General features: G+C 36.8%; 10 protein-coding genes and 1 long non-coding RNA gene across 17 annotated transcripts; 7 read left to right on the top strand and 4 right to left on the bottom strand.

Annotated features, from left to right (window-relative positions):
- The first annotated feature begins 16995 nt into the window (after nucleotides 1–16995).
- LOC143537533 (uncharacterized) lies at nucleotides 16996–23408 on the top strand. Its single transcript, XM_077031278.1, has 10 exons — nucleotides 16996–17131; nucleotides 17224–17252; nucleotides 17334–17383; nucleotides 17619–17684; nucleotides 17768–17808; nucleotides 17934–18070; nucleotides 21270–21360; nucleotides 22459–22530; nucleotides 22873–22985; nucleotides 23131–23408. The coding sequence occupies exons 1-10, from the start codon at nucleotides 17049–17051 to the stop codon at nucleotides 23256–23258; spliced, it is 810 nt and encodes a 269-aa protein (XP_076887393.1). The 5' UTR covers nucleotides 16996–17048; the 3' UTR covers nucleotides 23259–23408.
- Nucleotides 23409–28960: 5552 nt separating this feature from the next.
- On the top strand, nucleotides 28961–31226 carry LOC143537552 (uncharacterized). The gene is made up of 4 exons (XM_077031302.1): nucleotides 28961–29820; nucleotides 29897–30094; nucleotides 30178–30329; nucleotides 30425–31226. The coding sequence occupies exons 1-4, from the start codon at nucleotides 29010–29012 to the stop codon at nucleotides 30878–30880; spliced, it is 1617 nt and encodes a 538-aa protein (XP_076887417.1). The 5' UTR covers nucleotides 28961–29009; the 3' UTR covers nucleotides 30881–31226.
- A 173-nt stretch (nucleotides 31227–31399) lies between these two features.
- Nucleotides 31400–33028, bottom strand: LOC143537531 (short-chain dehydrogenase RED1-like). Its single transcript, XM_077031277.1, has 3 exons — nucleotides 32505–33028; nucleotides 31811–31970; nucleotides 31400–31739 (listed from the first exon to the last, which is right to left on the bottom strand). The coding sequence occupies exons 1-3, from the start codon at nucleotides 32842–32844 to the stop codon at nucleotides 31400–31402; spliced, it is 840 nt and encodes a 279-aa protein (XP_076887392.1). The 5' UTR covers nucleotides 32845–33028.
- Nucleotides 33029–33645: 617 nt separating this feature from the next.
- On the bottom strand, nucleotides 33646–37668 carry LOC143537530 (uncharacterized). The gene is made up of 7 exons (XM_077031276.1): nucleotides 37388–37668; nucleotides 36576–36661; nucleotides 36333–36479; nucleotides 36138–36246; nucleotides 35204–35327; nucleotides 34672–34942; nucleotides 33646–33909 (listed from the first exon to the last, which is right to left on the bottom strand). Exons 1-7 carry the CDS (start codon nucleotides 37515–37517, stop codon nucleotides 33802–33804), a joined length of 975 nt encoding a protein of 324 aa, XP_076887391.1. The 5' UTR covers nucleotides 37518–37668; the 3' UTR covers nucleotides 33646–33801.
- Nucleotides 37669–41341: 3673 nt separating this feature from the next.
- On the top strand, nucleotides 41342–42730 carry LOC143537529 (uncharacterized). Its single transcript, XR_013136071.1, has 3 exons — nucleotides 41342–41419; nucleotides 41542–41611; nucleotides 42598–42730. It is a non-coding gene; the product is annotated as an uncharacterized LOC143537529 (long non-coding RNA).
- Nucleotides 42731–43691: 961 nt separating this feature from the next.
- On the top strand, nucleotides 43692–46477 carry LOC143537528 (uncharacterized). The gene is made up of 6 exons (XM_077031275.1): nucleotides 43692–43784; nucleotides 43998–44082; nucleotides 45226–45282; nucleotides 45472–45588; nucleotides 45824–45894; nucleotides 46069–46477. The coding sequence occupies exons 1-6, from the start codon at nucleotides 43765–43767 to the stop codon at nucleotides 46451–46453; spliced, it is 735 nt and encodes a 244-aa protein (XP_076887390.1). The 5' UTR covers nucleotides 43692–43764; the 3' UTR covers nucleotides 46454–46477.
- A 2021-nt stretch (nucleotides 46478–48498) lies between these two features.
- Nucleotides 48499–50018, top strand: LOC143537551 (putative transcription factor At5g28040). Its single transcript, XM_077031301.1, has one exon. The coding sequence runs from the start codon at nucleotides 48658–48660 to the stop codon at nucleotides 49822–49824; it is 1167 nt and encodes a 388-aa protein (XP_076887416.1). The 5' UTR covers nucleotides 48499–48657; the 3' UTR covers nucleotides 49825–50018.
- Nucleotides 50019–77207: 27189 nt separating this feature from the next.
- Nucleotides 77208–83979, top strand: LOC143537550 (uncharacterized). Of its 7 annotated transcripts, none has more exons than XM_077031299.1 (14): nucleotides 77208–77714; nucleotides 78353–78388; nucleotides 79501–79579; nucleotides 79658–79714; nucleotides 80189–80244; nucleotides 81196–81427; nucleotides 81533–81619; nucleotides 81714–81788; nucleotides 81896–81979; nucleotides 82067–82131; nucleotides 82233–82431; nucleotides 82855–82943; nucleotides 83244–83358; nucleotides 83797–83979. In XM_077031299.1, exons 1-14 carry the CDS (start codon nucleotides 77269–77271, stop codon nucleotides 83836–83838), a joined length of 1662 nt encoding a protein of 553 aa, XP_076887414.1. In that variant the 5' UTR covers nucleotides 77208–77268; the 3' UTR covers nucleotides 83839–83979. The 7 variants fall into 7 exon arrangements, with proteins under 7 accessions (XP_076887414.1, XP_076887415.1, XP_076887412.1 ...); XM_077031300.1 differs by having other exon boundaries at nucleotides 77208–77780; nucleotides 78320–78388; XM_077031297.1 differs by lacking the exon at nucleotides 78353–78388 and having other exon boundaries at nucleotides 77208–77780; nucleotides 79504–79579.
- Nucleotides 83980–90413: 6434 nt separating this feature from the next.
- On the top strand, nucleotides 90414–93122 carry LOC143537549 (autophagy-related protein 13b-like). Its single transcript, XM_077031292.1, has 3 exons — nucleotides 90414–91959; nucleotides 92286–92470; nucleotides 92591–93122. The coding sequence occupies exons 1-3, from the start codon at nucleotides 91000–91002 to the stop codon at nucleotides 92922–92924; spliced, it is 1479 nt and encodes a 492-aa protein (XP_076887407.1). The 5' UTR covers nucleotides 90414–90999; the 3' UTR covers nucleotides 92925–93122.
- Nucleotides 93123–94765: 1643 nt separating this feature from the next.
- Nucleotides 94766–102528, bottom strand: LOC143537548 (serine/threonine-protein kinase Nek2-like). The gene is made up of 15 exons (XM_077031291.1): nucleotides 102044–102528; nucleotides 100347–100478; nucleotides 100104–100170; nucleotides 99714–99779; nucleotides 99056–99102; nucleotides 98911–98956; nucleotides 98604–98684; nucleotides 98467–98509; nucleotides 98344–98393; nucleotides 98161–98242; nucleotides 97986–98035; nucleotides 97217–97290; nucleotides 97064–97115; nucleotides 96406–96837; nucleotides 94766–95625 (listed from the first exon to the last, which is right to left on the bottom strand). The coding sequence occupies exons 2-15, from the start codon at nucleotides 100430–100432 to the stop codon at nucleotides 94996–94998; spliced, it is 1806 nt and encodes a 601-aa protein (XP_076887406.1). The 5' UTR covers nucleotides 100433–100478; nucleotides 102044–102528; the 3' UTR covers nucleotides 94766–94995.
- Nucleotides 102529–108599: 6071 nt separating this feature from the next.
- On the bottom strand, nucleotides 108600–111434 carry LOC143537527 (peroxisomal adenine nucleotide carrier 1-like). Its single transcript, XM_077031274.1, has 5 exons — nucleotides 111123–111434; nucleotides 110109–110340; nucleotides 109836–109982; nucleotides 109142–109299; nucleotides 108600–109062 (listed from the first exon to the last, which is right to left on the bottom strand). Exons 1-5 carry the CDS (start codon nucleotides 111278–111280, stop codon nucleotides 108768–108770), a joined length of 990 nt encoding a protein of 329 aa, XP_076887389.1. The 5' UTR covers nucleotides 111281–111434; the 3' UTR covers nucleotides 108600–108767.
- Nucleotides 111435–144179: the final 32745 nt, after the last annotated feature.

The raw sequence follows: 144179 nt of genomic DNA, 5'->3' as shown, positions 1-144179 counted from the left end.
CTACTGACGATCCTACTGAATTTTCGGCCACTTTCCATAATGGTGCGTTTGTTCGTATGGGGTATTCAGGACCTTTGGCGGATTCTCAGAGAAGAAAGGGATTTTTGTTAGACCAGTGGAGGTTTCTAATGCACGTAATGATAGTGTGCATGTCTGGTCGCAAGGCTGGTACAGATGGTATAGGTTCAACAATGCAATCGGCAATAACTGCTTTGACTTACAACAAGCCTTACAGCTTTAGTCAGATGATTTTTTATGAGATCGATCGTCAGAGACGCGCGGTGTCTAGGGAAAGATTTTTGATGTACCCTAGATTTTTACAGATGATTCTAAACCATGTAGCTCCCAATCTACCACAACGACGTCCCATTTCATTTGTGGAGAGTGTTTCTAAAAGGATCTTTGCGCAGTGTAAGTCATCGAGTGCTCGCAGCAAGCCTGACCTCCTTCCGAGGCACACTGCATTGTTTGGTTACTTAGTGAATCCTGCGTATGTTGCTCCTCCGGAAGATGGGTTTCTTGATCCAGCACCGCAACAGGCCAATATTCCTTTACCACCTCCTGTGGTTCAACCACCACACGTGGTACAGCAACCACCACCCGTGGTACAGCAAGCACCGCCTGATGACCCTGTTACAGCTCCAGAAGCACAAATTGATCTTGAGGTTGCCTTTGGAGGGAAAGGGTTCTTTGACATGGAACGGGTTAATCCAGCTGCTGAAGTTCAACTCTCCGTAGCTGAGGAGTCTGGTGCAAATGTTTCCATGGTCGCTACATCTGTGGCGGATTCAGAGAGAACTGACTCTGATTTCTCTATTGATGATATCGTTGAAGCCCAACAAATTCTTGCCAGACAAGAAAGAATACATGGCAAGCGAAAGAAAGATTCAGATGATAGCAAATCTGATTATGAGGAGGATTTATATCGGATGGTACGAAGTTCAAAGAAGGCAAGGGCTGGTGAAAGTTCAAGAGTTGGCGAAAGTTCGAGAGTGTTCGTTTTTCTCCACCATCCTTGTCTGGTATGACTATGTTACCTGTTACTTCAACTGTCACACTGCCGATGTCCTCAAGTGTTTCTTTGGTGACCACGTCGTCATCGTTTGGTACTCCTCCAACCACGTTTCAGTTTACTGCTCCTGAGATAGTTTCCTTGCCACCTCCCACTCTTACTCCATCGGAGGTTGTTGCTAGATTTGTTGACTCAATGTTGGTTGCTACTGCGGGGTTACCTGTCTCAATACGACCCGCGGTTACTATTCAGCATACCTCAGATATACCAGCTAGTTTGGGAATTCCTCCACCGTATGCTCAAGATATTTCTCACATGCGGTTTGATTTTGATTCTACTTTGTCTGACTCTGAAAGGATAGCGGCTCTTGAACGGGTAGTTGCTGAACGGTCAAGAATCAATCTCATCCAGACTCAAGCTATCCAGAGGCTTGTGGCAGAGAATCAAATACAATCGTCCCTCCTCGTTGAACACGGTAAACTCTTTGATGCTCTTAAACAGTTCTTAGAATCTCAGGGGGAGACGAGCTGCAAGGGTGATGAATTGAGAACCAAGAAGAGGCAAGACAGAGAAGATGATCCCAATGCATCGAAAGATGCAGGTGGGGAGTTGCCAAGAACTGAACAAACTCTTGGGACTTCCACATCTAAAGGGGAGTTTGCTGGTCCGTCAGGTAGTACAGGAGGTGAGAATGTGGTGGTCGTAGATGAGGAGGAAGTGTTGGGAAATGATGATGAGATAGTCGATGATGTGTTAACGATTGATGAGATTGAAAAGATTGGGGAACAGATAGAGATTGATAGTGAGGTAGAAGAAGGGGAGATTGTTGATGATGGTGTAGAGCATGATATTCCGAATGTTGATAAGGTGAACTTGAGTCAAGATGCAAATGTGTTAGATGAGTCTGAGTGGGAAGAACAGCCGAGATGGAAAGAAGGCTGTGCTCAGTGGTTTTTCAAGACAAAGAAGCCCGCGGTGCCAACAATGTTTAAGAAGAGTTACAATATCAAGGGCTACGTTGAGTCAAAGAAAGGTATCATTTGCTGGTTGTATGATGAATAGTTAAAGTTGTTTGTGATTAAGCGTTATGATGGGATTCAGTATTTTAAGAAGGCCTTGAGATCGCTTAACACTTTGCCTGAGTGTGAGGTGAAAGACTTGGCTCAGTTGAGATTGATTAATAGGAGTGATGATGACTTCGCGAGATGGGTTGAAAAGATTGTGTGAAAAGAGAGTGTTAAGGAGAAAAAGTTTGAGTTATTGAAGCCTCAAAAAGGGAAACTGATAGAAGATAAGGAACGGGGAATGCGGGCTGATGGCAAGCCCTGGATGGTGATGAAGTATAAGCCGATTCGTTGTTTGAAAGAGGTGCCGATGAAGATGATGCCCAAGGATGTGTTAAAGGATCTCAAGTGGTGGTACGTTGATTTCCAGACAGCTGAAGCTGTTATGGAAGATGAGGACGAACAGGAGATCCTGAGAGTGTATGATCCCATGCACTTGGTTAATTTGTCTCAAGCTGATTTGCAGGTACTAAATGATAAGAAGATATTTTACATTCCTGCGTGGAAGGATGAAGCCAAGAAGTACCAGAGGGTGGTCTCTGTCTGTGTAAGGCAGGGCGTCCATGCTTGAAGACGAGTGGTATGAGATTTTTGGGATTACAAGACACGAGAAAGAAGATAGAGATATGAAGCTACTGCCAAGGGGGAGTCTGTTGGTGCATGATGTCAGTAGTTCAGTATCTTGTGTTTATCTGTGTATGTAATCATTTAGTTTGTTTGTTTCGTGTTGAATACTGTTGATTTTGTATGTTCGCTAGTATGTTTAAGCGAACTTGATAGGCTAGCGAAGTTAAGACAACTTCGCCTAGGGTGTTAGGCGAAGTTGTCGAGGTTTATAAAACCCCTAATTTGTTTATGTTTAGGGAACGACGTGGTTTGGTGATCTTTAGAATCATGTGTTGGCTATTGCAATAAATCAAGTTTTACAGTATAACCTCGTGTGTTTACATACATATTCAACGTATCAATCGTCTCGACACTCGTATCGTATACGTGGGGATTCCGCACCCTCGTACTACGAGATACTCTTGTGAAGATCCGGCTAGGAACCTACAAAAGTCAACAAGCATCATTGCGGTATCTAGAAACTCAGATCGAACAGATTGCCCGACAATTGTCAGAAAGATCACCCGACGCTCTTCCAGGCAACACTATAACAAACCCAAATGCAGCAGCCAACGCTGTTACATTAAGAAGTGGCACAACCACTGTTGCCTCACCAACTTCAGAACCAGTTATGGAAAAGGAATCCCCTGAGAAAATGCAGGAAAGACTAATCCCGACAGGCACCGTACAACCTAAGGAACCAGTCCGAACTTGTGTTCCACCTATTCCATACCCTGGACGGTTGAAACAGGAGAGATTGGAAGCTCAGTACGGGAAGTTTTTAGAACTCTTCAAACAACTCCACATCAACATTCCTTTCGTCGAAGCCATTGCTCAATGCCGAACTATGCAAAGTTTCTCAAAGAAGTGCTGACCAACAAAAGGAAGCTGGAGGAGCTCTCGCATGTCACCCTAAATGAAGAATGTTCAGCAGTCCTCCAAAGCAAGCTACCGACAAAGATGACCGATCCAGGGAGCTTTACTATCCCTTGTCTCATAGGAAATTTATCTGTTAGCAATGCCCTGGCTGACCTAGGAGCTAGTACTAATTTAATGCCTTATGCGGTTTTTGCAAAACTAGGGATAGGAGAACCAAAGCCCACCCGCATGAGCATTCAGTTAGCTGACCGATCTGTTAAATATCCTCGGGGCATTGTTGAAAAACATGCTTGTCAAAATAGACAAGTTTGTTTTCCCAGTTGATTTTGTGATTCTAGACATGGAGGAAGACAAAAGTGTACCTCTGATTTTAGGAAGACCCTTTTTAGCCACCCAAAGGCTATATTGATGTTTACACCGGCAAACTCACTATCAGGGCCAATGACGAGGCAATCACTTTTGACATAGGAAAATCTATGCAATATCCGCAACATCACGATGACACATTATACTGTGTCGACATCATCGATTCTATCGTGAGTTGCTATGTGCGGAAATCTTCCATTAATACCTCATTAGAAACTCAAATCTTAACTGACACTATTACCAAACCCAATTTAGAAAACAAAAATCTCAATGATGACTATCAGGAAGCATCAAAAGTAGTATATGAAATCACCAAATGTAATGAAAAATCAAAACCATCAATTGAAGAACCACCAGCCCTAGAATTAAAAGAACTACCAAAACATTTCGAATACGCCTTTCTAGAAAAAGATTCTCAACTTCCAGTAATTATTTCATCTCACCTTTCTCAAAAAGAGAAAGACGAACTTTTTAAGGTTCTCAAAAACCATAAGAAGGCTATCGCATGGAAGATCATAGATATCAAGGGCATCAGTCCCTCCTTTTGTACTCACAAAATTCTCATGGAAGAAGAATACAAACCCGTGGTCCAACATCAAAGACGTCTCAATCCAAACATGCAAGATGTGGTGAAGAAGGAAGTAATCAAACTACTTGATGCCGGATTAATCTACCCGATCTTGGATTCACCTTGGGTTAGTCCTGTTCAGGTAGTACCCAAGAAGGGAGGAATGACGGTCGTAATGAACGAGAAGGATGAACTAATACCAATGAGAACCATTACAGGCTAGCGAGTTTGCATTGATTACCGGAAGCTTAATGATGCCACAAGAAAAGATCATTTTCCACTTCCTTTCATAGATCAAATGCTCGAACGATTATCTGGAAAAATGTTCTACTGTTTTCTTGATGGATTTTCCGGATACTTTCAGATTCCCATTGCTCCTGAGATCAGGAGAAAACTACTTTTACATGTCCATACGGAACCTTCGCCTACCGAAGAATGCCATTTGGACTATGTAATGCTCCAGCCACCTTCCAACGTTGCATGGTGGCCATCTTTCATGAAATGATCAAAAACTCTATGGAGGTTTTCATGGACGACTTCTCAGTCTTTGGAGACTCCTTCGATCATTGTCTAAAAAACCTAGACAAAATGTTAGCTAGGTGTGAAGAAGTAAACCTAGTGCTCAACAGGGAAAAATGCCACTTTATGGTAAAGGAAGGCATTGTTCTAGGACACAAGATTTCTTAAAACGGACTAGAGGTTGATAGGGCCAAAATAGAAACCATATCCAAACTTCCGCCACCAACTTCAGTCAAAGCCATTAGAAGTTTTCTAGGTCACGCAGGTTTCTACCGCCGCTTCATAAAAGACTTCTCAAAAATCTCAAGACCTATGACCAAACTTCTGGAGAAAGACACACCATTTGTCTTCTCCGAGGAATGTGTTGAGTCATTCAATACACTAAAAGACAAACTTGTCAACGCACCAATCATGACCACACCCGATTGGACCATTCCATTCGAAATCATGTGCGATGCAAGTGACTTTGCAGTTGGAGCCGTACTCGAACAACGCAAAGAAAAACACTTTCACCCAATTTACTATGCCAGTAAAACTCTTAACGATGCACAAGAGAATTACACCACAACGGAAAAAGAGTTACTAGCAGTAGTCTTTGCTTTTGAAAAATTTAGATCCTACCTAGTTCTTTCCAAAACCATAGTATACACCAACCATGCCGCCATAAGATACCTCTTCAACAAGCAGGATGCCAAACCCAGACTTATCAGATGGATTCTACTACTCCAAAAATTCGACATAGAAGTCAAAGACAAAAAGGTAGTAGAGAATGTAGCCGCAGACCATCTTTCACGCTTAGAATGCCCAGCTTCAGAAGAACTTCACAAAGAAATTAACAATGATAATTTTCCGCACGAAATTCTCATGCAAATCTAAGCAGTCATGCAGGGAAAGGATGAAAGTCCTTGGTTTGCCGACTTCGCAAACTATCTGGCTTGTAGAATCCTAAGAAAAGGACTAACTCATCAAAAACGGAAGAAATTCTTCTCCGACCTTAAGTTCTACTTCTGGGAAGATCCATACTTGTTTAGGATAGGGGCCGATCAGGTTGTTCGTAGGTGTGTAACGGGAAATGAGGCCTTAGATATTCTCAAACACTGTCATGAAGGACCTACTGGTGGACACCACGGTACCGCCACTACGGTCAGAAAAGTGTTTGATGTAGGATTTTTCTGGCCCACCATATATAAAGACACACATGCTTTGATCCAAGCATGCGATGCTTGTCAAAGAGCCGGAAACATCTCAACCAAAAATGAGATGGCTCAAAAAGGCATTCAATTTTGTGAGGTCTTTGATGTATGGGGAATATATTTCATGGGCCCATTTCCTAACTCGTTCGGAAATAAGTACATCCTTGTAGCAGTCGACTACGTTTCTAAATGGGTAGAAACACAAGCTCTTCCAACTAACGATGCTCGAGTAGTTGTACGATTTCTGAAAAAGTTATTTTCACGATTCGGTACTCCGAAAGCCCTAATCAGCGACAGATGTACCCACTTCTGTAACGCTCTGATGGACAAAGTCTTAGCACGATATGGGGTTCACCACCGACTGGCAACACCATATCACCCTCAGACTAGTGGGCAGGTGGAGGTCTCAAATCGAGGAATTAAAAGGATTTTAGAAAGAACTATAGGAATGAATCGCAAAAATTGGGCAGAAAAGTTAGATGACGCTTTGTGGGCCCTCAGGACGGCTTACAAAACCCCCATAGGAACAACACCATTCAAACTTGTTTATGGGAAGGCATGTCATCTACCCGTAGAACTAAAACACAAAGCGTACTGGGCTCTAAGAGCAGTAAATTTTGATCTAATGTCCGCCGGTAAAAACCGGGAAGATCAAATTCACGAGCTAGAAGAACTAAGAGCACTGGCATATGAAAATTCTTGGTCTTCCCAGGAAAGTTGAAATCTCGTTGGACGGGTCCACACATAGTTGAATCAGTTTTTGACTATGGGACAGTTGAGATTTCAAATTCTGACGGCCAGAAGTTCAAAGTTAATGGACATCGATTAAAACCATACATCGATGGACCATTTGAGACCGTATCGGAGGTACTAGTCCTCCACCAAAACCGATGAACATATTAGAAGTAGGGTCTGGCCAAGACCCTGATTAAACTAGGCATTGTAAATAAATAATAATAATAATAATAATAAATATATAATAATTGTGATTTGGATGTTTGTTAGTTGTTTGCAGTTTTATATTATACAGGTACAAAAACAGGAAAACGGACGAAAAACAGAGGACGCTCTGTCGAAATTTCGTTAGCCCGTAGGGAAGTTCCTTTCCATTTTACCCTCCATACTTCATATGAATCTTATTATTAATCTTTTTATGAATTTTTTCACATTGAGGACAATGTGAGATTCAAGTGTGGGGAGGGGAATTACTTGACCAATTGCTTACTCAACTAATTATAAAGATTCTATAATAAACTAAATTTTTATAGCAAACAAAAACTATATTTATAACAAAACCAAAAGCATATCAAAGAAATTTTTTTGCAAATAACCAACTGCAAATCTATTATAACCAAAAAAGTGAAAAGGTAAAAAGAAGTTTTGTAATATTGAGAAGAAATTTATGCAAAATATGGCGTTTATACCCAGTTCCTCCGTTACTGTGAGATAAACCTCATGCCATATAAATATTTTTTCGGAAGCTTTGAGTGAGTCACATGTTTCGTGTGATTTAGAACTTGTCGCAATTATTCATTTCAAGACCGCAAGAAGCGTTGTATAAGGAAGAAGGTAATATTGTCACAATCCCATCAAACCATTCTTCAAATCACAAAACCATAAACCTTACAAAACCTTACCATACCATTTATCACTCTCACCGGTAAAATACAACACTGGTCTTTTACCGGCAGACCCTAAAGAACTGGAAATGCATTATTTTGATTTCAAATTCCTTTGCTGCATACATTTCGCAAAAACCTAAGTTGCCTCCAGAACATAGGGAGAGAATCTTTCTCTTTGGCAATGAGGTGAAGAAAAAGTGGCGCCAAGACGAACAAAGGCAACCATTTTGTGGAGTTTCCAAAAGCACAATGAAAAGAAGAACGAAAATATATGAACGATGCTTAGGATACGGAAACTGATCCCACGAAGGGAGATGTAGAAAAAGTCAAACTCAGTCTCACATGAATATACCGAACTAATGAGGGTGGGGGTTATTAGGCTCAAAGCCAAACGATCCATTAAAGTTAGGAGTTATATTCAGAGCAGGATCGAGGAAGAAATGATCCATATCCTCGACAAAACTGGTCTTGATGATCTGACCTTAAAAGAGTCACTAGTTAAAAAAAACAATCGGGAGAAATGAGCTAACCGTTGAAGACATCTTAAGACTCCCGACATGCAGCAGAATTTGTATTTACCATCCTCATTAACCTAAACCCTTGAACCACCACAAAATACCAAATCCCTACTCACACAAAACCAACCCATATTACCTTCTAATCTATGCAACCCTTCACAAAGGTGGAGATTTGAAATTGCTACAAGCTTATTTTACACAGGTTGCATTTTGACTAAGAGTGTTCACATACATAAATCACAGGTATGATCAGATATAAAACCAAGTGTGAGTGAACATTGTGAGAACGTGATGTTTTGCATAAACAGAAACTCATAAAAACAAAATCACCTTTTTATATATCACTACATATATTCCTATGACTTAAGGTTGGTTATTTTGTTCCCATTTTCTTGGAACTCTTTTGGGGATGTTTAAGCTATGGTCCTAACTTGCTATTTTTAGAGAATGTTTATAAGTAGCTTGCTTGAGGACAAGCAAGGTTCAAGTGTGGGGATGTTTGATGTACATATACATATACATCTTTTTGGCATCAAATAATCTCTAAAAACTGCAATTTCTATCTAATAACATAGCATAAAAGACTACTTATCATAATAAAACATAATTTCAGGTGAAACCAAGCCCCAAACAAAGAAACAAACGAAAAGACGAAGAAAAACACAAGAAAACACAAGAAAACGAAGAAACACGCCCTCATGCCTCAAGAAACACGCCCCCATGCTTCTAACATAAGAAAGGACAAAATCTGGAAGCAAAAGCACGGGGCCGTGCTTATCACGCACTGGCCGTGGACGAGGATACAGAAAAGACAAAAAGAATTGAGCACATGTCACTAAAAAAGCACGGGGTCGTGCTTATCACGCACGGGGCCGTGGACGAGAATACAGAAAAGACAAAAAGAATTGAGCACATGTCACTAAAAAACACGGGGCCGTGCCTACCAACCACGGGGCCGTTGCCACCTCACACAAAAGATAAAACAAATCTGGCACATGTCATAAAGATACACGGGGCCGTGCTCATCATGCACGGGGCCATGCCTCACCATCCAGATTGCCTATAAATAGTGGCTCATGTTGCATTCATTAAGTGTGCCTTGAAAAGATTTCTATCTGATTCTCTCTTATAAAAATACACACTAACACTCACATAGAAGGTTTAGTGAAGAGTTTGAAGGCTTGGAGGTCATCACCATCAACCATCATCAACATCATTAAGAAGGAAGATTCATCTACATTTGGTTAGATCATTCCAAGTTTAATCATGTATTTGTTATCATCATTCTTCTTAATGTTTATCATCATGCTCATTATGAGCTAAACTCCTTTTACCATCTAAAATCTATGAAGAAGCTTTGTTTTACTTGATAATTACATAAAACATGTGGTGTAGTCTAGTAAAGTACATGGTTATGTTACAATTATCTTTTGATGAGAAATGTTTCACCATCTTAAATCACTAATTCAAAGTTGGTGGTTGCCAATTCTATTGGCAATCGTTCATGATCGATTCATGTTCTTGAAAGATAGAAATACTTTGATACATTATCGAAACACGGATCCTTATATTGTACTTAGAAATGATGAGATATAAGTTATGATGTATTTCTCTAAGTCTTGGTAATCCGAAAATGGCATTGCCTAGGATATCATGCTAGTTAAAGAAATCATATGTTAATGGAATGTGTAATTATAACCTACATAAATCAACCAAGGGGAGGTTGTGTGAGTTAACTACAACCACCCGAAGTTGTTAGAATTGGTATTTGAGAAATCGAAGTCAATCCTAATCTTTCTACTTTACGAAACTACTTGCCAACTTAAATTGACATCATTGAGATGGCATGACATTAGGAAAGGATGGACTTTAAAATGCGCATGTTATCTCCTTAGTGCCAAAGATGCTCACTTAAGGTTTAAGGAGCTATATATCATATATTGCTACGGCAAGTTTATCACATGTTTAAATATTAATTATCAATGCTAAAATGGAGTGGATTCTTGATCTTAGATGGTAACCTTCGCATAATTGAACAACTCGTTTAGAATTTCTTGTCTTGGTCACCTATATATTATATATAAGTATTTACATTTTATAAAAAGTCAAAAAAATTAACCTCAAAATGATTAAAACCTCCGATTAAAGTAAAACAACGATTTATTATTAGAAACCTTTGTGTCCACGGATCAATACTTGGTTCTTACCAATACTATTCTACATATACGATAGGTAAACTTGCCTATTTTGTGTGTGTTTAGTCTTTGTAGAAATCACTTTTATAAATTTAAAACACGATCTTGTGCAAAAGCAAATCATCCCATCCTTTTATATTTTACCACGCGCACGCACGCATCAGAGGTGCATAACACTACCCCACCATGTTAGCGCGGTTTCTCTAAACATGCTTGACGCGAAATTTTCTTTTTCGCGTCGGGGCATTCGCTGTGTCGGAACACACTCTCGGTCGATTCGAACCATTGTAACAAGGTAGTCGCACAATTGGTTCCACGGAACTCGGACGGTTTAGCACTAGTAAATTGCTTAAGCAGGGAGGATGCGGGTTTGGGTTCAACAGGTGCAACAACGGGTGCCGGTAGGGTAGCTTGGATTTGGGTTATAAGTTTGGGAATCACAGCGGCCATTTTTTTAGCGACGAGAGCGGCCATGCATCGGGTGGAGTTCTTGCGCGGTTGGCATTTTAGCGGAGGCATGCTAAAATTTATAAAGAAAATGGGATAAGTTTTGGGTAAAAAGAAATTAATATAAGCGTGTGTAAAATAAAATAAGATTTCAAATTTGTGATTGATTGTGAATCCTAGAGTTAGTAAGGAGAAGATGTTAGTGTTAGATAAAATATAAAACTTTGTTTATAAATAACAAAACCGTAAACAAAACGTAAAAGATTTTTGAGATGGTTAAAGCTTGAAAATTTGAGATTTTGAGATTTATAGAGTCGGAAAATCGTGCATGAACCACCATGACTTGATATTCCAACACTAAAAAGTTTATAAAACACCACGTTGGAGTCTAAACATGTGCACGAACCACCGCGACTTTTTCATGTTTTAGACTCAAATAACAATAATAACAAAATAAACCAAGATACAACGTCATGTCAAAACACTAGTCCATGAACCACCGTAGTTCTATTGTTTTAACACCGAAAATTTGGATGGCGACCGGAACGCTCGCATTCGACTACTTAAAGAATTGACATATATAACATGATTTGTGGCCTAGAAAACGAGCACTATAACTTAACCATCCAAGGTAAGTAAATCACCTTCGATCCTTGGAATCTTTTTGTCAAATGGTCATTTTATAATATCTCGTTTTCTATGATGGCTACAAACCCGATATAAACGCAACCTTTAAGGGATTTGAAACAACGGGATCCAAGTTAATCTTGTAATCCATAAAACACAATAAAAATCTACTTTTTGCGTTTTAAGGTAAGGATACCTTGGAAATACTATGAAAGTATGTGTATGTGAACATTTAGGATATTGGTGAATTTTAAACAAGTTTATAAATAAATAACATGCGATATGAACAATCATTTATAGAGTAAACACGCATAAGCACACGTATAGGACCCTAAGCATAACAATACTAGGTCGTTACGTCTAACCACATATCCTATTGTCAAGGCTCTGATACCAATCTGTCACACCCCGACCAAAGGCGGCGGAACATGCCGAGGTGTAACGATTGCCCATAAGCGCATGACACTATTTTAAGCGACAATATTTAACAACTCATTTCATTTCACAACATCGAAAATGTCACATAACGATAATCATAAGTCAAATACAACAAAATATAACAAATATAGCAAATCAAATATTGTTCATTTTTTGCTAATATTATAACGGTATTTGTGACGTTTTCTTCCCCGAACTCCAAAATCAACCTAGATGCAAACCTGTAATATTTCATAAAATAAAGTTTGTCAACACAAAAGTTGGTGAGCAATTCATAGTTTTTTTGAGCATATAAGTATATAATAGAAAAGCCACAATCTTGTATACGAAACAACAAATAAATAGCAATAATTTGGATAATATGAGGTCGTTAATAAAAATACATCAGCGGCAACGTCTATAAGAGAATACCAAAAAGATTCGGATTTCATGGGGTCGTTAATAAGAATACATTAACGACACCGTGCTATAAGAGAATACCAGATAGTTCACGGATTTATGAATCAACCTTCCAAAAGCGGTAAACACATAAGCATATAATCATGTAAGCATAGAACACCAAATCGAGCATTTATTTAAGTAAAGTATACAATAACGTTTGTGGTTTAAGACTCAAGTATAAAGCATTTGATTTGAATAAGTATGAAATGTCACCCCAAAACAAAAGATAGTAAACGGGGTATGAAGTTACTCACGTTCAAGTAATAAACTTGAAAAGTTGGTAATTTGAAGATTTTCCGGAACTGCGGGTTTAATGTATGAAGCCTAAACAAAAGAAAGTCTTGGATTTAGAAAGGTTGTCTTGAAGATCTTTAAATAAAATAATTGTTGCAAAAAGTAAACAATTAAAGTTCAAGGTTTAAAATGTAACTATTTAAGAATTTATAATAATAACCCTTTAAAAATGTAAGTTTGCTCGAAACCGGGTTAAAGTATCTAACCTTAATATTTACTTAACCAATGGTAAGTAATAAGGTGAGAAAAATGCTAAAATGCAAGTTCCATTGGGATAAAGATACTAAAACGGGTTTTTAACGAGTGTTCGGGTTGTTGGTTCGGGTCTTGATAATTGGTCAAACCCAAGGCCAACATTCCAAAATAATGAATGTTATGAGATAACTCAATAAAACTTATTAAGACTTAACCAATTATGTAGTTCTATTATTTTAGAACTAACAACGCACGTTAAGCGAGTGTTCGGTTTTGTCGGTCCAAACTATGTTATGAGATCAAGTTGGATCCAACAATTCCAAGTACTTAAAAAAATAATTAAAATCAGTTTATAACTATTTTTAAAGAAATATACAAGTCTTGATAGCTAAAAACACACTTTTGTGTCTTAAGCGAGTAAAAATCGGATTGGTTCGGTTTCCATCTCACAATATGTTCCTTGATAGTTTCCATATGCCCAAATATCATAGATCTTGTATAATAATTTATAAATGAAAAATATTTAAGTTTTACAACTAAAAGTTAACAAGTATTTTAAGCAAAAGTTTCGGTTTGGTTCGGTTTCCATCTCCCAACGAGTTCATAGATGGATTCCACATGCTTAATATCAAAGAACTTGTAAAAATGATTTTTGAAACTCAAATCTAACATTAAACATATTTAAATAACTATTTTAACAAAACTAGTAAGCAAAAGTTCGGTTCACGGTTTGGACAATTTACGGTTAAACCGAGGTTAGTCTCTACAAACCCACACCATGGAACTTCATAAATAAACTAAAAGAGCATAAGTTAGCCATGGTTAGTATGTATTAACAAGTTATATAAGTATATGTATATCAAGAACACGAAGTCCTCCTTGAAGCCTTGCCTTACGAGGTCGAAACTTAACCGATCGGAACCGGAGAAGCAACTACCAAAGGAAACAAGGGGTATGTATTATATATATGTTGTACCACCATAAATAAGTATTAATAAGACTACATAAGCTAAATAGAATGAAAGATTAAACTTGGTTTGACTCTTGGAAGTCAAACCTTCAAGAACTCATATATAAAACAACCTTGAATCTATGGAGTTTTGAGAGAGAATTTGGAGATGTAGCAAGAGTAAAATGAAGATGGGTGTGTATATATAGGGAAAGAGTGAAGTGTTGGGTATAAAGATTCTTTTATGGTTTGCATAAAAATGTGTATGTTTAAATGGATAAACAATGCATAATATAAAAATCCAATATTTTATATATTTTAAATGACAAGATCCAATATTTTATATATTTGAAATGTTCGGGTTACAAACGGGTCGTGTTTACATAACAAAAGTGACCCGAAATTTACGAATGTCACATTTTGAATGGTCGTTAATTTAATGTTCATGAGTGCTTCGTGTGTTGAGAAGGTCCAAAGGAGGACCCGCCGCGTGTCGCGACACACCCGGTTTTTTCAGTAACTTTAGTTTTGACAAATTTAGCCTCCGGACTTTGATTAACAACATTTAAAGCATAAAATGACCAAAATAAAAATTGTAATTTATATTGTAACTTGCATATAATCATGAAATAACATAAACTATAGATAATAACATAGAGATACAGAACTTTATAGATTGGATAATACTTGAATTACAAAACAAGTCGGGTTACGTTTATGGATAATGGCGGATGACACACGTACTAGCTGTGTGATGGTGATGAGAGGCGATTTGAGACAATCCCACAAGCAACCAACCACTTAGACGGAGAACTAGGGCTCCGATAGCGGGGATGAACGACTGTTTGTTTCTCTGACCGATTGAGAATCAGGCAAATCCTGTTGCGCAGAAGGTTTCTGGCGACGATGGTGGATGTTAGTGGTTGTGATGTTCAAGTGGTGGTGATGGTGGTCAACGATGATGTTCAGGTTGAGTTTTTTGGTTAAAATGGTTTAGTATTCATGCACAAACTTTTTTCAAGCGATCGGAGACTAACGAAGTTAAGCTTTCGTTAGTCGCGGCTCATTGGGAACAAATATGTTAAAAGATGAGACCGTTAGCAGCCAACTCATTAAAACTGATAATATTATTTGTCAGTAGTATATAATTGGGATTATTGAAATCTAATTTTCCAAACAAAAAAAACTTTGAGCACTTTATACACCACTTAAGAAACTTGTTGGTATTTTATAAAGTTTTCATCAAAGAAAGGTCATACTTCAAAGTAGGCAAAGCAAAATTCAAGTTGAACCGAGTACTTTTGTATTTGACACACAACTAACCGAAGATCTCTGACTAAAAGCTTATTTGGTTTGGTTTTCAGTCTTAAAACTCAGGTGTGAATCGGATGCAGGTTGGATATTATACGAATAAAAATGTAAAAATGAAACACCTTAACTCATCCTAAAAAGACCGAGACCGATTCATATATATTGATCTATACTACTGTTTTAATTTTATTAAATTTTGGAACCGAGTTCAGTCACGTTCAATCGACTCACACCCCCTACTTAGAACTTAATGGTTGTGTTCGCGGGTTGTCGGGTGTATCCGAATATGAACCCGAAAATTTGACACGAAGCTAACGTGACTCGTAGAAAATCGTGTAAGAAACATGAACCTGAACACAACTCGTTTGACTCAAAAATTTTATACCTTTTTTTGTTGATTTCACATATTAATACATTAAATTTACATTTTTGTAACAAAAAAATACAATTCTTTATAAAGCAATTACGTTTTTAACTATAAAGTTTTATGTCAGTCTCATTGTTAGTTTTAAAGCTTAAACTATTGCATTATATACTCAACCAAAACACATTTTATAAACAAAAAATAATTAAAAGAAAGAATAGAAAGAAAGAAAATTGGATTTAAATAATTCATACTATGGACAATTGGCCGATATTAATTCCAAATAACAATGTGACGATGGTAATTCTAACTTTGAATTTTGTTACTTATAATAATCCTAGTCTAACAAGTTTTTAACATTTAACTCCAATATTATATTCTTTTAAGTTAGTATGAAATGACCAATATGCCCTCACAAAATAATAAAAAAAAGAAAAGAAAGAACCCACCGCCCCAAACTTCATCTCTTTAGATAACAACCTAAATCCATCAAAAAACCAAAAATTCCGGTAACAGATGTCGAAACCTACAACTCGATTAAATCAACACATAATCACAAACTAAACTCACTGAGAATAATCTGTTAAACCAAGTATGAACAACCCCCAAAATTGAAAAAAAAACAACTAATTGAATCATAAACACAACCTTTTCAATGTAAATAAATAATATTTCAGAGGAATGGAATGACCAACGAGAATTATCGTTCGCATTACACCAGCGAATCGTGGATTCACAAAGTTCAATCTGAAGCCCTAGCCCCAAATTAGCTCACTTGAGACGATGTTGGAGATTGCCATATCCTAAATAACCATTGTGCACGACAAATAGAGAGAGCAAGATATCTAACTCTCATGTAATAAGCCTAACACCTCCTCGTCAAAAAAACACAAGACACACTAGGGGCAGTGGTTTAACTACCACCAAGATGGTGGTTATTTAGAAATGGGTGAAAAAAGTTGATGTGACCAAAAAATGCGGAAATGATCGCTGAAGTGGGTTTGACAGTTGAAGATATCGGTTTTCATTATTTCCATTTTTAATTAGAGGGCGTTTTTGCGTATTCCTAATTTCACACTAACTTGAAAAATATATAACCAACGAAGTTAATGATCTGTTAGACTGAGATTGTTACTGGTAACACAATTGAAACCTGATATTGCAAACGGTTACATTGTTAGTTGAGATTAGTATTGTCCAACGTTTAATAATTAATAATTATTTAAATCCAATTTTCGTATTAAAAAAATAAAGTAATTGGTCAACCAATGAACCCACCGAGTTAACCCGATCCGTTTATTTAAATGAGTTCGCGGGTTCAACCAGAACTTGACCCGAAACCCAAACCCATTGTCTGCTTCCGACCTGTTGAACATAATAATAATAATAATAATATTCCGTCCAAAACCAGCAGCGGCAGTTTACGTAATCAAGATCCAAATGGGTTACAACAAGTCCAGGAAGTCCAAGAATCACCATCATCACTCACACGCTCAATCTAGCCGAACCCATCAACCAAATCGGTTATAATTTAATCTTTATTCACAAACCCATGTTCACAAATTCATCATCTTTTTGCAAATTGATTTTATTTTTATTTTTACTTTTTGTTCAGTGAAGATGAATCTCTCCCTGCTGAACCTGGTATTCTTCATAAGCTAATATCTGTTTGCATATTACTATTTTTGTGTTCATAGTGTTTAATATGTTTTATTAATGTTGTAGAATCTGAAGAAGAAACAATAGCTGTATCAAAAATCCAGCTAGCCATGTGGGTAGGTTCATATTTTTGTACTTGAGAATTAGTATGATCCGTTTTGCCATTCAAAAGGGGTTGTCGCACTGGTTGTTGCCTGTTTACCTACCTCCTTGTTGTAATTGGGTCCTTTTATCGGGAAAAAAGGATAAAGTTAATATCATATAAAACTCTAAGCAATTTCTTATTTCTTTTTTTATAAGGAAAGTATTTGTCAATTTTGTGCTTCTAAAACCCTAGTTTTTTACTATCAGGATTTTGGTCAATGTGATGTGAAAAGGTGTACCGGACGCAAGCTATCTAAATTTGGATTATTGAAAGTAAGTATATTGCAGTAAGATACTTTGATCTCTTCATCACATATAGTTTTCATTTAGTTTGATTGTTGCTTAATTTGATGCAGGAGTTGCGAGTCGGAAATGGCTTTGGAGGCATTGCTTTAAGGTATATCTATCTGGTGTTTTTATTTTTCTAAGAAAGGTTATTAGTTGTATATAGTTTATCAAGATGTTTTGTTTCTGGGTGAGTGGGTGATTTGTTTTAATTTTGATGATTTTTCATTGTAACAGTCCTGTTGGGCAGCAGTGCATTTCGAAGGAAGATTCGGAGCTGATTAACAGGAAAGGTTTGGCGGTGGTAGATTGCTCTTGGGCACGACTAGATGATGTACCTTTTACAAAGCTAAGATGTCCTTCTCCTCGTCTATGTAAGAGTTTCAAAAAATCATCTCACATGACTTCATTTACGTACAGTTAACAACATAAATTAAATGTGTGCTGTGAGTATATCCATAACAGTTGAAAAACTTATAGTGTTGGCGCATATATAGTTAAATTCAGCCTTGTTGCTATTTTGCTTGTAAATTGATTGATTTGTTGCAATGCAGTTGTTGGGTTCGTAGGCCTTGTTGGCCCGGTTTATTATATGAAGTCAAAAGAGGAGACGGGTGTGGGCGGTCGGGCCCAAGCCCGGCCCGGTTTAGATTTCTTGCATAATAATTTACTAACCCTAGTTCAGTCTCTATATAAACAACATTATGTACTTGTAATATTTGTCACTCAATAAAGATATACCTAGTTGCCACCCGTGGACGTAGGTCAGTTTAGACCGAACCACGTTAAATCCTCGTGTTCGTTTATTGCTTTCGTGTCGTGTTCGGTTTCGTGTGTGCGTTTAATCCTAACAAGTGGTATCAGAGCCAGGTTCAGATCACGCGAAGAACACGTTGAACCAGCCGAGTCGCCGCCAAACCATCCAGCCGCCGCCACCCTACTGCGCTAGGGTTCCGCCGCCGCCTACGGTTTTCCGATCGCGGTTAGGGTTTCCGCCGTCGTTTCGCCGCTACTAAACCCAGCCCGCGCGATCTGCTTTTTTTTGTTGGTTCCGTTTGAAAGCTGTAAGCATCGTATTGTTCGATTCCAGGTTGTCTCTTTTGTTTCCGCTAGTGGCGTTTGAACAGAGAAGAAAAGAAGGGTTTGTATTATTATTTTTCTCTTGAGATTCATGCCAGACTAGGAAAAGACAAGGAAAAACAATATTATTTTGTTGACAAGGGAGTTCAATGGCCACCAACTTTATCCAGATTGTTTAATTTTTTGAGAGGGTCTAGCTTGTTTATTTTGTTGGGCCCGAGATCCATTTAAGCAAGGGTCGAGATTCTATTTTGCAAAGTACGAGTCAAGAATAGTTGAATCAAGATCCTATTTTTCGTTGAAGAACAGTTTTAAGTCAGAAGAAGCGTTAAAGAAACGGAGAACCAGTGCCAACCGCGTTTGTCAGGTTTTATCGTTTCAGTTTAAAGTTTCAGTTTTTGATTTTCAGTTCGATATTCCGCTGCGTATAAATAGGTTGATTTTTTAACAGAGTTCAGTAGAACAATCGTTAAGTTCAGGCTCGTGTTGCTGTGTCTGTCTCTGTTTTATCCAGTTTTTCGTTTTAGTCATTGCCATGGCAGAAGACGGAAAGGTTTCGATACAGAAGTTTGACGGACAGAAGTTCGGTTGGTGGAAGATGCAGATTGAGGCACTACTTTGTCAGAAAGACTTGGATGTAGTGTTTGAGGATGAAAAACCAGAAAAGTTGTCAGAAGCAGATTGGAAGAAGTTAGACAAGAAAGCTAGGGCTTGTATTACATTGTCGTTGTCGGAAGATGTGGCGTTTAACGTCATGAAAGAAACCACAGCCCGTGGTATGATGGACGCACTATCCAACATGTATGAGAAGCCTTCGACAGCGAATAAAGTCTATCTTATCCGAGAGCTAGTGACAACAAGAATGAAAGAGGGTGGGTCAGTTACAACTCATATCAATAATCTTAATTCGATCTTGTCCCGCTTAGTGTCAGTTGACATTAAGTTTGATGATGAAGTTCAAGGCCTCTTGTTATTATCCTCTTTGCCCGACAGTTGGTCGCAAACAGTGACTGCAGTTTGTAGTTCGTCTACAAATATTACTTTCGATGGGATTCGAGATCTGATTCTGGGAGAAGATTCAAGACGCAGAAGTTCAGGTGAATCATCAGGCAATATGCTAGTCACAGAAGGTAGAGGTAGGGGAAAACAGCGAGGCAGTGGGAGCAGGAAGAGGAGTCAGTCTAAGACTCGTAAGGATATTGAATGTTGGGGTTGTAAAGAGAAAGGACACTTCAGGAATCAGTGTCCGAATGGTAAGAAAGAGGTGAACGTTACAGAAAACGACACAGATGACGGGGTCAGTAGTGATGAGGCTTTGGTTTGTAGTGTTGAGAGTAGCGTTGATGCTTGGGTGATGGATTCTGGTGCATCGTTTCATGCCACTCACTGTAGTGAAACGATGAAGAATCTTAAATTTGGGGATTTTGGAAAGGTTCGACTAGCGAATGATGATATTTTAGAGGTTACGGGTATGGGAGACGTTGATCTGATAACTTCAGCCGGTACTTCTTGGACTTTGAAAGACGTGAGGGTTATTCCAAGTTTGAAGAAACGTTTGATTTCAGTTGGGCAGTTGGATGACCAGGGGCACGATGTTAAGTTCGGGAATGGGCAGTGGAAAGTAGTCAAAGGGAATCTCGTTGTTGCTCGTGGCAAGAAAATGGGTTCGTTGTATATGGTCGATATGTCATCGAAAGGAGTGGATCCAGTTTTGGTGAAAGACAAAATCCGGTTCACAGAATCTCGTGGGCAGAAGAAGGTTCGTTTTGCAAGTAACAAACCCAGAGCCAAAGTGAAGATTCAGGATGAACGAGCTAGGAAGGTTAAATCAGTTGAGGGACATCGTGACAGTGGGAGCACAGGTCGTGTTTCAGTTACAGTTCCAGGTCGACAGTGGATTAAGAAAACCAGTATTCCAGCTGTAAAAGTCTCTCCAATGAATTACTTGCTGAATATGGAGAGTGTTTGTTCTCAGGTTATCTCAGGATCCGGTAATTCGTTACAGTGGGAGCCGGTAGGGACAGAGAATGGGTCAGGGGCAGTTTCAGCCGTGACTGACGTGTTGGAGCTCCGGGGAGCTTCAACGGGCCTTCAGGTTAATTGATGAGAAGGCGGTGGCAACTAGAAGAAGTTTAATGTTCAGATTACAGAAGTACAATCAGGAGTGCAGACGAGAGTACTCAAGGCCTCCGAGTGGGAGATTGTTGGGTTCGTAGGCCTTGTTGGCCCGGTTTATTATATGAAGTCAAAAGAGGAGACGGGTGTGGGCGGCCGGGCCCGGTTTAGATTTCTTGCATAATAATTTACTAACCCTAGTTCAGTCTCTATATAAACAACATTATGTACTTGTAATATTTGTCACTCAATAAAGATATACCTAGTTGCCACCCGTGGACGTAGGTCAGTTTAGACCGAACCACGTTAAATCCTCGTGTTCGTTTATTGCTTTCGTGTCGTGTTCGGTTTCGTGTGTGCGTTTAATCCTAACAGCAGTACCGTGGTTGGTGGCTGCAAATCCAGTAAATTATGGTCGACCCTGTGAGCTATCTTGTGTTGAGGCTTTAGCTGCAGGTTTAATTATATGGTAAGTACCTCTTAACCTTTGGTGAATCTGTATGATATTCATTGCCATGATTAACATTAGCTCAGTTTATATTATAAAAATCGTAGAGAAGTAGGGGTAAATGTGGAAATTGAACAAAAATACATAGGATATTAGGAGTTGAAATTGATATGATCTTTATGATATGTTCCCAACACGTGTTACCATGTATTTTTATGTCATCTGAGGTCATTGATCATTTTAGTTCAAAAGTAAAAAATCTGTATTTGCCCAATATAAAGCAAATTTTACACATAATAGGAATACCATGTGAAAAGACACGTGGTTAACAGCATGTTCATCTGTATTATGTAGTAATATATTATTTTAATATTTTTATCTGAATTATATTAAATTATACGGTTGAAAACATACTTCAAAAGGCCCGTTCTTTCTTTTTTGACAGAAATACAAATTTTGTCCTTTAAACATACATGATTTACGAATCAGGTCCTTTAAAATGTTTACTTTCAGACGGTGTGTCCTTTACATGCTATGTTTATTTGATATTCGTCCTTTAAGCTAACTGTCATCCAATTCATCTGTTAAGTTGATGCATGTGAGTAGCATGCAGACATGTTAAAGATATTTGGGTGTGATTGATTTGGTGTTTTATCGTGGTTTAAGAGATAGAGGAGGGATAATTGACATGTTAAAAGACCAAAAAGCCCTCACATGTTACTCACGTGCATCAACTTAACGGAGGAATTGGATGATAGTTAGCTTAAAGGACGAAAATCAAATAAAACATAGCATGTAAAGGACACCGCCTGAAAGTAAACATTTTAAAGGGCCTGATTCGTAAATCATGTATGTTTAAAGGACAAAATTTGTATTTGTCTTCTTTTTTTTAGCATAGAGCCATAGAGGAATATGTAGTTTGAAATCAAATTATGAGGCCCAACATATTGTATGATAGTCTTATAACGTGTATCTATATTATAAGCCACTTCTTTGTTATTTATGATATTTTTTAATTACCTAATGTCATGTAGCCCATGCTATGTAATAATGTAAGTGCATGTAAACTAATTTGTAGATATATAATTTTTTTTCTTTTTCAACACATGTTCCAAACAGTGGCGAGGCAGAAAATGGTGAATTGTTGCTAAGCAAGTTCAAGTGGGGCCATGCTTTCTTGTCCCTCAACAGGTATTTTGAATATGTATATTGTGTACGCATATGTATATTTATGTTAGTCCTCTTTTTTATAATATAAATTGTGTGACTGGAAATTTGAAATCGTTAAAACCGTGCTTGCGCTTGCTTCACAAACGACCATTATACTTGAAAAGGTAAGTAAAATGATAGGTGCATTCAGTTTGAAAAAAGTAATGGCATAAAAACATGTTATACATATGTGATCATTTTAAGGTCTTATGTACAACAAAACATGAACTTCTCAAATAAGAACAATGTTGGTACCGCGTGAATGCATCTATTTGATAATAGTGCGTGTCACTACTTGATTGCTGATAAGGTTTTGCAACTCAGGGAACTTTTGAAGGCATATGCAAAATGTGAGAACAGTGCTGAGATTATTGCAGTCCAAAATTCATGGTTATCGGAACAAAGTTCCAAAATCCCCAAGGTTTTGGAAAAAGAAGGTGTTTTTCATATCATGAACACACACACACACATATGGATGGATGTATGTATGTATGTAGAGAGAGAGGCATGACACTTTTTTTGTCGCCAAATATGTTGTTATTTCCCTGCAGATACTGATTTTTTGGTATATTGGTTTTACAGAAGCAAAGGAAGCTTGCGATAGTGAAGATGAAGGATCAGATGATGACTCTGACGATGATGGACTTCCACCTCTTGAAAGGAATTTAAACCACATTACTTTGGAAGAAAGTGACACCGAAAGTGAGTAGTAGCATTACTTGTAGTTTTATATCAACACATAGTTTTTATTTATGTCTTTAGTATTTTCACATATGAATCAATCATAATGTTATTATTAGGTATTTATGTTGTCTTCATGTTCAAGTTTTGATTCACCCTATCTTCTTTTGAAAGTTCAATTCGGTTTTTCTTTAACTGTGTTATATTTTATGGTTTTATTGGTTCTGCAACCTTGTTTTAAAAAGCGCAAATGAGGCGTAAGCATTAGAGACAGTGATATAAAATTAAAGCACTTCAGATGATAGTCATTTGACATCAAAATTCAAAACAAACATTCACTGACTTTATATTAGTGTTTTAACTTAACTGAAAATATGTTAAAAGAATACATTAGGTCATAAGAATGGTTCTTATGATATTGTATGTTATATGGTTATTGGCTTGTGGCCCAAGTACTTATAAAGGTGCAACCAGCTAATATACATAGTGACAAACTGACAAATGATCTCTTCATTTATCCTCCTTATGTAATGATTAATAACCAGTCTCACGCAATTTTTTGTCATTGTGGTGATAGAAACGCGTCATAATAGACTCTAATAATAGACTATTGATTGCAACGAGTCTGGGGGTTGGGCGGTCTAACCAGGTTTGGGCAAATTTGTGTAGAGCTTACACAAGATTTTGAACTGAGGTCTCTCAATATACATGTAAAAAACTTTACCAACTCTTTTTTTAACAGCCTTTACCAACTCTTATAGAACAATACTAGATCATTGGTGTTTCATTTCTACCTATATCAAGTTAATACCCTTTCTATTACTTAAAATGGAGTTTTCATGTTCTTTTTTAAAGAAGTATAAAAGTTCTTTTATTTTATTTTATTTGAAATACAAGTCACATAACAGCATAGCAATGGTAAACTTCTTAATTAGATATAGTATTTAAAATGTATAGAATTTGTGGGAATGTTTGAACATTTATTAGATTAACTATGATGTTGTTGGGTTTTTTATCCCAGTTCGATCGAATCGTCCACCACTGAACCAGTAAGACGTCCAGTCTGGGCATGAAAACATTGATAAACATAAGTATACATTTGTGGGTACATCGTACTTAACTGTTAGCCCACAGTACCTATACGTTCTCCTCAGTCCTCACTTGCCACTAGCAATTGAATAAGTTAAAAGAGTGGCTCTATGTATTTTTTTTCGAACGGCACAAGAATTGTTTGTGATTATTAGAGGAAATGATTTGTAAATATTTGTATTAATTGTGATTATCTTATTTCCTTGTATTCAATTATTGACTCTCCATAATTATACTAGAGATCTTTGTAATTCATCTATTATAAATAATAATCCTTAATACCTCAAACATCATTAAGGTTGATTTACTACAGTGATATACTTCGATTGGAGCTTTGCTTTTTTACAAATCATATATCGGGCTTTTACTATCTGCCAAAATGATATCTAATCCAATGGTTACTTGGTGTGTGTTATAAGTTATATTTATTTGACCCTTTCTATTTACTCATTTATAATACGTTTGATCTTTTCTACCGGATGAAATCAAATAAGATTATTAAATCCACGTGAATGATTATCATCCCCTTTGTATGTAAAAGAAACTATTAATGTCAAGAAGTATTAGCTTAAAGCTCCACTTTACTACAACGAACACTTTTAATTGAAAACCTTGAAAATATACACATCAAAATGTATACTAACAAACAAGAGATAAATGTAAAAAAAATACTTGACATTCTTAAATTTTTACCGACATTTGACTGACTAGCGTCTCATTGTTTCAATACAAAGAGACACAAAACTTAGTTGAAACAATTGGAATGGGTATGCAAATTCGGGGTCGTCTCTGAGATTCTCTAAAAATTTGAGGACCCGGAGCTAATAGAAAATGGGCATCCAATATAAATACTCATTAACTCCTATATAATAAGTAAATAATACGACGATAATTATGATAACAATAAACAAAACAAAAGTATAGTGTCAAAATAGTTTAATTTAAACAATTAAACGAATGTTGAAATTATCCTACCTTTTTCTTTATTTTAAATCAAAAAGTCTTGTTCTTTTAATATATAAAAGAAGATAATATAACTATTAACACGAGTTCTAATAAGAATTAAACTCATGTCATATACCCTATTAATGAGAATGAAGAAAGCAATAGCTCTTTATCATTTTTAGTTTATATTGAACAATGGACCTAAAACCTAATGAGATCTAGAGTTACTTTAAACAAATAAAAACAAAAAATAAATAAAGAAAATAAAAGGTAGATGCAAGATTTGAACCTCTGTATGACATTTAGATGAAGAGGGTTGGTTTTACAGTTGAGCTAGGTCAATATATTGAAACATAATATGAATGTCGGAAATTTTTGTGGACCTTAGAAACTATTGGGCCTAAGGTTGTAGCCCTCTCTATCCTACGTACGGGCCGGGCCTGTGCAAATCCATTAAGTTTCTCATAGTGAGAAAGAATATCTATGTGCGGTTGAATTTCAACATGAATACATGATAGATGAGATTTCTGAGAGATATAGCACAACCTTTTGTTTTGGGAAGAAGAGTATTTATGCTTGTTCCTAGTTTGAATCGTTGTGTCATGTGTAATTTTGATCAGTTTATCTGTCATAGTATCATAATATATTATTGGTGTTAAGTATTGATCATGGTACCTAGCTCCAATCATACACTTGGGTATGTTTGGTTGAAAGAAATGAAATGAAGGGGGAACAGAATGGGAGAAGGAATAGACTAGACAAATGAATGAAATGGATCATTACCATTCCTTTGTCTTGTTTGGTTAACATATGGGAATGGAATGGAATGAATAATTACTTTATGTTGTTTGGTATCCGAAAAAATTTTTAGGAATGAAATAGAAATAACAAAAATATTCCTATCCCAAAATACATATTTTTTTACCAAAAAAAAAACTGAAATGGTGACGGTGGTGGTAGCTCTAGAGATGAAAATGGTGGTGGCGGTGACGACGGTGGTTGTGGTGGCGGTCAGGCAGCAGGGGTGGTGGTTGTGGTGGTCAAGCGATGGTAGCATTAGTAGTGATGGCGGTGGTAGGGTGGTGGTGGCGGTTATGGTCGGGTGGCGACGGTGACAGTGGTTTCCGTGGTTATGGAGAAGATGGTGGCGGTGGTAGCTTTGGTGGTAAGGTGGTGGAGGAGGTGGTGATGGCGGTGGTGGCGGCGACGGTGGTGGTGGTCAGATGATGGTGGTGGCTATGGTAGAGGTGGTGGTTGTTGTTAGATGATAGTGTTGTTGAGAAAGTAGGTTGAAGGTGGAATTGAATGAAAAAAAAGAAGTGGGGTGGGAATGAATGGTTTTGATGGAATAGGATTCCATGTGTAATGGATGATTTTATTCCATTATGCAACCAAACACCTATTATTTCATTCCCATGTAATGATCATTCCATTCCGCCTGTCATTACTGCATAACAAACGCTACCTTATTGTTTTGCTGATGTAATACATTACAACGCTTGTGCTTCGGAGTGGAGTTTGGTTCTGGATATATGGGTCTTGATTTGCGTAGGTCCTCATCAGCTAGACCTCTAATATATGAAATTCATGGAGTATGAGCTTCGAAGACGTGTATGAGTCTATTGTGAGATTTGAAAGAGGTGTAAATAATCTCATGTTTTGTGTATTGCCCGATAATATTCTCACTTTTAAAAATATCCACCAATGGTCCAACATTTTTTCTCTCAATGAACCTCTGTTAAAAAACATTTAATGTCGTTAAGGTTTTTTCGGAATTCAAATTGATGTTTTAGGGCTTTTTATCAGAAGAAAGATACGAGTCGACTGATGTAAAACTTATCTCGAAACGGTGATTCCAATGGCTTGACTTTGTTAATTGGAAACTCAAACACCTTAATCGAAGCACTGTTCCGTCATTTGGATCATCGTTTCGATATCAGTTTTACATTAACCGCTTGTATCCTTCTTCCGATCAAAAGTCCTAAAACATCGGTTTGAAATTCAGAAAAAAAAAAACTAAACGACGTTAAGTGTTTTTTAACGAATGTCATTAAAAGAAAAATAGTCGAAATATTGAACCTGTGATAAAGATTTTTAAAAGTAAGATTATTATTCAGAAATACACAAATATGAGATTATTTATTTTTTATTTACTTTAAACTAAAATAAAATAAAATCATTTTTTTGTTACACCTCTTCCGTCTATCACGTTTTCCATTTAAAAAAGGGGGAAAAGAAAGAAAGAAACAAACAAACAAACCCTAATTTTAATTTACCCTATTACTCACCGTTCTTTATCTATCGGCAGAACGACGAGCACATCATTACAGTTCTTATTATGCTCAAAACATTTTATTTTTATTTTTTACATTCCAAATCATAAATCCTTTTTACCTTTCATATAATTTTCAACCTTTTTTTTTCAAAACAATTTTTCTTTCTGTTAATCGCGATTCGTGCCCTAATCTATAATAATAATAATTTGTTGATGGTTGTTTTTGTGTGTTAGGGTTTCAATTTCAAGCTTACTAAATTATATAATTTCATTTCTATTCTTCCAAGGATTCGTCTTATCAACCGACCAATCAACATTGTCAGTGAGTACTCTACTTTACATGTAGTTTAGGTTAGTTTAGTTTAATTGTTAGTTAATCAGCAAGCTTTGATTTTTAAATGTTTTTGCTGTTTTAATTAGCATGGAGGATGGAATTTAATCATATTTATTCACTTAGCTCTTCATTAATTGGGGGTTATATGTAAAAGATTAGGTCTTTTAACCTCATTGTTGTCTTGGGTCTGTATAGCAGTTAGAAGATGTGCTCAAAGTATCTGTATGATGATAATACAGAGTTTTATTAAATTGAAATAGGCACTTGTTAATACATTTTTGTATTAGGAATGTACTGATGCAGTTAGAGCAGGCATAAACTGAAAGAGAGACAATTAAATTAGGGATTTAGTTTCTTTTTCGCTGTTGTCATGTTGAAGATTTGTGTTAAAGTCGATGTTTTTTTTTAAACTGGTGTTTTTTTATAGGGTGCTTTTAATCTTGTTTAGTATACCTACGTAAATGGTTTTGTAATGTGGTTTAATTGTGAGGTTATAGCAAGACGACACGTTTTTTCTGTTTCTGAATTGGGTGAATTACATATACCCTTTTATAAACTTGCAAAATTACATATTTCCCTAAAGCACAACTTTATAATGCATAATGTGCAATGCTTTTTAAGCATGATTTGGGGAAATATCTAACTTTGCTAGTTTACCAGTGCCGGGGGATATATGAAGTTGCATCTTCTGAATATGGTTTCTTTTGCTTTACATATCTTGGATATATGATTAAGTTTTGCAATATGGTTAATGTTTGTGTTTGGTCTTTCACCATGATCCAGGTTTGAAAAATGGGAGAAAAATCAGATAGCAAAAAAGCATCTTCACCATATGTTGTCCTTGAAAACCGACCCCTTGATCAATGGAAAGTTACCGAGCTGAAAGAGGAACTTAAGAAACGGAAATTAATGACAAAGGGGTTAAAAGAAGAACTTGTTAAACGATTGGATGAAGCTGTACGGGCTGAAATGGATGAAGTTAATAAAAATCTTGAAAATGACTTGAACGAGGCCCAACCTGAGGTTCAATCTGATGACGCAGAGAAGACTACGAATGCCACTGATCACACACAGGGCAAAAATGAAATATTGGAGAAAAATGATACTGTAGAGGATACAGTTCATACAGATGATGGTATGCAGTCATTAACTGAAAAAACGGTTACAGAAGGTGAAAGTGGTATTGGTTCTACTCAAGTGGAAGCTATTCAGGTGGTTAAAGAGGTTACAGTTGAAACCACTGTTATGGTAACTGAAGTATCTACTGGTGATCTGAACCAGCTGCCAAGGTCTTCTGAACAAGAAAGTGCCAAACCTGATTCATCAGATCTCATCAGTGGCAAACAGGTAGATGAGGTCAGCAAAACACAATCTGATTCTATTTCTATTGATACTGTCTCAATTACTGAAAAGAACGAACTAAAGGATAACGTAATTGCTGATAATGTTAAATTAGAAATAGATGATAAGCCTACCAACATGATCCTAGATGATAGCAAATCCGAATCAGTTGAAGCTGCTGAAGAGAAAGATGTCAACAAAGTTGAAAGTAAAGACCTTTTTAATGAAAAAGATAATGTAATCGCTACTGATATCAATTTAGGGTTAGATGCTAAGTTTGAGAATGATCCACTCAAAGAAAAGGTTAACGATGCTGAAAATGTTGACATTATTAAGAAAAACGATAGTGGGGATGTGGGTTCTTCTGAAAAGTTAAATTTGGATAGAAGTTCTGGTGATGATTCAATGGAAGATGATGCTTTAGAAAGCAAGCAAATTGATTCAAAGTTTAGTTCTGAAGAAGTGGGAAATAAAAGTGAGAAAATTGAAGTGAAGGAAGATATTTCTGTTGATGTTATGGTTGAAGATGCCCCTGCTGACAAGGATTTTGTCGCGGTTGATGATAAAACTCGTCTTAATGTGACATCCACTAAAAGAATGCCTCTTGGTAAGTTTGATATCATCTGTTTTAACTTGATTGTGAACCTTATTTATAGTTTAACTTTATAATGTTGCAATAACAGACCAGGAAAAAACAGTTGAGAACAATGACACAATAAAAAGGCAGCGCAGGTGGAACTCTGAAAACCTTACATCTCCCAAACAAACCACTAATCACTCTGCTTCTACTACACCAAAAGATGCATTTCAGAACCCAGCCAAGCACGCCATTTCGAGATCCGAGTCTACAAAAAGTCTAGATTCACCCAAGGAACGAGTCGGTAAGTTATCACCTGTCATTATTTTTTTTGCAATTTGGTAATATTTTTCTAATTATAAACTTTGATCTCTTTTGTATCTTCAGTCCCGCCTTCTTCAAAGACTCCAACTACTTCTCTTAGAATTGATAATTTTCTGCGCCCATTCACTTTAAAGGCTGTGCAAGAGTTTCTTGGTAAAACGGGTACAGTTGTTAGCTTCTGGATGGATCAGATCAAAACTCACTGTTATATTACAGTAAGTGAAAGAACCATTTAAAAATGAAATGACAGCACTAATATGTTTACAATTTTGAAAATGGAAAACTGTAATTTGGCTGTTTTTAACTGCAGTATGCATCAGTGGAAGAAGCTGTAGAGACCCGAAACGCTGTATGCAACCTACAATGGCCGGTGAACGGTGGGCGTCTTCTGATGGCTGATTTTGTGGACCCGCAAGAAGTTAAGAATCGGGTTGACCCGCCTCCACCATCTCCAGCCAACACCTTACCGTCACCTGCCACCACTATACCGACACCTACAGCCACCATCCAACCTCCGCAGCCCTCTCCCAGACTGAAGCAACAGCTTCCTCCTCCACCTACCCTCCCACCTCCACCACCACTGTCTAACCCACCAGCAGCAAGAAACCGTGCAGCACCACCACCGGAGAAGATCGATCCACCAGTTGTTACATTGGATGATCTTTTTAAGAAAACAAGGGCCACTCCTCGTATCTACTACCTACCGCTTTCTGATGAACAAGTGGCGGCAAAACTGAAGGCTCAAGGGAAACCCAGGAATCATTAGGGCTTGCTTAGGTGAATGTAAGATAATGGTAGTGGTATGATATAATCACTTGTTTGCGTGTCTGCAGGTGATGATGCATTTAGGAACGGTTTGAGCAAAGGCGGGCCCGGAAGAGCTTGATCGTTTGTTGACGAACATAAGTTTTTCTTTTTTAATCCAAAACTGAGTTTGGACCTGGATCCATTTCCTATATTGGGATTTTTCTTTTGAGCGGATTAAGTTCACATTATCGTTTATGTTTTTGTATGTGCACATTTTGATTGTGGTAGATTGTTTCTTTTAATATGGATCTTAATCGATAAGACCTTAGACCGGTTTATGCTGTTTCAGGATCTGCTTGTGTAGTAATCTTTTCTGTGATTGTATGTCTTTTACCTGTTTCTTTTTAGTTAAACCTTTCAACTCAATTCGATTACCCGTTAAACACAAACATAACCCGAATCAACCATATATGTCTAAATGGGTTGAAATTGTGATAATTATTATTTCCAACAGTTGAACAAGTTACAGATACAGAAGCTAACATTTCATCAAGGCCTTTCTGTTAATGAAATCCTTAACAAATAGAGGCATATGGTACATAATAGCCATTATCGTGGAGTACTGCCCCAAAGAGAACCAAGCTGGGGGGTCTTCTTTCATGACCGCAGCCACAACCTTGTTTGCAAACTCTTCCGATGGAATTGCCTTCGGACCTTGTGAATAATAGGCTCGTTCTTTGATCGTGTTTTCGTATTTCTTGTATATTTTCCATTCTGGCATCTTGTTGTAGCTTGCTACAGCTGCATTTCCAATGTTCGATTTCACAGATCCGGGCACAATGTTAATCACATCGATACCAAATGGCTCCAGTTCCAACCTGTGCATTTCAGAAGTTGATTATATCGCCAAAGGTTAACCGGGTCTATCAAAACAGTTCGGGTAACAAACCTTAATGAGTCCGTTAGCGCGTGTAAAGCAGTTTTAGATGCAGTGTAGACACCTGACCATGGTCCAGGTGCCATAGCAGTCACACTTCCAATGTTCACAATCTTTCCCTTATTTCTTGATACCATGTGAGGAACAACTGCTTGAATTAACCTCATGGAACCTAAGTGCAGCCCATAAAAAAGAGAGAATGTAATCTAGTTAGTGCTCAACAAGTAACACCTATCAAATAAATTCACGAAAATATTCATTTTGTCCGAGAAAATTAAACAATAATCTTGACTTTTTAAAACTATCAATCAATCAATCATGGCGCGGAATTGTCTTTTGGCACAACGAATTTCAATCCGTCACAACATATTCAATCACGTTGAAGCACCATATTGGACCTGGCGCAACAGATCAGCGTAGGGCGCAACATAAGATTTTAATCGAGGGTCTAATCTGCCAATGATTGGTGACATGTGTTTCATGTGACTAGCGGAAATTATTATAAAGTAGAACTTGAAAACTAAGTTTATTTTGTTAATAACCTCAACTCAAAGTGTGATTTTCCCTAAATAACATAATTATTATCTCAAGATCATAACTATAATCATCAAATTCAAAATTCATTTCTTTTATGTTATCAATAATTCAATACCAACAAAATCATACAAACCAAATCAACCTCATTAACTTTAACAAGAAACAATACCGTAAACATTCGTGTTAAACGTATGCTCAATTGACGAAAGAGGGATTTCAGCAAGAGGACCGATACACTGAACTCCAGCATTATTAACAACAACATCAATGCGCCCGAACTTATCCATCACATTCAAGACAACCTCTCGAACGCTCTGATCCGATAACACATCAAGCTCTTGAAGAAAGTACACATCAGGATTATTGTTTAAATCAGCCATAGACGAAACTGAGCGTGCCGTTGCGACAACCAAACAGTTTCTGGCGGCAAAAGTGCGGGCGAGGGCGTTTCCGATACCGCCAGAGGAGCAGCCGGTAACAAGCACTACCTGTTTGTGAAAAGGCTCCATTGAAAATGGTGGTGTACAAATGTAAAGGACATTGGTAGATATGTTTCTGATGTGTGAGTTAGGAAGTTTTGCCGTATAGGGGACCACAGTTAGTTAAAGACAAGAGTGTCGTGTGGTCCAGTTGATATGTACTAGGATTATGTTTATTAATATAGGATTGTGTACGAGGATTCCTAAGAGCATCGGTAACGGTGGCCCGACCCAGTAATACGTCCGTATGACCATTTCTTCATATCCACGTGGCCGTATGACCGTCATCAGTGTCTAGGTAGTGTCATACTTTCACCATGTCATATTATCAACCCAACTCTACTACTTTCGGTAAACGTGAAAATAAGACAAGTATTATTAATTTTAGTTTATGTCAGACTGTAATATTTTGTTTCATACTCAGACTCGGTCGTTTACCTGTTTGGTACCCAATTACCCGTTATCCCACATATATCAAGTAATACTCGTTAATTTATTAAAAATATACCTTTTAAGATTCCAAAATCTCATATCCGTCTCAAATGTTTCAGGTTTCTGATTATTTCGATCAGATTCAAGCTTGTTTGCTGTCCCTACTACCCAACCCAAAGAAGAATTGTTTGTGTTCATACTATACGACACAAGAAACTAAAATATCCTCGTCATATATGCTTCACTTAAGGGTAAAAATGTTAAGAACATTTAAGAAATAAAGAGTACAATTTTGAAAATCTGAATATTTTATTTCAAAACATATTAATATACATTCACTTTCTATAACAGCTAAAGTCCTGTACGATTCATGAAATAATTGTACTCTTAACACCTCATGTATTAAAAGTTGTAAGTCGCACTACATTTGACCATTTTAGTAAGAAAGTGACAATTAAATAATGAAAATATTACATTCATTTAATCAACTAAAATCCATTTTATCAATAAAAGGTATTGATGCCAGTGGCACGTCAATTACACCCTGTTGGGTTATTATAGGAGGCCAAGCGTCTTAAGCTGCTGGATGTGTTCTGGTGGGAGAGGTGGTGGGGCCCAATCAAATCCGGTTGTCTCACCGTCAACATCCTCCACCACGTATTCCTGTGTTTTATATACAAATTCACAATTTATACGTCAACAGACTCAAATTCACAGGTTATGTTTTCTCTCCAAGCTTCAAATTTTTTATATTTATTAATTATCTTTGTATTTGAAAAAGATAATAATAATAATAATAATAATTAAAAAAGGAAAAGTGGAAAAAAAGGTATAACTGTACATGTGAGATGTGACCGTTGCATAGAGTATTAGAGTGAAAGATGCTGATGTCGCACTAAGTTGGCAAAAGATGCTACAAAATGAAGGGTACCGTTGCGCATAGTCAAAAGGATAATTTCTAATAGTAAGACTATTCACAACGGCCGTCTTTCGCATTGGAGCATAATTTTTCAACTCAAAGCTATTTCTACATCTTCACTCCATCTCATTACGCAATTGTCACTATTCACTTTCACTCTGTCTTTCACTTTCTTCTCTACATATTTTTCTTTTTCTTAACACTAATTACATATTTATACAAAAAGTAAATACAATGATAGTAAATATATTTATTATAATAAATAAAAATAATTAAATATATAGGCTCGCGAGCCAACTCGGGCTCAATTGGACTTGTTTATTAAACAAGCTTGTTTTTAAGTTCGAGTTTGAACTCGAGCTCATTTCAGCTTAACCCAACTCAAGCTTTTAGCGAGCCAATCTCATGTGCTTGGCTCGTTAACACCCCCCAGTATTGGACCCATTACCAAACCCACCCATTTCTACGCCAAGAATAAATGCAACAGAAAGATTGATATGACTTACTTTGGTTAGCATTCTTTTAGCTAATATGTGATAATGGCGCTGCCAAATCCTTTGGCCAACCATAGTAGCCACGAGCACGCTGTAGAATATGCCTATGACAGTAAACAGTCCAAGCACCACTAAGGCCATTATAAATATTAATGGTAAGCCAGCTTCACCTGCACCACCTAAGCAACCACACTCACCAGTTGCACTCGCGCAGCTTTCAAAACAAGTTGTGCAGTCGGTCCACACACAAAGAGTACCAGGCAAATGACAGTCTGCACAAACACTGCAACAAACATATGTTCAAAACTTATCCCCAAAACAACAGACTTAACATTTTGATCCGTTATACGGTTTAAGTTGACCCAAATGAACCTTTTTTTTACCCAAATCAACTTATTTTTGACGAATAGGTCATGAATCATGATTACAATGCTTATTCAAAACAATTAGAAGGTGAAGGATTAAAGAAGAAGTGGTACAAAAAGGAAAAAATATTGATAATGATATTTTATATAGTCAATAATATGTAATGATGAAATTTTACCCGGGTTGACAGCAACAAAGACACAATTCTCGACAAGGCTGAGCAAGATCGTTACGGACTCGTTGATCATAACAAGTTATAAAGCATCCCGATAGACCGAGTAGTGCAAAAAACAATAGTGCACCTGCAGACAAATGGTAATAATATGCGATAGTTATAGAGTTATACCATGCAGGATAAAGGGACTAGCAAGAGGTAGTTACATCAAATTGAGGATTAACTATCAATCTTAAATCTAGCACAACCACATAACTTGCCATCAAAAAGCATGTGATGTGTGGATTCTAGTCATTCTACATCTCTCGGAAATAAACATCAGTTATATCTTACAAAAAACAAACAGCTATAGAAGAAACACACACACACACACACATATTCACTTATTTTGTGTATTTATCTAAGACTTTAACATGACCATTACAATTCATGGTCAGTAATTGAATTTATAAACATACGTGCAGATAAATTTATGTGTATTATTATAAACATCTACACACATGTAGATTGACTATACTTCCCTGATCTCACGGGCTTCCTTGTAAACCTACTCGGTTGTTGTCATAATGTCTTCCTATATGATATGCTATTTGACATCATGAAAATAATCAATGACTGAAGCTTGTTAGCATGATAATCATGGAACCAAAAGACTCATGAAACTTCCCATTTAGTCTTTTCTAAGGATCCCAATCAAACTGCATAGATATCAACGCATTCTATACTTGATTGCAGGCTTAGACAAATTTAGAGTTATAATTATCCTCTTATACATTTTTAACTCACACGAATTCTTCCTTAAAACAAACCTCAAGTTCTAAATATAACTTTTGGAAAAACACAAAAAATAAAGAAATAAACTAAAGAAGAAAACACCAACATAATGGACCTAAGACTTCCTACTATTTGGAGTCCATATTAGTATCTGAAAGCTTACCACATAAGTAGTAGAAACTGGCTTCACTATCAAAACCCCAAGCAAGACGAAGCCAAAACTTCTGATATCCATCAATTAGATACACCAAATATGCCAATGAAGAAATCACCTGTAGAAAAAAACAATATGGTTATTATTTGCTAACATAATCTTCATGTGAGAAAACAGTATCAAAATATAGACCACGTGACGTACAAGCTGTACAGATAGAAAGATAAACAATATATCTCGGGTCACAAAGAAACGAAACTTCATGGTTCTCCACTTCCTATCAGCAAGAACATGAACCCTCAAATGATACGGAGCCTTGCATGTTGTGCAATGAGCAAATGCAAACCCTTCCTGCAAAAAACTCATAAAATAAAATCATAATTTCTTACTTGAACAACACAGTCGTAAATTTACATAACAAGACATCAACAAAGAAGCAAAATTTACCTTCACGGACCGCCAGTGATCAAGGCACTCCCGGTGAACATACTTAGATGTCCCTCTGCACTTGCAGGGTGCAATAAAATCTCTACCTGTCGCAAATAAACAAAAGATATATTTACTGAAAGCATATGTCTATTTCCAATGTATCATTGAGCAGCACAAATATGATTTAACTGAATGTGCTATAACAATTACTGTTTACATAAAGTTCAGGCACCTTAACCAAACTGCTTATATTCACTGCAAACTTGCTAATCTAAATCTTAATCTTTTTATCTGGTCATTGTTCCATAAACACTAGACAATGGCAGTTTGCTTCTTTCTAATTATTTACAATACTAAGTTGATAAAATGTTGCATAATTTAAATAACCTTACAAATACCATAATCCCAATTTTTATGCAAACCCTAGCATCGTAACATTGTAACGGAAAACAGGAATCGCCTTAATAAACTGAAAAGATATGATAATTACCTATGTATCATTAAGCAGCACAAAAGTGATCAAAATGAATGTGGTATAACAGTTACTATTTGCATAAACCTAAATCAAATTGCTAACATTTACCGCAAGCTTGCAAAACTTAAACTTGTTAAAATGTTGCACTATTTAATTAACCTTACAAATACCATAACCCTAAATATTTTAGGCAAACCCTAGCATCATAACATTTAAAAGAAAATCAGTAAATCACGTTACTAATCCAGTATAATATCAGCATAAACAACAAACTAAACCTAAAAAACATCACAAATTGAAATTTAACCTAAACCTAGAAGTGAATTAGTACGAGTAAGAAATAGAGTAGTAGTACCATCGGTTTCGAGACAAATTCGACACTGAATCTCTTCTCCAGGACCGGCTTCTAAGTCGATGATGTTGCTGCTTGGTTCAATGTTGAGTGATGGTGCAACCAGAGGCGATGGATCAGCGTGATCAGCCATGGATGATTAATATCAATTTGTACAATTGAAGGATTAATAATAATATTTTTATTGTGATTGGATTTGGTTACAGAGTGGTTGTGTGCATCGGTTTCAACATTGCATTCAATTCAATTGGGATTTTGGGAATTATGAATTAGAATTACGAATTGATCGTACAACAAGCAAGCAAAGCAAGCACTCTTGTTGATTCACGCCAAAAGCTATACCAATAATATTATTATTATTATTATGTTTGGTTTGGTCAACTGGTGCACGGACAGGAGTTTGGCATTTCGTCAATGGTGCCTGGATTAGACCAAGATTAGTGGTAACTAAGTTCAATGGGACGTTTTTCAAAATATGATATCAAAGTCAATAATTGCAAGTTTTGTAAAAAGCAGGTAGTGATAAAATGTCTCATAACTGTCTTTCAATCATTACAAAATTATTATCTTTTGTAACTTCTTAATATAAATATAAATTAAAAATAAAAAATAATTGATTGGAAAACTACCCCTACGTTGTGTTACTTGTGTAAACCCATCCAAAACTAACCTCAAAACTAAAAGGTGTAACGGTGTTTACCAAGTTTTGGAGCTAGTTTTCCTCCCAAAACATGACCACTACACTACGTGTGCTCTTAGTGATCGGAGTGAGCTTTTTGAAGGTTGAATGAACATTTGTAAATCTTTATAAGTTTGTTGATATTGATATGGATGATTTTTTTTGGTGTATAAATATTTGTTTTTGAAACCACACTGGTAAATGAGTTATTTTGTCGATTCATTACTTGAATAGGCTTTTAAAATTGAATGCATGCATAGTAACCATTACTGACTTGATGTCGTTTAATGCTTACTTGAATGAAAGAGAAGATCTAACACAAAAATTCAAGTTAAATTTAAGCCAAGATTAAATTTAACATAGTTAAGATTTGAGAAATGTAACATTCCCAAAAATTTCAATCAAAAAATGACATGTTAGTAAAACTAAAGGGATTTAAAAATAAAAATCTTGATTTATTGACCCATCGCGATACGCGATGGGCATAGCCAAAAAGGCCATCGCGATAAGCGATGGTCCTTGATGACACATCAACACGTGTCACCCGGAGGCGACACGTGGCAGGCCACGTGGCAACACGTGGCAGAGGGTGTTTAAGAAAGTGACACGTGTCCGCCACGTGGCGACACGTGGCACTCTCTGAGTAAAACATGTCATCGCGATACGCGATGACCAAAAAGAAAGGTTCCATCGCGTATCGCGATGGGACCACTTTTCAGCTATAAATATGAGGTCTTGGCACATTCATTTTCACACCAAAATTCCACTCTCTAGAAACTTTCTCTCTCTACCTCGGTTTCCGTGGCACCGACCCGACTATCATCATCTCGTAACCCGTACCATATACCAACGACACCTCGAAGTTCGTACCGACAATCCCGGCGACCGGCTTACCTCGTTTTGCGTGCCGACCTCGTAACGCGTGACGACCCCGTAAACCGTGCTGACCCAAGACGACCCGACGTCTCGCCTCGAAGTACGTGCACGATCCGGCGTCGAAGTGCTGCCCGATCTGCGTGCCGAGGAGTTGTTGATCAAGATTCTCAATATACGTGCAAGCGTCGAAGTGCTGCCCGAGAATCTAGAAAATAATAAGCTAAGCAGTGTAGGGGTTCTGTCCAAATAAAATATTAATAAAATAATAAATGCTTAGACCCTAGTCAGGGGTATAGCCTAGACCAAGTTAAATTAAAAGATAATAATAAAATAATATTTCTTTATAATTAAAGAAATACAAAATTTTATATAAACAAATGTTATAACTAAAAACTTAACTTCTTTATGGTTAAGAAATATAAGTATTCATATACATGGGGATATAGTTAAAATAATATTTCTTCAAGAGTAATAAAGATAAGTTTTACCTACAAGAGGTATTGTTAAAAAAAATAGTGTTTCTTTATGATTAAGAAACATGAGATTTTATATATACAAAGGTTATAGACATATGACGTTTCTTCTTGAAAAAGAAACATATCATAGACATTTCTTCTTGAAGAAGAAACATATCACATGATTAGCCAATAAAGAGAAAGGATTCATGTCCAAATATTTTATACAAACAAATGATTAATCAAGGTTTAAGCTATCAAAACCAGACTAAAGGTCTGTAGCCGAATAAAGAGACGATCCGGGTATTTATATAAACCTATTTTATTATAGGTCAATCATTCAATCAATCATTCATTCACAAAGGTTTTCAAACGAGATCACCACCTCATTCAGAACAGACAGTCACAGGTGAATACGTTAAACCTTTTTCAGTCAAGATAAACGGGTTGTTTATCTTAAACAAAGAAAGTCAAATAAAGATTTATGGGATTACGTGATCCCTATTAAAATACAAGATATAAAATAAAAGCAACTCAGACCGAGTACACATGTGTCTTGATCCAAACATAATCAATCTAGTCTATCAGTCAAGGCTACGTGACCGCAGACTAGAGATCATAATAAAAGTTCTCCAATGGGCATTAGTTCCCAATGGGCGTCAGTTCCCGTAGAACCGTAATTGTGTGTGTACGGCAAGTGGTACAAATCCCATAAGAGACGTTTCTGCTGAGGGTGTTTCATGAAAACTATATTGTCAGTCAAAGAAATATTTATAAAATGTTTTTAGAGTCAACGATTCACCGGCATATCGCTGACGTATTTCCCCCCCCCCCCCCCCCAAATATTACAGGGAATAAAGTTAGTAGAGGTAGCATGGAATTATAGCCAACTCATGGAGATAGATGCTCGCAAGGTAGAGATGGCTCAATATTTTTATTAAAATATTGCAAACAATATTTAAACAAAGTTTTATAAATAAAACAAAGGTTTGAAAATCAAACCCTCGAATATCTGTTATTCGAGAAGCTTTCTATTAAATCAAATATATTATTAGATTTTACAAATAAACTAATGTTTCAAAATATAAACTAATATTTTATTATAAACTAAAGACTTCCGCTAAAACTCTGATATATTTTCAAAACAGGTACCAACTACTGGTCACACGCCTAAGCTTTAAGTGAGGATGTGACAAGAAAATAGTGCCCTTGCCCTTGTTTATAGCTTTACACTCATAAGTCATTATGCCAAGAGACTAGTTTTTATAAAAATCATTTAACAATTTAATTTTTATACATAAGAGATGGTTGAGGTAAAATTCCCTGCAAATTACCTTTCATTCTGACTCTCGCTGATACTTCATAAACTTCTCTAACAACATTTCGCGTGTACCCCCCTTTCAAGCATTGTTGTTGCATTTGAGATTCGAGTCTACGTCCAACAGTTATATTCCAGATATATCGTTGTTACTTCATTCATTTATGTCTTAACTTATAATGCATATATACTATATAATTTTTTTTGTTGTTATCAATCCTGACCTGCCCCTATGCAAACCATGTCATGTTTACCAAAACCGACTCGACCGTGGTTATTATGTTGATAAACTCATAAATTATTAATTTAAAGAGCATGGATGGTTGAGTTGCTTTTCGAAGAATATGTTCGCGAACTAGATGATCAAATAAACGGTTGAAAAATTCTCTTGGTGGTGGATAATTATTCAGCCCACTCAAAAAATATTAAAGGGTCCAAAAAAAATCAAGCTGTTTTTTCTACCATCAAGCATTTCTTTCTTAAAAAAATTAATGTTCAATTTGACCTACTCTAACTTGTTACAATACGAGAACACAGTGAGAAGATTTAAAGAAGTCGTCTGTATTATATAAACCATAAACCCTAGGAGCAAATAAAATAGTGAGCAACGAGTCTGGGTTTTGAATCAGCAGCCGTCCACCATGGATTCACCTGGTTTCTGCATTTATCGCCATGGAACCAACTGATTCCTTAATCTTCATTTCCAGGTCAGCCGTTTAATTAACACTATTGAATAATAATCACCTTCCTCCATTTCACTATGCCAACATATCTTTTTTTTTTTTAATAAATGCTGTTTTATATTTAAAAATGATTTGAATCGATATAGGGAGTGCGGTGGAGGTACAATCACGGAGGATGTTCAGTACTTCATTTGGGACCAATGTATCACCAAAACAGTGAGCTTTTGCCTTTACACTTTTATTATATGAATTGTGGATTCCTAGTTACTAAGAAAACATAATTTGAATAACTCGCAAATTAGCGACCTTGCGCTCGTTTTATTTGTAATATCATATAATATTGCAAGTGAAAGGGACCTGGCGCAATCGTCTTATCATGAGTTGTCTTACTCTCAAATTGATGAATCTAGTGAATTATTAAAACTAAATGAAAAATACAATAAGATATGCAACAATCAATCAACCACCATATTAGAGTATTGACAAAGGTAAAGTTCTTCTTTAAAATTGATTTTAGTTTCAGAGTTTTCATGTGCTTGTTGTAATGGAGAATTCGCACATTGAAGCACTATCCTGGTTTCCGATTGCATTGGTAGGCTTCGTGTTGTTTTTTAACGATAAAAACAGAAAATTTACGTCTTAATCATTAGGCAATACTTAAGAGAAAATGAAAGATAAATAAACTTAACAACAATTATGAAATTTATCTTTGCTTTATAAGTCGTGAATTTATTTATCTTTTGCTCTTTTCTTAATTTCGTTTTTAATAAAATTTAGCTTTTTCTTGTTTTTGTTGTTAAAGAACAACCCGAAGCTGACCGATGCAGTTTTAAACCTAGACGGTACTACAACGTGCAGTTCTCCGTTACAGCAAGCATAATTTTGAATTTAAAAACAATTTGGTTTTAGATATTTAACTTGGTTAATACTTTTATATGGTGGTTGGCTGTTTGTTGCTTATCACATTGTTTTTTTCATTCTCGTGTTTGATGATATAGTTTTCTTAATTCACTGTTCTAAACCTGGATGGTACTGCAATGTGCAGTTTTTCCATTACAACAGCCGTAGCACGGTTTGATTCCAATTTCACTATCGACTGTATGAAGAATTTGTTGATGATTAACAGCACACTCTTTGAAAGACCAACTACCTTTAACTATGATTTAGTAACTCTTTGTTTTTGTTTTAATGCCACTTTACAGGATGGAAAAGGTCACACACCTTACATACAATCTTTCTTAAAAAAAGTTATACTTGAAGTTGAATCTGCAGCTGGTGTTGTTATTGATGAACTTTATGAACAGCTATCACTTTACATGACTTCATCGAAGGTATACACACCTTGGTTTAAAAAGGCGCGCTTGAGGCGTGAGGCGCTCGAGGCGTTTTGTAAAACGCTTTATTTTACGTAAGGCGCAAAATTACATGAGGCGGCCTGAGGCGGCGCATCAGCGGGTGAGGCGTGAGGCGTTTGAGGCGGCGCTTCATGTGATGCAGTCTAAGTTAGGTTGAAAATGTAACTGTTTAGGCCCATCTGCTTAAAATATTAACGTTGGGGCCCATCCATAAAACATTACCCAGCCGTATTATATATATCTTATCACTCAATCTTCAATTCAAACCACTCTTTAATTTTCATATTCAAAGTTTATCTTCTCCAAACGTCAGCCTTCTAGACGGTTCAAGTTTATCTTTTCCTTAGTTATTAGTCCCATCTTTTTAACTGGTTTAAACTCTTCTAATTATTAAACATCTGTTTATGATTCAAGAGGTATTTTTTTCATTATTACTTTTTACTATACGTTTTTATTTTTTTTATTATTAAATGCTTGTGTAATACATTTTTTATTTTTAATCGGCTTGTTTTTTCTAAGAATGTAAGTGTTATGCAACTTTTAAATATGTTTTTGTAGTTTTTAAACTACGTATTAAGTATTCATGTTCGGTTTTACAAATATGTTTTATCTTTATGATTGATTAACAAGTAGAATATGTCATGTATAATTGATTTTTAGTATTTTTCTAATTGAGCGCCTCACATACGTGATTCGTGAAGCTCTCGCTTCATGCCTAGCGTTTCGCGTTTCGGCTTTTTGGACCAAAACGCCTCGCCTCGCCTAACGCTTTTTTAAACCAAGATACACACTACCCTTTTCTTTCATTCATTAGGGAGCCTCAAGGGTAATTCAGGAAATTTCATTTCTTTCTGCAACAGGTTAGTGTATGCCAACAATGAAACATTAATTCATTGTTTTAGGATTTTATTTTCTATCTTTCATTTTCATTTTGGTTTTTGTGAAGATAATGTTGAAGACCGAGTTTCCCAAAGTCCAAGGAAAGTCGTTGTACCTCTTAATTGTTCACTCAACATGCTTGAAGGAGATACCGGGTGCGTATTGTCATTAGTGATACTACGTTTCATTCATTAAAACTCATTGGGTTCTATCAGTGAACTTGATTTGGTAAACTTTAATAGAGACAAAAGACAATGAGTGATTCTGTTTTTGTGGGTTTTTGGATTATATATGCATCATGTGTATTGCAATTTGCATTTGTAACAATTAAAATTTGTAACGGTGGTATGTTGTGAATTTGTGATCAGGTGTTCCATATGGCCCTCAAGCCTGTTCTTATCAGAGTTCATCCTTTCGTGTCCTGAACTATTCTCAATGAAGTCATGTTTTGAGGTAAATATACATCTCAGGCCCGGCTCTTGGGCTGTGCAATCTGTGCAAAAGCACGAGGCCCAAAAGTCCAAAGGGCCCAATGGTTTCTTAACTTCTGTATATATCATTGAGAGCATGAGGCCCAAACCCAATACAAGCTATTAATTCCGAAACACACACATGTGAAAAAGAAAGTCCTTCTGGTTGGCTTTTTAGTCTTTTAAACTGAGTGTCTGAGTATAATAATATATATTATAATTTATAAATATATTAACATATATAAAATAGATTATAAAAAAATATTATGGCGGGTTACAATCAGGTATATAATCGGGTATGTGGGCTATGTAATCGATAATTGGGTCGGGTAATCGAGAGCTTTGCTTCCCAAAATGTTAGGAGAGCCTCAAATCCGCTTAAGTTTGATCATTTTGATACACTACTTTTATTTAGTTTATTTTATAAAAATTGTATTCGTATTGTGGATTTTATATAGAATTGATGAGTTTATATAACAAGGAGGAGGCCCGAGTTTCATCTCGCACGGGGCCTAAATTTTTTTTATCGTTCTCGGGGACGGGCCTGATACATCTCTAAGCGCAATAACAGCTGTAATTAATGAAAGTTTTTTTTTTTCTCACTTGATAGTTCACATGCCAAGCTGGGATCTTATGTGCTGTAATACATGTATTTAGTTGAACTTAATATGAGCATATTTATCCAACCAGGAACTAAAGGGATATTGCACATAGTAGTGACTACACACTTTTAGGAATTGCAACAAATGTATCAAATCTTCTTTTTTTAGGTCTGGATTCGGCTAGCAAAATAATTCAAAAAAATCTTAAAAGCATGAATACCATGTGGGCATTTATGTCTTAATAGTTAATATCATGCAAGAACTCTTGACTTCATGGAAGTAATTGTGCAGGACAACCATGTTTCAAATAGTCTTGCAAGTAGTAATGGAAGATGAAATGTGTGAATTAGGAAAAAAAATCTTAGGTTATGTTTAATGTTTTCTAAATAGTGGGATTTTACTAGGTACGTTTGTTTGTTTAAATTTCTATTTGAGGCTACTGGCTACTCTACATTTATGATTAAAAAAAATTCTACCTACAGTGATATTTTATCTTCTGTGTATGTCTTGATCCATGAGAGCAGCTTGGTTCGGGTGTTGGCTTGGTTGGCATATGTTTGGCACATGTGAAACCTTCAAAGGCAAGTCTCTCTCTCTCACACACAAATTATTGGCATCTTTTATCCTGTTAGATGTTTCTCGTGTTTGCTTGTGGTTTCTACTATCTAGTTCTTGATATCTCATTACAATCTTAGTATAAACATATAAAATATATATTTACATCATATGACTTATTATGCTACTACTTTAAACTAATTCATGCAATGCAGGTGGTTTTAAGTGACGGTGACCTATCAACTTTAGCCAATTTGAAACTTAACTTGGAGCTAAATCACATGAATACTAAATTTGGTTCAAGTGAAAGCATTCTCGAGGATCCATGCAAGGTGATTTGCATCAGAAACATCTTTTTTTTATTATTATTATTGTTGCACCACACTGCCACAACTCAATCATTGTAGTAGGAATAAATGAAAATTAAAGTTCAATAAAGTAACATCCACACATGGATTATCAAATATATGTAACCAACTAGAAAACATGATATACCATGCATGCTTATATCTTGTAGAAAACGCGTCATGTGTGCCCGTGTGTTTCTGACCATGCTGTTGACTATAGGTCAAATGCTTACATCTACCTTGGGAATCTGCAGTTGAGAGTGATCTTCAAGACCTGATGCCAGATATAGTGTAAGCACTCCATATGTGTAAAAAGTTAGTGTGTCAAATGTAATTAAAAATCGGTTTTATATCCGTAATTATCTAATGTTTTGAATAAGATGATTTACGAGGTCTTTGTGCATTATAAGTACACTTCAAATGACCTTCTCATTTGACCAAATTTCGTTGATAATATTCACGCAGGCTGGGTGCTGACGTCATCTATGATCCACAATGTATTCCACACCTAGTTAATGTTATCGAGACTCTTTTGACCACAAAAAGGTCAAACTCCCTACATAAAGAGAGATTCCAGGTGCCAATAGCGCCTAATGATCAATTAAACAGTGATAGCTCAAACGAATACGAAGAGTTTGTTCTTGCATCAAGGACACAACCCGTTGCATATATTGCTTTTGTGGTTAGGAATATCAACACTTACAATTATTTTCATAAGGTAGCACAAGAAGCAAACCTCAGAGTTGTGGACATCACCGAAAATGTCAAAATATTTTATTTTCTTCCTTACATGTTATCTTATCAAAGATCCTCTGTAAGACTACTTGGGATTTATCAGGCATTTCATTAGACCAATTATATTTTTGACTATTTGTATTTGAATGATCCAAATCTGAATTTTGTAAACTTACAAAAGTTAATGTTATTTAAAATATGTTTTTCAGTTTGGTAACATTTTGGCAAGTTTTGGTTAATTAATTGATAGTTAAAATACTTGGCATTTATAGCTGCATAAAAGCCAGGCCCTGTCTAGCTGTTAGGGCCCCCCAGGTTTCACTGATTTGGTTACACAAGAAAACTGTTTTTTTCCTAAAACTATTAATGTTCTTTATATCGGTTAAGAAAAATGCACGCAAGGCTATGTCCTACACGACTAAGACGAACACTTATATTAAGGCGTAGGTGTGCATGTTCCGATTTTGTCAGTTTTAATGAAATTTCTAGCTGGATTACTAACTATTCATTGTGGAAACAACAAACCAAACCAGCTGGGCTGGATGTGTTGGCCGGATCGTCGTTTTCAGTAGTTTGACGGTTTAACAATTGTGATTTGAACTGAAATTATTTTTTCTCAAAGTCATTAGTTTGTACTAAAACTATGAAAGTGTTGAAGAAGATTCATATAAAAAAATTACAAATAAGAAAGGTTTTATTGACTGTTTGGTTTACTTGATTGGTTCCAAATTTTAAACTTGACTGAACCGTTAAACACTTGAACTTCGAACCATGAAAAGTGAACCATTAGATCTCAAACCGACCGGTATGTTTCGATTTAAACAGTTCAGTCAGTTTCAACAATAGTTTGTGTACTTTCTGAACAACCATATCAATAGTTCAAGACCTGCTCCCGAGAGAAGAAACGTTTTTGATATTAGGCCACTTGCAACAAACCATTTTTTTATTATATTTTTATAAATTGGTTTAATAATTATTTTGCGAGCTTTATTTACGTGATGCTTTAAACCATTTAAGTGTTAGTTGTAGATGTTAACGTTTAACTAAATGTTCATATGAAATAAGTAACGTTATATGTTTGAATTATATACGAAAGAAACTCCATTCTTAAGCATACAATTTTGATTCTTTAGGTTTATCAAATCGACCGTAAATAGACAATGAGTTTGACATGTAACAAACTTATTTCATTAAATTAACTAATTTATTTAATAAACATTTAATAATAGCCAAATTTCTCGAATGTATCGCTAAAATCACTAAAAACCTTTTGCTTCTCAAAAGTCAGTTAATTTTCATTACGTGTTTCAGCTTTGTGCAAACATTTTTATCAATGATCAAAATTTCAAAAAATTAAGCGAAATATATTACAATTTAATGATTTAATTTGAACTAAATTCTATACCTATAAACTTCATCATTATATGTTTGTTTAGGTCCTTTGCTGTTAAGTATTTTCTATAGCTTATAAAGCTTTTTACATAACTGAAACACGTAATAAAAGTTGAGAGACTTCAAAAACACAAAACACTTTGGGTCATTTTAGTGAAAAGAAGTTAAATAATAACTAGGGTGTTAGTGATTTGTAAAATCTCTACGCGCTATTTATGAAAAAGTTATTGATAGTCTTGTGTGGCAGTGGCATGACGAAACATTATTCACTTTTTAGTTAAACCACTACATAGTCTTGTATTAGTATAAATATATAAAATAATCCTTTTAGTTTTGTTTGTATTTTAATAGACCCATACTTTATAAATTTACTTAACAATCATTATTATTATTATCATTTACAAACTATATTAATTTAAACCCGTTTAAATAATTGGTCCCGTTTTCGCAACATAGTTGTTTTAAGTATAGACAATCTAACATTTAATGTTCAAAATCTCTAAACACATTCTTTATTAGAATGTTAAAAAAATAGACATTATCTTATTACTCTTCAAAGTCATGTAACGATGTCAATTACGAGTTAAATTATCTAACACAAACACGACTCGTATATTTATTACTCATGTTATACCGCCGCAGCAACTAAACCCCGTGAACCAGTTGCTACACAAATGATTTGTTTTATAAAAAATAGTAGTTAATAGAAAACAAAGGGGTGATGTAATAATAATATTGTGTAGTGGGTGAGAGAGAAAAACAAGTGATACACGCCACACCCACCCTCCTTCCGTGGCCCTCCATTCACCCTCACTTGGCCTAACCCACGCACCCAACCTAACCTAACCTAACCTAACCTAACCCAACCCATCCTCTTTCTTACGCACAGATCTAACCATAACCAACCAACCACTCAATTTGATCACCATGGCTTCCCAACAAGACAACGATCACGATCACGATCACCTCACCACTCTTTACCCCGACGAAGAAGAAGACGACGACACCGAAGAAGACGAGGATCAAACCCTACCAAACCACCCCGTCGACCAAGACGACGTTGACGACGACACCTCCTCCGGCGCCGGCGAAGTCACCATCGCCGTCGCCGGAGTCCCAGTAACCACCACCACACCACCACCAATAACCTCTAATATTATTATTCCAGACCAGAAGAAAACCACACCGTTAGACGACTCTCGACGGTTATTCCAACGGCTATGGACCGACGAAGACGAAATTGAGCTCTTGCAAGGCTTTCTGGATTATAATAACCAGCGGTTGGCTATTAATCCGTTTCATCATCACCATCACCATGATACGACGGCGTTTTATGACCAGATCAAGGATAAATTGCAGCTCGAGTTTAATAGGAACCAGCTCGTTGAGAAGCTGAGAAGGTTGAAAAAGAAGTACCGTAATGTTTTAAGTAAGATTAGCTCGGGTAAGGAGTATGTGTTTAAAACCGCTCATGATCAGATCACCTTTGATTTATCCTCTAAGATTTGGACCAACGAAACGCCTGCGAGTGGACAGGCGTCCACTCCAGCTCGATTCGACGATGAAGACATTAATAACCCTAGCCCCAACCCGAACCTTAATGTTGGTTTCAATTTGAATGACCAAAACGGTCACGGTGTCGCTGTCGGTTATGTTAATAATTCGGAGAATAAAGTGTTGGGATCGCGTAAGCGATCGAGGTCGGGTGGAGTCAAAATTGAGGAAAAAGTCAACCCACAACACTTTTCTCCGCCTGCTGCATCGGTAATGCCGAATTCAGTCCCTGCCCCGGGCCAGATTCCTAATTTGGTTGAAGAAACTGTGAAGAGTTGTTTATTGCCATTGTTCAAGGAGTTGCTTGAAGGTTCGGTTAACGGGGCAGGCCGCGGTTTTAGGGGATTCGGGTTAGGAGGGATGGGTTTGGACCCGTTTTCTGGTCTTGGTGGGTTGATGAGTTTGCCTTTCGGGGATGTGACTGATGAAAAGTGGAGGAAGCAACGTGTATTGGAATTGGAGGTTTTTTCGAAGAGATTGGAATTGGTGCAGGAACAAATAAATTTGCAGTTGGAGGAGTTGAAGCCGACGAGGAGGTAATTAATTTGGTGTATGTAGTCGGTGAGTAAATTCTTGAAGTTCTGCGAGTTCTTGTTTATTGGTATTTAAGGTCATAAGTTAACGATCGGTTGATCAACAGTGCATACTGCAGTAGGGGATTTAGTCTGTTTAGGATTTTACTGTCTTTTACATTTGAGGCTTGTTGTTTGAATAATTATGACTATGCTTTTACCGTTATTGGCTAACTTCATAATCAGCTTTGTGCATATACTAGTCGTTTGACATATAAATGGATGCCTGGGTAGGATTATGAATAATGTTTAGGAAGATAATATCATAATATCATCAGTATTTCATCCTTCTTGAAGATACTGAATATGAGTTGACTTGTTATGTGGTTCATATAGTTTGTATATTATTTTTTTTTTGGTTTTTCATTCTATGTCCCATTATCACTACCAACTAACTTGGTCTTGGACTCAAAACGGCATCTGGCATGTCTGTGTTGGATTTGGTCTTATTTGCACTTTTTTAATGATGGTTCATGTTATTTGTATCATTTTCTTTGGTTTTTCATTCTATGTCTCATTATCACTGCCAACTCCCAAAATGCATCTGGCATGTATGTGTTGGATTTGGTCTTATTTGCACTTGTTCAATGATGGTTCATATTGTTTGTGTTATCTTTTTTGTTTTTTCTTTATATGTCCCATTAGTCCACTTACAAAATGCATATGACATGCCTGTGTTGGATTTGGTCTTATTTGCACTTTTTCAATGACGATTTTATTTAGGGGCGGCAATTGGTGACACGACACAAAGAAAAACAGGTTTTGAGTGACCTGTTTAAAAAACATGTTGGTTCCCTGTATACAAATGGGTTAACCAGTTTAAGTATTTACTTTTATAATTATATTTTTTATTCTGTTTTTCATGTTTTCCATTTTTCTGAAAGATTCATTTTCAAGATTTTTAATAATTTTCAAAAGAAAATATTCATATTACTCATTTACTCATCTAACTCTAAATTATGTCAGTTTTTTTCCTGTAAATGGGTTAAGCGTGTCGTGTTCAGGTCAACCCGAATTTATGTGTGTGGGTTAGGGTTGAAATCTTTGACACGAATGATAATATGGATCGGGTCGGGTTCAGGCACAGTTCAACCCGCCAACCGTTAACGCACCAACCCAACACGATTGACACTCCTAGTTTTGTTGCTATTTTGCTTGTATTCTTCAACAATTATGCTTATAAATCCTCCTGGTAGTCTGGTACCTAATGCCATGGATCCATAAGAGCTAGAGAAGGGCCTACTTTCTTGCCTTCAGCCGAGTCCAGGTGAGTGCTTTTGGATCATCGTCGTTTGGACCAGCCGGATCGGTTGAACCAGCAAACCGGACTGGTGGTTGGACTGCATTTTCAAAATATATATTTGTCCTTCCACAATCTTATTTACTGATTCATTTATTACTCTAGTTTTCATATTTAGTTTCAGCCTTCATGTTTTGTTAACATTTCAAATCCACACTAAAAGATAAATTACTTTTATATCATATTCTATTTGAATTAGTCATGTTTTTATAACTAGTCAGACCAGTAGATTGGTAAGATGTTGGATCGATGACCCATAACATTATAATAACAATGGTTGTCTCATCATGAGATGCTTGAACAATCTTACTTCTCCAATATTAAACAAACCACATCTTCAAACCTTGTGCACATTCGTTTATTGTTGCTTGGAGAATTTGTCACCCTTAAAATTATTCACTCTCGCTAGAGCCACGAAAATAAACATCAATGAATCTAGGAGAAGGTCAATATCGCTAAAAGCTTGGCCTCGATGAAATATTAGCCAGTTCCAATATCAAAAGCCTAGACTCCTGACCGCATCTAACCTTGTACCTTCCATTGATGATAACTCAATAAGCAATTTTTAAGATGGCAATGGATGAGGCTTGTTAATCTCCGTTTTTATATCTGTTTGTTAAACCTGTAGGGTATCCTATTACCAATTACCAGTTAGTTATTTGGTATATTCTTTTGTGGTAAAGGTTAGACTACAAAGGAAGACAAATATGACAAGTGTGTGAAAGATTTGTGGTCACAAAAGAAAAATATAAAAAAATTCAAAAAATAAATAAAATAAAAAATTCATAATTCAAGATATCCATAAAAAATGAGAAAAAAAAAAAACTAAAACGTTCCATTAGACCGAATCAAGTGTTCAACCAGACAACCAGTTGTCCTTCCCAACTCCAATATATGAACAAAAGAAATCGAAAACTGGAAAAGATATGAACAAGTCGACCTCATCAACTAATGATTTGAACTTGGAGCACCAAATATAGCTTATGGATTTTTATTTTAGCCCACAAAAGACTTGATTATCCTACGTTAGAGCGTATTGTTCTGTACAAAATCCCCAACCTCGTTTACTAAACATGCCTAAGTTTTTGGCTCCCAGAACCCAAACCCCTTGCCTCAAAGTAGAAACCGAGTATCGGCAACCGGCTAGCATACAAGGAAAGAGATCCAAGCAACAATGATAAGAGGGTTCAAGCAACAAAGGTCTTTTAAACTTTTGTTTTTTTTTTCACCAAAGTTTCACATGTTCACCTGTTGGCCCTTCAATTTTGATAACATAAGCTTTTGTCATAAAAGTTTTAGCCTTTCAACTTAGGCCACAAAATTTTAAACTTTTACTGTAAAACTTCTAGACTTTCAACTTTGGTCACGAAAACTTTACACTTTTACTATAAAACTTTTAGACTTTCAACTTTGGTCACGAAAATTTTAAAAACTATTAGATTTTCAACTTTTGTTACAAAATTTACCACAATGAACTGAACAGACACCGACTGAGTTCTCCTTTTGCCACTGCCTTCACACACGGTAGCTTTCGACCATTTAATGCATTTAACCCGTTTCGCCACGCATATAGAAATACTTGTTTTTTATATATAAATTTGTATCATGATTCAATGTATGTAATAAATATTTCATTGAAACATATGTGACATGTAAGGGTTATGCATAAAAATACAACAATCGTGTACTAAGTATTTATTTGTTCCGATTGAGAAAAATTAGCAGAGACGGTCGTCGTGATAAACATTAAACAAATCTCGCCTTTATAAGTCACAAACATAAACTTAACATCAAAGTCAAACAGAAGTATAAGCATGTTTCATGTTGCACGCAAAAAGTGTGAAACACATCAAATTAGTTACCCACGTGCAATGTATTGTTTTTGACTTAATGTCTTCGGATATACATATACTCACAATATATCCAACGAGTTTTTCTACCCGGCGCGGGCAGCTGGCAAAACCTCATCGTTGAAATTCGAGCGTTGGTAAAACTCGAGTGTTATGACGATGAGTTAACATGAATTCGGTCGGTGTTGCGTTTGTTATAATATAGACACTATTGGTAAAATTTGAGGGTTATAACCAAAAAATTAATTAGTCAAATTAACATATAAAAACATTAACATATAAATAAAAAAATAAAATAACTAAGACATGTTTATTTGTTTGGCAAACCTGGGCGGTGGTAAACTCAAGCGTTGTCAGTCTTAAGCATTGAGGCGGTAACCTGACACAAATTCGATCGGTTTTGATTACGTACCTTATGGTACCGGAACTAAAATACGACAAAATATAAAACTTGAGGTGAACCAACGACCAATTGGGGGGGGGGGGTCGATCGGTAGCGCTGTCGGTCATGGGCTTTATATAAGGCGGCGAGTCTGCTCGAACTCGGTTGGTTTCTTTCAAATTTGTTTTGGTACCATAACTAAAACAAAAAAAAATAACGTTTCGTCGGTTTCGATTACGTTTATTTTGGAACTGAACTAAAAAAATCACCGACTAATACGGTGCCGCCAAGTGGCCTAGTAGGCCATTTGCGGCACCAAACTCTTTAATTATATATAGTAATGTTTAACATATAACTAGGGATGAACATTTTTTTCCTGAATACCGGTACATGTTTATTGGGTACGGGTATTGTGACATTCGTGACAAAACGAGGTATACTATATTCACTACGTAACAAGTAAACGATAAATCGGTTAACTCGTAGTGCTTAAACGAGTAACCGACCGAAACTAATTATGACCCGTATATATACTGAGGGGTCATATACGAGTTGTAGATATATTGTAGAGGTTAACTGTAACACCCCGACCAAAGGCGGATTATACATCGGGGCGCCACATATTGTTTCATTACTCGTGACACTATTGGGTGTCAATATTTAATAAATACATTCATTCGCGCACGCGCAGGGTAAACACAAGATAACATAAAACATCATAAATCAATATATTATAAATCATAATATTCGAACAGCAAAAACTTGTCTTGATACATTTTAATCTAGGTCCAAAATAAAGAAAACTTCCTATGTGTCCACAAGCTCCAAAACAGCTACTGCAAACCTGAACATGTGTTAAAATAAACGTCAAACACTTGCGTGTTGGTGAGAAATCAAGTTTAATACAATACATAGATAACAATAAATCTGCGCGCAACACGTGTATGTCTGGTGTTTAACAAGGGTGCAATCAGATTGTGATCAAGCCTAGATAGATCATAGCTCATAGTTCATAGTTCAATCCGTGCTCCCAATTGAGCACAAAAACGAGAAAACATCTGTGCAAGTGTAAACAAAGAAAACCGTAAACGATAGGTCTCCCGTGTTCATCTAATGGATCCATGAAAACTTCGGAATAGGCCGAACAAAGCGGTTAATGATACACACATACAAATAAACAGCCAAGTAAACGTCCTCAACACATGGGATACTGCGCGACTAAAGTTCATAAACAAGTTTAAGACTCAAGTTTGTACGAACACATGAACATCCCAAAACATTAAAAATAAAAAGGGATTAGGTACGAGATTACTCACTTGATAAACGATGCGGTGTAAGATAAAGCAAGAACCAACTTTAAACAAGCACAAGTTAACCTATAAACAAGATTATTGTTTTAATGATTTGTTTTAAGTCTTGATTATAAGTTAGCATAATTAATAAGTAAATTATTATATATAATATATTACCGGAAAAGCAGGGTAGAACAGGGAGGAAGACGGAGGCAGAGAGGAAGACGGCAGAGAGAGCAAGGAGCAAGAGAACATGAGAGATTAAGTGTTTTGTGTGTGTAGTGTTATGAAAATATTATTATTATTTATAGGAAAACCCTAGGAGACATAATCCCTAGAAAAGGGGAAAGGATTTTTAACAGGATCAGCAAAAGATATCAAAAAGCATAAGAATCCAAAAGCAAAAGATATCAAAAGATATGGCAGCTGCAGGGAGCAAGATAAAGCTGTCAGGGAACAGTAAAAAGGCATGGGCGGATCAGATAAAGGTACAGGTCAAGCATGGCAAAAGCAGATCTCAAAAGATTATGTCAGTCACTTTATCTGCCAACCAATGGGGTTGGTGCGCATGCTGCGCCGAAAGTAACTTTTCAGACATAAAGCAGATTAGGTCAACAGCTCAAAAGATAAGACAACTCAAAAGCAACGGCTAGATTAAACAGAAGAAACTCAAAGGGGTTTAGCGCGAGAAGGCTAAGGCGCGAAGGCAAAAGTGCGCGAGCGCGAAGGCAGACAGAACTAACCTTAACGCGTCGCGGAAAGAACTACATTTCTAAGCGCGCCGCGGGAAGAATCACATTTCTTAGCGCGCCGCGGGAGGAACTAAAATTCCTAGCGCGCCGCGGGAAGAACTATAATTCTTCGCGCGTCGAGGGATGAACTACGATCCTTAGCGCGCTGCGAGAAGAACTACAAATCCTTAGCGCGTCGCGGGAAGAACTACCGTCCTTCGCGCGCTGCGAGAAGAATTACAATTCTTAGCGCGCTGCGAGAAGAGTTCGTCTCGCGTATCGCTGAAACAGGTGGTCTTCACGCAGGATTCCTTGTAAGGGAGTCTGGCGCGTGGAGCTGCGCAGACAACCTTAGGCGGGAAGGAACAAAGGACAAGCAAAGAGTTAGAAGAAAAAGAGGGAAACAAGGCGTAAGGGCGGGACGGCGACAAGAGGGAAAAGAAGGCGGAAAGAGAGAAGAAGAGGGACGGGACGGCGGAAAGAAAGAGAGAGAAAGAGGCGGGAAGGAAAAGTATATTATTATTAAAAGTAAAATATAAGTATAAATAAATACTAAATCACAAAAGAAAGAGATCGGGTCAGAGAAACGGGTACCTGGGTCGGGTCGGATCGGGGCAGATGTCACAGTCTCCCCTACTTTAAGAAATTTCGTCCCGAAATTTATCTCGAAGTAGGTTGCGCAGAGAACAGGTGCGGGTACTTGATCTTCATTTGATCTTCCCTTTCCCATGTAAACTCGGCTCCGCGCTTGGACTCCCAGCGAACTTTCACGATAGGGATACGACTGCGCTTGGTTTGCTTAACCTCGCGATCCATAATCTCAACAGGCTTCTCAACGAAATGCATAGTTTCATCAACTTGAACTTCATCAAGTGGAATGTGAAGGTTCTCGTCAGCTAAACATTTCTTGAGATTGGATACATGGAACGTTGGATGCACATTACTGAGCGCGGGCGGCAGGTCAAGTCTGTAGGCAACTTTTCCCACACGCGCGAGAATCTTGAATGGACCAACATAACGAGGAGCAAGCTTACCTTTCTTCCCAAAGCGAACAACACCCTTCCAAGGCGACACTTTGAGGAGAACAAGATCACCAACTTGAAATTCGAGAGGCTTTCGTCTGCGATCTGCGTAACTCTTCTGTCGGCTTCTGGCAGTCAGCAGATGATCACGGATCTTGGCGATTTTATCGGTTGTCTCTTGAACAAGTTCGGGTCCTGTGATTTGAGCTTCTCCCACTTCGCTCCAACAAATCGGGGAGCGGCACTTACGACCGTAAAGTGCTTCAAATGGGGCCATACCGATACTGGAATGATAGCTGTTATTATAAGAGAACTCGATCAAAGGCAGGTGCGAATCCCAATTACCTCCAAAATCAAGAACACAAGATCGGAGCATATCCTCAAGAGTTTGAATAGTTCGCTCAGACTGACCGTCAGTCTGAGGATGATATGCCGTACTCATGTCCAAGCGAGTTCCTAGCGCAGATTGGAGAGATTTCCAAAAGCGAGATATAAAACGGCCATCGCGATCGGATATGATGCTCAAAGGAGTACCATGGCGGCAGACAATTTCCTTGACATAAAGCTGCGCGAGTTGCTCATCACGGTAGTTTTCACGAATGGGCAGAAAGTGAGCAGACTTAGTCAAACGATCCACTATTACCCAAATGCTATCATGTTTGCTTGCTGTCAAAGGTAACTTGGTAATAAAGTCCATCGCTACACATTCCCATTTCCACGTAGGAATTTCTGGTTGTTCGAGCAAACCAGATGGGCGTTGGTGTTCAGCTTTTACCTTAGAACAAGTCAGGCATCTAGCTACGAACACAGCAATATCCTTCTTCATACCGGGCCACCAATAAGTTATGCGCAAATCCTTGTACATCTTATCAGCGCCGGGATGAATAGAATATCGAGATTTGTGCGCTTCACTCAGGATATCAGCGCGAAGATTCTCATCAAAGGGAATCCAGATGCGATTAAGATAACAGAGAATTCCACTCAGATTGGGCACAAAATGCGCTTCCGCGCCACACGCTAACTCGGCGCGAAGGTTACCATTACTGATGGATGCGCGCTGCGCGTCACGAATACGCGATTCAAGGTTGCTTTGAATCGGCGCGAAGTGAAGCTGGGTGCGCGGCAAGATACAGTTAAGTTGGCAGGGTTTTCGGCTGAGCGCATCGGCTACCACATTAGCCTTACCAGGATGATACCGGATCTCACAATCGTAATCGCTGATGAGTTCGTTCCATCGGCGTTGCCTCATGTTGAGTTCCTTCTGATCAAAGATATGCTGAAGGCTTTTATGGTCAGTGTAAAGGATACACTTAGTACCATAAAGGTAGTGTCTCCAGATCTTCAAGGCAAATACGACTGCACCAAGCTCGAGATCGTGAGTAGTATAATTCTTTTCGTGAACCTTAAGTTGCCTTGATGCGTAAGCGATAACCTTGCCTCGTTGCATAAGAACACAACCGAGACCTTGGTTGGAGGCATCGCAGTACACGACAAAATCATCATTACCCTCAGGTAGCGCAAGAACAGGAGCTTCACACAACAGACGCTTGAGCGTTAGAAAGGCTTCTTCTTGCTTCGAGCCCCAAATATACGGTTTACCTTTGTGCGTTAGAGCTGTTAAAGGCAATGCGATCTTTGAGAAGTTCGAAATGAAACGCCGGTAGTAACCAGCTAAGCCCAGAAAGGAACGGATTTCGGTAGGAGAAGATGGCGTAAACCAGTTCTTGATTGCTTCAATTTTGGATGGGTCGACATGAATACCCATCTTGTTCACAACATGGCCAAGAAACTGTACTTCATCAGACCAGAATTCACACTTGGAAAGCTTAGCATAGAGCTGCTCGGTTCGAAGCTTTTGCAACACCAACCGGAGATGTTGCTCATGCTCGGCCTTGGTCTTAGAATACACCAGAACATCATCGATAAACACGATCACGAATTTATCCAAGAAAGGCCTACACACCCGATTCATTAGATCCATGAAAACGGCGGGTGCGTTGGTTAAACCGAAGGACATGACCAAGAATTCAAAATGGCCATAACGAGTTCGAAAAGCAGTCTTCGGAACATCTTCATCGCGGATGCGCAACTGGTGATAACCAGAGCGGAGATCAATCTTGGAGAAACAAGAGGCACCTTGGAGTTGATCAAAGAGGTCGTCAATACGCGGTAAGGGATACCGGTTTTTAATGGTGAGTTTGTTCAACTCGCGGTAATCAATACACATGCGAAACGATCCATCTTTCTTTTTAACGAACAACACCGGAGCACCCAGGGCGAAGAGCTAGGGCGAATGAATCCTTTAGCAGTCAACTCTTGAAGTTGGCTGGCCAATTCTTGCATCTCAGCGGGTGCAAGACGGTAAGGAGATTTAGCTACGGGGGAAGCACCAGGGACAAGATCAATACGGAACTCGACTTCACGAGCGGGAGGGATACCAGGAAGATCATCAGGAAAAACTTCAGGAAAATCACGCACAACAGGGATATCGCGAAGCTTCTTCTCTTCAGCAGGTTTGACCACATGGGCTAAGAATGCAACACACTTCTTCCGCATAAGCTTTTGGGCTTCGGCGCAAGACATAAGCTTAAGACCGCGGGAGGGTTTTTCGCTGTAGATGTGAAGATCACCATTTTCTCGAGGTATGCGAATCAACTTCTTGGCGCAAATAACTTCGGCGCGATTATGCGTAAGCCAGTCCATACCAATGATAACATCAAAGCTTCCAAGAGGCATGGGGATGAGGTCAATCAGGAAATCGTTTTCGTTAAGGTTAAGCGTGCAATCTTTAATCACCGAGTTAATTAAAACAGTTTCACCGTTAGCCAATTCAACTGAAAAATCTTCTTTTAAGTCGCTGCGCGGTCGCGCAAGCTTCTGCTCGAAGGCGCGAGAGATAAAACTTCGATCGGCGCCAGTATCAAAAAGTACAGAAGCATAAAATCCGTTAAGCAAAAATGTACCATTAACTACGTCATTATTCGCTTGCGCTTGGTGCGCGGTTATATTAAAAGCTCGTCCACGTGTCACTTGGTTCGAAATCTGGTTCACCGGATTTGCTTGCGTAATCTGAACTTGTAGTCTTGGGCACGCGTTCCGGAAATGACTGGGATCACCGCAGTTATAGCACGATCTGGGTCGTGGATTTTGGTAGGTTGGTTGCGGATTCTGCGGGTAGACTGGTGGTGTTGGCGCAATTGGATTGGCGGGAGGGACTCTACAGTATTCGGCAGAGTGACCAACGCGGCCACATCGGTTACATTGTCGACACGGGGTTTGGGTTGTGTGGTGAAGTCTACAGGTTGGGCAAAAGGGTTGATTTCCTGTGTAAGGTTTCTTAGGTGGCGGGGCAGGGAGTGCGGGATTGGTTAAGGCATAGTTGTGGACTACAGGAGGTGTTGGGTAGGCTGACAGAGGGTTAGGCGCGTAAACTGGGGGTTGGTAAATGGGTTGCTGGACAATGGGCGGGTTGGTAAGCGCATAGGCTTTGCGCCTGCGCTTGAGGTTGTTACGGTTTGATGGTTCTGATTTGGTCTCTGCTGGTTCAGGAACAGTCTTGGTGAGTTTGGTCTTCTCAGTTCCCCGCAGGAACAGGGTTCCTGCTCTGACATGGTTGTCGCTGAGCACAGCGGCCAACTCGATGGCGTCAGAGAGGGTTGCTGTAACACCCCGACCAAAGGCGGATTATACATCGGGGCGCCACATATTGCTTCATTACTCGCGACACTATTGGTGTCAATATTTATTAATACACATTTTATCGCGCACGCGCAGCGGGGAAAATAAAGAACATAAATCAAACATAAATCAATATATTATAAATTATAACATTCAAACAACATTAACTTGTCTTGATACATTTTAATTCTAGGTCCAAAAGTAAAAGCGTCCTACGTGTCCACAAGCTCCAAAACAGCTACTGCAAACCTGAACATGTGTTAAAATAAACGTCAAACACTTGCGTGTTGGTGAGAAATCAAGTTTAATAGATAATCATAGATAATCATAGTAAATCTGCGCGCAACACGTGTATGTCTAGAGTTTAACAAGGGTGTAATCAGATTGTGATCAAGCCTAAGATAGTTCATAGATCATAGTTCAATCCATGCTCCCAATTGAGCATAAAAACGAGAAAACATCTGTGCAAGTGTAAACAAAGAAAACCGTAAACGATAGGTCTCCCGTGTTCAACTAATGGTACCAACGGAACTGCGGAATAGGCCGAACAAAGCGGTTAATGATACACACATACAAATAAACAGCCAAGTAAACGTCCTCAACACATGGGATACTGCGCGACTAAAGTTCATAAACAAGTTTAAGACTCAAGTTTTGTATGAACACATGAACATCCCAAAGCATTTAAAATAAAAAGGGATTAGATACGAGATAACTCACTTGATAAACGATGCGGTGTAAGATATGCAAGAATCAACTCTTAAACAAGCAAGGTTAACCTATAATTAAAGATTATTGTTTTAATGATTTGTTTCAAGTCTTGATTATAAGTTAGCATAATTAATAAGTAAATTATAATATATATTACCGGAAAAGCAGGAAGAACAAGGAGGAAGACGGAGGCAGAGAGGAAGACGGCAGAGAGAGCAAGGAGCAAGAGAACAGGAGAGATTAAGTGTTTTGTGTGTGATGTGTTAGGAAAAATAATGTTATTATTTATAGAGAAACCCTAGGGAACACAATCCCTAGAAAAAGGGGAAAAGATCTCAAAAAGTAAAAGATTCCAAAAGCAAAAGATATCAAAAGATATGGCAGCTGCAGGGGGCAAGATAAAGCTGACAGGGAACAGTAACAGGCATGGGCGGTTCAGATAAAGGTACTGGTCAAGCATGGCAAAAGCAGATCTCAAAAGATAATGTCAGTCACTTTTTCTACCAACCAATGGGGGTTGGTACGCATGCTGCGCCGAAAGTAACTATTCAGACATAAAGCAGATTAGGTCAACAGCTCAAAAGATAAGACAACACAAAAGCAAACGGCTAGATTTAAACAGAAGATACAAGGGTTAAGCGCGGGAAGGCTGAGTGCGCGAGCGCGAAGGCTGGCACAACAATCCTTAGCGCACTGCGGGAAGAATCACAAATCCTTAGCGTGCTGCGTGAAGAACAAGAATTCTAAGCGCATCGCGGGAAGAACATACATTCTTAGCGCATTGCGGGAAGAACATGCATTCTTAGCGCGCTGCGAGAAGAGTTCTCTTCACGCATCGCAGGAACAAGATGTCTTCACGCAGGCTTCCATGTAAGGAGTCTGGCGCGTGGAGCTGCAGACATCCTTAGGCGGGAAGAACCAAAGGACAAGCAAAGAGGAGGGAAACAAGGCGTAAGGGTGGGACGGCGACAAGAGGGAAAAGGTGGAAAGAGAGAAGGAAGAGGGACGGGGACGGCGGAAAGAAAGAGAGAGAAAGAGGCGGGAAGGAAAATATATATTATTATTAAAAGTAAAATATAAGTATAAATATTAAATAATAAAAGAGAGAGATCGGGTCAGAGAAACGGGTACCTGGGTCGGGTCGGATCGGGGCAGATGTCACAGTCTCCCCTACTTTAAGAAATTTCGTCCCGAAATTTATCTCGAAGTAGGTTGCGCAGAGAACAGGTGCGGGTACTTGATCTTCATTTGATCTTCCCTTTCCCATGTAAACTCGGCTCCGCGCTTGGACTCCCAACGAACTTTCACGATAGGGATACGACTGCGCTTGGTTTGCTTAACCTCGCGATCCATAATCTCAACAGGCTTCTCAATGAAATGCATGGATTCATCAACTTGAACTTCATCAAGTGGAATGTGAAGGTTCTCGTCAGCTAAACACTTCTTGAGATTGGAAACATGGAACGTTGGATGCACATTACTGAGCGCGAGCGGCAGGTCAAGTCTGTAGGCAACTTTTCCCACACGCGCGAGAATCTTGAATGGACCAACATAACGAGGAGCAAGCTTACCCTTCTTCCCAAAGCGGACAACACCTTTCCAAGGCGACACTTTGAGGAGGACAAGATCACCAACTTGAAATTCGAGAGGCTTTCGCCTACGATCTGCGTAACTCTTCTGTCGGCTTCTGGCAGTCAGCAAATGATCACGGATCTTGGCGATTTTATCGGTTGTCTCTTGAACAAGTTCGGGTCCTGTGATTTGAGTTTCACCCACTTCGCTCCAACAAATCGGGGAGCGGCATTTACGACCGTAAAGTGCTTCAAATGGGGCCATACCGATACTGGAATGATAGCTGTTGTTATAAGAAAACTCGATCAAAGGCAGGTGTGAATCCCAATTGCCTCCAAAATCAAGAACACAAGATCGGAGCATATCCTCAAGAGTTTGAATAGTTCGCTCAGACTGACCGTCAGTCTGAGGATGATATGCCGTACTCATGTCCAAGCGAGTTCCTAGCGCAGATTGGAGAGATTTCCAAAAGCGAGATATAAAACGGCCATCTCGATCGGATATGATGCTCAAAGGAGTACCATGGCGGCAGACGATTTCCTTGACATAAAGCTGCGCGAGATGCTCAACACGGTAGTTTTCACGAATGGGCAGAAAGTGAGCAGATTTAGTCAATCGATCCACTATTACCCAAATGCTATCATGTTTGCTTGCTGTCAAAGGTAACTTGGTAATAAAGTCCATCGCTATACCTTCCCATTTCCACATAGGAATTTCTGGTTGTTCGAGCAAACCAGATGGGCGTTGGTGTTCAGCTTTAACTTTAGAACAAGTCAGGCACTTAGCTACGAACACAGCAATATCCTTTTTCATGCCAGGCCACCAATAAGTAATGCGCAAATCCTTGTACATCTTATCAGCGCCAGGGTGAATAGAATATCGAGATTTGTGCGCTTCACTCAGGATATCAGCGCGAAGATTCTCATCACAAGGGATCCAGATGCGATTGAGATAGCAGGGAATTCCACTCAGATTAGGGACAAAGAGTGCTTCCGCGCCACACGCTAACTCGGCGCGAAGGTTACCATTACTGATGGATGCGCGCTGCGCGTCACGAATACGCGATTCAAGGTTGCTTTGAATCGGCGCGAAGTGAAGCTGGGTGCGCGGCAAGATACAGTTAAGTTGGCAGGGTTTTCGGCTGAGCGCATCGGCTACCACATTAGCCTTACCAGGATGATACCGGATCTCACAATCGTAATCGCTGATGAGTTCGTTCCATCGGCGTTGCCTCATGTTAAGTTCCTTTTGATCAAAGATATGCTGAAGGCTTTTATGGTCAGTGTAGAGGATACACTTAGTACCATAAAGGTAGTGTCTCCAGATCTTCAAGGCAAAAACAACTGCACCAAGCTCGAGGTCGTGAGTTGTATAATTCTTTTCATGAACCTTGAGTTGCCTTGATGCGTAAGCGATAACCTTGCCTCGTTGCATAAGAACACAACCGAGACCTTGGTTGGATGCATCGCAATACACGACAAAATCATCATTACCCTCAGGTAGCGCAAGAACAGGAGCTTCACACAACAAACGCTTGAGCGTTAGAAAGGCTTCTTCTTGCTTCGAGCCCCAAATATACGGTTTACCTTTGTGCGTCAGAGCTGTTAAAGGCAAAGCGATCTTTGAGAAGTTCGAAATGAAACGCCGGTAATAACCAGCTAAGCCCAGAAAGGAACGGATCTCAGAAGGAGAGGATGGCGTAATCCAGTTCTTGATTGCTTCAATCTTGGATGGGTCGACATGAATACCCATCTTGTCTACAACATGACCAAGAAACTGTACTTCATCAGACCAAAATTCACACTTGGAAAGTTTAGCATAGAGTTGCTCGGCTCTAAGCTTTTGCAATACCAATCGGAGATGTTGCTCATGCTCGGCCTTGGTCTTAGAATACACCAGAACATCATCGATAAACACGATCACGAATTTATCCAAGAAAGGCCTACACACCCGATTCATAAGATCCATGAAAACGGCGGGTGCGTTGGTTAAACCGAAGGACATGACCAAGAATTCAAAATGGCCATAACGAGTTCGAAAAGCAGTCTTCGGAACATCTTCATCGCGGATGCGCAACTGGTGATAGCCAGAGCGGAGATCAATCTTCGAGAAACAAGAGGCACCTTGGAGTTGATCAAAGAGGTCGTCAATACGCGGTAAGGGATACCGGTTTTTAATGGTGAGTTTGTTCAACTCGCGGTAATCAATACACATGCGAAACGATCCATCTTTCTTTTTAACGAACAACACCGGAGCACCCCAGGGCGAAGAGCTAGGGCGGATGAATTCTTTAGCAGTCAACTCTTGAAGTTGGCTGGCCAATTCTTGCATCTCAGCGGGTGCAAGACGGTAAGGAGATTTAGCAACGGGGGAAGCACCAGGGACAAGATCAACACGAAACTCGACTTCACGAGCGGGAGGGATACCAGGAAGATCATCAGGAAAAACTTCAGGAAAATCACGCACAACAGGGATATCGCGAAGCTTCTTTCCTTCATCGGGTTTAACCACATGGGCTAGAAATGCAATACACTTCTTCCGCATGAGTCTTTGGGCTTCGGCGCAAGACATAAGTTTAAGACCACTGGAGGGTTTTTCGCCGTAAATATGAAGATCACCATTTTCTCGAGGTATGCGAATCAACTTCTTGGCGCAAATAACTTCGGCGCGATTCTTCGAGAGCCAGTCCATACCAATAATAACATCAAAGCTCCCAAGAGGCATGGGGATGAGGTCGATCAGAAAATCGTTTTCGTTAAGGTTAAGCGTGCAATCTTTAATTACCGAGTTTATTAAAACAGTTTCGCCATTAGCCAATTCAACTGAAAAATCTTCTTTTAAGTTATCGCGCGGTCGCGCAAGCTTCCGCTCAAAGGCGCGAGAGATAAAACTTCGATTGGCGCCAGTATCAAAAAGCATAGATGCATAAAATCCGTTAAGCAAAAATGTACCATTAACTACGTCGTTATTCGCTTGCGCTTGGTGCGCGGTTATGTTAAAAGCTCGGCCACGCGTCACTTGGTTCGAAATTTGGTTCACCGGATTCGCTTGAGTAATCTGAACTTGTAGCCTTGGGCACGCGTTCCGGAAATGACTTGGATCACCGCAGTTAAAGCACGATCTGGGTCGTGGGTTTTGGTAAGTTGGCTGTGGGTTCTGCGGGTAGGCTGGTGGTGTTGGCGCAATCGGATTGGAGGGAGGGGTTCTACAGTACTCAACGGAGTGACCTACGCGGCCACATCGGTTACATTGTCGACACGGGACTTGAGGTGGGTGATGAAGTCTACAGGTTGGGCAAAAGGGTTGGTTTCCTGTGTAAGGTTTCTTAGTTGGCGGGGCAGGAAGTGCTGGATTGGTTAAGGCATAGTTGTGGACTACAGGAGGTGCTGGGTAGGTTGACAGTGGGTTAGGCGCGTAAACTGGTTGATAAATTGGTTGCTGGACAATGGGCGGGTTGGTAAGCGCATAGGCTTGTCTGCGCCTACGTTTCTGGTTATGGTTTGAGGGTTCTGGTTTGGTTTCTTTTGGTTCAGGGACAGTCTTGGTGGGTTTGGTCTTCTCAGTTCCCCGCAGGAACAGGGTTCCTGCTCTGACATGGTTGTCGCTGAGCACAGCGGCCAATTCGATGGCGTCAGAGAGGGTTACTGGGTTTCTGGCCCATACAGAATCTTGAATTTCCATGGGGAGACCCCCAAGGAATTTCTCGATGGCTCGGCGGGAAGGGGTAACAAGGTGAGGGACCAGTAAGCTTAGCTCGTGGAAGCGCGTCGCGTACTCGCGCGCTTCACCGCTGTATTGCTTAAGATTCCAAAATTCCTCCTCCAGGCGCTTAACTTCGTTGGGAGGGCAGAATTCTCGCGTAAGAATTTCCTTGAATTCCTCCCATGTCATGCTAGAAGCAGCCTCTGCGCCACGCGCATGAGCTACTCCATTCCACCATGTAAGCGCTCTGGATTCCAGGACACTGGAAGCATATAGGGTTCGTCTGTCTGAGGGGCATTGGGTATGGAGGAAAGTGTTTTCAATCTTCTCAAGCCATTGGAGCATCACGGTGGCTCCTTCAAGACCTGTGAACTTCGGAGGGTTACCCGCATTAAAGGACTTAATGTTATAACTGGAGGTATTAGCATTGTTTTGGCTCAAAGCTTGGGCTATTGCGGCGGCCATTTCCTGGGAACGTTGCTGTCTACGCACGCGCGAGGCTTCTCTTCTCTGAAATCGGCGAGATAGCGGAGGCATTCTATAAAAGTTTTAATTTTAGTTAATATCTTGGTTTTTATCGCAAAGTTTAACTTTATAAAGCTTGGTTTCGCAGAGTTAGATACTATCAAAAGTTAACGTAAAATAAATGATCCTAAATGCAGACTTTAATAAAGGTAACAAATTCGAATCAAGAATCGGCAATTCATGTATCACCATGACTTTCCGAATTCCCAATTTAAAATGACTAGTAAACGAGTATTGGAGATTGACGATTCATGTATCACCATGACTTTTCAATCTTCAATATAAAACATACAAGAAAATGAGTATTGGAGGTTGACAATTCATGTATCACCATGACTTTTCAAGTCTCCAACCTCAGAACATAATCGTAAATGGAAATTGAAAATCAACTATTCATGTATCACCATGACTTTTCGGATTTTCAAACCCAACAAACGAATATGTAAGAAAAATCAATAAAATCGAAATTCAACAAAAATCGAAACATCGCGAAATAAAACATAAAATCATATACTGCGCAAGCGCGAGCATATTCATAAATAACGAGTAATTAACAATAAGCGCGCAAACATGAGATTTCTCTCATGCGCGAGAAGGGACTCTTAGGTATTCTAGGCCGTTACGTCTAACCACCTATCCTAAAGTCAACGAGCTCTGATACCAATCTGTAACACCCCGACCAAAGGCGGATTATACATCGGGGCGCCACATATTGCTTCATTACTCGCGACACTATTGGTGTCAATATTTATTAATACACATTTTATCGCGCACGCGCAGCGGGGAAAATAAAGAACATAAATCAAACATAAATCAATATATTATAAATTATAACATTCAAACAACATTAACTTGTCTTGATACATTTTAATTCTAGGTCCAAAAGTAAAAGCGTCCTACGTGTCCACAAGCTCCAAAACAGCTACTGCAAACCTGAACATGTGTTAAAATAAACGTCAAACACTTGCGTGTTGGTGAGAAATCAAGTTTAATAGATAATCATAGATAATCATAGTAAATCTGCACGCAACACGTGTATGTCTAGAGTTTAACAAGGGTGTAATCAGATTGTGATCAAGCCTAAGATAGTTCATAGATCATAGTTCAATCCATGCTCCCAATTGAGCATAAAAACGAGAAAACATCTGTGCAAGTGTAAACAAAGAAAACCGTAAACGATAGGTCTCCCGTGTTCAACTAATGGTACCAACGGAACTGCGGAATAGGCCGAACAAAGCGGTTAATGATACACACATACAAATAAACAGCCAAGTAAACGTCCTCAACACATGGGATACTGCGCGACTAAAGTTCATAAACAAGTTTAAGACTCAAGTTTTGTATGAACACATGAACATCCCAAAGCATTTAAAATAAAAAGGGATTAGATACGAGATAACTCACTTGATAAACGATGCGGTGTAAGATATGCAAGAATCAACTCTTAAACAAGCAAGGTTAACCTATAATTAAAGATTATTGTTTTAATGATTTGTTTCAAGTCTTGATTATAAGTTAGCATAATTAATAAGTAAATTATAATATATATTACCGGAAAAGCAGGAAGAACAAGGAGGAAGACGGAGGCAGAGAGGAAGACGGCAGAGAGAGCAAGGAGCAAGAGAACAGGAGAGATTAAGTGTTTTGTGTGTGATGTGTTAGGAAAAATAATGTTATTATTTATAGAGAAACCCTAGGGAACACAATCCCTAGAAAAAGGGGAAAAGATCTCAAAAAGTAAAAGATTCCAAAAGCAAAAGATATCAAAAGATATGGCAGCTGCAGGGGGCAAGATAAAGCTGACAGGGAACAGTAACAGGCATGGGCGGTTCAGATAAAGGTACTGGTCAAGCATGGCAAAAGCAGATCTCAAAAGATAATGTCAGTCACTTTTTCTACCAACCAATGGGGGTTGGTACGCATGCTGCGCCGAAAGTAACTATTCAGACATAAAGCAGATTAGGTCAACAGCTCAAAAGATAAGACAACACAAAAGCAAACGGCTAGATTTAAACAGAAGATACAAGGGTTAAGCGCGGGAAGGCTGAGTGCGCGAGCGCGAAGGCTGGCACAACAATCCTTAGCGCACTGCGGGAAGAATCACAAATCCTTAGCGTGCTGCGTGAAGAACAAGAATTCTAAGCGCATCGCGGGAAGAACATACATTCTTAGCGCATTGCGGGAAGAACATGCATTCTTAGCGCGCTGCGAGAAGAGTTCTCTTCACGCATCGCAGGAACAAGATGTCTTCACGCAGGCTTCCATGTAAGGAGTCTGGCGCGTGGAGCTGCAGACATCCTTAGGCGGGAAGAACCAAAGGACAAGCAAAGAGGAGGGAAACAAGGCGTAAGGGTGGGACGGCGACAAGAGGGAAAAGGTGGAAAGAGAGAAGGAAGAGGGACGGGACGGCGGAAAGAAAGAGAGAGAAAGAGGCGGGAAGGAAAATATATATTATTATTAAAAGTAAAATATAAGTATAAATATTAAATAATAAAAGAGAGAGATCGGGTCAGAGAAACGGGTACCTGGGTCGGGTCGGATCGGGGCAGATGTCACAGTTGCTGGGTTTCTGGCCCATACCGAATCTTGAATTTCCATGGGGAGTCCCCCAAGGAATTTCTCTATGGCTCGGCGGGAAGGGGTAACAAGGTGAGGGACAAGCAGGCTTAGTTCATGGAAGCGCGTAGCGTACTCGCGCGCTTCACCACTGTACTGCTTAAGATTCCAAAATTCCTCCTCCAGGCGCTTAACTTCGTTGGGAGGGCAGAATTCTCGCGTAAGAATTTCCTTGAATTCCTCCCAAAGCATGCTGGAAGCAGCTTCTGCGCCACGCGCATGAGCTACTCCATTCCACCATGTAAGCGCTCTAGATTCCAGGACACTGGAAGCATACAGGGTTCGTCTGTCTGAGGGGCATTGGGTATGGAGGAAAGTGTTTTCGATTTTCTCAAGCCACTGGAGCATCACGGTGGCTCCTTCAAGACCTGTGAACTTTGGGGGGTTACCCGCGTTAAAGGATTTAATGTTGTAACCGGAGGTATTGTTTTGGCTCAAGGCTTGGGCTATCGCGGCGGCCATTTCCTGGGAACGTTGCTGTCTACGCATGCGCGAGGCTTCTCTTCTCTGAAATCGGCGAGATAGCGGAGGCATTCTATAAAAATTTTAATTTTAGTTAATATCTTGGTTTTAGCGCAAAGTTTTAATCTTATAAAGCTTGGTTTCGCAGAGTTAGATACTATCAAAAGTTAAAGTAAAATAAATGACTTTAAATGCAGACTTAATTAAGGTAACAAATTCGAATCGAGAATCGACAATTCATGTATCACCATGATCTTCCAAATTCTCAATTTAAAATGACGAGTAAACGAGTATTGGAGATTGACGATTCATGTATCACCATGACTTTTCAATCCTCAATATAAAATATACAAGAAAATGAGTATTGGAGGTTGACAATTCATGTATCACCATGACTTTTCAAGTCTCCAACCTCAGAACATAATCGTAAATGGAAATTGAAAATCAACTATTCATGTATCACCATGACTTTTCGGATTTTCAAACCCAACAAACGAATATGTAAGAAAAATCAATAAAAATCGAAATTCAACAAAAATCGAAATATCGCGGAATAAAACATAAAATCATATACTGCGCAAGCGCGAGCATATTTATAAACAACGAGTAATTAACAATAAGCGCGCAAACATGAGATTTCTCTCATGCGCGAGAAGGGACTCTTAGGTATTCTAGGCCGTTACGTCTAACCACCTATCCTAAAGTCAACGAGCTCTGATACCAATCTGTAATACCCCGACCAAAGGCGGATTATACATCGGGGCGCCACATATTGTTTCATTACTCGTGACACTATTGGGTGTCAATATTTAATAAATACATTCATTCGCGCACGCGCAGGGTAAACACAAGATAACATAAAACATCATAAATCAATATATTATAAATCATAATATTCGAACAGCAAAAACTTGTCTTGATACATTTTAATCTAGGTCCAAAATAAAGAAAACTTCCTATGTGTCCACAAGCTCCAAAACAGCTACTGCAAACCTGAACATGTGTTAAAATAAACGTCAAACACTTGCGTGTTGGTGAGAAATCAAGTTTAATACAATACATAGATAACAATAAATCTGCGCGCAACACGTGTATGTCTGGTGTTTAACAAGGGTGCAATCAGATTGTGATCAAGCCTAGATAGATCATAGCTCATAGTTCATAGTTCAATCCGTGCTCCCAATTGAGCACAAAAACGAGAAAACATCTGTGCAAGTGTAAACAAAGAAAACCGTAAACGATAGGTCTCCCGTGTTCATCTAATGGATCCATGAAAACTTCGGAATAGGCCGAACAAAGCGGTTAATGATACACACATACAAATAAACAGCCAAGTAAACGTCCTCAACACATGGGATACTGCGCGACTAAAGTTCATAAACAAGTTTAAGACTCAAGTTTGTACGAACACATGAACATCCCAAAACATTAAAAATAAAAAGGGATTAGGTACGAGATTACTCACTTGATAAACGATGCGGTGTAAGATAAAGCAAGAACCAACTTTAAACAAGCACAAGTTAACCTATAAACAAGATTATTGTTTTAATGATTTGTTTTAAGTCTTGATTATAAGTTAGCATAATTAATAAGTAAATTATTATATATAATATATTACCGGAAAAGCAGGGTAGAACAGGGAGGAAGACGGAGGCAGAGAGGAAGACGGCAGAGAGAGCAAGGAGCAAGAGAACAGGAGAGATTAAGTGTTTTGTGTGTGTAGTGTTATGAAAATATTATTATTATTTATAGGAAAACCCTAGGAGACATAATCCCTAGAAAAGGGGAAAGGATTTTTAACAGGATCAGCAAAAGATATCAAAAAGCATAAGAATCCAAAAGCAAAAGATATCAAAAGATATGGCAGCTGCAGGGAGCAAGATAAAGCTGTCAGGGAACAGTAAAAAGGCATGGGCGGATCAGATAAAGGTACAGGTCAAGCATGGCAAAAGCAGATCTCAAAAGATTATGTCAGTCACTTTATCTGCCAACCAATGGGGTTGGTGCGCATGCTGCGCCGAAAGTAACTTTTCAGACATAAAGCAGATTAGGTCAACAGCTCAAAAGATAAGACAACTCAAAAGCAACGGCTAGATTAAACAGAAGAAAACTCAAAGGGGTTTAGCGCGAGAAGGCTAAGGCGCGAAGGCAAAAGTGCGCGAGCGCGAAGGCAGACAGAACTAACCTTAACGCGTCGCGGAAAGAACTACATTTCTAAGCGCGCCGCGGGAAGAATCACATTTCTTAGCGCGCCGCGGGAGGAACTAAAATTCCTAGCGCGTCGCGGGAAGAACTATAATTCTTCGCGCGTCGAGGGATGAACTACGATCCTTAGCGCGCTGCGAGAAGAACTACAAATCCTTAGCGCGTCGCGGGAAGAACTACCGTCCTTCGCGCGCTGCGAGAAGAATTACAATTCTTAGCGCGCTGCGAGAAGAGTTCGTCTCGCGTATCGCTGAAACAGGTGGTCTTCACGCAGGATTCCTTGTAAGGGAGTCTGGCGCGTGGAGCTGCGCAGACAACCTTAGGCGGGAAGGAACAAAGGACAAGCAAAGAGTTAGAAGAAAAAGAGGGAAACAAGGCGTAAGGGCGGGACGGCGACAAGAGGGAAAAGAAGGCGGAAAGAGAGAAGAAGAGGGACGGGACGGCGGAAAGAAAGAGAGAGAAAGAGGCGGGAAGGAAAAGTATATTATTATTAAAAGTAAAATATAAGTATAAATAAATACTAAATCATAAAAGAAAGAGATCGGGTCAGAGAAACGGGTACCTGGGTCGGGTCGGATCGGGGCAGATGTCACATTAACATATTGATATTTAGGCCCCAGTACGTTTAAAACTCTTTAAACGAAAAAGGTTTCGTTTATTGTTACGCTATAAGTTTAAACGCAATCGTTAACATCAAAACGAGCATCGTAGCATCCGTTAAACCGGAAAAGATTTATAAAACACTTATATGACATGTTCTAAGCAATCCGTAAAAATATTTTTGGATTTTTACAACGAGTCAGTACGTTTTTCTTATTTTACAAAAATATGCTGAAAAACACTCGTTTTCGCGCTGTTTTTCGCACTCGAACTAGTTTTCTTGCGAAAAACCGAATCCGGATTAAATTTTGGACCGATATTTACGCATGGCACGGAAACCGAGGCATTAATGGGCCGAAATAAGGCCCAATGGGCCCCTTTATGGGCCGACCACAAAAAATGGGGTGGGACCCCTTGTATAAGGCTTGTTATACAAGCTTGTTACTTGATATTTTCACACAAACTTCAACGTAGATAAGAAATCACAGCTGAGTTCATCATTATCCAGCCAAAACCCTAAAGGTAGTCTTCAAATTTTCATACATTTCATACTTGATTAACAAAGTTTAAGCATGAAAAATTAAGTCTTGTTTAGTTTTAAACATGTTTAACCATTCAAAAATCATAAAAATCAATTAAAATTATGTTTTGATGTTAAACATGTTTACAAACCAGGAACATATACTTTTTTGGTCACAAACGCGGATTAGAACATGAATACAACGTTTTTCCGGTTTGAAAGTTCGGTTTGAACCCAAAACCGAAACCCTAATTATCAAGGCTGTTACATGGATGATTTATGCTTGGTTTGATGTTATATGATATGTAGATACACTGAGTTTGCAACCCGAGACCCGGAAAGTCGTTTAAGCTAGCAAAACTCATCGAAAACCGACAAGGTAAACCCGTAACACTCGTTTAGGGGTTGTATAGTATTAGGTTGTGACGTGCTTTTTTTTAGCTTTTGAAAATTTTCATGGACATTAGGGATCATTTAAATGAGTCCCTGTTCAAATTTGGTAATTTTTCGATAAACGGAGAATATTTGGCGAATTTATTACCGTTTATTCGGGAAAAATAGGTAAACTTCATGAAAAATTATGAAATTTGGTTTGGAACCCATAAATGATATATTAAGATCACTGGTAAAGTTTGAGAACATTTGGAGATTTCTAAGTATTAATTGTGCAATTGTGTTTTAACCGAGTTTTAATAGCCGAAAAATGCGCAAAAAGAAATTTTTGCCAAAGATTTAGATTCTAGAGATTTTTCTATGTAATGATATTTAGATTACTTGGAAAAATTATCAGATTTTTCGGATATCGTTTGGTATAAACGGGCTATTTATTACTCAATTATAGCACATTAAATGAATTTTTATAAATAGATAATTAATCATAAAATTTCTAAAAATATTTTTATAAAATTATCCAGATTTTAATTTATTTTTACAAAAATTTCCATAATTTATATATGAGTACATAATTAGTTATGATTAATCAAAGATTTAAACTATATTTGTTTTAACGAAACCGACAGTTTCGTGTTTAACGAACTGACTGGTATGTCAAAATTTTAAAAGTGGTCAAATATCATAATTTTAGATGAATTTGATAAAAACTATTTTTTTACGAGAATTCCGAACAATTCGGATGGATTGTACGCGTTTTGTATAATCAAATCCGTGTGAAAACGGAAACGAACCCTGCGATCAAACCAGATATGGAAACTTCAAAATTCTTTCATAAATTAAATCATTTTATCAATTAATATGTTTACTTAAGTTTATGTGATCATACCTAATCCCGAAACGCATAAACGATAAACTTGGCTAGGCCTGGGAAACGGTGAAACTGAGCCAAATCTGGTTTTGAAAATTTCATAGTGTACAACGTCACAATCTGAGACTATGGTCATGTTATGGGCCTAACAACTATAACCAGACTAGTTATACAGCCCAATTTGGTTTAAACATTGTACTAGTATTAACAGTACGATACCGATTATAGGATACGAGTTATAATCGAGGCATAACACTTATTGACGTATATTTCCTGCTCAAACTACGATAAGGTGAGTTTCACGACCCCACTTTCTAAACTGTTTTACGAACTTTTGGGGTGGAAAGCATGTTTACATATACTTATATACTTGAAAACGTGTGGTGATGTGAATTATCTAAGTACTAACACTTGAAAGTCCCCACAAACACAAGTGATTAACTTCGTGCCAGTGACGTGTGGATAGTACTATCGGTTTGACAAACCCAACTGAAGGCGCCGGTGGGGTATGCCGGATATACTTGTTTACGCAGTTTCACATTGTCATTTATACTTATTACATTCTGCTATGTGGTGTTAGACATAGTACATACTTGGAGCAAAGTGGCTGTTAAATGCCAACGGGAGTACATGGGCAAGGGTGGCCATGCAGTGCGAGCTGTCTTGGGTTCAGTTGTGGCTTAGTATAATACATCATACACATACTTATATACATACGTATTGTGAACTTTACGAACTTGTATACTGATTTTGTTCGTACTCGTGAAACTTGAAACTCACCAACTAGACGTAGTTGACCCGTTTTAACATGCTTTTCAGGTAAGCCGAAGTTGGAATGATTTGCTTACGTGCTTGGTGTTAGAAGGAAAGTTGAATAGCTGTGAATAGATGCAAATACGTAGTAATGAATAAGAAGCCCGTGAACTGGTTATGTGATTTTCATCTAGTTTGTAAACTTAGTACCTACCAATGTAATATGATGTAAATTAGTTTGTTGAATTTCTTTATAAACAATGTGGTTGATACCAGTGTTATCTGTTACATTCCCGTATTACGCTTCCGCAACTACCTAGTCGGGGTGTGACAGATATGTATACCTAGATTTACTGAATATAGGTATGAGTATTTTTTGGTACAAGTACGGGTACATATACGAGTATTACGGGTACTGGTACCCGTTTAGAACATGTAGGGGTTTTTATTAGGATTCTAGCATTCATAACTTAACTTTCAAGAGGGATTTTCAAAACATAATATTATTAGTTGAATAACTACATTCTCAATCTATATGTGTGTATTTATATATCGTGTATTCGTATATTTTTATTTCGTGTATGTGTAATTGTGTATATCATTAAATAAAATGTATTAATTTTCTATCTTGTTTTTCTGTATAAATTAAGAAAGCAATAAACAAAAGAAAAGGAAAAGAAAATGGATCATATATTATGGTTGATTTGTTTCATTTTTAGTTTTGGTATTATATTTTGGTTGCGGTCTTAAGGTTCTCGTTATGTATTACAGTTTTGGTATTATAGATAATTAATTGTCGGTATAGTACCTTTACTTAGTTTAGTGGAGATTAAAAAAAGAACAAAGGGGTACCAAAGCGAGTATCGTATCAAAATACTTGTACACGTACCATATAATTTGGGTAGGGGTATGGGTACCAGGATTTACTGATTTTAAGTACGGGTACAGGTACGGATAAATGTACGGGTACGGTCCCGATCTCATCCCTACATATAACTGGTTCTTTAAACTCGTACGTCGTGCGAGGACACACTGAAACTTGGTTGGTACTGATTTGGTTCGTTATGGTACTGTCACTCCTGCAGTAAACAATGTAACATGTTTAGTTTAGCATTGCAAGAATACTATAGCTAAAACTCTGCAATTTTAAAAATAATTTAGTTAAATAATGAACTAACTAAACAAGTTTGCTTCACTCACCATGATAACGGATGTGCGTAAATAAACAAAAACGGCTTTAATAATTTTATATCAAAATGTTGATAAATATATTTTCTGAACGCCAAAATTTACCAAAATTAATTTAAATTCTTATTTTATTTTAACTAAATTGTTAAGTGAGGGCATGACGTGAATTGTTAGGTGAGTGAAATTCTCAACTTAGCAAACTTGGTAAAGATATGAAAAGTTTCGCTTTCTACAAGTTTCGATCTCGTGTTGCAACTTTAGTGGGCGTGAGCCTTAACCACCAGATTAAGGATGAGCTTGGGACATTAATTGTACCCGTATAAAAAATCAATAAAAACATGCACGAATACTCGTACCAAAATTTTCGGTATGGTACGGGTATTGGGACGACACCCGTTTTTATACCACTTATTTTTTTTTATTTCCAAATCTTCGACGATCTTGAAACTGGTACCAGAGTTACAGCCTAAATTTGTCCGAGTATCGGTACTTGCACAGGTACGTGACGGGTACCAAATTAGTACAAGTACCAAATTGGTCGCTGATTTAATGTAAGATAGTATTGAAGAATCCTAATTCGGTCGCCGTTTTTAAGTGATTTGTTTGTTTGTTTGAGTCTTGAATGTTATATTATATAATATCGAAGAAACGTTTGATATTTGTTCAATAATAACATGGTTGAGGAATTTATTTTATATATTAAATATGAAGATTCTCATTTAAACCCTTATATATTAAAAACATGTACAAAATAGCAAACATACCCGACTATACATGTACCGAAATTCAACAAAAGTGAGTACCAATACCCTTACCGAATAAGCTAAATCGGTACGGGTACACCCCTCGCTCACTGAATTCACATTGACTTACAACCGTATTGTTCGGGTTTTACTAATCGAATACACGTTAATCTAACAAATCTAACCGACACCGATAGAAATTAACTTTCGCACCTCTATAAAATCCGTCTCCGAATCCCCGTAACCTCCATTCCAAACCCTAATTTTGACTCCGACGGAATTCGATCCCAACAATCGCCATGGATTTCGACGAGTACGAGTACTTGGAGAAGACCGTCGCCACTCCTACCAACGGCAACGACTCTCCGCTCAAATCCGATAAGACCGAGAAGGCTTTCCGCCGTAAGGAAAGAGACACAGACGCTGCCGAAGAAGACGAACGAATCGTAGAAGAAACTCGCAAAAGTAAGAAATCCAGAGAAGACGAAGATAACAACGGCCGTCGCAGACGTGACCGTGACCGTGACCGTGACCGTGACCGTGAGGATAAGAGGTCTGAGCGTCACAGAAGTAGCGGTAGAGATGATGAGGATAGAGAAAAAGATAGAGATCGAAGGAGAAGCAGCAGAGACAGGGAGAGAGATAGGAGTTCCAGAGACAGAGAGAAGAGGGATAGGGACAGGGAGAGAGAAAGAGAGAAGGAGAGGGAGAGGTCGAGAAGGAGCCGGAGTCACTCGAGGCTCGAGCGAGAGCGCGAGAAGGAGTTGCTTAGGGAACAGGAAAGAGAACTTGAAGCTAGGGAAAGCAGCAGGTGACCAAATGTTTATATATTTATTTATAACTGATTCAGCTTTCATATTGCATATTTGATTATTTTCCTGTTGTGTTTTATGCAAATTTGGTTCTCATAGGATGAGGTTAGGGACTAGTGATTAATTGGATTCGAATTTGTATGTAGTTTTTGAAATATACAATAGATACCAAGTTATATATATACATTCTTCGGTTTTGACCAAATGGTGATTAATCGGTGACTACTTGGTGGGGTAGGGACCGGCGATTAATTTGAGCTTAGGAGGGATTTTTACAACCATGAGGTTTGCTGATTTAGTGTTAAGGTCATTCCATTGGTAGTTAGTAACTTAGCATACCATTGCATCAGCTATATCTCTGCATTCAGAGTTAGGGTTTATGTTTATAAAGTCTATGCTCAGTGAAATTGATGAATGAAAAAGAAAGTGGAAAATTGTTTTGTTTATTGAGGTTGTGTAAAAACAGTAGTTATTAAAAACCCTCGTACTTGGGGCTCAGTTTCCAGGTGAGGCCCGATATGTGTGCTAATACTATTAGGCATGAGCGTAAACGTGAGAAGGAGTTGCTTAGAGAACAGGAAAGGGAACTTGAAGCTAGGGAAGACAGGTGATCATATGTTTGTTATAATTGATTCAGCTTTTATATTGCATATTTTTCAGTTGTGTTTAATGGCTTTATGCATACTTGCTTCACAGATTGATAGGTTGAGAATTAAGAATCCTTTCATTTATCGTTACTAACTTAGTATGCCATTTCATTATATATATCTGTGCATTCAGAGTTAGTGTTTATGTTTATAAAACAGAGGTTGTGTAAAAACACGCGCTTCTTGCGCCTGGGCCTATTTTGAAGACGAGGCCCAATATATGAGCTTCTTGTTGCTAGATCCCTGCTTCTTGAAGTTGATGACACCTCTATTGTATTGATGACGGATCAAGAACAATGATCATTTGAATCTATACTATTTATTACTTTTAATTTTTTTTACATGTTTTGATCATTTAGGTATTTGAACTTTTGGTACTTTGCTTGGAACATTTTGTTATTCATGTTTTGGAATTAAATTTCAATCTTGACTCTTTTAGAACTTTTGGTACTACTTAGATGATATTAAATGTTATATAATAATTTTTGTTTATTTTATGTGAAGAATAGGATTATATTTTTATTACATAATATCTTTGAACTTTTTATTTAGACTCTTACTTTTTTGCGCCTAGGCCCCTGGTGAGGCCTGTGTGTCTAGCGTCTTTGATAGCTATGGTAAAAACTATGTAGTTTAGCTACTTAACAATCCAATCCAAGTATGTAGCATCTAACTTGGGTTGAAATCGTAGATGGAATATTTGCACATACTAATGACATTGCGGAAACCTCTTCATGGCTTCATTGAAGAAAGTGCTTTCCCACAATTTGAGTCTCATAAGGTCTGTCGGTTTTTCATATATAATATATTTGGCATCCAAGATTAATGGCATTAAGGTTACTTGTAAGCTGAGATGTTAACAGTTGATGTATTGTGTGTTTAGGTGGGCAATGCATATGGTGCCGTGTCTGCTTATAAAGTTTTGGTTCTCTACGAAGACATTATTGATATAAATCCATTATTAGTTCCTGGCTTTGAAAATATGGATAAAAAATATGCAATATGAACCTGTTAACACCGTTTGTTGTTGAATTTTCTTCACTGTGATTGACGTAAGTTGTTTACATTGCAGGAGATTGAAAGATAAGAAGGAATTGGCTGAACCTGAAGCTGATCCAGAGAGAGACCAAAGGACAGTTTTTGCTTACCAGGTAGATGAATTATGTCTGATGTGAGCTATTTCACACTTTAATATAATATTAATCACTCTATAAACCTGTTGTTTGCAGATGCCACTGAAGGCAACTGAATGGGATGTGTATGAGTTCTTCTCAAAAGCAGGAAAGGTAACCACAATATCGAGATTACCTTGTTGACATGTTTTTGTTTGTTTCTTGTTACACTGCAAATGTCATTATTAAGTTTCCACAATAGGTTTTACATTTACATCTAGTGAATGGTCGATCTATATATATTAACCAGGTTACATAATGCTCATAAAAAAACCATCGTAGGTTGCAATTCTAGCTCTATCACCTGATTGATTTTACACATTATGATTACTTTTATTGAGATACGTCTCCTTCCTGTTGCAGTAAATGCTCCTCTGACTTCAGTTCAACTAGTATATTGACTTTACATCTGTTCCAACATTCTATTATAGTGGGGTGAGTGAATTTTTATGGACATGTTAGTTGATGATCTTGTGAGCACCCCTAAGTGTGTGGTAAAAATATATATACCGTGGTCATTCATGATGGCATATTATGAGTAGTGTTTTCTTGAACTATGTCATGATGCCCATTGTTTTATTTTGGCAGGTGAGAGATGTGCGTCTCATCATGGATAGGAATTCACGAAGGTCAAAAGGAGTTGGGTTAGTGTCTCTGTTTTACTTTTTTTTAAGGTTATTAACTTATTATTATTATCTCATGCAAGTAAATCTGTGTGAAAAACGCCCAGCAAGGCTAAGCAAACATCACCTCATCTAATTTATTAGTGGAATGGTTTATTCAGTGTCTCTGTGTTTTTGTTTTAAAACTTGAAAACTATTTTTTTGCAAACGGGTGATACGTAAGTGGTTTGCGCACCTTCATCTCTCGCCTTAAGAGGGCCGCGGGCCTTCTGAAACACATCATTAGTTTTTAAAGCATCTGTATTCTGCAGTATACCAGTTATACACTGAAAGCAGTTTCTACACTATATTGTCTAAATTTGTCCAAAAGACGTTCTCATATGTTTACACTAACTAATTTGATGTGATGAATAGCAACAGCGAACTTGCACTGAATTTAGTGAGCACTGTTTATTTTGCTAATACTGAAAAACCTTTTGAATTAATTCACCTACATTATACAGTTTTCTCATTAATATTTTGAAAGGACCTGATACTGATGTAGGATATTCCATGATTTAATATTTGTTTATGAATATTATATAAGCCTTTACAATTTAGTACTAATTTTAAACAACCAAAAAGCATGTTAAGTTAGATTATAATGGTTGATCTATATTATCTTATCATGTATCGCAAATTATTGAAAATTTTAATGTTACATGTTGGAGCAAAAATAAATTATTTTATGCATGTTCTAAAAAAATATTCTTTTTTGCACCTGTTTTGTGTGAGATTCTACTTATTTTGGTGTGCAAATTGGAAATGCATCAACAAATAACATAATTTGGAAGGCAATTACTTTAGTTTTTGTTTGTGTTACTTTCTACAAAGTTTCTCTGTCCATGAGGCAATAAGCATAATATATTTCAAAGAAGTTATGCTTAATCTTTGTCCATCTAATTCAGTTTGTATGATTATTTAAAACTGCAGGTATATCGAATTTTATGATGCAATGTCTGTGCCAATGGCCATTGCTATGTCTGGTCAACTGCTTCTTGGACAGCCTGTAATGGTCAAACCTTCAGAGGCTGAAAAGAATCTTGTGCAGTCCAATGCTTCAGCTGGTGGAGCAGGTGGTATTGCTGGACCCTATGGTGCAGTTGAGCGCAAGCTTTATGTGGGAAATTTGCATTTCAACATGACTGAACAGCAACTTAAAGAGGTGCAATTTTTAGCTCTTTCATTCGGTTAATAATTTTGTGATGTTATCTATGTATTTCTTGTTGCCTTTAGAATTTAATTCTTGAATTTTTATTATGATATTTAGATTTTTGAATCCTTTGGCCCAGTAGAGCTGGTGCAATTGCCAACGGATCTTGAGACCGGACAATGTAAAGGTTTCGGGTTTGTTCAGGTGGGTGTTTCAGTTTTAAACTATTTTGTTTTTACTCGTTGGCTTATGTTTATATTCAACACACCAACGCATAACCTGTTTATTTTTATTCAAGTTTTCACAACTGGAGCATGCAAAGGCCGCCGTTAGTCTGAATGGGAAACTTGAAATTGCTGGGCGGACAATTAAGGTGAAACTTTATGCTTATGTTGTTTTTTGACTGGTATATGTAAACGTTCGACCTTTTGAGGTTTATACAAGCTTTGCATTATACAATTTGTTGTTTGTTTTTTGTAGGTATCTTCAGTTACTGACCATGTTGTGACACAAGACTCGGGAACTAAAGCATCAGATTTTGATGACGATGATGGTGGTTATTTGGTGAGTCCACTGTCTTTATGTGTGTGCATGTATATATGTATGTATGCATGTAAATGATGTTAACTGTTTTTGTTTTGTTTTTTGCAGGCTTTAAATGCTCAATCAAGAGTTCAGCTTATGGCGAAGTTGGATCGCAGTGGTATTGCTTCGGGGTAGGTTCAGGCTTTAGCGTTGTGTATTGTGCACTTAATTTAGCAACTATATTGCATCTCAATGTTACATTTCTTTATATATTTGTTGATTATTCTTGCAGTCTACCTGGGACTCTTGGAGTTGGGGCACCTTTAGTGAACGGATCTGGTTCAATCCTAGATGGTGGTTTACCGAGTAATGGTTTACCTCCAGTCCCTGTTCCAGGTTTAGCCCAAATGGTTCCAGTCACTGCTTTAGAGCCTATTGGGACCCCAAGCGAGTGTCTCCTTTTGAAGAATATGTTTGATCCTGCTACCGAGGTTTGTATAAAATCTTTGTTCTTGTATTCAAGGGTAGGTCGGCTGGATTGGTTGACCCAAAACTTTGTCTAAAAACACTTGAAGATACACTTGTGTAGAAAGTTTATGTTTTCTCATATTTATTTAAACTAGGGATGAGCTCGGTAACGCTTCCGAAGGCAATAATTTGGGAAAATACCCATACCACACCGACCCCGAAACCTCAAAAAGTCGGTACCGGTACCTGGTGTAATATTCTCATCCCTAAATTCTAAACTAGATGGATTAAAACTATACTTGTTTTTTTAAGTAATTTTTCTTATTTACTTGTTTCGTTGGCTAGAGATGAAAACCATGAAACATAAACCCAAAGCAACCCTTAGACGACATTTGATTTAATATTATTCCTCCATTTTTTTTAACTCTTCATGTACTTTTTTGCAGACTGAACCCGACTTTGATTTGGACATGAAAGAAGATGTTGGTGAAGAATGTTCTAAATTTGGAAGAGTGAAGCATATATATGTTGACAAGTATGTGTGGTCTCATTATCTTGTTTTTTTTATGACCTTGTTTGTTACTTGGGGGGGGGGGGGGGGTTTGGGTTAGCTTTTAAAAAAACTTCAAAATGAATATTTGCTTATTCATTTTTGAAAAGCAAAAGCACTTTTGAAAATATTCATCTTGAAGCTTTTGGAGGAGTTTTGCTATACACCTTTTGCTTTTCAAAAATCAAATAAGCAAGTTTGAAAAGCTCACCCAAACACCCCCTTATTACTTTGCTGTTCAAAAGTTAGGTTATTATTTATTATTAATCTACATTTGACTAACAGGCAGAGTGCGGGTTATGTATATCTGCGGTTTGAAAGTGTTGAGGCAGCCTCACGAGCTCAACAGGGTATGCATAAGAGATGGTTTGCTGGCAAAATGATATCAGCCATTTTCTTGGTAAGTAACTCTATAATTTGTGTACAGTTATTTGTTTAATTAAAGGATCATATATTATTCTGGTAAAACTGATTGCGTTCAATTTTTAAAATCTTTGCGCTTGCTAAGTCGAGTGTTGGTAGAATGGTCTGCTGACATCTTTTTGTTAATAAGATACTAACTTGCATCTATCTTTCAAAAATTAAAACCCAAACATTCTGCTAAAAGTTAGATTTTTGATCAGTCTTATGAGAAGCTAGCCTCTTAATGTGGTCTGCAAAAGAATATGTTTGTATATTTAACGTTAACCTAACAAATGAATTAACACGAACACATAAACCAACATATTTTTCTTGTTCGTGTTCGTTTATCAAGGACATGAAGTTGTTTCTGTTTGATACTATGCTTATTTTGATTATCTCATGAGTTCTAACTTTAACTTATTGGTATGAATTTCAGCAACCGTACGAGTATGATGCCAAGTTTAAAGGTGTAGTTTGAAGATGTTGGCCAGATAAATCGAGCTGCTATCTCATTACCAGCTATCTTGTTTTTAGTTTTTCATTGTATGAAATTTATGGTATAACATCTAATGTTGATGCATTTTATGTTAAGGTTTAATATTTAATTAGAAGAAATCTTATTTGAATGATATTTTTTGACGCTCAACTCTCTTACCAGACTTGTTCACAAGTCGAATCGAGCCAAATTAGGTTTGGTTGATGATATACTTGGTTTATATATAAACCAAGCTGAGCAGGCTTGTTTTTGGCCGAGCCAATTCTTAGTAATCTATTGTTTAGGGATTGGGTTATTTGAACTGATGAAAGTATGTTAAAAATAACGTTCTCTGTGGTTTATGGCTTAAAACTTAGGTTATTATAGAATCCTCTCATAAAAGACCACTACGACCTATTCATATAATAATGATGAAAATTATTCGTCAGAAGATCGTCTAAACTTAGATATAAAAGTTAAATAGCAAGATCTTCTCCAACTTTGCATGCATAATGTGAATCTTACATTATTCATTAAATATGATTTACCATAAACTACTTCACACGCACATGATAATGTCATCAAAAATGGTTTATTGGAGAGTTTAAGGAAAAGATTCTCTCAGAAGCACAACTACTATGATGGGCAAATTGATTTACTCAATGGACGTTTATTGTTAAATACATTAAAGGGAAAAATAATATCCTAGCTTACTCCTTGTCAAGATCAAAGGAGTACAAGCCAAAAGTCTATAAATAGAGTCTCAAATGATACAACACTAAACACATCAGACACCCTCACATTCTACTAGCTATATTCATGATGAATAACCCTGGACCATCCAGCTCCCCAAACCCACTTGTCGAAGAAATCAAAGCCAAAAGCGTTCCTAAAGAGATGGTATACGAGCAGAGAAAAAATATAAATTTACGTCTCTTGAAATATAAAATATACACGTCGCTAGAGAATAACCTTTTTACACCTATCATATGATAAGGGTTGAGTTATAATAAGAAGATTAGTTTTTGTAGGAAGTATATGAAATAATCTTGTCCATTCATTTTAGACTTGAGTGGTTGTGATTAGCTTAGAGAGAAAATCAAGTGTAAATTAAGGGTAAGGGCATAACAGGGATAACACATTTGTTGACTTTCTCTCTCCACATGCAAGACACATGTTAAATTCCCCCATCATTTTAAAACGTCCATAACTTTTTTATACGACATTTTTTTAAAAACAGTTTCACCTTAATAACGAGTGTTTTTTTCTTTTATATGAGTACCATATGCTATATATAAAAAACAAATCATGGGTTTTTTTTACAAATTGTGTTTTACCAAAATTGTGTTATACAATTGTTTTTATTTTTTCATAGTGTTTTTTGCATTGTGTTATTTAATTGTGTTTTTCATTGTGTTTTTGCCGTTGTGTTTCTTTTTCATAATGTTTTTCCATTGTGAATATTGCATTGTGTTTTTTCATTGTGTTTTACCGGTGATTTTCCGGCGAAATTTCTGAAGACTTTTCTGGCAAGGTGGTGGCGGTGGGTGGCAGTGGGCGGTGATGGTTGTAGGAGATGAGTGAAAATTTAAGTGAGTTTTTAAGATTAATTAAATGAGTTTTTGAAATTAAATTAAGTGGGTTTTCAATACTAAGGTTTTAAATTAAAATAACAAAACATTTTAAGTATTATTATGGATAAGGTTTAGTATTTGAATTTTTAAAGTTACATATAAGAATCGTTTTATCTTTCTCCACTTAAGATATGTTTAATTAATGGGTATTTAAGTGGGGTTTTCTTTCTTGGTTTGATGATGGAATTATTCGTGAACACGATAAGGTCACAAAAGCTTTCATGTATTAAATGATAGATTGTATTGCATCTCACACTAAAAATGAAATTATAAAGAAAAAAAAGAAGGATTCAAACCAGATTGAAAAGGACCGGGTTTCTCCAATCCCATCAAAATAATCTAAATCTAAAATTATAATACATGTTTTGTAGATAAGCATATTATGCTTGTAACTCCACGGTCACATAACGGTTATGTCCGACCGGTGTTATTACATGATTATATGTAGTCAAAGATAGACCAAAACGAAAATCAAATCTTGCAATCTCGAATGATTTAAGCATTAGCTATCCGTAGTATATTCATATTAACGAGTTCAACTATCTATTTGTATTGTTCACATCAATCGCAATACTTTTCATAGTTTGAGACCAGTATTCTTAATCACAACTAAAATAGTAATCCTTACTTAAATTTTCATAATTTTTTAGACGTTAATATCTTTTTGGTTGGTTCACGTATGAATATGTGTTAGTGATTCTTGTTTTAGGTTCAAAAAATATTTAAACTCATCTATGCTTTTCCTTGTTTACAAAGATTTTTCTTTTTGTTTTCTTTTAATCTTTTTGCAATTCTTGTTTCCTTTGGCTTACATATAAATAAATTTATAAGTGTAACCAGTTGACTTTTCTCCTTATCCTTTTCGTGACAATAATGATACCTGTCGAAGCATGAAATGAATCTAACCTGATCCATGACGATGTTTCCACGGATTTTCGAGATGAACGAACCACGTCTTGATCTTCTTCATCAGCTGCGCCTGAGACCTGCAATGGTTTTCGGGGGTGTGGAGGTGACTGCTAAGATATCCTGAGGATTTCTTGTTCACAGACACAAAAAAGTGGTGGTGGCTCTTATTGAGCATGACCCTTCAATAAGGAGGTGGAGACCTCCTTATATAGAGAGTCTCATGGCCACCATCATGATACCCTAATGGGCCTAGCCCAGTTAGGGTTACCTCCACAAAACCCCCTCAGCCCAATAACATTGTATTAGTCCATGTAATAAAATAAGCCAAACATAATAAATTTAGGATCGTAAAACCGGGTTTAGTACCATACCCCTACAAGCCCCCCCAAGTCCAGTGTTGCTCCTGGACGCGCAAGCGTCTAGGTGGAGCGCTGGACTTTATGAGGTGTGTTAGGCTATGAGGCGGTTTTTTCCCTGTTCTTTGGCCTTGTCTTTATTGTCTTTGAGTTTTGGGAGATTTTCTTCATGATGGTGACGAGCTGTAAAAATAATGAAGCCTGCGCGTGAGGCGGCTTACGAGCTATAATAATAGAGCCTGCGCGAGTTGCGGCTTACGAGCTGTAATAATAATGAAGCTTGCGCGTGAGGCGACTTGCGAGCTATGAGAATAATAATGCCTGCGCGCGAGAGGCGACTTACGAGCTAAGAATAATAAAGCCTGCGCGCGAGAGGCGTCTTACGAGCTGAGAATGATATAGCCTGCGCGTGAGGCGGCTTACGAGCTATGAGAATAGTAAAGCCTGCGCGTGAGAGACGTCTTATGAGCTTTGAGAATAATAATTAAGCTGGCGCGCGGGGCGACTTACGAGCTGAGAATAATAAAGCCTGCGCGCGAGGGGCGTCTTACGGGCTGTAGCATAAAAAAGCCTGCGCGTGAGGCGTCTTACGAGCTAAGAATAATAAAGCCTGCGCGCGAGAGGCGACTTACGAGCTAAGAATAATAAAGCTTGCGCGCGAGAGGCGTCTTATGAGCTTTGAGAATAATAATTAAGCTGGCGCGCGGGGCGACTTACGAGCTGAGAATAATAAAGCCTGCGCGCGAGGGGCGTCTTACGGGCTGTAGCATAATAAAGCCTGCGCGTGAGGCGTCTTACGAGCTAAGAATAATAAAGCCTGCGCGCGAGAGGCGACTTACGAGCTAAGAATAATAAAGCTTGCGCGCGAGAGGCGTCTTATGAGCTTTGAGAATAATAATTGAGCTGGCGCGTGAGGCGGCTTACGAGCTGTGAGAGTAATAAAGCTTGCGCGCGAGAGGCGTCTTATGAGCTTTGAGAATAATAATTGAGCTGGCGCGTGAGGTGGCTTACGAGCTGTGAGTAATAAAATCTTGCGCGCGAGGCGACTTACGAGCTATAATAATAATGAAGCTTGCGCGTGAGGCGTCTTACGAGCTAAAAGAATAATAACAGCTTGCGCGCGAGGCGTCTTATGAGCTGTATGAATAATAAAGCCTGCGTGTAAGGCAACTTACGGGCTGTAAGAATAATGAAGCTTGCGCGTGAAGCGGCTTACGAGCTATAATAATAGAGCTTGCGCGCGAGGCGTCTTACGAGCTAAAAGAATAATAACAGCTTGCGCGCGAGGCGTCTTATGAGCTGTATGAATAATAAAGCCTGCGCGTAAGGCGACTTACGGGCTGTAAGAATAATGAAGCTTGGGCGTGAAGCGGCTTACGAGCTATAATAATAGAGCTTGCGCGCGAGGCGTCTTACGAGCTAAGAATAATAAAGCCTGCGCGCGAGAGGCGACTTACGGGCTACTTTATGTCCCGCGCCACGCGCAGATGTTTCATGCGCGTGCGCGTAGACTTTGGTTTTGTGTTATGCGCCACGCGCAGATGTTGCATGCGCGTGCGCGTAGACTGTGAAATGTGTGAGCATGTGATGCGTAAGCATGTGTGATATGCGTGAGCATATGTGATGTGTGAGCATGTGGTATAAGGATTCCCAACCTTGAAGTTTGGCGCGTAGCCATACGGGATATTATGAGGATTCCCAACCTTGAAGTTTGGCGCGTAGCCATACGGGATATTATGAGGATTCCCAACCTTGAAGTTTGGCGCGTAGCCATACGGGATATTATGAGGATTCCCAACCTTGAAGTTTGGCGCGTAGCCATACGGGATATTATGAGGATTCCCAACCTTGAAGTTTGGCGCGTAGCCATATGGGATATTATGAGGATTCCCAACCTTGAAGTTTAGCGCGAGGCCTGATGCGCACATGCACGGCGATGGAGTGGTGACTCGTGTGTGCGCGTGCATGGCGGAGGTCTCTTGCGCAAAGCCCAGATGGTGATTTCCGCGGCGGCACATGCACGGCTGCGGAGTGAGAATCCGCGGGCGCGCGTACATGGCGGCGGAAGTCTGGTAATTTCTGGATCTGCAATTTTAGAGTCAGATCTGCAACTTTAGACCTAAAATCCAGGTCTGTAATCTAGACCTAGATCTGTAAATCAGATCTGGACAGATCTGAAGCCCGGAGCAGATTTAAAACCATCACAGATCCGGAGACCTGATCATTCGAATCAGGCCGTTTCTTTTTGCACAGATCTGGAAGCCTCTTTTAGATTTATGGATCTTTTTGAGCTTTAATAGAACAAGCCTTGAAGCCTTTTTCTGTAAAACTTCCAGATCTGGGTTTTTCCTGGGAGAGATCTGACAGCCGAGATGAAGATCGAAGGGTAGTTCGTTGCCGTCCCACGGATGGCGCCAATGTCGAAGCATGAAATGAATCTAACCTGATCCATGACGATGTTTCCGCGGATTTTCGAGATGAACGAACCACGTCTTGATCTTCTTCATCGGCTGCGCCTGAGACCTGCAATGGTTTTCGGGGGTGTGGAGGTGACTGCTAAGATATCCTGAGGATTTCTTGTTCATAGACACAAAAAAGTGGTGGTGGCTCTTATTGAGCATGACCCTTCAATAAGGAGGTGGAGACCTCCTTATATAGAGAGTCTCATGGCCTCCATCATGATACCCTAATGGGCCTAGCCCAGTTAGGGTTACCTCCACAAAACCCCCTCAGCCCAATAACATTGTATTAGTCCATGTAATAAAATAAGCCAAACATAATAAATTTAGGATCGTAAAACCGGGTTTAGTACCATACCCCTACAATACCAAATACCAAACAAACTACCAAGTTAACTCAAGCAACTAAATTTCTCCTTAAAAGAAATGAAATTAGGTAATCTACCTCTCTTGTGAAAATATTGGTTTACGTTTTTCTAATGCCAAATTTTATATATTATTCAAACTATATCAATAGTTTACTCATCATCATGATTTAATACAATGTATGGCAAAAGAGGACTCGGTTCCCCTTCGTTCACATATTGTTTAAGGGAGAGCGGGTATGAGTGAAAATAAGCTCCAGTCATAAGAGACGATCATAAAAAAATCACTTTGGTTAGGATAAAAGATGGTTAGACTAATAAAACTCACGTTTAAGAAAAAAGAACAAGAAAATATCAACATAAGTTCACTGGAGCTAACTACTTTTATGACGCACGGTGGCAACGAGTATTAACCACGTGTCAACTGGCAAAAAAGGCCGCAATAAACAATAGCCGAATGACCATGAGAAGAAACAATGTTAGGTGGTGGTGACAACTCCCGATAGAAGGTGGCAACTGACAACAAACAAATGGTCGTGAGCGTTGTTTACTCATTTGGACCTATTAGGTTATTAACCGTTTCCGATGTGTTTCATTGTTAAGGATTGTGAGGCTTAATTAACACGTTTCTTTCTTTAAGTATCCTGAAAAACTAATTCAGTAATTTGATATACGAAGAGGATGGATAAAACAAACATAAACATTATGTTTGTATTCCATATTTTACACATAACATAACACCCTTCAAATCCTTCTTCTCCAATGGAGTCTTCGTCTTCCTTAGACGACGAATCACTGGATCCTGCACCACCATAACTAACCATCTCTTCTCTTCTCTTCAACTGTACATATTATTATTAACCGCTTTTTACTCCACTAAACCTCTACTGTTTTATCTGTCTAGGGTTCTTAATTTCTTATCTTACACGTACATGTCAAAGCTTTGATCCTACGTACGTAAGGTACACTCACCACTAACATCGATTCATTTATTTCCAATATTTTCTTACTTCTGTCTTTATTATCTTCACTTATCATATTATTTTTAATTAATTAATGTAGGAGGATAAACAGACATTAGATAACACTGATTTTGTCTTTTTAGCCTTTTAGGTATAATAATAATAATAATAATAATAACAACAACAAACAAACACACAAACCCTAGCGATCAATCATGGCAGTTAATCCTCACTCTGAACCTGCTAAAATGGAACAGATTATAACCGAATTCTTCGCCAAAAGCTTACACATCATACTCGAATCCAGATGCCCTTTCGTCTCTTCTCGTAATTATAACTGAGATTCCCCTTCGCCTTCCTCCTCCGCTTCCTCTTCTTCCAGTATTAGACCTAGGGATAAGTGGTTCAATTTGGCACTCAGAGACTGCCCTGCAGCCCTAGAAATCATCGATTTCTGGCGTCAAAGCAACCTCGAGCCGATGGTCGTGGATGTCGTTTTGGTTCAGAGACCTTGGAAATCGGATTCCGATGACTTTGGATGTGGTGATGGAAACGGTGAGAAGGTTATCAAGAGATGGATTATGCGGTATGAGACGAAAAAGGGCTGCAAAGAAGGGTATTCGGGTAACAAAAGGTCGTTAAACACAATTACTTCGCACGCGTTATACAAGAAGTCGATTTTGCTATTGAGATCGTTGTATGTAACGGTTAGGCTTTTACCTGGTTACAAGATTTTCCGTGAGGTTAACTCGTGTGGTCAGATTCGGTCGTTTAGTTTGGTTCATAGGGTGTATTCGTCAGTTGAGCCGCTTGTGTGTAGAGATGAAGGTGAGATGCAGCAGTTTGTGTTTACTCCGGTGGATACTTCGTGTGGTAAACTCTGCATTTCGTTGTTATACCTTCCTTCGATTACTGATACGAGTTCAGAATCGTCTACGCCTATGTCCCCACAGTTTATAACGGATTATGTTGGCAGCCTGTTAGCGGATCCTTTGAAAAGACTACCTTCAGCATCGTCTTCGCCGTTTGGAAGGCGACATAGTTGGAGTTATGACACGTGTATGGTATCACCGCCATCAGCATTCCCGTCTCCTTCACCAACTTATTCAGAATCAAGAACTTTGTACTCTAAATTTGGTACTCGTAGACCGCCTATAGGTTCAAGATATCCTTCATTGGAACCGGTTCAAGTGCATACCAAAGATATTGGTTATGATGAATATTTGCCTTCTCCTAACTTTTCACTATCTCCATCTCCTTCACCACCTGTTGGAACTGATATGTTGAAGGTTCTTTTACAGTCTGATAGTGCTCCTGTTTACATACCTGCTTTATCTTCAAATAAGACGATTGTGCCCTTTTCTCCTCCTCCCAAAGTTACTAGACCGAGCCTTTCTTTAGTCGAGAGAAGCTTGAGTATTCCCACAAGTTCTTCAAAGGTACTTTTATAATACAAATCTTATGTAAGGTTTTTATTACTTTTTTTTGGAGATTTTGAATCGCCTCAAGTCGTGCTCAAACGAATGAGATGTGATCAAAATATTGCAAGTGTGTTTCAAATGCATATTTTGCTTGTTTTAATTTTTAAAGTTGGGATTTTTTTTTATTTTACTTAAAAGTTGTATAAACAGAGTTTCAAAAGAAAAGTCCCTAAAAGGTATTATAAAGTGAATTTGTGTAGGCTATATATTTAGGAGAATAGTATGTTGTTATAGTTGGTGATTATGCATCAATGGAGCTTATTAAGTTATTTTGGTTGTTATAGCTGTTATCTTTAAGGGAAGAAGATACTTCAAGGCCGTCTGGTGTGAAGATTTCAACCGACAGCTCTCCACATAAATCTTCTTTTAGAAGCTTAAGTAGGTTGTCATTTGAAGATAGTTATGATGACTCTGAGTTTTCATGTCCCTTTGTGGTGGATGATGATGACATTATTGATCCTGGTAGCAGGTACGCAAACATAAGATTAAATCCTGTTTCTTGTATGCGTTAAGATGTTGATTTGTTAACTTGTTATATATTTTGGTCACTTTTTGATGATTTGTATACCAACTCCCTGTGATCTTGCAGACCTGGTTTATCTGATCGATCAAGAAACCTAGGCACGCAACATGAGCAACATGAACGTGTAAAATCACAGGACGCTGCAGTGGGTGCCCTTGTTCAGATGCTAAAAAAAGCACCACCTCTTCAACAAGATTTAAATCGGTCACAATACGTGTCTAAAGCCTCAATACCTGAAAAGCCATCCAATCAGATTCAAGATCACGCGCCTCGTGCTTCTTCAAATATGTCATCCTTTTCTAGTGTTTCTGGGATGAAGACCACATCTGATGCATTAGAGGAGCTCAAAGGGTATGTGGATGTGAAACAAGTGTTGCTAAAGCAATCAGTCAAGCCCTAGACTCATATGCATGACAGTTTTGAGTGTTGTGTTTGGTTTTTATGTCAACGATTATTATGTTATAAGTTGGTCGTATGGTTATCTTGGTTTTGTTTGATGGTGCTGTTTTTGTACATATTGGAATAGTTGGTGTATATGGTAGTTTTCATTGCAAAAAGTTTGGCTTGTTGACCGGTGCAGCATGTGGTGATTTTGGTGGTTCTGCTTATGGTTATGGACCAAGAAGGGAATATAAGTCGAATACATTACCTAATGCTTGTTATACTTGAAATGTAGTTGTTTAGTTCCTTATCAATTTCAATGTTTAGTGATTATGTAGTTTAGCTACTTTTGTAGCTTATGAAAATATCATTTCAGTTAATAAATTCAATAAGGTTTTATACAAAATAAAAAACAAAATAATTAATTTATAAAAAAAACGAGGTAGCTAATATATGATTTGAGAAATAGAATAAAACTTATCATACATGTATATTGGCTAACGCTTGTCAAACTGTTAAGTGTTAATTGTTAATGACCATCTATGTTACCCATAAGGCTATGCGTAGTGGAGGGGCTACAAATTGGGGCGTTTTGCGCCGTGTGGCGCCCAGTTAGCAAGGGGTGAGAATTTGTTTTTGGGGTGTAATGGTGTAGGGGCTACAATAGTAATATAATAATATATATATACATATATATATATATATCTCTTACACACATATATATATAATAATAATATAAACAAACAAAACAACAGACATGCTGGGCGAGAAATAGATCCCGCCCCCGCCCCTTTTCGCCCCAATATCGCCTGGGGGCGGTGTTCCTCCAACTTATCGCCCCATTTTCGCCCAAAGTGTCGCCCAGTACACTCGGCCTAAGTAGAGGTGCACAAATCGAGTTTTTCAAATACCCGGGTTCGGGTATTGTCTCTAAAAAGCATACCTTATGTATCGGGTTCGGGTCGGTATAGAACCGGGTGTTTGAATACCCTATTTACGGGTATTGAAAAAACCCTATTTCCGGGTTTTTTCTGGCTTTTTTTTCCGGATATTTTCCGGGTATATATTGGATTTTTTAAGAGGTTGCACCTTTTAGTATTATTTTTCCGGGTATTTTTTGGGTAATATCAGGTATTTGAAAAACCCGGTTTGGCTATGGAACCGGTTCGGGTTTTCGGGTGTTACTGGGTACAAATCGGGTTCGGTTACGGGTACTGGTTCTGGTACCGAAATGCATACCCTATCCGTACCCTACAGGTAGGGTCAGGTACGGGCTCGGGTATTAAAAACCCGGGTATAAATAAACCGGTCCCGGGTAGTTTTATCGGGCCCGGTTCCGGGTTCGGGTTTTTTTTGCACCTCTACCCCTCTACCCGTAAGTAGTCACCTGGTGGGAACTATCTGTATATTCTAAGATTTTAGGATCAAACATGCTATGCAGGTAAACCACATGAACCATGTTGTTTATAACAAAGAAGCTAGGTTTTAATGACAGTTTGTTTCAATTAAGGACAATTAGTTTAGTTAAAATGTTGGATTAAAAATCTGATTTTTTGATCTGTGATTTGTGACTGTTGAGTGAGGTTTGGGTAAAGAGAAATGGGGAGGGTGGTTATATTTAGAAAAGAGTAGATAAACATAACACCTTATAAGACTATCCAACCCTGTAATCGATGTGATGAGAATCATGAGGTATTCAGTAAACCCCCTTTATAGACTGCAGTTCTAATCAAGACAACTGAAATGGTGTCTGAAGATTTAGTGGCCAAACATGAACAGTTATCGAGGTTACAAGCTACAGTCTCAAGAATGTGACGAGTCTAGTACATATCACAAGATTACGAAAATACGTGACGAGTCTAAACAAAGAAACATACGAGGAATTAAACTAAGGTCATTAAGCTACATGCCGGCATCCGTATCTGTTACAAGAGATTCGATAAATAATTCCTAAAACCCTCATCTATCATAACCGTATCTATATCCATACCCATACCCGTTCCCGTTCCTACAACTAAAAACATCTCCATGCATAGTTGCACATCAATATAGATAAGAATTTAATTAAACATAAGCATTTAATTCCATCATTAAAACTGCTCTTCTTGCTTCAACTTATTCTCCTTCAAGCTTTTAGTCAACCATATTGCAGTCTCTCTAGGAGACACCTTCCCTGGCCCAAAAGGCTTCAACAACACTCCAAGCTCTTCAAACCTTTCCTCCTGCAACAACCTTGCACTAAACTCAAGAAGCCCTTCTAACGCCTCGGCTCGTTGTTTCTGTGATGACGTGTCAAACCGCCTCCGCCTTAGGTCCGATGAGGTCTGGCTAGACGCACCCGCGGTCGCGTTTTGGTCTGAGCAATCACTGCCTGAACCGTGCCATTCGGTTGGGGAATTTGAGTTCTGCTTGCCAGATGTTGTATCAGCTGTTTGAACCATGCATTTGTCTTTCATAATCGAACGATCACATGGCGGGGATGTTGACCCTTGTGCAGAGGTTATTGAGGTTCTACGGATGGGGACCACAAAGTCGTTATTTGGAGGGAATTCAACCATTTTGTCAATCCGTGGGGCGTTGACCGATACGTCCATGGTATTGATGCTGTCGAGGAAACCTGTGCTTTTTCTGCATAAGGAATCTTCAATCGTTGGTTTCTTTGGAAGTGGCAAGGATGCTCTTCTGCTTGTTGGGCCTGATTGTTTTACTGAATCATGCACCTGTTAAGCATGATTTTACAAGAAACTTAATAATGATGCAAATACTAAACAAATTAATGCCCGATCTGGCTCGACCCGACCAGTTTAACCATCCTATTTTGTCACCTCAAGTGATCCATTTATCATCTTTGCACAAGTCTCTGCACCAGTGAGTAGTTGGTTCTTTATAACAGTCATAGGGTGACCATAAAAGCGAATCAAAAAACTAAAACAATTGAGAAACCAATGGTATGTTTATGATTATTTTGGTAGCTGACTTTTCAGGTTCGGTTATGGTTATATGCGTATAAATAACCAAATTAACAGAACTGAACCACCATTTAAACAAACCTTTATAATTTTAAAATAATATGTTGCATTTTTCTTTAAATTACATAAATTTATCAGTTACTCTGCTTTTAAATTACAAGGATTGCTAGTATTTTATTTAACTTGAGACCTAACTTTATATTCTAATTGAAGTAAGCTAGAATCTACCATTCAACCCACGTCTAAAGTCGGTGGTTAGTGGTTAACCGAATTAACTGAACCGTTTATAACCAAAACTGATTGGTTATGAATATATAAAAACCAAAACATCGGTAATAGGTTTGGTTTTAGCCCATAACCGAGCCGATCCTTGCTCACCTGTAGGCCTACTCTAGAAGACAAACAGTTAACATTGACTACTGACTAGTAAATAGTAATGGTCATTTAGCTATAATGTAACAAGATAATGATAATATGCAAATGTAGCAGAAATCAGCAATGCGATAATCAATAATAAGGATCTGAAGTTACCTTTGAAAACCCGGTTCGTTTGCTAACCGCAGAGGACGTCTTTGATGAAGTAAACCTAAGATTCTTGGTAGAATTGGAAGCTTTGGAAGAAACATTCTTACTAACCGGTGACTCGTCACATGTGCTTCCAATAGACATCCTTTCCACTCTTCTATGCAAATAATGAGGGGAATCTTGACACCGCTTGGTTGAACAAGGAGTACCTTGGTCACCTAAAGATATGCTTGGATTCAAAGTTCTGTCATTTCCATATGACATCCGCCTGTCCCGTGATCTTGGACGAAGATAAACGGGTTCAGCAAATCTTGTTTTCTTCATGTAATCAGGTTCAGGCCAATGTGTTGATAAACTGCTAGATTTGGGGCTATTTAGTTTTAGGTTGATCTTAAGTACATATGGCTGGAGGTGTTGATGCCTCAGTAGCTCTCTTGCCTGACAAAGTAAACATATACTTCAGTGATTTTCTCAAAAACGATAGTTATAAAGTGATAACTATGATGAAGGAACTGTATGTGACGGTTTGATATGATGTTAAATTGGAAAGTAAGAACGAATGAGGAACTATAACATAGCTAATCCAATCTATAAGATGCAAGATTTGATTTTGTAGGAGTGATTAGTATAGTGTATGTATATGATAAAGGAGAAGTATATGTACACTTGGCCTTAGTTCTGGATTCTTCCGCAACATGCTTTTAATGAGGCCCCGGCTGAAACAAACATGAGCAAAATGAATAGATTTTCACAATTAACTTGTAATTGCTAAAGTAATTATTAGGAAATTTTTTAAGTAGAAAAGAAAATGACTCACAAGGCACCAGTGTATTTGGTTGGAAGTGGTGCCACAATTGACCTGTTAATCTTGTTTATCAGTGCTTGCATATCCTGTGTAAGAAGTTTAAACAAAATCATAACCTTTATGTGACTCAGGTAGAAACATAAACGGTACATAAATTAAGTTTTAAAGAAGCTTAGAAAAGTACTATCTTAATTTAAATGTAACTGTTTATCATGATAATAAACATAGAAAATGTTGGGGAATTGTCAAATTGCAAGGGGGTTGCGGCGCAGCTTGTTGCCCGTTTGCCTGCCACTTTATTGTAATCGCTTTGTAGTAACTAATTTATTTAGAAAAATAAAAAATTGCAAGGGTAATGACAATACTTAGCAGTAACTAATAATGCATTTTGTATGTGCAAAATATGTGTTTTCAACTTTGTTCTTGTATTTACAAATGAATATTGACTTTTCTGCCAGCACGCTAAAATATTTTCAAATGTTCAAATATGAAAGTTTTTTTCCATCTCAACGATCTTGATAGGAATATTATGAAAGGGTATTATAGTAAAATTGCATATGTATATGCATATTCCATTTCAGGAGCCACTTTTTTACATCCTAAATCGCAGAGAATGTTCGCACTTAGAAGATACATAACCTCAATGAATAATGAATCATAAGCATGTAGCCATGTAGTATATTAAAAAATAGACCAGAAAACCATCAGCAAATCAACTTTGGGTAACATATGATGTGAACATATCGCACAGTAATTGAAAGGGGCATATGAGAACACTTACAAAAGCTTTAAATGCAGCCTTATGGGAAGTCATTTCATACATACAGCATCCTAGAAACAGAAAGTGGAGATCATTAATACATGTTTATAATAAGAAATCGATGGGGGTAAAGACACAATTTATCTTATGTGAGAAAATATCAAAGATCAGTCGGCATACTTCATTTATTTCTTACCAAGAGACCAAATATCTGATTTTGAACCATATGGTATATCTGCAAGAAGCTCAGGGCACATATAGCTAGGAGTTCCTACCACCTGAATAATATATTAACCACAAGAAGCAATCAGATACATCCACAAATTATATATAATTAAAATTAAATTTGAAGGCAATCTTAAAGAAATGGATCACTCACGGATGAGGCAAGGTCATCTGAAGTCAACATCTTGGCTAGTCCAAAATCACCTGAAAGACGCAATGCAGATGATGAGTCATCCCTTTCTTTCAACACAGAAAAGGTTCAGAAAAATATACTTACCAAGACGTATATCTTGATCTTTTGTCAAGAATATATTTGAACACTGTGAAAGGAAAATGATCAGCAAATGAAGGTTCACAATAATTCAAAATATTACCGATCATTAAGCAAAAAGCAATTAAATCGTTTAAGCTAGCCTTAACATCCCGGTGAAGAACATGATTCGAGTGTAAGTAATCGAGCGCCATTAAGAGTTGTACAAGCCATTTACATAATTTCTGCATGATAATTTGTTGTTAGATCAAAATAAGCAAAAGTATTAGCTATTATTTATTCTGTATACGTTCATAGTATTAGGCAATCGAGCATACTGTTTCTTATAGACACCCCAAGTAATCTCCATTGTTGTATAAACCATTTGGTTGTATAAAAGTAACAGGGAAGAGGGAGATCACACACACACACACACACACACATATATATATAGAGAGAGAGAATAAGTACCTCTTCTGAAAACAGCATGCCATTGGCTTTTTTAATAGCTCCTGCCCTGCAAAAAGGAAACAATTGGAAAAATCATGTCAATGACCATTATTTCTCTATTTACCACATCATTAGAATTTGAGAGTAAGGGTTACAAAGTACTGACATGTCTCCATTTTCACAATATCCTATGATAATGCACACATAGCATCCCTGTCAAAAGAAAGTATATAAAATAAGCACAGATAGAAAAAATAAAAAAATGGTACCGATAATTTGGGTAAAGTTGAGATTATTGTAGCAACATGACGTGAATTTGAGAAAAAAAAAAAGAACCCAGGCATGAATTAGAAAAATACTCCCTCCGTCCCTCTACAAGTGTCATGGTTTGAAAAACAAAAAGTTTAAGAAAGTTTGAATGATTGCATTTTTTGGTTAACAAATGACAATAATGCCCTTGACATATATAAAAACACAAAATTTAAGAAAGTTTGAATGATTGCATTTGTGTAAGGGTAAACTTGGTAATTAGGTAATAAATTTAAAAGTGGACATTTGTAATGTGACAAACTAAAAAGGAAATATGGACACTTTCAAAGGGACGGAGGGAGTAGCAAGTTTGTGCATGATAGAGATTTGTTTTCCACCTTGGGGCGCTAGGCATATAAATGTTGCAGTTTGTTTCATTCAACTACACATAAACCTTTCACAAATGTTTCTTTTTCACATATACATTTGTTATGATTGATGGTGAGTGCAAATTGAATAAATATGAAATACTGACCATGGAATATAATAGAAAGATCAAAATGTCATCTTCTTACCTTTTCCACCCAGGAACCTTTATACTCCACAATAAAGGGATTTCGCATTCTAGAAATGAGCTCCATCTACAAGTAGAGAGTGGATTAGCTGCTAAATATTTGAAAGTTTTATCTAAAGACATCAATAAATATTGTTAAAATGTAATCAATCACAAGCAAAACGATACATGAATAGCAGATATTATATACTCAGGTGTCAACTACCCCAGAACAGCCATTATAATGCAGCTAAACGGAACTAAAGTCAAAGAACAGCTAACCTAAAGAGAACATGAAGCTCATTTGCAAAGAAAAAGAGTAAAATAATCAACTTAGGTAAGTTTAGGGTGTATGCCCCAAAAAGTAGTTTTAAGAAAAGATTGTAGGAAGCTCAAAGTAAAGGATACCAACCTCCAGATGTGCAGACCTACGTGTTCTATCAGTTTGGCGGGCAAGGCGAATCTTTTTCAACACATACCTTATATACAGAATTACATGGAATGGGAGAAAACAGTCAATATGTGTCAATGAAAATGCAACTTATCATCATCGATAAACATGCAACATGCTATGAAAATGCAGCAAGTGCAGAAATACATTAATAAAGGCATCAAAACAAAATAAAAAGTTGGTAATTTGAAGTTTCATACTCACTTTTTTCTTTCATGTTTATGACGTACGAGAAGGGCGGCACCAAATGCCCCTTTGCCAATTTGCTCAAGCACTTCATACTGGTCCATGTAGCTAGCAACGCATTAGACTTATGGAGCTACAAGATTCTTCGTTCTGATACATATCCAATAAATAACAGCTTGTGAACATGAAACAATTAAGATACTAGAAGAAAATTTCATCAAAGAGAACAATGAAGGCATAAAAACATGGTAGCACAAGCCACTTGAGACACGGATGTGGCATGTCAATTAACTTATACTCAGTACACATATAGAAAGATCAGACTTACAGAACAAAGACAACATTGTATATCTTAACACACAAAGCAAAATGATCACCATGCATGAACTAAATTTACGAAAAGCGTGAAACCGTGTTTTAGTAAACTGCAAGAACAATGCCTAATCAAATCTTTAAACACAGAAATGTGAACCTAAGTCCCTAAGGAAAAGTAACATGAACATATTCAACAATATATATACTGCATCCGCATTTAGTCATCAAGTACCAAACTCAGACAATATTAAGTATCACTAAGAACTAACCTGCAACAATGTGTCCCTTCATCCACTATCTATAAAATCAAAATGAACAAACCAAACACTCATAAGGAATATATGACAGTTTGACATACTTCCTCTAGATTCCTAGTCCTATGGATCAAACAAAAAACAGTTAATACTCAAATCTACAGCCATAATGTGCCTCCAAACCACCGATTACAATAATCTAGATGTGAAGACCTAGTAATAAAGGATAATATAGCAGGAACTCACACACAGTACCTCTATTAGACTACAACACTCTACTTTATACACAATGCCTGATTTAGGCCACAATGTATCCACATTTGCAAATTCATGTAGCAAAACTGCAATTAAATGAATGAATCACACAATGAGATACTAATTTGACTCTAACAATGAGAGATCCAAAGCAAAACTACACAAATAAGATCACATAACTTCATTTATAACAAATCGAAGCAAAATTAAACTCACTTAAACCTAAATCAACAAAATGCGAGATAAAAAACTTCAAAATGTATCGTAAATCGTACCGAAAACACCTTCAAATGCAGTCACAGAAACTGAATTAAACAAATAACATCACATAACTTTATTTATAACAAATCGAAGCAAAATTAAGCTCAATTAAACCTAAATCAACATATGCGAGATAAACAAGTTCAAATGCACCGCAAATCTTACCGAAAACACCTTCAAAAGCAATTACAGTAACTGAATTAAACAAATAACATCACATAACTTCATTTATAACACATCTAAGCAAAATTAAACTCAATTAAACCTAAATCAGCAAATGCGAGATAAAAAACCTCAAATGCACAGTAAATCGTACCGAAAACACCTTCGAAAGCAGTTACAGTAACTGAATTACACAAATAAGATCTCATAACTTCATACCGTAATACATCGAAGCAAAACTAAGCTCAATTAAAGTTAAATCAACAAATGCGAGACGAAAATCGAGATAATCAGATAAACAAGTCCAAATGCACCGTAAATCGTACCGAAATTAACTTCAATTGCACTCACAGTAACTGAATTAAACAAATAACTTCATTTATAACACATCTAAGCAAAATTAAGCTCAATTAAACCTAAATCAACAAATGCGAGATAAAAAACTACAAAATGCACCGTAAATCGTACCGAAACCGAGCTTCAAATGCAGTTACAGTAACTGAACTGAAGTAAAAAAAAATAGTTACGCGTGAAGTGTGAAGATGAAGATTAATAGCTGCATCGGAGATAGAGAAAGTGAAATCTGAAGGCTGACATTTTGCAATCAAGTGTTGACTGAGGGAGCATTGCAGACTATGTGTCTGCTGCTACTCTCTGTCGTATCTGTATCGTACAAGCTTTGAAGCACGGTGTACAGGTGATGCATTATGGCTTCTTTAGATTTTTTATTGATCGCTTCCATCCAAGAGTAATAAAAAAACATGGGGAGGATAATTATTTATACATTATTTCCCACTTTTGTAGTTTTCTTAAGGAAATTTATTTGTTTATTAAAATTTATTTTTTTTTAATTATATGTGATTATTTAACTTAATTATTATATACTATTTTGTCTTAAGTGCTGTCAATGGGCAGAGTATTTTGGCTAATCATTATGAAGTTAAGTGGATTAACTTTTTTCAAGTTCATAAGCGTATAAAGTTTAATATTAATTTATAACAATCTATTTTAAAGCAATTGTATTTTGATGTATTAGGGAAATATGATGGGAAGTTACCAATATAGTGATGTTTGACCAATATTTACCTAAGAGGGACACATTGAACTAATGACTAATCAAAATAGGTAAAATCAATAAAGCGATGACATCTAACCCCTTTAGATATTATAAGGAACTAATATAGTTTATATGAAATTTCATACAAAAATGAGTTGGCAACACAATAGTCTTGCATGTATCTCGTTTAGGTTAAAAGTGAACAGAGGAGCTACACATGTACTTTGTTTGTAACGACTCTAGAGGTATCTGACTCGCTTTGTTACAACATCTTTCTTGCCTAAGCAGACAAGGATAACGTGGTGTCGTGGCAGGACTTGTTAAGCATCTCTCGAGCCTTGGCAGACAAGGCACATGTGTGGTATTTTTATTCACGTCCTGGTATTATCGTAACCCGTTTTAGATACATGGCACGATAAGGTATTAATCCTCTTACTTTTAATTGAATTTTGTTGGGGTTTATAAAGGGGTTAGGTATCACCGTTCTATTAGTTTTTGCCTATGTTGGTTAGTTTTCACTTCACTAACTATTTTTTAAAAAATATTGTTCAAACATAACATTACTCGTATAAAATATCTTACTAGCTTTAATATTCTTTATTTACTTTTTTTCTCTTCATATAGTTATATAGCTACTAAAGGGGCTTTCATATAACGATAAAAAGATATTGGATAAAGTTTTACTTTTCCAGATGGTGAGGGTAGGGGTGCAAACGAGCCAAGCCGAGCCCGAGCTCGACCAGGCTCGAGCTCGGCTCGTTTAACTTACACAGAGCTCGAGCTCGGCTCGTTTCGAGCTCTATTTCCAAAGCTCGAGCTCGGCTCGTGAGTAGATTTTCAAGCTCGAGCTCGGCTCGGGCTCAGCTCGTTTACCATTTATTTGTTATTTTTTAAATAATATAATTATTTTTATATATTATTTTCTATTATAATTTTCTATATAAAATAATATATATTATTTAGTTATTTTTATTTATTTTTATAAAAATATATATTAACAATATATATATATATTAATTAATAATTATCAAATATATAATTAAAAAAATTATATAAATGGCAGGCTCGTTTAGGCTCGCGAGCCGGCTCGAGCTCGATAGGTGAAGCTCCGGCTCGGGCTTGTTTATTAAACGAGCTTACTTTTAGGCTTGAGCTCGGGCTCGGGCTCAATTAAGCTCGGCTCGTTCGAGCTTTTTAACGAGCCGATCCCGAGCAGCTCGGCTCGTTTGCACCCCTAGGTGAGGGTTCAAGGCTCGTGGTTGTAAAAAACGGTGCAGTTTAAAAGTGGATAAAGCATGACTACGTTTGAACCGTTATTTGGGCTTCGCTAATAATCGAGCAAAGGCATAAGGTTCGACTTTACACCCACTTCTTGGCCTGTTATCAGTTAAAATGAGCATGGGATTAAAAGTATCACCATAGTACCATACAAACTCGACAATGTATTGTTGATATGAATGAATGTTAACAAATCTACTTAACACATTATACCCACTTTTTAGCCTTCCATCAAGAGTAAACTTATGTACACCATTCTCTTTGTGATGGTAAATTACATCATAACTAATTGTTCACTATATTTTTAAAATATGAAAGGAATAACAACTAGTTTCTTAGTTTTATGAAAGTTATCATCTTTAAGATGAATTGCGTGATAAGAGTTATAGCAGAGGTTACTCTATCTTTTTCACATGAGATATTATTATAAATTTTAATGTTCTAGCAAAGAATCATTCTTTTCATGAGATCTTACCTTAATGTTCTAGCAAATAATCATTAAAGGGGAATCATTAAACAAAACACATTGTACCTTTTATCAATTTAGATGTAGCTTCTTAATATAAGAGGCTTTCAAACAGCTCATTAAAAGGCTTTATGAACCATTAAGAAGTGCATTTTTAATAAACCAAACACGTTGCACATCTTATCGATTCAGATGTAGTTTCTTAATATTGGAATCACTAAGAGGCTACCAAACAACCTCTTATATTTATTTTTCTTCTTATATTTAAGTGCAAGAGGTGAATGAAAGTGTTGAACAAATGTCGATCAAATAATAGTGGGAGAGATTGTTAAAAATCGTTGAGACCCTATACACCTAATTACATGGTTGGATTGTGTATCAACTACAGATGACCTTCGACTATTCTCTCTCATGTAGCTTTGTTAGTTACAATTGGTCAAAAATGAATTTGACTATACTCTCATAGAATTTGATTGTGTTATCATTTGGTCAAATCAGCGTGATGTAATGGAGTTTGTAATTTTAAAATTTTTTGAAGAAGATTTATTCAAAAACTCTTTTGGCTTATTTTTTTTTTAAACCTTACACTTATAAGACTTCAGTCATTTTAAAGTTTTAGTTATAGGGTTTTATAAGATTGCTTCCGGAGTGATTATTTCATTATTCACTTTATTATTTTCAAAGATTTGTGTTCATCTTCAGGTTGTTATTGTGGTAAACTTTGATTCATCGTTTTGTCTTACTCTTCAAATTTGTCCGAAAGATGAACGGTAGATAAAACTGGAACTATGATATCGACTAGAAGACTACTACTGATTAATTACATTTATATAAGGCGTCTAACTATAGGATTGCTTATGGGTTAAACAATGTATATATGTCTTGCTTGTTACAAAAGTTAAAACTATAATTAATTATGCATTTTCCCATTCACTTTAACTTATTACCAAACATTTCTGTACATTTCACAAATATGTCTCGTTATTTAGTAACAGTCTTAGTTTTCTTTTATCACTTTAGTCATTGATGAAATAGTTGACATTAAACCACTCAACAGTCAGTTATCTAACTACCATAACTATAATAAAATCACCTTTAAACATTCTTTTTTACAACTCACTCTATCATTACTAATCGATAGATTGCTGAAAACAATTTGAGTGTAATTTTAGACGTGTGAATATTTGTCAAATTAATATTGCTAAAATATTTTTAAAAGAATAAATAATATAAAATAATGTTTTTATTTAAAAATACTAGTGGGAATACCCAACTATTTTTTTAAATCAACCAATTCTTTTTTATAAATATACATATTTATTTATCACAGGACTAGAACCCTTAACCATTGAGGATAAAAATCATTATGTACACACCTATTACCTATATACCATCATGCTACGATCAATTTCTTAAAAAACCTAACTTAACATGAAATGTGAGTTGATGTAACATAATTAAATATTAGAATTGGGGGCCATAGAAGTAGAAAAAGGGTCAAGAAGTCGCGGAGTAAGTGTCGGCAAGCGTGATTACAAACATCATGTAAGCCTTCATTTCAAATAATTCAGATTATAAAATTAATATTATTAATACGTGCATGGTATTTTACATATTATTTTGTTTATATTAGAAACAAAATTTGATCCATAAAAGAGTGAAACAGTTGATGAAATTTTATTTTACTTCTACTAGATTAACAAATTTGTTATATTACTACAATTAAACATGAACAAACTGTCTATAACCTTATCAATTCACGAGCTATATTGAGTCGAATATGAATTCAACTTCAAGGTTATAAACAGAGCTAACTCATATACTATTATAAACTCAGGTTTTGAGTTGATAACTTGATATTGACTCAACTCAACTACTTATTCACAGCATGTCATCCATCCGTATATCTATAATTATACTAAAAAACACTACATTTCCTTTTCATGTTCAATTAAATGATATTTTTTTATACATATATCATTATAGTTTTATTTCTTCTCTAATCACCAATTCAACAAATATTAAAAAATAAATAGGGGCAAATTCCACTCACAACCACATTTATCTCCCTACACTATAATTTACACTCACAATCACTCACAACTCCACCCTATAATTTGCAAATTACCCTTACATAATTATAGGGGATGGATTGAGAATGCTCTAAGGTGCTGTTTGTTTTTTAGATGTAAAATGTCCGCAATTTGCGAATCACATCTACAGACACTTGTAGCAGAAGAGGTGGACCAAACATCTGCATGCAAAAAGAAGACTGTTTGTTTTTTAACGTCTGCAGACTGCTAAAATTAAACATAAAACTTTAAATTAGCTGAAATTTAAATAAAAAAGTCCTTCAACATCGGAATTTAAATAATAGTCAAATAACACTTAAATAATATTTATAAAATCACAATAACATTTTTTTTAAATAATTTGTTTTGTACTTTGCATAAACAATCTTATTACAAAGATATTGTGCTTAAAATAATGTTGAATGTGAATTGTGAACGTTGAGAGCATTCCACTTCTGTATCTATTCTTTCTTTTGCTAACATATAAAAATATACAACAAAGATTAAAATACAAAGAAACTTGCTTTAGGGTGAAATATTATGTTCAAAATACTATTAGATGTCAACAAAACCCAAGCCCAATTCATCCTATTTTAAAGCCTAAACGTCCAATCCTATAGTTCTAGGTTCATTCTCATCAAATCTCATAACAATATTTCGTTAGTGGAAATACATGACTATTTGTGATATGGAGAGACCGCATCTGTAGATTACTAAATAAATGCTAATGTCTGTAGATTGCAAAAATAAATTGGTGATGGTGTACGAACTGTGATAGTGGGTGGTGGTTGTGCTGGATGGTGATATTGGTAGTGGTAGAAGGCGGTGGTGGTAGAAGGCAGTGGTGGGTGGTGGATTATGGTGGTAGACGGTGGTGTCGGCAAATAGTGGTGGTGGGTGGTGGACGGTGGTGGTGGCGGACGTTGGGTGATGGTGGTGTTGGATGGTGATAGTGGTAGTGGTAGGTGGTGAACGATGGGTGTTGGTGATGGTGGATAATGGGTGTTGGTAGAGTGTGGTGTTTCAACCTTCTGCAGACCTTATAAGATTTCAGAAATGGATGAACCACGTCTACGCCAAGAAGAGCTTGCGCAGACGTTTTTTAATGAAACATTTTCGAGAAAACAAACAGTCTGCAGATGGTAATGTCTGCGCGTGGTCTGCACGACGCAGACAAAAGATGATGCGCAGGTATTTTTTTAGAAAAACAAACAACACCTAAGTGTTTTTGTACCCATAAGTACTAATCCAAGTGAATTAATTAATTGTTTATCGCTTACACATATGAACAAAACGTATTCAGGTGTCACTAAATTGAATATTCACGTGTGATGTGATTAAACTGAATATCAGTTACATGTGAATACCTTATGTTCACATTTTCGTGACATTTACATGTGACAACATTAATGATTTATAAGTGACTAACAAGTAATAAGCAAATAATGGGGTGGTGTCCATGGACCATGGAACACGTGAATTTAAATGATATCTAGTTTTTGGCCCAATCAATATAAGTCCGGTATGACCTAACAATTTTCTGTCAAGTTAAGCTCACTAAACCTAACGATTTCACAACCAAATTTCCAACCTAACAATTCTTAAAAAGAAACATGTGTTGGTTGAATCCATGGAACACACTAGTTCGGATCGGTCGTACTTAACAACGGGTTACGAAAGTATATATGCACCGAACGTTATTTCTAGTTACTTTGAAATCTTTGAAAACTTATTTAAGTTTGATCGGTTTATCACTACCAGTAAAGTGTTGATAAAGTATATCAACCGTTGCTTCACTATATCTTGGGAAATGATTCACCACAAACCTAAAGCATTGTTTTAAAGATAGACACCACTCGTCTCAAAACTATAGATTGTAGACTTGTAGTTTCGAACTTTCGATTGCCATTTTTTATTTACCATCTATAACCCCAAATACCAAAAACAAAAAGACGCATGGTTTGGTTTTACACCTCGTCTCAAACTCTAAACCAAATTTAACAACCCGAGTAACTGAGTTTTGTCAATTTCTAGTAGTAATGTATACCCTGGTTTAAAATCTTTGATCTACTTGCATACAAACTTTCTATGGATGATGACAAAGTAACAAACTATAAAAAATAACCAGAATATGCTCAAGAACATACTTTATTCATGATCGGTAAATCTTATAAAAATCAAAATGTCTCAAAGCTGTGAATTGTCGCTCGATCCAGTCCCTAAAAGAATACTTCAAGTACATCATCATACATCACTTGTTATTCTTGTTATACAAGTGAAATAATACGCGTTCTAATCTTATTTTCTTTTCAAGGAGAACTATTTTAACCTTTTTACTGACCCCTTTAACTTTCCCTGTGAGACCACAAGGTAACTTCTCACTGCAAGAATGAGTACCCAAGTGGTAGAAGCTATTTTCTCTTTTATCATCAAAAGTAAAGCCGAGCTTAAAACCGTCTTCAATATTTGTGCCTGCAATCCCTTAAAAAACCCAAATATCCCTTCTCGTTTCCAAATCGCATCAAGTACACCCATTAATGTTTTGCGCGGTTTCTTTTTATTTTCCTTGGTTTCATCATCACTCGAGTCTGCAGCCTGGATCATGACTTTGCACCTGCATAAAATTGATATAAAATGTTTGAAAAGTGTGACAAAATGTTATTTTCAACAAAGATATGTTATAATATACAAACCTGATAGCGGGATATGTAAGAACCGTTGCAATACTTTTAGATATTGCACCCAGCAAAAATGCAGAGAAGGCAGAAAGTGACTCGGGTGAAGTCCCGCTTCCTGCTTTCTTTAGTTTCCCGTCTAAAAGTTTTTGCTTCAGCTGATCAAATACCGTGTACTGCATGTATACATTATAAAAAGGCCAATTTAAGTAACAACCGGTCAAAATGGGCCAAATCCAAAATCAATCTTAAAAGAAAATAACTAGACTGAGTTAAGCCCAACTCACCTCATACATTGTTCTATTCAAAAAGTTGAATCATTATGCGGATTTACTTTATGTAACTATATTAATACGCTAACTATTTGAGAAACTAGAGTTTTGATGGGTCAACTCAAACCAATTTACCTATTTAGAAGTGCTAACGGGTCAAATGGGTAAATCTCAACATTTAAACTCAAAGGGAAATGGGTTAAAACTTAGAAGTAGCCTGTGAGAATATCAATCGTTTACCCCCCTTCCTAAATTGTTTTACAAAAAGCAACTGATCATTGATGTAACAATATTTGTTGTTATTATTATATATAATATATTAATTACTAATATAATTTAAAAAACAGAAACCACATGTTAGTGGGTCACCCAAAAACTTTTACCCGTTTTGACCTGTTACCCGATCCGCTTGATGAGTTATGAGAAGACGGTTAATGTACCTGAATTGCAGGGTTGGAAGTTAAAAGTAAAGATATGCCAAGCCCATCAAATGCTTCACTCCAACTGCCTTCTGTAAGCATTGCCCAAAGCCCTTTTGATCTCCCAAACGCGCTTGTTTGCATACGTGATGATGCTGTATCTAGAGGCTATATCATAATACCAGAAACAGATTTATTAAACTCGTTATCTAATATCACATAATCAATTTGAAACCACACATCCAAAGCAAATGGTTATTGGCCCAAATAAAAAAAAAGGTGATAATTTCTAACCTGAGTTATGATAGCAGTACAGGCCCCGGCAGAAGCAGCAAGAATCAAGTTTGCTTTTGTTCCAATTGATTTTGTACCGTATTTTACTTGGTACAACCTTTTAAAATAGCTATAACCGTAAAAGTACACAAATTGTGCAATAAAAGATTGCAAATTCTTTGTTCCAAGACCCTGATATAACGATGCAATTTGACCCGTGTAAACGGCCTCCCACAACACGTCTGATAGGTTCCTGCATGACCCACACAAGAACTTTATTAAACTCTAATTCCCAATATTAATATACCAACAAATAGCTTAATTTGGCTGATGGTATATCAGTGTACACAAATATTTGTGAACTAGTTGCTTTTCAAATATCGTACACACTCTAATTACAATTCTTCACATAATATAATCTTTAGGCTGCAACTCTGCAAGTACTTTTATAGGGTCAAAGCAACCAGATTAAGGAATAACCAATGTTGTAAAACTCGCTAGGCGCTAGTCGGGCTGTGGGGTACCAACTAGCGATCAATAGAGATTAACCGGATTGAAATATTTTTATGTAATTTTTCAAACCTCTAGATACACACACACATTTTATATGTAATTTCTCAAACGTTAGATAATTTTTTGTTGCTTCCATACAAACTTCAGGATTTTGAACCCATCTTTTGTTGCTTAAAACTTGAATGGGTAGATGCCTATGCTTAAAACGGGTTAACGGATTAAAACCAAAAGATTAATTTGGACCGACTTTGACTTCCTACTGATTTTTGGGTCCGATTATATGAAATTGCATCAGCAGAGTACCAATTAGATATTAATCACCGATTACTGATTACAACTATGATTTTGAAGCAGCAATAATCTTAGAAATGACATCCAAACACCTTCCAAATCATATATACAAAGAACACTTTCAAACCTAAAACTGATACAGGTATATACATACAAATTTTAAATCCCAAAAAAGTTATTTCATTTTCGATCCAAAGCATCTAGAAATCAAATCTAAACTAATAAACAAACCTGTATTTCTGACGACCATGAGAACGAACTTCAGCCTGGTACTTGGCTTTACAGGTGTCAAGAGGGTACAAGATAGTTGTGCTCAAAACAGCCCCAATTGCTCCAGATGTTGCCTCTGAGATTGACTCCAGATCGATCGAAGACATCTTCAATTGCATGCAAATAATAATAATAATAATTAAAGAAGAAGATGGTTATGGTTATGGTTATGGTTGGTGAAGTCAAAGAGAGGAGTTTAAGGTGATCATCATCATGTTTTGCATTGCTGATGCTGCTACCAATATTAAAGTGGCACGCGTTGTTTGACAACAAACAGTTAGTTTGTTTTAGTCTTTTAGAACAAGGGATGGGTGGGTGGTTGTTGATGTTGATATGGACGGGATCAAATATGAATATCATATCAATCAAGATTCAAGATAGTATTTTTCTTGGGGTCAACCATAACTTATTATTATTATTATTATTTTCTTTTATTATTTTTTTTTTCCAAGAATGACGACACTCTATGATATGATTAGGTGGTCGCAGTGCTAACCCTGGTGTAGAACTCGCAGATTGCTAACCCCGATGTAGAACTCTCAAAGAGATCCTCTTGAAAGGCATAACCCATGATTCCCGGGTTTAGAAAGGAGAGTTTGGAACCATACTTGTCTTCTTTAAGGTTGTTTTTTTATATCTTTTAATTAATAAGTTTAATTTAAAATGTAATAAATAGTAAAAAATAGTTTTAATTTTATAGAGAGAGTCGGTGAATGTTTGGCAATTTAGTGCTAAACTAATAAGATGTCTGATTGATTAAAAGGTAACATCTTAATATTCAAGGGGAATGAGTATTCATGGGTACTACCTATGTACCCTCACTATCATCTCATTTCTATCATCAAGTACCCACAAACCTCAAACTCATTGATAACACCTACCACAAGTACTTTGGAATTTTTTGTTTGTTTTTTAGTTCTCTAAGTACAATAAACTCTAAAAATCGAATAATTTTATGTGACGAATCTTTGTCATGGAATGAAACCATGCATTATACCATATTGGTGCCATGTCATCTCTTATAAAACTTAACCATTAACAGCTTCATGAGCCATTAAAAGGTGTAACAAAACATACTCTGCGTCGCTGGTTTAAAGGTAACCTCTTATTAGAATATTTAAGAGACTACCGAACAGTCCAATTACATGAATATTGTATATTTTAGAAACTACGTGTGAGATTCTTCATTATTCACTTTTGTGTAAGCCGTGTAACACATTTGATAAAAATGCAATATATGCAACCACCATTTTTATCATTTTAAAGCATTTAATACAAACTAATGATTTAAAAAAAAGAATTATAACGTTGGTTAAAACCGTTCTACCGTCAACCAGCAGTCGGTTGGCCGACCCACCCAAACTGGTTGGTTTGGTTTCTTGTTTCTAAAATTGTTATTTTTTGATCAATAGTTTTTGATAGTACTAGTGAAACCATATAGTAAACACCCTAGAACACAATACATCAAGCATGCTATTGGCTTTTATTATCCCAACTAGTCATAATCATCAATGTTTATTATAACAACAATGTTTAAGCTAAACACTTGCCACTTTTATAATTAAATTGAAGCAAGATAATATTCAGTCGTTTTACAGTGTATCACGCTGATCATCCTATCTTAATTTTTATTATAAAAATGTTTTTTTTTTCCAAATATATATGACCTTTAAAAACTTATAATGATATTTAAAGCTAATCAAACAACGTAATGCTACTAGGAGCTATAATGTTTGGTATATGCTGGCAGACTTTTATGAACGGGTCATGTGCGTAATAATATATTGCTTCTTACAGTTGGACTTATGAATAGTTAAATTACGAAGATTGAGTAGGTTGGGCCGAGCTATGAAAGGTTGGTGGGCCGGTTCAAGAGGAAGCCAGTATGACAAGCCATTTTAGAACACTTCAAACAATTTTACAATTTCAAAACCAAATTGTTTTTGATAATAACAAGTTTATTCATAAGAACAATACAAGTTTGATCAACGCTTAATTCATTCAAACTCTTATACTGAAAGTTAGAACACCACAATCTTGTTCTTCCAAGATATCATCCAATTGTCATGAAATAATAAAACATTATCGTAGAATGCTAAACCTTTAGGAGTCTCGTGAATTTGATTTTCATCATGCTAGATTCTAAATCGACCAAAATCTTTTGGTGATTGAATTCACCATCATTCGGGCTATTTTTAATCACTTTCGTCACAATGTCGACATGAGAGTGATAACAAGCAACCAATAGTCCAAAAAGCTCACCAAAACTTGATACCATCTTCACCTTTACAACTTTTTCATCTTCACATTCATGCGCTTCATATTCATCAAAGTGTTCAGCATACAAGTGTGGTGGAGGCGGGTCCATGTCCATACGCTCCCATTCTTCAAAATCCATACCCCATTTGATGTGATCCGTCCCCGCCATTGCTAGAGCTTCTATCGACACCGACATGCTAACCAATATAAGTTCAGATTTTCTTATGTTTATGAATAATATGAGTATGAGTGCTTGTTTATATACTAATTACAGTTGGAAAAGAACCTTAACTGCTTTTCACGGTTTAAAAAGAACCTTAATTGGTCCGTGATCATAGCATAGATATTTTTTTACTTTAAACATGTGTACTTATAGTTAATGTTGTGAAACTCGTGACAGATGCTACCGTTTGCATATATGTATGTGGCAATTGAGCTCACTCTAGGCAACTGTATAGCGTGTCATTAATGGTCACGAGGATGACATACTTTGCATGTACAAATAACCACCAACAAACTATAATGAATGAAATCACCTGTTTTTTATTTTTTATAACTTCATTGTGATGTTGGGATAATTGTTACTTCAAAATGATTTTGATTTTTGACTAATAAAACCAATGGTTTCGAATATTAAAATCAGCTTTATTCGGGTCTTTATCTGAACCGAATTCTGGATTTGGTTCCCGAATTGATTTGTATCAGTTGGGTTGGATTAAATTGTTTTTAAATAGAAAGAAATTGTAGTACATGAATAATTCTATTTGTGTAGAAAAAAAAGAAAAATCTTACTTCTATAATTAAACTGAAGTAGAATAGTTATCAGTTTAGTTTGGTTCCTCACTGGAGGTCTTGTGCTTGTTTTTTTTATAATTATTTCTTGCCTTAATTTAAAAAAAAGTGTATCAGTTGCTTTACTAAAGTCATATATTTGAGCTTTAAAAAAAAGTTAACCAAACAGTGTAATGGTTATAGGAGTTCTAATGCCTGGTATATATATATTGGGACACTTATACTAGGAGTTCTAAATTTCTAACGTACGTAATGATATATTGCTATCTATTACAATTGGACTCATGAATAGTTAAATTTCAAAGATTGATCAGTAGGATGGGCCGAGTTATGAAGGGTTATCTATTTTCTTAATCTAGAAAAGGTTGATTTTGCCAAACAATAAACACTTCAAATGTTGTGAACACAACGAACAAGTAAACAAATTCGAATAATAAGTAGATGTTCGATTACTTTAGTCAACGATTACAATTACAAATTGGAACAATACTCAAATGGAAAACACAGAGAAGGGATGGAAAATCAGAGATTCAGGAGATGGGAGAAGAAGCCATAAAAATTCATTATATTCGTTATCCCCTTTTCACCCAAAATATTTGCTTATAACACTGTTCCCACACAACGAGTCAATTTGTTGCGTCACTGGATTGGGCTAGAAGGTTGGGTCCTTGGTAGTTTAATCCTATTCATAACATCAAAGTTAAAACTTATAAAACAAATTTATTTTTAAGAGCAACAAAAGTTTGATGAACACTAATTTATACAAAGTCTTCATGTTAGTGTTCCAATGCCAGAGACCAAGTCTTTTAAACACACAATGTCCTAGATTCAAGACACAAGAAGTAAAAGAAATCTCTTTAAAAAAAATATAGCCTTTATAAAAACCCTTAGGGCGCGTTCGTTTCATGGAATAGAATGAAATTGGAATTGGAATTGGAATTTGCATAAAATTTGGAATTTGAATGAATTGGATTTGGAATATGAACATTCCAAAAAGAATTGGAATTGGAGGAAATTGAAATCCAATTACATTCCTTAATGTGTTCGTTTTACAAATAAATATGAATTCGTTTTTTTAACAAAAATAACGGTAAAAACATTTTAGTTATTTTAATTTTTTTGTTTTTTATTTATATTTTGCGTTATGATTTTTTTTTGAATTTTCATTATGGGTTTTCTATTAAGATCAAAAACCTCCAACAGAATATTCAAAATTAATAATAAAAAATTCATAACTCAAAATATAAATAAAAACAAAAAAATTTAAAAAACTAAAATGTTTTATTCATTGTCCTCGTTAAAAAAAACTCGTGAAAAGATTTCAATGAATTACTATGAATTCCTTCACATTTTGGAAGGATTTGGAATTCCTTAATTTAAAGGAATATGAAGGAATTGAGTTCCAATTCCAGTTCCAATTCTATGAACCGAACACACCAAAATGAAATTAAGATTCTAATTTCAACGAAACGAACACGCCATGTCATGGAATTTTAATTCAAATTCTTTTGAATTCCCACGAATTATGTGAAACGAACGCGCTGCAACTTTAAAGTTAAAACACCACGATCTTGTTCCTCCCAAGATATTTTCCCAATTGACATGACAAATAAAATTATTATCTTTTTTTTTGGTTCATTAAGAATATATTAGCATGTGTTTTAAAATTATTATCGTCTTTTACACAAAGTTTACAGTGCTAAAGGCTAAAGCTATGAAGAACAAACATTATCATTTATTCATTTATCACCTCAAAGTTAAATTCAAAATCACTAAACACATGATCTTGTACTCATACTAGATTCTAGCATTAACCCTCTCCTCACTAGAACAGATATATTCAGAAGAACAACACAAGTTCGATCTATGCTTATTCATACAAACTCTCACAACTTCAAAGTTAAAAACGCCATAATTCGTTGTTCTTCCAAGACATTAACCCGACCGATACAAAGAACAAACCTATTATCGCCTTAAAGTTAATTCGGAGGAGCCACTATACACATCTTGGAGTCTTGAGAATTTGAGTTTCATAATGCTAGATTCTAAATCTCCCAGAACCTTTTGGTAATAGATTTTACCATCATTTGGGTTATTTTTAATCCCCTTCATCACAATGTCAACATTAGAGTGATAACAAGCTACCAATAGTCCAAAAAGCGCACCAAAACTTGGTACCATCTTCACCTTTACAACTTCTTCTTCATCTTCACATTCACGCGCTACATGATCATCAAATTCTTCAGCATACAAGTGCGGTGGAGGCGGACCCATGTCCACGCGCTCCCATTCCTCAAAATCCATACCCCATTTGACGTGGTCTGTCCCCGCCATCGCTAGAGCTTCTATCGACACCGACATGCTAACCAATATAAGTTCAGATTTTCAGTATATATGTTGATGAATAATATGAGTCCGTGCGCGCCTTTTTATATACTAATAGTTGGAGAAGAACCTTAACTGGTCCGTGATCATGGCATTAATATTTTTAACTTTAAACATGTGTTGCTTCTAGTTAGTATTGTGAAACTAGAGAACAAATGCTACTGTTCGCATTTGTATGTGGCAATTGAGTCCACCCTAGAGTCTAGGGAACTGAATAGTGTTGTCATTGTTCAAGGATAAGAGTAGGTTCAAGGTCACGAGGATGATATGTTTTGCATGTACAAATAACCACCAAATCACCAACAAACTAATTAAATGAATCTAGTGTGAAATTAACAATATCGGTTAAGTATAGTCAGTATATAAGAGTGGTATGGTTTGATCTTAAAAGGGGAGGTATCGAGGAGATCACGGGTAAAAGACAAAAAAAAATTAATAACTTGAGGCTAAGTTTGAAGATGTGTTTTATTTAGGGCCGTTTTCGAGAATTTATATGTCTCGGCTCGGCCGAAAAAAAAAAAAGACATGTATACCCTAACGAGTTACGAAATAATATAAGCAAAAAAAATTAGACCTTATGTTAATGGTTTTTGGTTTGGTTTAGGGTATGTTTGGCAAAACTAATTGGTGGCTGATAGCTGTTAGTTGGTAACTGCTAGCTGTAGCTTATCTCTATACATAATAAACAAGTGGGTTTTTCACAAAATTCTCTCTTTTATTTCACCAAATTTTTTAACGTGTCACATAACATTTTCTAAATATTTTTTAATTATTTAAATTAAATTAAATTCAATTCAAAATCAAACTTGTGATGCCTATTATATTCAGAATTTGTCATCCCAATTCAAATATTTTAACCCTAGCAATCACCATCTACCTATTACATTGAGATACATAAATATTAAATGTAACTATCAAGAGGTTTTTTACCAAAATAAGGGAGGGGAAAAAATATTTACCAAAATGGATAATTTGAAAAGTATTTATCAAAATAGGTATTTTATTATAAACTTATATTTTCTCACTTCCATTCTATAAAATATTTTATATTAAAAATTTTCTATATAAAAACATACATAAAATAATGAGTTAAACATAATTAATTTTTTGTTTTTTATATTTTGTTTCGTTTAAAACAAAATATTCAAAACATATTTCTGTAAATTGTTCATATATTCATATTTGTATTTATTTTTCAAAACATATTAAAATAAACTTTATATCATCCTTATCATACAATTAGTTTTAAGTAATTTTAAATGATTGGCTTGGGTTCATGTTTAGTTCAAAATAAATTTTGGGCAATGTGTTTTTTAAGTAAACATGAGTTTGGGTCAAACGAGCATGATGTGAACGATTACTTACATTTTTTACGTCTAATATTATTTTTATATTTTACTGTAGATATATTTTTATGTGAATCCTTGTCAAATAAAACAAAAGAGATAAAAGAAAAAAAACACTTTATTAGTAAAATGCTTTTTTTTCTTTTTAGTTTTTAACTTTTAACATACTAACATGTTTATAATTTTTTGTAAAACATTTTTATATTAACTGTGACATTCGTCAATTTCGGGTCACTTTTGTTATGTAAACCCGACCCGTTTGTAACCCGAACATTTCAAATATATAAAATATTGGATCTTGTCATTTAAAATATATAAAATATATAAAATATTGTTTTTTTTATATTATGCATTGTTTGACCATTTAAACATACCCATTTTTATGCAAACCATAAAAGAATCTTTATACCCAACCCTTCACTACTTCCCTATATATACACACCCATCTTCTTCATTTTACTCTTGCTACATCTCCAAAAAACTCTCTCAAACTCCATAGATTCAAGGTTGTTATTTCTTATGTATTTTTTGAAGTTTTGACTTCTCAAGTCAAACTAACTATAGTCTTTCATTCTAACTTGTTCATCTAACATTACTAACTCTTGAATATGGTGGTACAACATATATATAATACACACCCCTTGTTTCCTTTATTTGTTACTTCACCGACTTTGGTTGGTTAAGTTTCGAATGTCATAAGGCAAGGCTTCATGGAGGACTTCGTGTTCTTGATATATATTTACACACACATAACTTATTATACATATCACTTATGACTAACTTCTAACCCTTTAATTTGTTCATCTTATTTACAAGTTCCATGGTGTGGGTTTGTATAAGACTAACCTCGGTTTAACCGAAACTAGTCCAAACCGGAAACCGAACTTTTGTTTACTAGTTTTGTTAAAATAGTTGTTTAAACATGTTTATTGCTAGATTTGAGTTTCAAAAATCATTTTTACAAGTTCTTTGATATTAAGCATATGGAATCCATCTATGAACTCGTTGGGAGATGGAAACCGAACTAAACCGAAACTTTTGCTTAAAATACTTGTAGTTAGCTTTTTTTGTTGTAAAATTTAAGTTTTCTTTATTTATAAACCAATATACAAGTTCTATGATATTTGGGCATGTAGAAACCATCTATGAACTATTTGTGAGATGGAGACCGAACTATCCCGACTTTTACTCGCTTAAGACACACAAGTGTGTTTTTAGTTATCAAGACTTGTATATTTCTTTAAAAAAAATAGTTTACAAACTGATTTTAATTATTTTTCTTAAGTACTTGGAATAGTTGGATCCAACTTGATCTCATAACATAGTTTGGACCGACAAAACCGAACACTCGCTTAACGTGCGTTGTTAGTTCTAAACAATAGATCTACGTACTTGGTTAAGTGTTAGTATGTTTTAATGAGTTATCTCATAACAATTAATATTTTGGAAAGTTGACTTTGGGTTCGACCATTTGTCAAGACCCGAACCGACAAACCGAACACTCGTTAAAAACCCGTTTTAGTATCTTTAGCCTAATGGAACTTGCATTTTAGCATTTTCCCCACATTATTACTTAACAATTGTTAAGTAAATATTAAGGTTAGATACTTTAACCCAGTTTTGAGCAAACTTACATTTTTTAAAAGGGTTATTATTATAAATTCTTAAATAGTTACATTTTAAATCTTGAACTTCAATTGATTAGTTTTTGCAACAATTATTTTATTTAAAGATCTTCAAGACAACCTTTCTAAATCCAAGATTTTTTTTTATTTAGGCTTCATACGTTAAACTCGTCGTTCCGGCAAATCTCCAAATAATCAATCTTTCAAGTTTATTACTTGAACGTGAGTAACTTCATACCCCGTTTTCTATCTTTTATTTTGGGGGTGACATTTCAACTTATCTAAACTAAATGTTTTATACTTGGGGTCTTAAACCACAAATGTTGTTGTATACCTTACTTGAATAATTGCTCGATTTGGTGTTCTATGCTTATTTGACTATGTGTTTTTCGCTTTTGGATGGTGGAACTATAAATCCTAGACCATTTGGCAACCCCTCATGGCAAGGTGTTGTTAACGTAATGCAATTAACGATAACTATAAAATCCTAAACTATTTGGCAACCCCTTATAGTTGGGTGTCGCTAACTTGTTAGCGATAACTATTTATCCAAGTTTATAGCTATTATTTATGGTTTTGTATACTAGTTTTGTGGCTTTTCATACTATATATCTATTGTTCAAACTTATGAATTGCTCACCAACCTTTGTGTTGATAAACTTTATTTTATGAAATGTTACAGGTTTGCATCTAGGTTGATTATGGAGTTCGGTGAAGAAAACATCACAAATACCGTTAGGATATTAGCAAAAATGAACAATATTTGATTTGCTATATTTTGTTGTATTTGAGTTATGAATATTTGGTTATGTGACATTTTCGATGTTGTGAAATGAAATGAGTTTGTTAAATATTGTCGCTTTAAATAGTGTCATGCGCTTATGAGCAATCGTTGCACCCCGGCATGTTCCGCCGCCTTTGGTCGGGGTGTGACAGATTGGTATCAGAGCCATGACAATTAAGATAGGTGGTTAGACGTAACGACCTAGAATTGTTATGCTTAGGGTCCTATACGTGTGTTCATACGTGTTTACTCTATCTAATTGTTCATATCGCATGTTTATTTATTAACTTGTTTAAAATTCACCAATATCCTAAATGATCACACACACACACTTTCATAGTATTTCCAAGGTATCCTTACCTTAAAACGCAAAAAGTAGATTTTCATTGTGTTTTATGGATTACAAGATTAACTTGGATCCCGTTGTTTCAAATCCCTTAAAGGTTGCGTTTATTTCGGGTTTGTAGCCATCATAGGAAACGAGAAATTATAAAATGACCAATTGACAAAAAGATTCCAAGAATCGAAGGTGATTTACTAACCTGGGATGGTTGAGTTATAATGCTCGTTTTCTAGGCCATAAATCGTGTTATCAATGTCAATACTTTAAGTAGTCGAATGCGAGCGTTCCGGTCGCCATCCTAATTTTCGGTGTTAAAACAATAGAACTACGGTGATTTCGTGGACTAGTGTTTTGACATGACGTTGTATCTCGATTTATTGTGTTATTATCGTTATTTGAGTCGAAAACATGAAAAAGTTTCGGTGGTTCGTACACATGTTTAGACTCCAATATGTTGTTTTATAAAACTTTTTAGTGTTGGAATATCAAGTCATGGTGGTTCATGCACGATTTTTCCAACTCTATAAATCTCAAAATCTCAAATTTTTAAGCTTTAAATTCTCAAAAAAAAAAAACCATTTACTATTGTTTTCGGTTTTGTTATTTATAAACAAAGTTTTATATTTTATCTAACACTAACATCTTCTCCATACTAACTCTAGGATTCACAAATCAAAAATCGAAATCTTATTTTATTTTATACACCTTTATATTCATTTCCTTTTTACCTAAAAACTTATCCCATTTTCTTTATAATTTTTTTAGCATGCCTCTGCTAAGACGCCAACCGCGCAAGAACTCCACTCGACGTATGGCCGCCATCATCGCCAAGCAAATGGCCGCTGTGATTCCCGAACTAATAACCCAAATACAAGCAAACCAACCCGCACCCGTTGTTGCACCTATTGAGCCCAAACCCGCATCCTACCTGCTTAAACAATTTACTAGTGCCAACCCGTCCGATTTCTAAGGAACCAACTGTGCGACTACGTTGTTGCAGTGGTTCGAATATGTGAAGAATGTGTTTTTACACAGCGAATGCCCCGAAGCGAAAAAGACAAACTTCGCTTCAAGCATGTTTAGGGGAACCGCCCTAACTTGGTGGGGTAGTGTCATGCACCTCCAAGGTACGGATATGGCCATGGCTCTTCCATGGGCCGAGCTCAAGGCGCTGATGAAGAATAAATTCTGTCCTAAACACGAGCTCCAATAGCTTGAGGTAGAATTTTGGGACCTAAAACAAGAAGGTCGTGATAACGCCGCTTACTCGCTCCGTTTCCACGAGCTAAGCGTTCTTGTACCTCACTTGGTCACCCCAACCGAACGTGAAATTGACAAATATATTGGGGGTTTACCGATGAAAATCCGGGACTCAGTCATGAGTAGCAAACCCGCGAACCTTGAGGAAGCCATCACGTTAGCCGGTTGGCTATCGGAAAATCACGTGAAGGAGGGTACCCTAACCCTCAAGAAAACAATCGAGAAAGCCAAAACCGAGCCCGCTCCCCAAGCCAAGATTTAACCCGCACCACAAGCTATAAACTACTCCAACTCCTCCCGACACAACAACAACAACAAGAAGAAACCCAAGACTAATTACCGAAACTTTGCCGTCACCCAACCTCAACCACCACAACAAGCCCAAACTCTTCCCCAAAACCGAAAACCTTATATTGGTAACTCCCCACTATGTAACACTTGCCAACTTCACCACCCAACGAACTCGCCGTGTCGCCATTGTACAATTTGTAATCGATTTGGTCACTTCCCCAACACATGCCGATCCACCCAACGAAACCAACCCAACCAACCTAACCCACCAACCCAACCGAGAAACTTTCCCCAAAATGCCCAAAACCGCTATGCACCATACCCATCAAACCAACCCCAACAACCCCGAGCTTGCTTTAATTGTGGTGATCCCAACCATTTCCGCCAAAATTGCCCACGTTTATCTTTTGCCAACCAAGCTCAAACCATAACCATACCATACTACCAAACACAAGCTTACCAAGTTCAAACTTACCAACCCCAAATTCCCCAACTCAATGCACCACTCATCCAACCCATCCAAACAATCCAAGCACCACCTCCACCTCCACAACAAGCACATCAAGTCAACCATGGTAATCAAGGGCGGGCGTTTATGATGAATGCAAATCAAGCTCAAGTGGCAAACGATGTTTTGAACGGTATGTTTTTGGTGAACTATCATTTGGCTTCTATTTTATTTGATACCGGTGCCGATAGAAGTTTTATTTCTTTGAAATTTGAGTCGAAACTTGCGATGCCTCGAACTAAGCTTTCCCGACCGTTCTCTGTTGAAGTCGCCAATGGCAATTCTATTACCATCAATTCCGTCGTCCGCGATTGCTCTCTTATTCTTTCTAAGCATAAATTCTCCATCGATCTCATACCGATGCAAATGGGTAGCTTCGATGTCATAGTAGGCATGGATTGGTTGTCTTTGCACCGTGCCGAAGTCGTTTGTTTTGATAAATTCATTCGCATTCCGCTTGTCAACGGCAAGGTTCTTAAGGTCTTTGGAAACACAACGTCTCGAAGGCTAAATCTCATGTCGTGTTCTCAATCGCAAAAGTACTTACGCCAAAAGTACGTTCCGTTTTTAGCTCTCTCGGTGACAAAAGACAAAAAGGAAAGGAAGATCCAAGATATTCATATTGTTCGTGATTTCCTTGATGTCTTTCCCGATGATGTTACCGGTCTTCCTCCCGTTCGTCCGATTGAATTCCAAATCGATCTTGTGCCCGGCGCGATGCCCGTGGCCAAGGCTCCTTATCGTCTAGCCCCGTCGGAAATGCAAGAACTATCAAACCAACTCGAAGAACTTTCCGATAAAGGCTTCATTCGTCCAAGCTCTTCTCCTTGGGGCGCTCCTGTTCTCTTCGTGAAAAAGAAGGATGGTTCGTTTCGTATGTGCATCGATTATCGAGAACTCAACAAACTTACTATTAAAAATCGTTATCCATTGCCACGTATCGACGACTTATTCGACCAACTTCAAGGCGCAACTTGTTTCTCCAAAATTGATCTTCGATCGGGTTATCATCAATTGCGTGTTCGCGAAGAAGACATTCCAAAAACCGCTTTCCGTACTCGATATGGACATTTCGAATTTTTGGTTATACCCTTCGGGTTAACAAATGCACCCGCGGTGTTTATGGACCTCATGAACCGCGTTTGTAAACCATTCCTTGATAAATTCGTTATTGTCTTTATTGATGACATCCTTATTTTCTCTAAATCCAAAGCCGAACATGAATATCATTTGCGTTCCATTCTCGAGCTCCTTAGAAACGAACAACTCTATGCCAAATTCTCCAAATGTGAATTTTGGCTTGAGGAAGTTCAATTTTTGGGACATATCGTAAACGACAAAGGTATTCATGTTGATCCTGCTAAAATTGAGGCTGTTAAGGATTGGAAAACTCCAACGACTCCCACGGAAATTCGATCCTTCCTCGGTTTGGCCGGATATTATCGGCGTTTCATTCAGAATTTTTCCAAGATCTCTTTGCCTCTTACCTCTCTCACCCATAAGGGACAACCCTTCGATTGGGGTTCGAAGCAAGAGGAAGCCTTTTGTACTCTCAAGGACATGCTTTGCAATGCTCTTATTCTAACTCTTCCCGATGGAAACGACGATTTTGTTGTATTTTGTGATGCATCCCATCAAGGACTTGGTTGTGTTCTCATGCAACGAGGTCAAGTCATCGCATACGCATCAAGGCAACTTAAGGTCAACGAGAAGAACTATACGACTCACGATCTCGAACTTGGTGCCGTCGTTTTCGCTCTCAAAATATGGAGACATTACCTTTATGGAACAAAATGTGTGGTTTTTACCGATCATAAAAGCCCTCAACACATTTTTGACCAAAAAGATCTCAACATGAGACAACGACGATGGGCAGAATTACTTAGTGATTACGACTGCGAGATTCGCTACAACCCCGGTAAAGCGAATGTTGTCGCCGACGCCCTAAGTCAAAAGGTTAATATTAAATCCGTTTTGCTTCTAAGCGTCATTGTTCAAACCGATCTTCAAATTCATATCCTTCAAGCTCAACGCACCTCCGTTGAGGAAGGTAAGATGTATGACGAAATGTCATGTGGAGCCGAACTTCAACTCGAAACCAAACCCGATGGTCTTTTGTATTTTCTCAATCGTTTGTGGGTTCCCGATCGCGATGACCTTCGTACTTGTATTCTCGACGAAGCTCATAATTCGCACTATTCCGTTCATCCCGGTGCGGATAAGATGTACTTCGATCTTCGTGCTACCTCTTGGTGGCCGGGTATGAAAAAGGACGTAGCGTTGTTTGTATCTAAATGTCCTACTTGCTCAAAAGTCAAAGCCGAACATCAAAGACCTTTTGGTCTACTCGAGCAACCACCGATTCCCGTTTGGAAATGGGAAGACATTGCTATGGACTTTATCACCAAATTACACAAAACCCAAAAAGGCAACGATAGCATTTGGGTGATCAACGATCGATTAACCAAATCTGCTCATTTCATTCCGATCCGCGAGAAGTATTCTGTCGAGCAGCTTGCTCAAATCTATGTTCGGGAAATCGTGTGCCGATACGGTTTGCCATTGTCTATCATCTCCGACCGCGATGCCCGTTTTACATCTCATTTTTGGCGTTCACTTCAAGAAGCTTTGGGAACACGTCTCGATCTTAGCATCGCTTATCATCCTCAAACGGACGGTCAATCCGAATGTACAATCCAAACACTCGAGGATATGCTACGAGCATGTGTTCTTGATTTCGGTGGGAATTGGGATTCTCATCTTCCGTTCATCGAGTTCTCCTACAACAATAGCTACCACTCTAGCATTGATGTGGCTCATTTTCAAGCTCTTTACGGTCGTAAATGTCGTTCCCCGATTTGTTGGAACGAAATCGGTGAAGCTCAAATCACGGGACCCGAAATGGTCCAAGAAGCCACCGACGTCATTGATCAAATCCGTAAAAATCTCCTAACCGCTAGAAATCGTCAAAAGAGTTACCCCGACAAACGGCGAAAACCGATCGAATTTAATGTTGACGATCTTGTCCTTCTAAAAGTATCTCCTTGGAAGGGGGTAGTCCGTTTTGGAAAGAAGGGTAAACTAGCTCCTCGTTTCGTTGGTCCTTTTAAAATTCTTGAGCGTGTTGGGAAAGTAGCGTATCGACTTGAACTACCGCAAGAACTTGCCGGTGTTCATCCGACATTTCATGTTTCGAATCTCAAAAAGTGCCTAGCCGAGGGTAATCTTCATATACCCCTCGATGAAGTTCATGTTGATGAGTCTATGATTATGGTTGAACGACCCGTTGAGATTATGGATCGCAACGAGAAGAAAACCAAATGTAGTCGTATTCGGTTAGTAAAAGTTCGTTGGGAATCACGGCGTGGCGCGAAGTTTACTTGGGAGCGAGAAGACGCAATGAAAGAGAAGTATCCACATTTGTTTGCATCATCGTCTTCATCTTAATTTCGGGACGAAATTTCCTAAAGTAGGGAATACTGTGACATTCGTCAATTTCGGGTCACTTTTGTTATGTAAACCCGACCCGTTTGTAACCCGCCATTTCAAATATATAAAATATTGGATCTTGTCATTTAAAATATATAAAATATTGTTTTTTTTTATATTATGCATTGTTTAACCATTTAAACATACCCATTTTTATGCAAACCATAAAAGAATCTTTATACCCAACCCTTCACTCCTTCCCTATATATACACACCCATCTTCTTCATTTTACTCTTGCTACATCTCCAAAAAACTCTCTCAAACTCCATAGATTCAAGGTTGTTATTTCTTATGTATTTTTTGAAGTTTTGACTTCTCAAGTCAAACTAACTATAGTCTTTCATTCTAACTTGTTCATCTAACATTACTAACTCTTGAATATGGTGGTACAACATATATATAATACACACCCCTTGTTTCCTTTATTTGTTACTTCACCGACTTTGGTTGGTTAAGTTTCGAATGTCATAAGGCAAGGCTTCATGGAGGACTTCGTGTTCTTGATATATATTTACACACACATAACTTATTATACATATCACTTATGACTAACTTCTAACCCTTTAGTTTGTTCATCTTATTTACAAGTTCTATGGTGTGGGTTTGTATAAGACTAACCTCGGTTTAATCGAAACTAGTCCAAACCGGAAACCGAACTTTTGTTTACTAGTTTTGTTAAAATAGTTGTTTAAACATGTTTATTGCTAGATTTGAGTTTCAAAAATCATTTTTACAAGTTCTTTGATATTAAGCATATGGAATCCATCTATGAACTCGTTGAGAGATGGAAACCGAACTAAACCGAAACTGTTGCTTAAAAGACTTGTAGTTAGCTTTTTTTGTTGTAAAATTTAAGTTTTCTTCATTTATAAACCAATATACAAGTTCTATGATATTTGGGCATGTAGAAACCATCTATGAACTATTTGTGAGATGGAGACCGAACTATACCGACTTTTACTCGCTTAAGACACACAAGTGTGTTTTTAGTTATCAAGACTTGTATATTTCTTTAAAAAAAATAGTTTACAAACTGATTTTAATTATTTTTCTTAAGTACTTGGAATAGTTGGATCCAACTTGATCTCATAACATAGTTTGGACCGACAAAACCGAACACTCGCTTAACGTGCGTTGTTAGTTCTAAACAATAGATCTACGTACTTGGTTAAGTGTTAGTATGTTTAATGAGTTATCTCATAACAATTAATATTTTGGAAAGTTGACTTTGGGTTCGACCATTTGTCAAGACCCGAACCGACAAACCGAACACTCGTTAAAAACCCGTTTTAGTATCTTTAGCTTAATGGAACTTGCATTTTAGCATTTTCCCCACATTATTACTTAACATTGGTTAAGTAAATATTAAGGTTAGATACTTTAACCCAGTTTTGAGCAAACTTACATTTTTTAAAAGGGTTATTATTATAAATTCTTAAATAGTTACATTTTAAATCTTGAACTTCAATTGATTAGTTTTTGCAACAATTATTTTATTTAAAGATCTTCAAGACAACCTTTCTAAATCCAAGATTTTTTTTTATTTAGGCTTCATACGTTAAACTCGTCGTTCCGGCAAATCTCCAAATAATCAATCTTTCAAGTTTATTACTTGAACGTGAGTAACTTCATACCCCGTTTTCTATCTTTTATTTTGGGGGTGACATTTCAACTTATCTAAACTAAATGTTTTATACTTGGGGTCTTAAACCACAAACGTTGTTGTATACCTTACTTGAATAATTGCTCGATTTGGTGTTCTATGCTTATTTGACTATGTGTTTATCGCTTTTGGATGGTGGAACTATAAATCCTAGACCATTTGGCAACCCCTCATGGCAAGGTGTCGTTAACGTAATGCAATTAACGATAACTATAAAATCCTAAACTATTTGGCAACCCCTTATAGTTGGGTGTCGCTAACTTGTTAGCGATAACTATTTATCCAAGTTTATATCTATTATTTATGGTTTTGTATACTAGTTTTGTGGCTTTTCATACTATATATCTATTGTTCAAACTTATGAATTGTTCACCAACCATTGTGTTGATAAACTTTATTTTATGAAATGTTACAGGTTTGCATCTAGGTTGATTATGGAGTTCGGTGAAGAAAACATCACAAATACCGTTAGGATATTAGCAAAAATGAACAATATTTGATTTGCTATATTTTGTTATATTTTGTTGTATTTGAGTTATGAATATTTGGTTATGTGACATTTTCGATGTTGTGAAATGAAATGAGTTTGTTAAATATTGTCGCTTTAAATAGTGTCATGCGCTTATGAGCAATCGTTGCACCCCGGCATGTTCCGCCCCCTTTGGTCGGGGTGTGACATTAACACTTTTGTTGAATTAATGTCTATAGTTTGCTCAAATGTAAGAAAAGAACAACCTTATTTAGTTTAAATACAAGGTTAGGTCAATGGATTATTGACTAAAATGAGTTTAGATTAAAATTGTTAAGTGATTGTATTTTTGGTTGCATATATAGTTCATAAGGTATGTGTATTTTATTTGTTTCTCTGAAGTCCGAACATAAGAAATGTTTCTTTTTTTTTTTCATGTGACCCATTTTAGTAAATGGGTTAACGGATTTGATGTTGATATTATAATGCTTTTCAATCGAGTTGTAAACGGACCATTCACAAAAACATTTGAATTATTTTTATAACTTTGCAAAAGTGCGTTACTTAATATTAAAAGATAAATTAAACTTTTTTAAAGTAGTCTTAAATTTTTCTGATACATCTGATTAGTTTAATTGAAATTTAATTGATATACATTAAAATTTTCCGATACATATGTTGCGATGACTGTAAACCAAAGTCAAGGAAATATTTAGAGAATTTTAATTTATATGTTTACTTAAATTAGCATAATTGTCTATATAATGTGAACCCATTATTTATCTTATTTTCTATATATCTGCCTTTTTATTTTATTTTACTATATTTTTGACCAACACACGGGTTCTAACCTAGTTAGATATATATAGATGTTTGGCAGAGTACCTGAAGCTTTTATTAAAGTTGAGTGCTCGCGCGGTGCGACAGAGTGGGCGGGCAACCTGACATCAACCACATAATAAGTGTCGGAACATGATTCATTTGATGATAGTGCACACATAACCCGAATGTTGACGTGTAATTCGTGCAAAGGCATTAAACGTGTAACCGATAACGAAAATAAAGAAACAAAGCTGAATATACAGTAATTCAAATAAATAATTTTTTAAACAACATGTTTTAACTTGAATCCCTTTCCGACCGACACCAGTCTAATCTGAAACATGTTTTGACCTGACCCCTTTCGACTCAATACCGTACTGCCACGAACCGAACTAAATTAACCCTTTTTGTATCGACTCGTTCCGACCATAATTTGGTCTTACATATGACCTGAGCTCGTCTGACTTGACTTGTTGCCGATCCTAATCAGTAATCATGTAGTATGTTAATTTCTTAAAGTTAAAGAAGTATAACAATATCATACTCAAATTAAAAAGAATAATTTGCTCGTTTTTATGATGTAATTTTTTTAAAAAAATATTAACGTGTGAAAAGGTTATGATCTCTTAAAAAACTATGAGATAGTTAGTTTTAAGTAAGAGTCAAAGATGAAGCTATTACATAAATTAATGTCTGATAAGCACAAAGTTTAATTTGTATGAGTTCGCTACCTCCCTATTTGTGCAAATACTTTAATAAACATCTAGAAACATTTAACCGCTGTAAGTTGTAACACCATAAAGTTTAATTTGATAAGTAAAAGTGTTTATATTTTTAAAGTTGATTTATTAATTCTTTTGAAGTTGAGTCATCTCTACTCGTAGTTTCTCTCTTGTTAGTTCGTGATAACCAACAATACGCAATGTTTTACTGAGATTTTATAATTTTATGGTTGTATATGTAACCAAGGGCAAAGCTTGTTTGGTGCCCCAGGTGTTCCCGGTCACCCCGTTTTTTCGCTTAGTATTTTAAAATTTCATCATTTATTTGGAAAAATTTTATAGGTATTGAATCCGGTCATCTTTGAATACATTTGACCACCCTTATGATTTAGCTCAAATTTCGTAACTGTAGGTAATTAATACACAAGTGTGATTATGTTTAATTGGAAAAATAAAAACCGTGATATATACTTTTCGGATGAAAAGGGAACGTGCTCGTGACTATTTCATTTAGATTTAACATTGATGTATCGTTTTCATTGTGCAACTTGTGGTCAAATGGGAAATTGTATATGAAACAAGAAAAAGAATGGGATATTCTACATCTTATTTTGCGTTCTTTCACCAATAGAAACTTATGATACAATTAATTTTTTATTATCCATCAAATTTAATTAGAGGGACACCATTTTTAATTGTAGATATGCAAAACCGTACGTACAATTATTCTTCTTGCTTAAACTATGATATGTAAGATGATTATTTAACCGTATAACCACCCCATTTTCTCCTTTTCACGTTATCTCACAAGCATTATACATATATGAACGTACCATGAACATGTTATAACCCTAAATGGAGTCATCAAATTATATTCAATCATTTAAACAAACAATTAATTTTATTATAACTTAAGACAAATTTGATTACAAATAAATAAAGGAATGAATTGAACAAAATAAAAGTACACCATATATATATGAACACCCTGCTCAATACTACTAATGATTCAAAGAAGCTGCATCCTTAGAAATCTAATCACCATCATCGCGACCACCGACATCTTTAGTCGCTTGATACCATGCCCGTGGTTCATAATCTTCATATACATTTTCACTAATTGCATCAGAAAATCACCACCACCGGCCTCTTTATCTCTTACATCAAAAACAAAATTATCTGCCAATTTGTTTTTGGGTTGTGTAGATTCACACAACTCATCTACATTTTCTGTTGCCATCATCATGACTTCTTGTTCATGTTCATGTTCTTCAACATCATCCGCGTATAAATGGGGAGGAGGAGGGCCCATCTCCATTCGCTCCCATTCCTCGAAATCCATACCCCACTCGCAGTAATCCACACCCGCCATTGCCAAAGCTTCAATCGAAATCGACATAATATCTAATACAATAATTGCACTTGTTTCTGCTGTAATTAATATGGAGTTTTTGTACATATGCATGCTTGTATTCATATGCCTATTTATATAGGTGCCTTCCTGAAAATATGGAAATTTCAAACGTGGCATACACACACTTTTTGGAGTTGAAAGGTAAACTTGCTCGTGATCATGCTATTGACCGTTGACCATTAACGCATAATATAAATGAATTCATGACGTTTTAATTGTGCACAGTACATGTAACTTGGTATATGAAATGAATGAGTTGAAAGTCCAATTGAATATTTGATTTTGGTCACGGGAATAATATTTTGTGTACGTGCAACTAAACACTTTTGAGTAATATTGCTCTATTTTTCTTGACTAAATCCTGAAAACATCCGCTAAACAACTTGATGATATGTGTTCACACTAGGGGTGTTCATCGGGTCAACCCGATCGGGTTTCGGGTTAATCGGGTCGGGTTAAGATTCGGGTCATTCGGTGTAACATCCCGAAATTTTCAAGAATAATATTTAATGTATAATTCGTTAATAATGGAAAAGTTTACTAGAATTGATAGAGAAATGATGACGTAATAATAAGATGATTCAAGTAGGCTAAGTAGATGGAATTAATTATGGACCCAAAAGGAAATATGAGCCTTAGGTCCATGGGCTTAAGGGAGTATAAGTACCCCTTAAACCCTAATCCTTTCCAATTTTATCTCTACACCATAGCCTACACCTTAGAAAACACACACAAACACTATTTCTTCAACCCGAGCCTAGATCCAAAGTTGAAAACCCGAACTTGTTGGTGCTAGATCATCGTGTCAAACCTAAACAACATCAAGACCAGCTCGTGTTCATAGAACGACTCGTTTAAGGTACGTTTATATTTAGAAATCGTTCATATAGGTTCGTTTTGATTTGGGAAATCATAGATCTGTGCTAGTTTGTTAAAAACGAATCCAAAACATCCAAACTTACTGAAATTGATTAACATTTGATAGGTTAATCGTTAACCTAAAAGAACCCGTAACATAGATTCATGAATCGCACCCTTTAAACATGAATGTTAGGCCGATTTGCTGATTAGGGTTTGTTAGCGCTTTGAATACGAGTTCATTGATACCTAAATCATGTTATTTCGTCAAGATTTGGAGGGTTAATCGCAGATCTGAGGGTCTGTTGACGATTCATTGTTCATATCAATTTTGACTCTGACCCTGAGTCAAAGTCTGGATAAGAACATGCGCCAATTCGTTAAATTAAGATAACGAATCAGAAGGATTCGCTGTTCACCAATTCGTTATATGAAGATAACGAATCAGGTGATTCGTTACCCATCCATTCGCTATGACAAGATAACGAAGTAGCTCACCCACTTCGTTCTGTTAAGATAACGAATCAAGTGATTCGTTACCTACCCAATTCGTCATGATAACTTAAGAATCCGATGTTAAGTTGACGAATCAGGATAACGAATGGGAATTTATCAAAGACGAATCAAGATAATGAATCTGGATAAAAAGATAACAATATAGCTAACGAATTAGGCTTAATTCGTTATAGAGGATGAGTTAGCGAATTAGAAAATAATTTAAAATTCTAATGGAAAATGTGTTAAGACAATTAATAGAAATAAAATTTTTAGCCCAGCTCGACCACAGCCAGGGGCTCTGCCCCTTGGACCCTACTAGGGGCTGCCGCCCCTAGACCCCGCTGCCAGGGGCGCTAGCCCCCGGACCCCCGTTCGTTGTAGGTAATAATTGAGACTAGAAAGACGATATGATTAGTGGTAGTTAATTGACGCATGTAATTATTATACAGCTAGCCGTGCATAGCCAAAGAAAGGAGTAACCACTAACGGAAGAAGTAACCGAGTTCAGGTGAGTTTCTAGCCCTACTTCCTTGTTATGTTTTCGGGGCTGTGTGCATACTCGATGTGACAGTTAATACACTTAACTTAAATGGTAAGTGTATTCCATGTATGATATATGTGTTAGATACGATTGATTGCTTGTCGGTACGTGAACGATATTCAGATATTGCATGTACCGTTAGGTTATAAATAAAGATATGGATATTGTATGTAATGTCGGGATGATTACTTAACAATACGTGAACGATCTTCGGATATTTCATGTATTGCCAAGAATAGCGATGATTGTCTCCTTATATGGATATTAAATGATAACTTATATATAGGGTTCTCTCTACGGATAATATATAGAGTATTCCTTAAATAGAAAGCATAGTGTTCCTTTAATGGAAAGCCTCGTGTTCCTTTAATGGAAAGCCCCGTGTTCCTTTGATGGAAAGCATAGTGTTCCTTTAATGGAAAGCCCAGTGTTCCTTTGATGGAAAGCATAGTGTTCCTTTAACGGAAAGCATAGTGTTCCTTCTATGGAAGTATATAGGATGTTCCATCCATGGAGAATATATATATAGAGTGTCCTTCTACGAAGAATATAAATAGTAGGGTAATAGTAATAGTTCTTTTAATAGATATTATGTGACGTCCTCTTATGGATATTTATACAAGGTTATGATATGTATGTATGTTAGTGCACGGTTTTGCGTCTAGAGTCTTTGTATTTATCATTAATGTTTATTTGATATTTAAATATAATATTTAATGTTTATTTTAGACTAGTTCGTTATGATTAGTCTAGTTCGCTAGGAATGTTAGCGAACTAGGACACTTTAATGTATCCTCTCCTGATTCGTTAGGGGATGTTAACGAATCAGGGGGTGGTTCGTTAAGATAACTTATTTAACGAAGGGGATGCTGGTTCGCTAGGGGATGTTAGCGAATCAGATCGTCTTCTATATATAGTGAACAACTGTTCACTTGTAATGTGTCGAAGTTTTGAGAGATATAATATTATTAAGAAAGGTTTAAAGTATTTACTCTCCCTCAAGCTTCATGTTAACTTTATTGATAATATATACACATACGTAGAACACCGAATCAAGGTTGATTATGAGATAGATCTATAATATTATAACTGACAGATCTGAGATCTGTGTTAATCGGTATTGACTGTTGGTTATTGTTCTAGTTCGGGATCAAACAAGTGGTATCAGAGCTTTCGGTGCTCTTTACGCTTGATTTGGTGTACGAATTGTTATTATTATTGAGTTTTCTGTTTTTGTTTGAATTTGAATCAATTCATTGTTGATTTGATTGAATTATGAATGAATTAGATTGAGTTTGTGATGGTTTGAGTGGAATTGGATTGAGGATTGGATTTGGTAAGGTTATTGTGTTTTCGGTTTGAGTCCGTAAACAGGGGATTGGTTTTGGTTGAAATTGATTAGCGTATTAGGGTAATTGATTACGAGGTGTGTTCGGCTAAATTCGCTTTGCGATTCCGAGCATTTTGGTATATTACTTGTTAAGTTTGGTTAAGAATTGAGTGAGTATTACGAATCTGGAATTGATAAGTTTCTGGGTTTGATTTGGGTTGATCTTCATATATCTGGAAAATTGTTTTTGAATGTTTGAAGATTTGAAGATGAATGCGATTCGTTATAAGGTTTCAGGCGATTCGCTATGACATTTAATTTGATTCGCTATCAGTTCTTGCCATTCGCTAATCAGTTCGCTAACTGATTCGTGTGAGTTAATCAATTCGTGCTATCTAGTTCGTTAAACTAGATTAACCGATTCGTGTGACACGTGTTTGTCTTGGAATTTGTGTCATAACAACCTTTGCCACGTGGCATAAGGTGTCAGAGTTTGTTACAAACGGTTGTAACAACCTGATTCGTTATAGTATGATTCGCTAATACACTGTAGCTGATTCGCTAATAATTTATTAGTGATTCGCTAAGTTTATTTTGGCGATTCGTTACTGTTTATCATCTGATTCGTTGAACTGATTCGTTGTAATTTGTTTGATCAATTCGTTAAGTTGACTTGGTCAATTCGTTTGATCAATTCGTTAAGTTGACTTGGTCAATTCGTTTGGTCAATTCGTTAAGTTGACTTGTGATTCGTTAAACCTTCATCACATTCGTTATTTGTTTCGCCATTTGGGTGATTCGTTAACCTTATTTGTGATTCGTTAAGTTGACTCGTTAAGTTAACTTTTGATTCGTTAAGATACTCCATTATTGATCAGTCTTAACTTCGTTAAGGATTAATTCGCTATAACTGTTCACAGTTCGCTACAACTGTTCATAGTTCGCTACAACTGTTCACAGTTTGCTATAGCGGTTCATCAATTCGTTAAGATATTTCTTATTTGATTCAATTTTCATAGATGGCTGGTATGTATGCATTAGCGTCTCAAAATATGTTGATGCAACAGATGTTGCAACTTGATACCGAGATAGGTTCACATTCTAAATGTCCAAGATTGATGAAGTTCAGTGATTTCGCCAAATGGGAACCTCGGTTTCGTGCACATTTGGGATCGGTTCATCCTGACTGTTCATATTGTCTTGATGAGGTTTATGTTGCACCAATGATTGGTGATGATACTATTGGGTATGCTCCTAAAGCTGTCTCTCAATACTCACAAGAAGAGAAGAAAGCTTTAGAAATCGAGATAAAAGCATATTCTACTTTGACTATGGCTTTACCAGAGAATATCTTTCATCAAGTTGGAAGTATCAAGAGATGTGCATCTTTGTTTCAACATCTGCGTATGAGAAGCATGGGAAACACAGCTGAGAGTAAGAAAGTGATGCTCAAGTTTCAATTTCGAAACTTTAATTTATTGAAAGGAGAAACAGTTGAAGAGATGACTACAAGATTTAGTCATTTAATTGCTGAAATGGACAAGATGAAAATGAAAATTTCTGAAAGAGATAAAATTGACACTATCAAGAGTGTGCTTCCAAGTTCCTACTCAACATTTCTCATGGTTTTGAAAGAGAATGATTATTTTCTGAATGAAGATTTGACAGCACTTGAATTTCTACAAAAGATCGAAGTTAGAGAATATGATCTTAAGTGTCAAAAATCTTCCAAAGAAAATCAAGATCCAGCTTTCTATGGTGGAAGTATGCCTCTCAGTTCAACAATCTCACCAATCACTGCTTTTCTTACTCATGCCGCAAGTGAAAAAGAATCTGCTGTATTTAATGATCCAAAAGTTTGTTTCTACTCTGCTGGTAATTCAGGTGGTTCTGGAAGTTCTACTAGTACCAATCCATTTGCTACACCACCTAGTGTGAATATGAAGGAAGCTGAGCAAAACTTTACTTTTCTGACGGCATTTATGTCTTCATATGAAAACTTGGTGAGTAGTAAAATTGCCACAAGTGAGTTAACTGATGAGGATTATGATCAGATAGATCCGGATGATCTAGAGATCATGGATTTGAAATGGAATATGGCCATGATCGTTCATAAAGTTAAAAGATTCATGCAGAGAACTAGAAAAGATCTTCCAGCGTTAAACAAGAAGTTGGGTTTTGACAAATTAAAGGTGAAGTGTTATAATTGTCAAGAATTTGGGCATTTCGCGAAGGAATGTGACAAACCAAGAAAAGAATACACTAGACCTCGTGGTCAAAGTCAAAATGCTTCTTCACCACGAGGAAGTGATGCTGAAAAGAAACCATCTTCTTCTACAACACAAGCAATGTTAGCAGACGGAACTGATTGGTCACAACGGCTACTATGCAATGATGTTCAAGCAAATTTAGCTATGTTTGGGTTACATGAAGATTGTCAAGATGCTACTGGTAGTGTGATGTCTTCAGATAATGATTCTGGATCTGATTCTGACGACTCTTTCGACAAGCCTTCTGAATCAATGTTTGCTTGCATGGCTAAGATCAATGAGGTTAGTAATTCTATTTCTTCTACTTCATTTGGTAAAGCAACATGTGTTGACTGTAAATCTAACAACTCTAAGTTAGAAGCTTTGAAAAATCAAAATGATAATCTTATAAGAGAAATTGCTTCTCTTAAGGACACTTATCGACAATCTCTGGAGTCTCAAATGAAATCTCAAGAAAAGATTGAAGCATTGTCGATAAGTAACCACGATCTCAAAGCCGAGTTATCTGTGAAAATGACCATTAATGATCAAAAGTTTCAAGAAATCTTGAAACATCGCTCTAAGATAACTGAACTTGAGAATGAGGTTCTTGAGTTGAAGAACAAGTTGGGTAAATTTCGAAATTCTTCATTTTTGTTGAATGAAATTATTGAAGTTTCTGGGAAACAAAAGGACTCTAAAAAGGGTATAGGTTTTGTAGAAATTCCTCCACCATTTCACAACGACTATAAAATGAATCCTTTTGCTAGAAAGGAAGAAGAGGTAATTTTGAAAGAATCTGTAATTTCAAAAAATGTTGAATCTGTTAAATCTAAAGATGTTAAAACCCAATCTGTTCCTCAAAAATCTCATGTCCAAAGCAAAAAGGTGTTTGTTGAACACAATGACGAGGTCATTATCGAGGATGTGTTTGAACCAGAGATTATACACAAGAATAAGAACATTCCTAGTTCTAATCATATTCTGTGCGAACCTCACGAATTTGAGGAAGCAGTGTATGGTTCACACAAACCTCAAGAGAAAAAGGAAAATTCAAAGAAAGTGAACTCTATGAAGGCAAAGAAGTCAGTTAAACCGAAAATTTCTGATGAGGATTTAATGCGTTTCATTATTCTTTCTAGTTCTAAGCCATCTGCTGCTAGAGTTTTTAAGTTAAAGGGAATGGACACAATGTTCACTAAAAAAGATATTCCAATTAGTATCATTAAGCCTGAGCTAATTGAGAGTGTGTTTTACAATGAAACTTCCAAGGTTCGTGAAATTGAACGTGTGTATGCTCAAGCGAAAACATCAGTTCATTCTGATCCATTGACTAAGGCAAAACAATTTTTAAAACAAGCTAAGAAGATTAACTTTGTTAAGTCAACTGGAACAGATACATTAAAAAGTTTTTCAAACAGTTCTAATTTAGATTTTTATTTAAAGAAGAAAGCTGAATTGACTGATAAGTTTGCTAACTGCATGACTAAAAATGTGAGTCATAATCAATCATCTATTCCAATTTCTTCAAAACATCATCATGTGGACATGCGAACGTGTTTTTTATGCGGTCAACAAGGTCATGTTGTGAGGAATTGTAGTCAGCAAAACTTTCAGAATCTTCATCCTTTTATCAAGGACAAATCTAAGCCAATTCCAGTGGTTAAGGAGATTCTGAAACGACCTGTGTCATATGCTGATGATACTCATATTTTATTCTCTGATGTGAATCCTCGGAAGGTGTTTCATATCAATGAGACACACGGTTAAGTGAAACCAAAATTCATTCCAACTGAACCTATATGTCAAAACAGGAATTCAAACATTGTTCAGGAAGCGTACTTAAGACGAAAGTCTAAGAAGCCAGTAACTTATTCACAAGTGGCTGAACAACAATTGAAAACTGTTAAAGTTAATGATCAAAGAGAAAACCAAAAGGTGCCCAAGACTGAGGCCTGGGCTGCCTTTTTGAACTAATCACTTTTGTTTATGTGTAGGGTCCATCCAAGACCATTTCCGGTGAAAACTGGATCATGGATAGCGGATGTTCTCGTCATATCACCGGAAATCTCGACCTATTAATCAACGTAAGAAATATTCAAGGGGGTTATGTAGCATTTGCTGGGAATTCTGGGGGCATGATCACACAAGAGGGTGAAGTTTCAAATGGTCATATTACATTTGAAAAAGTAAATTATTTTGACAAGGTTGATCATAACTTATTGAGTGTATCGCAGATTTGTGATAAAAAGTACATTACAATATTTACTGACAAAGAGTGTTTTATCTTGAAACCGGGTTTTATTATTCCCGATGACATGGTTGTCATGCGATCATCACGATCAAATGATATTTATGTCTTAAACATGAGTTCTAAGATATCAACATCGATCGAAACATGTTTTGTCTCGAAAGCAACTGAGAAAGACTCGATTCTATGGCATCGAAGAATGGGTCACATTCATGTTAGAAAAATGAATTATTTAATGGCAAATAATTTAGTTGAGGGTGTTTCGTTAAAGAACTTTAAGTTATCTGATCACTGTGTTGCATGCAAAAAGGGCAAGTAGAAGAAGAAGACACATCCTTCTAAGTTATTGAATTCCATTAATACTCCTCTTGAACGACTTCATATGGATTTGTTTGGTTCAGTGAATCGTGCGAGTATATCTGGAGACTGGTATTGTCTGGTAGTGACAGATGATTATTCAAGATATTCATGGGTGTTATTTATGATTTCAAAAGATCAAACACCTGTTTTGGTACAAAACCTTATTACTAAGATAGAATCATTGTACAAACAAAAGGTGAGGAGAATCCGAAGTGATAATGGTACTGAATTCAAAAACACTATTTTGGATTTCTTTTGTATTCAAAAGGGAATTCACCGAGAATATAGTGCACCTTATGTACCACAACAAAACGGTGTTGCTGAAAGGAAAAATAGAACTCTGATTGAAGCTGCACGTACAATGCTTGCTGATTCAAAGCTTCCTATTCAATTTTGGAATGAAGCAGTGAACACAGCTTGTTATACACTTAATCGGGTTCTAACAGTAAAACGACTCAAGAAGACAAGCTATGAAATATTAATAACAGAAAACCTAATTTAAAGTACCTGGAACCATTTGGGCGTCCGTGTACAATGTTGAAGAAGGAATCGGGTAAATTTGATGAAAAGGCTATCGAAGGATATTTCTTGGGATATGCGTCTCCAAAGAAAAGAGTATTTAATTTTACATCTGGCTGTGTTGAAGAATGGTACCATGTGGACTGTCAAAAGTACACAACTCCTCCTCAAGGGAAAGGTCCAGAGTGGATGTTTAATTATGATAGTTTATTTAATTCTTTTACTCCTTCGACTGAACACATCGATGAAGATCTGGTTAGAGCATACTTTGAAGAACATTTGAACATTCCAAGCTCTTCAATTTCAAATGCAGTTGAAGTTCAACCAGATGCTCTAACTGAAGATTCTCAAGTTGTTCCTCCAGTTGTTATCGACAGTGCCTCTACTTCTTCCGATGATGATCAATCTGAGATTCAAGTTATTGATCTTGATAGTGATAATGCTTCATCTCCCGAATTGGGTGAACATTACACTAATTTATTTGATAATGTTGTTGTTCCTGAAAATCCTACTCTTCGGATTCATGGATATCATCCACAGGACAATATCATTGGAGAACTTGATGTGGGCGTTCGTACACGTCATCAAGTTGCTTCGTCAAGCGACAATAACGTATTGTGTGGTTACACTAATTTACACTCTTCGGGAATTGTGAATATTGCTAAATTCAATTGCTTTCTATCTCAAGTTGAGCCAACGACAGCTCGTAAGGCACTTGATGATCCTTCTTGGGTAGAAGCTATGCAAGAGGAATTACAGCAATTTGCATGATTGGGTGTTTGGGATTTAATAGACAAGCCTGCTAGAGTCAAGAAAGCTATTCCGACTAAGTGGGTATTTAAATGCAAAAAGGACGATCGAGGGGTGATTGTCAGAAACAAAGCACGTCTAGTGGTGCAAGGTTTTCATCAGCAAGAGGGTATTGATTATACTGAGGTATATGTTCCAGTTGCAAGATTAGAGTCGATTCGAATCTTCCTGGCTTATGCTGCTTACAAGAATATCAAGGTCTATCAAATGGATGTTAAAAGTGCTTTTCTCAATGGTGAACTACATGAGGAAGTGTTTGTTCAACAACCACCTGGTTTTGAAGATCCTGATTATCCAGACCGTGTATACCGTTTAAACAAGGCCCTGTATGGTCTACATCAAGTCCCGAGAGCTTGGTATGGCACACTCGCCGACCATCTGACTGATAATGGATTCAAACGAGGAACTGTTGACTGCAATTTATTTCATAAAACTGTTGGTGATGATCTTCTTCTAGTCCAGATTTATGTTGATGATATTATATTTGGGTCTACAAATGACACTTTATGTAAGGAGTTCGAGAAGTCCATGCAAACCAAGTTCGAAATGAGCTCGATGGGAGAGATGAATTTCTTTTTAGGGCTGTAGGTTCATCAGTCTGATAAGGGAATCTTCATTCATCAGACTAAATATGTGAACGACGTCTTCAGCCGATTCAAGATAACTGCCGGAAAAATCCCTTCAACTCCTCTTCCAGTGGGTCACAATTTATCACCGGATGAATTGGAGGATACCGTTGATCCGACCCTTTATCGTGCTATGATTGGTTCTCTAATGTATTTAACTGCTTCTCGACCCGACATAATGTTTGTTGTTTGTGTGTGTGCTAGGTACCAAGCTAGTCCCCGAGTGACTCATCTGGCAGCGATCAAGCGTATTTTGCAATATCTACGGGGAAATCCTGATATCGAGTTATGGTACCCCAAAGATAATACTTTCGATTTTACCGCCTACTCAGACTCAGATTATGGAGGATGCAAGATCAACTTCAAATCAACGACTGCAGGATGTCAATTCTTAGGAAACCGGCTTGTTTCCTGGCAGTGTAAGAAGCAGACAACGGTCTCTACTTCAACCGCCGAAGCTGAATATGTTGCAGCCTCGAGTTGCTGTTCCCAGGTTCTGTGGATACAACAACATCTTCGCGACTACGGTTTGAAGTTTCTTACTACTCCCATCTTAATTGATAATTGTGCTGCTATTAGTATCGCCAAAAATCCCGTACAACATTCTAAAACGAAACATATCGAGATTCGATATCATTTTATACGGGATTGTTATGAAAAGAAATTAATTGGTCTTGAGAAAGTACACACAGATTTTCAAAAAGCCGATCTATTTACCAAAGCGTTTGATAAAACACGTTTTACTTTTTTGCTTGGTTTAAATGGATTGAAGACCCTTGCTGAGATCCTAAAATTAGGATAATTATCTTTTAATTGCTTTATAGATTTAGTCTTATTTTTTGATGTTTTTAGGTTTTAGGGGGTGAAAATTCTAGAAAATACAAAAAGAATGTGTTTTCGTTTGTATAGATAAAATTCAAAAACATTAAAAAAAATTCAAAAATATTGTGATTTTTGTTCTTTAATGTTTTTCCTATCAGTTCTTTAATGTTTTTCCTTTAAAATTTAGAAAAATCAAAAACATTTTTAAAATTTTGAAAAACCAAAAAGAATGTGATTTATATTTTGTACAATAAAATACGAAAAACCAAAAAGATTTTAGATTATTTTCTCGCTGAAAATTACGTCGGTTATTTAAGTTTATAAAGCATGCTTGCATGTCTTGGTCCTATGATTCACTCGTGAATTGTTGGTTAGCCATTTATTTATACTCTTAAGTTAACTGGGGCGATTAAATTTATCTTTTCTTTATTTTTTTTATGCTCCTCAAAATTTTGAGTTTTTGAAGCAAAAAGGGAACATGATAGTACATTGATTATCTTACCCCAAATTCAGTAAAAAGTAAGCTTAAAAAACTGCGTGTTTAATTGCATCGGTGCATTGGTAGGTCTTAAAACAACCCAGTAGAGTAAAGTATGTGATATAAACATAAAGAAACGCCAAATTGAAAGGGGTGTTAGTCTCTAACAAAAGTCTCGGTGAGGATGACAGAAATGTAATAACCGGTCACACTCAAGCCTTATATTTGTTGATCACCCAAAAAATCAAATAAAGCAAATAACAAGCGTTAAGATTCTGGACACTGTGAGTCTTTATGCGACTTAACCATCTGGGTATTCATAAGCATGAATATTTCACCCGCTTTTTAGAGCAAACCCAAAGTCATTAAACTTGATCACCGCTGTACTTCGTACAATTTAAATTACTGACTTAATCAAAATCCGCTGTTAGTCATACAATTGTTCCTCCCTTGCGTGCGTCTTAATACCATTAAGAAACGGACCCCAGGGGATACAATGTATGTAAGCCGACAAATGGACTCGTGCATACTCACTCACAGTAAAGGAAACTTGATGCATTGCTCAAAATTTCTAAATTGGTATCAAAATTTTTGGTCAACAATATAATGGTTTAAGTCAAGTTGGGGTGATTTGGCAAAAATCAAATTACGCTTGAACCAAGATTAGAGGCTGATAATTTCTGATATTCTGTGCTCTAATTGAACTATTTAATCATATCACAAAAATACTTGAATGTGTGTTATTAGATTTATGTGGACAACAATACCAATGACCGACTTATCGCCAGTCATAATATCGCTGAAATATAAAACTGTGATGGAAGGGCAATTTGGTCAATATGATTCTCTGCTCAAACTCAACAAAATTACAAAAATATGTACTGCTTTTGATAAAATCATTGAAAAATACAAAAAGATTGTCTATTTTTTAATAGTTCGGATGTTCTTCTGTAAATACATTCTTTAATTCTCTAAATTTTTACAAAATACCAAAAATATTGTCTTCTTTATACAAAATATTTAAATAAATTTTTAAGTTATGTTTCGGAAATTTGAAAACAAGTTTAATGTATTTGGTTGTTAGAACATAAGGGTTTCTCGATAATTCATTTAATTTTTATTATTTAATTCCTTAATTTATTCATTTAATAATTTAACTTAAAAATTAAATAAAAGAGTTTAATATTAAATAAAAGAGTTTAATTCGCTAAACTCCCATTCGTTATTTATGGATAACGAACTAGGTGATTTTTTAGCGAACTAGCTTCTGGTTCACTAACCTAATTCGCTTCCGCACTCTGTAACGAATCATCCCTTCGTTATACATATTTAACGAATCATGTCTTGATTCGCTACCTTTAATTTAACGAATCACTTTATGATTCGCTAACATAAGGTAACGAATTGAGTTAGCGAATGGGCTAATTCGCTAACTTTTAGTTAAACGAATCGTTTGATTCGTGCAAGTTGTGCTTAGGGCTTCGTGCACCGATATATAAGACA

Source organism: Bidens hawaiensis, unplaced genomic scaffold (assembly GCF_021521415.1).
Source record: "Bidens hawaiensis isolate Kalapana, Puna unplaced genomic scaffold, B.hawaiensis_p1.1 tig00011228_1, whole genome shotgun sequence".
In the NCBI taxonomy this organism is placed as follows: Eukaryota; Viridiplantae; Streptophyta; class Magnoliopsida; order Asterales; family Asteraceae; genus Bidens; species Bidens hawaiensis.
This window is presented reverse-complemented; position numbering and strand designations above follow the sequence as displayed.

Excerpts from the sequence above, each read along its gene's own strand:
- LOC143537533 (XM_077031278.1), top strand. The coding sequence starts at position 17,049 with ATGGGTTACAACAAGTCCAGGAAGTCCAAGAATCACCATCATCACTCA. Across the intron at positions 17,253-17,333 it reads ATCTCTCCCTGCTGAACCTG|AATCTGAAGAAGAAACAATA; the intron begins GTATTCTTCATA and ends TTAATGTTGTAG. Across the intron at positions 22,986-23,130 it reads CAAGGTTTTGGAAAAAGAAG|AAGCAAAGGAAGCTTGCGAT; the intron begins GTGTTTTTCATA and ends TTGGTTTTACAG.
- LOC143537552 (XM_077031302.1), top strand. The coding sequence starts at position 29,010 with ATGCAGTCATTAACTGAAAAAACGGTTACAGAAGGTGAAAGTGGTATT. Across the intron at positions 29,821-29,896 it reads CACTAAAAGAATGCCTCTTG|ACCAGGAAAAAACAGTTGAG; the intron begins GTAAGTTTGATA and ends TTGCAATAACAG. Across the intron at positions 30,330-30,424 it reads AAACTCACTGTTATATTACA|TATGCATCAGTGGAAGAAGC; the intron begins GTAAGTGAAAGA and ends TTTTAACTGCAG.
- LOC143537531 (XM_077031277.1), bottom strand. The coding sequence starts at position 32,844 with ATGGAGCCTTTTCACAAACAGGTAGTGCTTGTTACCGGCTGCTCCTCT. Across the intron at positions 31,971-32,504 it reads GTTTAACACGAATGTTTACG|GTTCCATGAGGTTAATTCAA; the intron begins GTATTGTTTCTT and ends GGCTGCACTTAG. Across the intron at positions 31,740-31,810 it reads GCGCTAACGGACTCATTAAG|GTTGGAACTGGAGCCATTTG; the intron begins GTTTGTTACCCG and ends TGAAATGCACAG.
- LOC143537530 (XM_077031276.1), bottom strand. The coding sequence starts at position 37,517 with ATGGCTGATCACGCTGATCCATCGCCTCTGGTTGCACCATCACTCAAC. Across the intron at positions 36,662-37,387 it reads AATTTGTCTCGAAACCGATG|GTAGAGATTTTATTGCACCC; the intron begins GTACTACTACTC and ends TATTTGCGACAG. Across the intron at positions 33,910-34,671 it reads CTAAAAGAATGCTAACCAAA|GAATACGTGGTGGAGGATGT; the intron begins GTAAGTCATATC and ends TATAAAACACAG.
- LOC143537528 (XM_077031275.1), top strand. The coding sequence starts at position 43,765 with ATGCTTGAAGGAGATACCGG. Across the intron at positions 45,589-45,823 it reads TTCTCGAGGATCCATGCAAG|GTCAAATGCTTACATCTACC; the intron begins GTGATTTGCATC and ends TGTTGACTATAG. Across the intron at positions 45,895-46,068 it reads GACCTGATGCCAGATATAGT|GCTGGGTGCTGACGTCATCT; the intron begins GTAAGCACTCCA and ends ATATTCACGCAG.
- LOC143537551 (XM_077031301.1), top strand. The coding sequence starts at position 48,658 with ATGGCTTCCCAACAAGACAACGATCACGATCACGATCACCTCACCACT.
- LOC143537550 (XM_077031300.1), top strand. The coding sequence starts at position 77,269 with ATGGATTTCGACGAGTACGAGTACTTGGAGAAGACCGTCGCCACTCCT. Across the intron at positions 80,245-81,195 it reads CGAAGGTCAAAAGGAGTTGG|GTATATCGAATTTTATGATG; the intron begins GTTAGTGTCTCT and ends TTAAAACTGCAG. Across the intron at positions 82,944-83,243 it reads AAGCATATATATGTTGACAA|GCAGAGTGCGGGTTATGTAT; the intron begins GTATGTGTGGTC and ends TTTGACTAACAG.
- LOC143537549 (XM_077031292.1), top strand. The coding sequence starts at position 91,000 with ATGGTCGTGGATGTCGTTTTGGTTCAGAGACCTTGGAAATCGGATTCC. Across the intron at positions 91,960-92,285 it reads TTCCCACAAGTTCTTCAAAG|CTGTTATCTTTAAGGGAAGA; the intron begins GTACTTTTATAA and ends TGGTTGTTATAG. Across the intron at positions 92,471-92,590 it reads ATTATTGATCCTGGTAGCAG|ACCTGGTTTATCTGATCGAT; the intron begins GTACGCAAACAT and ends GTGATCTTGCAG.
- LOC143537548 (XM_077031291.1), bottom strand. The coding sequence starts at position 100,432 with ATGGACCAGTATGAAGTGCTTGAGCAAATTGGCAAAGGGGCATTTGGT. Across the intron at positions 99,780-100,103 it reads GTAGGTCTGCACATCTGGAG|ATGGAGCTCATTTCTAGAAT; the intron begins GTTGGTATCCTT and ends CTCTACTTGTAG. Across the intron at positions 98,243-98,343 it reads CAGATGACCTTGCCTCATCC|GTGGTAGGAACTCCTAGCTA; the intron begins GTGAGTGATCCA and ends TATATTATTCAG.
- LOC143537527 (XM_077031274.1), bottom strand. The coding sequence starts at position 111,280 with ATGCAATTGAAGATGTCTTCGATCGATCTGGAGTCAATCTCAGAGGCA. Across the intron at positions 110,341-111,122 it reads CATGGTCGTCAGAAATACAG|GAACCTATCAGACGTGTTGT; the intron begins GTTTGTTTATTA and ends TGGGTCATGCAG. Across the intron at positions 109,300-109,835 it reads CTTCCAACCCTGCAATTCAG|TACACGGTATTTGATCAGCT; the intron begins GTACATTAACCG and ends GTATACATGCAG.